Source organism: Coffea arabica, chromosome 6e, assembly GCF_036785885.1.
Source record: "Coffea arabica cultivar ET-39 chromosome 6e, Coffea Arabica ET-39 HiFi, whole genome shotgun sequence".
Taxonomy (NCBI): Eukaryota; Viridiplantae; Streptophyta; class Magnoliopsida; order Gentianales; family Rubiaceae; genus Coffea; species Coffea arabica.
Window position 1 is genome coordinate 12134854 of NC_092321.1, and position 144179 is coordinate 12279032.

Here is a 144179-nt window from a genome sequence, read left to right on the forward strand (position 1 = left end):
TCTCTTAATTTTTGTTTACCAGATTGTCTAAAATATCTTAAATTATAATAGTAACTAAAAATCATATTATAAATAATTATTGAATGGAATCCTTCCATACATTTTTATTTCATATTTATTATCAAATTTAAAATTACTTTTTGTGGAAATAATGTATATAAACATTTATCTATAAGTTTACTGCAAATAGAGTATTTCTTACCAACTAGTTGTTATAAATATTATTGGATTCTTCTAACGGCTAGGTCCTAACACTGCCAAACATACCATACAAATGCATAGTTGTTATAAATATTATTGGATTCTTCTAACGGCTAGGTCCTAACACTGACAAACATACCATACAAATGCATACAATCATATTAATTGCATTCTCTGCGTTTAGGCTTTTCAAAATTAATAACATTCCTTGTCACAAGAAACTAACACTTGGGAACCATCTTAACCAAACCCGATATCAATTCAATCTCATTTGTTAGCCGAACCTAATATCATTATGGCAATTCTGAAATGCGAGTGAATAAAATGTTTCTACGCCAAAGAGATTGTGCGTAGTGTGTTACAATATAGTGCACGTGTACACACACTACACACATGTAATACATTTGAAATGGGATAGGGTTTGACAGGGAAACAAAAAGAAAACCCTAACAATCTTGCAGATCTCTTAGATGGGCAAGATTTTTTAGAAGTATATGATAGTAGGCCAGCTATTAATGGTAGAATTGGGCTTCAAAATCTGAAATTGATGTTAGAATGGACTCTGAAGTTATAGAAACTTCCAGATCTTGTATTGTGACATTGAGTCAAGAATTTCGATTAGTTAGATCTAATAGAACTTTAGGTTGTTGTTTTTATGTTTCAATTATTTAGATTAACTCTAAGTTGTTGATTTTATGTTTAAAAGAATTAGGGAACTTCTCCATTCAATTCGATGGACTAGAATCCAACTCTTACAAAAAGAGAGAAATTTCTTGATTTCACCTACACCTCTGAAGACAACCTTCAACTTTCAAATCCAAAAAATATTTAGACAATGACATGGCTTTTCTTTCACAATTTCGCTCTAGTTTTATATATATTTTTTCTTCAGAGTTGTGTAAATCCAAGTATCTTGACTAAATTGGTTGTCATCTTGAAGAGTTTTCATTTCATTTTGGAGTTGTGAAAATCCAAATATCATGACTAACGTGGTTGTTATGCTTGAAGAGTCTCGACAAACACATAACCAAGTGTGCTTACTCTACTAGTTTAATTGTAATTAGCAGTCAATCCTAGAGTTTAACTAGAAATGTCTCGAGAAACACATAACCAAGTGTATACTAGTTTAATTGTAATTAGCAGTCAATCTTAGAGTTTAACTAGAAACTATCCAAAACATGTAATCACTTAAATAGCTACTACATAGCCAAAAGATACACATCTATTATAAATGTTAATCTGCCTTTAAAGTATTACATTCACATTCACTTGTAATATACCTTGTGATAATGATTTTTTTATCACCTATTCCAACTCACATACAGATTTATTGATATCAAGATTAATTTGAAAAGCTTAACTGAAGAAAACAATAATGATATCCTCACCTGCTATAAACGAAAGAGGAGGTTTACGTCTGCTTCAAGTTGATATGCGTACCCTATTGAGCAAATAGGGGCCAGCGTACAGAACATGTCACAATTTGCTAGCATGGCTAATGGCTTTGATACAAAAAAAAAAAAAAGTAAAATAAATCAGTAAACAAGTCATACTCTAATGAAATATATCAAATGCAAGACAGGACACCTGATTTACAAAGATTTCACCACACTTAACAGTCACTTCCTTCCCATGAAGGTAAAAAAAAATGTGGACAGGCGTCGTCGATGGAGAAAAATCTGCAGCTTGGAAGTCGAAAAGCTAGCGATTTAGGACGACTTTGGTTTAGAAAAACTTTAATCTTGGGTACAGTCACGCCCAATACAAAAAGGAATTTCCTTTCCTTGTTCACGGCATTGCCTAGCTTCCAGATTTTGAATTGGGATCACAATTAAAACATCAAGTTTAAGATTACCAGCTACGTTCCCTCAATGCGTCTAAACCAGGGATTAACATTTTTTTTTTAATCTTTTACTACAAGAATGATTGAAGAACTTTTGTTTCACTTATTTGGTCTAGTTCCAATTTAGGAAGCTTAAGCAGTATGTTTAATGACCCATTCAGGGGCACAAGGAAGGTAGAAATTCCATGCAATCGGAAAATATCTTGCTTTAGACCGATAATTGTTCTCACACATTTTCTGACATGGAAGATAACAACTGCCGTCATAGTTTTGAAGCTCTATTCAGTTTGAGAAATGATCTTCCGTTTAAGTAAACTAAGTACATGGAGGCGGGCCCCGGGGCGGGGAGTTGGGGGGTTGTTACGGGCTTTGTGTCGGATATCCTTACTTAGCCATCACCGCAAAAACAATTAATTGCATGATCTTTCGAATGTTCCTGTTTATGGACCTGCTCCTCGGAAAAATAATCATGATCCACATTAGAGGTGATAATTTTCGACACGACTTGAAAACATGATACGAATTTAATACTAAATTAATGGATTTGAGTTAAGATTTCGCGGGTACGAGTCAGAATCGGGTGGAACTCGATAAACGCGAAAAGAAAACAGGTCGAATTCAAACCATCCATGAGATCACGGGTTGACCCCGATAACCCATTTATGAATTAAAAAGAATTTAATAAATATAAAAATATTTTATCTAACTAAACTAAGTTATTCTTTTTTTTTCCCAAAGGCATTAATCACTTAATAACTTGTGTGAAGTTGAAATTCTTATATTTGGACAAATAACGTATTACATTATTTTCTAGTTTTATAGTATCTTAATTTATTTTAGATCTAGTTTGAAATAAAATACTTTTACATTCTTTTAATTTATTTCAAGTTTGACTTGGGATTGTTTTATCGAGATTTTTGTTACTTCATTATATAATTAGCCTTGTGTGAGAGTAGTTCTGTTAAAAATTACAGTGATAAATTAGTAAATTGAAATTATATTTCACGTCATATCAGGTCAACTCGAAATTGATCCGCCAATCCAAAAATTCCAGGTTAAGGTCACATATCCTGACCCGTTGCGTGTTGACGGGTTGCATTCGGATTAACAGGTTTCTGTTATACCTGATCTCAGCACGATCTGCCAACTCGTTTCTGATCCGATTGACACCCCTGTTCCATATGGGATACATCTCCAAAATTTCCCCTCCAAACAGCAAGCAACAGTAGTACAACCTGTAGTTAAAAAACCATCAAAGGACCGTATTTCAATTCATGTTCTCTGAATCTATCCTTTCTCAGGGCCACGTACTGTACCAATCCACCTCCTCCCTCAACCTGTGCGACATATAAAGTTTGTAAACCCTGCCATTGCCTTCTTATTCAGATGAAGTTAACCAAAGGGTGCTTCGAAATCTAAGAGAAATGAATCTAGCGTTCCTCTTTCGCATAGTATAGCAATGCTGTTAGTCTTGTATCTCAAATCAACCAAGTGACTAACCATTGAAGCATATTCTGAAATAGAAGCTTTTCATGTATCGAAAACCCCAAAAACAAAAAACAAAAAAGCATGCATATCAGAATTTTTCTTGGAACTGCTTAAATCTTGGAGGAACCAGAGTTTACGAATGACAAAGTTGCCATCAAATGTCTGAGACATGCGAGGGAATCTAGAAGTCAGATATTACATCTTCCAATATCAGAAGAGCACTCTAAATATGCTTCAAGAACAATTAATCTATGGCAAATCCTTCATCTCCACGACAGGCGAGTCATAAAAATTTGACAATACCACAAACATCTAGCCCATTCCAGGCCAGTAACAACTGACGAAGAAGCAGATTCGGAGCTCAGACCTTGCACCCATTTATGCGGACGAAATTAAGGAGAACTAAGATGATAGCTAAGAGAATATACTGAAATAGAAGCTTTTCATGAAATAGAGAATGTCTGTACCATCATCTGCTTAATTTTTCTGACCAAAGTCCTACCAAAATCACTTCAAGGATCACTAACCTTTAGAGACAGCAACTAGCTTTTGGTACCTGTATATAGAGGAAAGAAAGATGCTTTTAGTAAATAAAGAAACCACATAACGAAAAGGGGAGGGGAAAAAAAAAGCATATATAAAAGAGGGGTAGGAATAATACAAGCAAGTCATAAGTGACACATTAGTTTTTCCCTCTTCCATTATGTGTCCCTAAAACTTCAGGACTTAAAAGAGTAACCATCATCGATTATCAATAGCCTACCCTTGTTTGTTTCTCACAATCATGCTCTTATCAAGAAAGATAATGGCTACAACCCCTTTGCAGTCTAATAACAAACAAATAAGTAGTCTGTTTTTAGGCAAATTAAACATCTAACTTCACGAAAATAGTGATCATAGAGGAAGAAACAAAACTACAATGTTAGGCATCTTAATATCTGATAATTTCTGTTCGGACAGGGGAGATCAAAGCAACAACAGCAATTAAGTGTGACAACTGACAACTAGATAAAGGGCACACTTGCCCACTATGCAGCTGCAGAAAAATAAAATAATGAAAAAAATATTGAAATACCATTCATATGCAAATTAATCTATCAATGGACTCACAATTATCCGCAGAAAAGAAAAAAAAAATGGCATGTATATCTCCTAGTCTACCGAATATTGTGTCTCGGAACATAAATGACAACTCAACTAAATCTATGAAGCTATCAGTGGCAAATCCGCAAAACTTAAAACTCCTGAATAGCAAAATCATACCTCATTTTCCTGGACCTTGATGGTAGATGCCTGAATTGAGACTGGCCACAGGGGAAGCATGAAGCGGTAGACAAAACACCATTGGATTTCCTTTCTCAAAGTTACATTATCCGTTGGTAAAGTGACATTATCATCCAGCTCTAGCAATTGTTGACTTTGATAATCATATGAGAGAAAGCTTCCTTCATACCCAAGATACACAGTATCAGAATCAAATGGGTGAAAAGCTATTGGCACCAAACGTGATGAACGAAGATAAGAACTATCACATGCAGCTTCCCTTAGGTTGATACGGTGCTCCAATAACCAAAGCCCTTCCTCATAGTCACTGAGCGTCCACATACTTATCCTATATCCATCATTATAAGCATTAGAGCCTACAAAAAATCTCAAATGCCCATGATGGACATCAAAGAGTATACCTTTTGTATCAACGCTTTTGCTCCATTCTCTGTCTATGTCCCCCGGAAGTTGTATAATCCGATAAGAATGAGGACCTTTATAAGGATCATAAGCTAAAATTCCAAGTTTCCTATCCAAAAAATGCAATATTTCTTTTAAAACAACAGGCATCTTCCAGAGAGGGAAAAGTTGAAGTACTTGCTGAAAAGGAATTTCAATATCCCTCCATTCACCAGTTTCAGAAGAGAATATATCAAGCTTGAGGATGCTGGTTCTTCCCCCACCATCTTCAAGTCGTATTACTTTGTAACTAGTGACAACACTATCTTTCACCTGGCTGATGAACCCTACACGGCAATGAGCAAAGGGACGCTTTGATGGTGGAATTCCAACATGCTGCTTAGTGATGGGATTCAGAATATAATAGCGACCTAAATCCCACCCGGAGTTTGAGCCACATAACAATAGCCCGTTACCGTCCATGGCAATAATGTGATCAAGTATTCCGTATACATCAGTTCCATGAGCCTGTGCCGAAGGAGGAAGATCAGACTTGGTAAGACAGGCTACACCGACATCATTTGAAAATAAATTCCTGAAAAACCCGTGCTCATGACGAATTTCTTCCCCATGTATACATTTATAAAGAAGAGTCCAGAGTTTTGGTTGTGCAGCCGTAAATGGTGATGCAATTCTTGAAAAAGCATGTCCAAAGGAAGGAGCGTCAATCAGGGAGCGCCATTGTTTGCAGACGCACTTGCATCTAAAGACACACTTCATTGGCAAACGGATAAGCAATTCAACCACCAACGATTCTGGAATATAAGGTAAACCTGACCTCGAAGCTAATCCAGTGCCACATTCTCTACCACTATCCATCTCCGCCGGCGGAGGAACGGGACTACGATCCCAGATGCTGTCTTCTTACTCGAACTAGAGGGTTTAGATGATTTTACGGGGCAACGATTTTATGGGGCCCGTCGATTTGCAGTTCCACGCAAAATGCAAGGCACGGCTCTAATTCTCACTTTTTGATGATTGATGGCATGGCATCCAAAAAGCCTCCTATGGACTGCAAGTTGCGGCAAGCCGAGAAGGGAAGAAATTATACACAGTTTCGATTGTTTTTCTCATTATAGGAAAAGCCGCCACCATCAGTTTGTTACTTTGTCGGGTAGGGCACATTTATGTGTTTTTAGGTTTGTTTGGTTGCTAGTTGAGGTTGGTTGTGCCATGCACGGTCAGTGCCCATCCAAAAGCTTTCAATTGCAATCATAATTTTGGAAAAATATAATGAATTGTTTGTACCTATTTATTTTAATATGCAGCCTTTGTTTAATTTTTGAGCTAATAATCATCAAAATGTTTCTTTTTTTATTTTTTCTTAAGTACCTATACATATAGTTGGGTAATTGCAGACAACTTTAGTATTTTTCTCATCAACCTATGTTTGTACCTATTTTTAACAGTCTTTCTTATTTAATCTAGTTTATATGTTTCCTATTATAAAGATTTACATCTAAAAAAAGAGTCAATAATAAGTAAATTAAGCCATTGCTTTTGGCTCTAATATAATGGTGGAGGTATGATAAAAGCACAGCTAATAGTTGATCACATGGCAAGTATTTTTACAAAGTACAATCTAACTTCAAGAGAAATAGCAAACATTCAATCACATTAGGTAATTCAAGGCAGTAGAACGACAAAACATGATCTGTATTATCATCCTATGCAAGAAGAAGAGAAAAATCCAAGGACAACGTTTGCAAAATGATGGTCAAAGGTTTTGAACTTTAGCAAAGTGCGCCATAAAGCAGTGTGTTAACTTTACAATCGAATGGTAACTAAGAACATAACAGGTGATAAATGAAAATTCACTAATAAAGAAGAATTAATTTTATAAAACAAAAAGAAAAATAAAAGGGTTCTCTTTCTTTTATACATTTTTTTCAACACTAAAATATCACTTTTATTTGATTTTTTTCTCAAACACATAAGATAGTTATATTTACTCTCTAAATAAATAAGGTTGCATTTATAATTTTAATTTAATACTATACACAAATTATAAATAAAGCTACATTTACACTAAGACTGGCTAATTTTTTCTTTTTTCTTTGATCATGAGAGCACAAAATGAATTTTGTTTAATGCGCCTTTTCTCTCATCGCAAAAATATAAATTTTGACTGTTTCTTTAACACTGGATTTACAATCATAGTTGTTAGCCCTTTGCTTCAATCCAATTATAATGCTACGAAATAAATTATCTTAATGTAGGATCTATTCTATGATTACAAAGATATAATTTCTCGGTGTTTTTTTTTTCTCTAAATCTCAAACAACAAAAAATCTACAAAAAGTAAAATAAAACTAAAGCACAAATTCTCACAATGATACCCTCATATTTCTTTTTAACTAAATAACCTTGCATTTAGTTGTTAGGCTCCGTATTTAATTTTAATGCTCTATGTTAATTATATAATAAATTTCATCCATTTATTTATATGCACAAACCAATACCTTGTAATATACCTTGTGATAATGATTTTTTTATCACCTATTCCAACTCACATACAGATTTATTGATATCAAGATTAATTTGAAAAGCTTAACTGAAGAAAACAATAATGATATCCTCACCTGCTATAAACGAAAGAGGAGGTTTACGTCTGCTTCAAGTTGATATGCGTACCCTATTGAGCAAATAGGGGCCAGCGTACAGAACATGTCACAATTTGCTAGCATGGCTAATGGCTTTGATACAAAAAAAAAAAAAAAGTAAAATAAATCAGTAAACAAGTCATACTCTAATGAAATATATCAAATGCAAGACAGGACACCTGATTTACAAAGATTTCACCACACTTAACAGTCACTTCCTTCCCATGAAGGTAAAAAAAAATGTGGACAGGCGTCGTCGATGGAGAAAAATCTGCAGCTTGGAAGTCGAAAAGCTAGCGATTTAGGACGACTTTGGTTTAGAAAAACTTTAATCTTGGGTACAGTCACGCCCAATACAAAAAGGAATTTCCTTTCCTTGTTCACGGCATTGCCTAGCTTCCAGATTTTGAATTGGGATCACAATTAAAACATCAAGTTTAAGATTACCAGCTACGTTCCCTCAATGCGTCTAAACCAGGGATTAACATTTTTTTTTTAATCTTTTACTACAAGAATGATTGAAGAACTTTTGTTTCACTTATTTGGTCTAGTTCCAATTTAGGAAGCTTAAGCAGTATGTTTAATGACCCATTCAGGGGCACAAGGAAGGTAGAAATTCCATGCAATCGGAAAATATCTTGCTTTAGACCGATAATTGTTCTCACACATTTTCTGACATGGAAGATAACAACTGCCGTCATAGTTTTGAAGCTCTATTCAGTTTGAGAAATGATCTTCCGTTTAAGTAAACTAAGTACATGGAGGCGGGCCCCGGGGCGGGGAGTTGGGGGGTTGTTACGGGCTTTGTGTCGGATATCCTTACTTAGCCATCACCGCAAAAACAATTAATTGCATGATCTTTCGAATGTTCCTGTTTATGGACCTGCTCCTCGGAAAAATAATCATGATCCACATTAGAGGTGATAATTTTCGACACGACTTGAAAACATGATACGAATTTAATACTAAATTAATGGATTTGAGTTAAGATTTCGCGGGTACGAGTCAGAATCGGGTGGAACTCGATAAACGCGAAAAGAAAACAGGTCGAATTCAAACCATCCATGAGATCACGGGTTGACCCCGATAACCCATTTATGAATTAAAAAGAATTTAATAAATATAAAAATATTTTATCTAACTAAACTAAGTTATTCTTTTTTTTTCCCAAAGGCATTAATCACTTAATAACTTGTGTGAAGTTGAAATTCTTATATTTGGACAAATAACGTATTACATTATTTTCTAGTTTTATAGTATCTTAATTTATTTTAGATCTAGTTTGAAATAAAATACTTTTACATTCTTTTAATTTATTTCAAGTTTGACTTGGGATTGTTTTATCGAGATTTTTGTTACTTCATTATATAATTAGCCTTGTGTGAGAGTAGTTCTGTTAAAAATTACAGTGATAAATTAGTAAATTGAAATTATATTTCACGTCATATCAGGTCAACTCGAAATTGATCCGCCAATCCAAAAATTCCAGGTTAAGGTCACATATCCTGACCCGTTGCGTGTTGACGGGTTGCATTCGGATTAACAGGTTTCTGTTATACCTGATCTCAGCACGATCTGCCAACTCGTTTCTGATCCGATTGACACCCCTGTTCCATATGGGATACATCTCCAAAATTTCCCCTCCAAACAGCAAGCAACAGTAGTACAACCTGTAGTTAAAAAACCATCAAAGGACCGTATTTCAATTCATGTTCTCTGAATCTATCCTTTCTCAGGGCCACGTACTGTACCAATCCACCTCCTCCCTCAACCTGTGCGACATATAAAGTTTGTAAACCCTGCCATTGCCTTCTTATTCAGATGAAGTTAACCAAAGGGTGCTTCGAAATCTAAGAGAAATGAATCTAGCGTTCCTCTTTCGCATAGTATAGCAATGCTGTTAGTCTTGTATCTCAAATCAACCAAGTGACTAACCATTGAAGCATATTCTGAAATAGAAGCTTTTCATGTATCGAAAACCCCAAAAACAAAAAACAAAAAAGCATGCATATCAGAATTTTTCTTGGAACTGCTTAAATCTTGGAGGAACCAGAGTTTACGAATGACAAAGTTGCCATCAAATGTCTGAGACATGCGAGGGAATCTAGAAGTCAGATATTACATCTTCCAATATCAGAAGAGCACTCTAAATATGCTTCAAGAACAATTAATCTATGGCAAATCCTTCATCTCCACGACAGGCGAGTCATAAAAATTTGACAATACCACAAACATCTAGCCCATTCCAGGCCAGTAACAACTGACGAAGAAGCAGATTCGGAGCTCAGACCTTGCACCCATTTATGCGGACGAAATTAAGGAGAACTAAGATGATAGCTAAGAGAATATACTGAAATAGAAGCTTTTCATGAAATAGAGAATGTCTGTACCATCATCTGCTTAATTTTTCTGACCAAAGTCCTACCAAAATCACTTCAAGGATCACTAACCTTCAGAGACAGCAACTAGCTTTTGGTACCTGTATATAGAGGAAAGAAAGATGCTTTTAGTAAATAAAGAAACCACATAACGAAAAGGGGAGGGGAAAAAAAAAGCATATATAAAAGAGGGGTAGGAATAATACAAGCAAGTCATAAGTGACACATTAGTTTTTCCCTCTTCCATTATGTGTCCCTAAAACTTCAGGACTTAAAAGAGTAACCATCATCGATTATCAATAGCCTACCCTTGTTTGTTTCTCACAATCATGCTCTTATCAAGAAAGATAATGGCTACAACCCCTTTGCAGTCTAATAACAAACAAATAAGTAGTCTGTTTTTAGGCAAATTAAACATCTAACTTCACGAAAATAGTGATCATAGAGGAAGAAACAAAACTACAATGTTAGGCATCTTAATATCTGATAATTTCTGTTCGGACAGGGGAGATCAAAGCAACAACAGCAATTAAGTGTGACAACTGACAACTAGATAAAGGGCACACTTGCCCACTATGCAGCTGCAGAAAAATAAAATAATGAAAAAAATATTGAAATACCATTCATATGCAAATTAATCTATCAATGGACTCACAATTATCCGCAGAAAAGAAAAAAAAAATGGCATGTATATCTCCTAGTCTACCGAATATTGTGTCTCGGAACATAAATGACAACTCAACTAAATCTATGAAGCTATCAGTGGCAAATCCGCAAAACTTAAAACTCCTGAATAGCAAAATCATACCTCATTTTCCTGGACCTTGATGGTAGATGCCTGAATTGAGACTGGCCACAGGGGAAGCATGAAGCGGTAGACAAAACACCATTGGATTTCCTTTCTCAAAGTTACATTATCCGTTGGTAAAGTGACATTATCATCCAGCTCTAGCAATTGTTGACTTTGATAATCATATGAGAGAAAGCTTCCTTCATACCCAAGATACACAGTATCAGAATCAAATGGGTGAAAAGCTATTGGCACCAAACGTGATGAACGAAGATAAGAACTATCACATGCAGCTTCCCTTAGGTTGATACGGTGCTCCAATAACCAAAGCCCTTCCTCATAGTCACTGAGCGTCCACATACTTATCCTATATCCATCATTATAAGCATTAGAGCCTACAAAAAATCTCAAATGCCCATGATGGACATCAAAGAGTATACCTTTTGTATCAACGCTTTTGCTCCATTCTCTGTCTATGTCCCCCGGAAGTTGTATAATCCGATAAGAATGAGGACCTTTATAAGGATCATAAGCTAAAATTCCAAGTTTCCTATCCAAAAAATGCAATATTTCTTTTAAAACAACAGGCATCTTCCAGAGAGGGAAAAGTTGAAGTACTTGCTGAAAAGGAATTTCAATATCCCTCCATTCACCAGTTTCAGAAGAGAATATATCAAGCTTGAGGATGCTGGTTCTTCCCCCACCATCTTCAAGTCGTATTACTTTGTAACTAGTGACAACACTATCTTTCACCTGGCTGATGAACCCTACACGGCAATGAGCAAAGGGACGCTTTGATGGTGGAATTCCAACATGCTGCTTAGTGATGGGATTCAGAATATAATAGCGACCTAAATCCCACCCGGAGTTTGAGCCACATAACAATAGCCCGTTACCGTCCATGGCAATAATGTGATCAAGTATTCCGTATACATCAGTTCCATGAGCCTGTGCCGAAGGAGGAAGATCAGACTTGGTAAGACAGGCTACACCGACATCATTTGAAAATAAATTCCTGAAAAACCCGTGCTCATGACGAATTTCTTCCCCATGTATACATTTATAAAGAAGAGTCCAGAGTTTTGGTTGTGCAGCCGTAAATGGTGATGCAATTCTTGAAAAAGCATGTCCAAAGGAAGGAGCGTCAATCAGGGAGCGCCATTGTTTGCAGACGCACTTGCATCTAAAGACACACTTCATTGGCAAACGGATAAGCAATTCAACCACCAACGATTCTGGAATATAAGGTAAACCTGACCTCGAAGCTAATCCAGTGCCACATTCTCTACCACTATCCATCTCCGCCGGCGGAGGAACGGGACTACGATCCCAGATGCTGTCTTCTTACTCGAACTAGAGGGTTTAGATGATTTTACGGGGCAACGATTTTATGGGGCCCGTCGATTTGCAGTTCCACGCAAAATGCAAGGCACGGCTCTAATTCTCACTTTTTGATGATTGATGGCATGGCATCCAAAAAGCCTCCTATGGACTGCAAGTTGCGGCAAGCCGAGAAGGGAAGAAATTATACACAGTTTCGATTGTTTTTCTCATTATAGGAAAAGCCGCCACCATCAGTTTGTTACTTTGTCGGGTAGGGCACATTTATGTGTTTTTAGGTTTGTTTGGTTGCTAGTTGAGGTTGGTTGTGCCATGCACGGTCAGTGCCCATCCAAAAGCTTTCAATTGCAATCATAATTTTGGAAAAATATAATGAATTGTTTGTACCTATTTATTTTAATATGCAGCCTTTGTTTAATTTTTGAGCTAATAATCATCAAAATGTTTCTTTTTTTATTTTTTCTTAAGTACCTATACATATAGTTGGGTAATTGCAGACAACTTTAGTATTTTTCTCATCAACCTATGTTTGTACCTATTTTTAACAGTCTTTCTTATTTAATCTAGTTTATATGTTTCCTATTATAAAGATTTACATCTAAAAAAAGAGTCAATAATAAGTAAATTAAGCCATTGCTTTTGGCTCTAATATAATGGTGGAGGTATGATAAAAGCACAGCTAATAGTTGATCACATGGCAAGTATTTTTACAAAGTACAATCTAACTTCAAGAGAAATAGCAAACATTCAATCACATTAGGTAATTCAAGGCAGTAGAACGACAAAACATGATCTGTATTATCATCCTATGCAAGAAGAAGAGAAAAATCCAAGGACAACGTTTGCAAAATGATGGTCAAAGGTTTTGAACTTTAGCAAAGTGCGCCATAAAGCAGTGTGTTAACTTTACAATCGAATGGTAACTAAGAACATAACAGGTGATAAATGAAAATTCACTAATAAAGAAGAATTAATTTTATAAAACAAAAAGAAAAATAAAAGGGTTCTCTTTCTTTTATACATTTTTTTCAACACTAAAATATCACTTTTATTTGATTTTTTTCTCAAACACATAAGATAGTTATATTTACTCTCTAAATAAATAAGGTTGCATTTATAATTTTAATTTAATACTATACACAAATTATAAATAAAGCTACATTTACACTAAGACTGGCTAATTTTTTCTTTTTTCTTTGATCATGAGAGCACAAAATGAATTTTGTTTAATGCGCCTTTTCTCTCATCGCAAAAATATAAATTTTGACTGTTTCTTTAACACTGGATTTACAATCATAGTTGTTAGCCCTTTGCTTCAATCCAATTATAATGCTACGAAATAAATTATCTTAATGTAGGATCTATTCTATGATTACAAAGATATAATTTCTCGGTGTTTTTTTTTTCTCTAAATCTCAAACAACAAAAAATCTACAAAAAGTAAAATAAAACTAAAGCACAAATTCTCACAATGATACCCTCATATTTCTTTTTAACTAAATAACCTTGCATTTAGTTGTTAGGCTCCGTATTTAATTTTAATGCTCTATGTTAATTATATAATAAATTTCATCCATTTATTTATATGCACAAACCAATACCTTGTAATATACCTTGTGATAATGATTTTTTTATCACCTATTCCAACTCACATACAGATTTATTGATATCAAGATTAATTTGAAAAGCTTAACTGAAGAAAACAATAATGATATCCTCACCTGCTATAAACGAAAGAGGAGGTTTACGTCTGCTTCAAGTTGATATGCGTACCCTATTGAGCAAATAGGGGCCAGCGTACAGAACATGTCACAATTTGCTAGCATGGCTAATGGCTTTGATACAAAAAAAAAAAAAAAGTAAAATAAATCAGTAAACAAGTCATACTCTAATGAAATATATCAAATGCAAGACAGGACACCTGATTTACAAAGATTTCACCACACTTAACAGTCACTTCCTTCCCATGAAGGTAAAAAAAAATGTGGACAGGCGTCGTCGATGGAGAAAAATCTGCAGCTTGGAAGTCGAAAAGCTAGCGATTTAGGACGACTTTGGTTTAGAAAAACTTTAATCTTGGGTACAGTCACGCCCAATACAAAAAGGAATTTCCTTTCCTTGTTCACGGCATTGCCTAGCTTCCAGATTTTGAATTGGGATCACAATTAAAACATCAAGTTTAAGATTACCAGCTACGTTCCCTCAATGCGTCTAAACCAGGGATTAACATTTTTTTTTTAATCTTTTACTACAAGAATGATTGAAGAACTTTTGTTTCACTTATTTGGTCTAGTTCCAATTTAGGAAGCTTAAGCAGTATGTTTAATGACCCATTCAGGGGCACAAGGAAGGTAGAAATTCCATGCAATCGGAAAATATCTTGCTTTAGACCGATAATTGTTCTCACACATTTTCTGACATGGAAGATAACAACTGCCGTCATAGTTTTGAAGCTCTATTCAGTTTGAGAAATGATCTTCCGTTTAAGTAAACTAAGTACATGGAGGCGGGCCCCGGGGCGGGGAGTTGGGGGGTTGTTACGGGCTTTGTGTCGGATATCCTTACTTAGCCATCACCGCAAAAACAATTAATTGCATGATCTTTCGAATGTTCCTGTTTATGGACCTGCTCCTCGGAAAAATAATCATGATCCACATTAGAGGTGATAATTTTCGACACGACTTGAAAACATGATACGAATTTAATACTAAATTAATGGATTTGAGTTAAGATTTCGCGGGTACGAGTCAGAATCGGGTGGAACTCGATAAACGCGAAAAGAAAACAGGTCGAATTCAAACCATCCATGAGATCACGGGTTGACCCCGATAACCCATTTATGAATTAAAAAGAATTTAATAAATATAAAAATATTTTATCTAACTAAACTAAGTTATTCTTTTTTTTTCCCAAAGGCATTAATCACTTAATAACTTGTGTGAAGTTGAAATTCTTATATTTGGACAAATAACGTATTACATTATTTTCTAGTTTTATAGTATCTTAATTTATTTTAGATCTAGTTTGAAATAAAATACTTTTACATTCTTTTAATTTATTTCAAGTTTGACTTGGGATTGTTTTATCGAGATTTTTGTTACTTCATTATATAATTAGCCTTGTGTGAGAGTAGTTCTGTTAAAAATTACAGTGATAAATTAGTAAATTGAAATTATATTTCACGTCATATCAGGTCAACTCGAAATTGATCCGCCAATCCAAAAATTCCAGGTTAAGGTCACATATCCTGACCCGTTGCGTGTTGACGGGTTGCATTCGGATTAACAGGTTTCTGTTATACCTGATCTCAGCACGATCTGCCAACTCGTTTCTGATCCGATTGACACCCCTGTTCCATATGGGATACATCTCCAAAATTTCCCCTCCAAACAGCAAGCAACAGTAGTACAACCTGTAGTTAAAAAACCATCAAAGGACCGTATTTCAATTCATGTTCTCTGAATCTATCCTTTCTCAGGGCCACGTACTGTACCAATCCACCTCCTCCCTCAACCTGTGCGACATATAAAGTTTGTAAACCCTGCCATTGCCTTCTTATTCAGATGAAGTTAACCAAAGGGTGCTTCGAAATCTAAGAGAAATGAATCTAGCGTTCCTCTTTCGCATAGTATAGCAATGCTGTTAGTCTTGTATCTCAAATCAACCAAGTGACTAACCATTGAAGCATATTCTGAAATAGAAGCTTTTCATGTATCGAAAACCCCAAAAACAAAAAACAAAAAAGCATGCATATCAGAATTTTTCTTGGAACTGCTTAAATCTTGGAGGAACCAGAGTTTACGAATGACAAAGTTGCCATCAAATGTCTGAGACATGCGAGGGAATCTAGAAGTCAGATATTACATCTTCCAATATCAGAAGAGCACTCTAAATATGCTTCAAGAACAATTAATCTATGGCAAATCCTTCATCTCCACGACAGGCGAGTCATAAAAATTTGACAATACCACAAACATCTAGCCCATTCCAGGCCAGTAACAACTGACGAAGAAGCAGATTCGGAGCTCAGACCTTGCACCCATTTATGCGGACGAAATTAAGGAGAACTAAGATGATAGCTAAGAGAATATACTGAAATAGAAGCTTTTCATGAAATAGAGAATGTCTGTACCATCATCTGCTTAATTTTTCTGACCAAAGTCCTACCAAAATCACTTCAAGGATCACTAACCTTCAGAGACAGCAACTAGCTTTTGGTACCTGTATATAGAGGAAAGAAAGATGCTTTTAGTAAATAAAGAAACCACATAACGAAAAGGGGAGGGGAAAAAAAAAGCATATATAAAAGAGGGGTAGGAATAATACAAGCAAGTCATAAGTGACACATTAGTTTTTCCCTCTTCCATTATGTGTCCCTAAAACTTCAGGACTTAAAAGAGTAACCATCATCGATTATCAATAGCCTACCCTTGTTTGTTTCTCACAATCATGCTCTTATCAAGAAAGATAATGGCTACAACCCCTTTGCAGTCTAATAACAAACAAATAAGTAGTCTGTTTTTAGGCAAATTAAACATCTAACTTCACGAAAATAGTGATCATAGAGGAAGAAACAAAACTACAATGTTAGGCATCTTAATATCTGATAATTTCTGTTCGGACAGGGGAGATCAAAGCAACAACAGCAATTAAGTGTGACAACTGACAACTAGATAAAGGGCACACTTGCCCACTATGCAGCTGCAGAAAAATAAAATAATGAAAAAAATATTGAAATACCATTCATATGCAAATTAATCTATCAATGGACTCACAATTATCCGCAGAAAAGAAAAAAAAAATGGCATGTATATCTCCTAGTCTACCGAATATTGTGTCTCGGAACATAAATGACAACTCAACTAAATCTATGAAGCTATCAGTGGCAAATCCGCAAAACTTAAAACTCCTGAATAGCAAAATCATACCTCATTTTCCTGGACCTTGATGGTAGATGCCTGAATTGAGACTGGCCACAGGGGAAGCATGAAGCGGTAGACAAAACACCATTGGATTTCCTTTCTCAAAGTTACATTATCCGTTGGTAAAGTGACATTATCATCCAGCTCTAGCAATTGTTGACTTTGATAATCATATGAGAGAAAGCTTCCTTCATACCCAAGATACACAGTATCAGAATCAAATGGGTGAAAAGCTATTGGCACCAAACGTGATGAACGAAGATAAGAACTATCACATGCAGCTTCCCTTAGGTTGATACGGTGCTCCAATAACCAAAGCCCTTCCTCATAGTCACTGAGCGTCCACATACTTATCCTATATCCATCATTATAAGCATTAGAGCCTACAAAAAATCTCAAATGCCCATGATGGACATCAAAGAGTATACCTTTTGTATCAACGCTTTTGCTCCATTCTCTGTCTATGTCCCCCGGAAGTTGTATAATCCGATAAGAATGAGGACCTTTATAAGGATCATAAGCTAAAATTCCAAGTTTCCTATCCAAAAAATGCAATATTTCTTTTAAAACAACAGGCATCTTCCAGAGAGGGAAAAGTTGAAGTACTTGCTGAAAAGGAATTTCAATATCCCTCCATTCACCAGTTTCAGAAGAGAATATATCAAGCTTGAGGATGCTGGTTCTTCCCCCACCATCTTCAAGTCGTATTACTTTGTAACTAGTGACAACACTATCTTTCACCTGGCTGATGAACCCTACACGGCAATGAGCAAAGGGACGCTTTGATGGTGGAATTCCAACATGCTGCTTAGTGATGGGATTCAGAATATAATAGCGACCTAAATCCCACCCGGAGTTTGAGCCACATAACAATAGCCCGTTACCGTCCATGGCAATAATGTGATCAAGTATTCCGTATACATCAGTTCCATGAGCCTGTGCCGAAGGAGGAAGATCAGACTTGGTAAGACAGGCTACACCGACATCATTTGAAAATAAATTCCTGAAAAACCCGTGCTCATGACGAATTTCTTCCCCATGTATACATTTATAAAGAAGAGTCCAGAGTTTTGGTTGTGCAGCCGTAAATGGTGATGCAATTCTTGAAAAAGCATGTCCAAAGGAAGGAGCGTCAATCAGGGAGCGCCATTGTTTGCAGACGCACTTGCATCTAAAGACACACTTCATTGGCAAACGGATAAGCAATTCAACCACCAACGATTCTGGAATATAAGGTAAACCTGACCTCGAAGCTAATCCAGTGCCACATTCTCTACCACTATCCATCTCCGCCGGCGGAGGAACGGGACTACGATCCCAGATGCTGTCTTCTTACTCGAACTAGAGGGTTTAGATGATTTTACGGGGCAACGATTTTATGGGGCCCGTCGATTTGCAGTTCCACGCAAAATGCAAGGCACGGCTCTAATTCTCACTTTTTGATGATTGATGGCATGGCATCCAAAAAGCCTCCTATGGACTGCAAGTTGCGGCAAGCCGAGAAGGGAAGAAATTATACACAGTTTCGATTGTTTTTCTCATTATAGGAAAAGCCGCCACCATCAGTTTGTTACTTTGTCGGGTAGGGCACATTTATGTGTTTTTAGGTTTGTTTGGTTGCTAGTTGAGGTTGGTTGTGCCATGCACGGTCAGTGCCCATCCAAAAGCTTTCAATTGCAATCATAATTTTGGAAAAATATAATGAATTGTTTGTACCTATTTATTTTAATATGCAGCCTTTGTTTAATTTTTGAGCTAATAATCATCAAAATGTTTCTTTTTTTATTTTTTCTTAAGTACCTATACATATAGTTGGGTAATTGCAGACAACTTTAGTATTTTTCTCATCAACCTATGTTTGTACCTATTTTTAACAGTCTTTCTTATTTAATCTAGTTTATATGTTTCCTATTATAAAGATTTACATCTAAAAAAAGAGTCAATAATAAGTAAATTAAGCCATTGCTTTTGGCTCTAATATAATGGTGGAGGTATGATAAAAGCACAGCTAATAGTTGATCACATGGCAAGTATTTTTACAAAGTACAATCTAACTTCAAGAGAAATAGCAAACATTCAATCACATTAGGTAATTCAAGGCAGTAGAACGACAAAACATGATCTGTATTATCATCCTATGCAAGAAGAAGAGAAAAATCCAAGGACAACGTTTGCAAAATGATGGTCAAAGGTTTTGAACTTTAGCAAAGTGCGCCATAAAGCAGTGTGTTAACTTTACAATCGAATGGTAACTAAGAACATAACAGGTGATAAATGAAAATTCACTAATAAAGAAGAATTAATTTTATAAAACAAAAAGAAAAATAAAAGGGTTCTCTTTCTTTTATACATTTTTTTCAACACTAAAATATCACTTTTATTTGATTTTTTTCTCAAACACATAAGATAGTTATATTTACTCTCTAAATAAATAAGGTTGCATTTATAATTTTAATTTAATACTATACACAAATTATAAATAAAGCTACATTTACACTAAGACTGGCTAATTTTTTCTTTTTTCTTTGATCATGAGAGCACAAAATGAATTTTGTTTAATGCGCCTTTTCTCTCATCGCAAAAATATAAATTTTGACTGTTTCTTTAACACTGGATTTACAATCATAGTTGTTAGCCCTTTGCTTCAATCCAATTATAATGCTACGAAATAAATTATCTTAATGTAGGATCTATTCTATGATTACAAAGATATAATTTCTCGGTGTTTTTTTTTTCTCTAAATCTCAAACAACAAAAAATCTACAAAAAGTAAAATAAAACTAAAGCACAAATTCTCACAATGATACCCTCATATTTCTTTTTAACTAAATAACCTTGCATTTAGTTGTTAGGCTCCGTATTTAATTTTAATGCTCTATGTTAATTATATAATAAATTTCATCCATTTATTTATATGCACAAACCAATACCTTGTAATATACCTTGTGATAATGATTTTTTTATCACCTATTCCAACTCACATACAGATTTATTGATATCAAGATTAATTTGAAAAGCTTAACTGAAGAAAACAATAATGATATCCTCACCTGCTATAAACGAAAGAGGAGGTTTACGTCTGCTTCAAGTTGATATGCGTACCCTATTGAGCAAATAGGGGCCAGCGTACAGAACATGTCACAATTTGCTAGCATGGCTAATGGCTTTGATACAAAAAAAAAAAAAAAGTAAAATAAATCAGTAAACAAGTCATACTCTAATGAAATATATCAAATGCAAGACAGGACACCTGATTTACAAAGATTTCACCACACTTAACAGTCACTTCCTTCCCATGAAGGTAAAAAAAAATGTGGACAGGCGTCGTCGATGGAGAAAAATCTGCAGCTTGGAAGTCGAAAAGCTAGCGATTTAGGACGACTTTGGTTTAGAAAAACTTTAATCTTGGGTACAGTCACGCCCAATACAAAAAGGAATTTCCTTTCCTTGTTCACGGCATTGCCTAGCTTCCAGATTTTGAATTGGGATCACAATTAAAACATCAAGTTTAAGATTACCAGCTACGTTCCCTCAATGCGTCTAAACCAGGGATTAACATTTTTTTTTTAATCTTTTACTACAAGAATGATTGAAGAACTTTTGTTTCACTTATTTGGTCTAGTTCCAATTTAGGAAGCTTAAGCAGTATGTTTAATGACCCATTCAGGGGCACAAGGAAGGTAGAAATTCCATGCAATCGGAAAATATCTTGCTTTAGACCGATAATTGTTCTCACACATTTTCTGACATGGAAGATAACAACTGCCGTCATAGTTTTGAAGCTCTATTCAGTTTGAGAAATGATCTTCCGTTTAAGTAAACTAAGTACATGGAGGCGGGCCCCGGGGCGGGGAGTTGGGGGGTTGTTACGGGCTTTGTGTCGGATATCCTTACTTAGCCATCACCGCAAAAACAATTAATTGCATGATCTTTCGAATGTTCCTGTTTATGGACCTGCTCCTCGGAAAAATAATCATGATCCACATTAGAGGTGATAATTTTCGACACGACTTGAAAACATGATACGAATTTAATACTAAATTAATGGATTTGAGTTAAGATTTCGCGGGTACGAGTCAGAATCGGGTGGAACTCGATAAACGCGAAAAGAAAACAGGTCGAATTCAAACCATCCATGAGATCACGGGTTGACCCCGATAACCCATTTATGAATTAAAAAGAATTTAATAAATATAAAAATATTTTATCTAACTAAACTAAGTTATTCTTTTTTTTTCCCAAAGGCATTAATCACTTAATAACTTGTGTGAAGTTGAAATTCTTATATTTGGACAAATAACGTATTACATTATTTTCTAGTTTTATAGTATCTTAATTTATTTTAGATCTAGTTTGAAATAAAATACTTTTACATTCTTTTAATTTATTTCAAGTTTGACTTGGGATTGTTTTATCGAGATTTTTGTTACTTCATTATATAATTAGCCTTGTGTGAGAGTAGTTCTGTTAAAAATTACAGTGATAAATTAGTAAATTGAAATTATATTTCACGTCATATCAGGTCAACTCGAAATTGATCCGCCAATCCAAAAATTCCAGGTTAAGGTCACATATCCTGACCCGTTGCGTGTTGACGGGTTGCATTCGGATTAACAGGTTTCTGTTATACCTGATCTCAGCACGATCTGCCAACTCGTTTCTGATCCGATTGACACCCCTGTTCCATATGGGATACATCTCCAAAATTTCCCCTCCAAACAGCAAGCAACAGTAGTACAACCTGTAGTTAAAAAACCATCAAAGGACCGTATTTCAATTCATGTTCTCTGAATCTATCCTTTCTCAGGGCCACGTACTGTACCAATCCACCTCCTCCCTCAACCTGTGCGACATATAAAGTTTGTAAACCCTGCCATTGCCTTCTTATTCAGATGAAGTTAACCAAAGGGTGCTTCGAAATCTAAGAGAAATGAATCTAGCGTTCCTCTTTCGCATAGTATAGCAATGCTGTTAGTCTTGTATCTCAAATCAACCAAGTGACTAACCATTGAAGCATATTCTGAAATAGAAGCTTTTCATGTATCGAAAACCCCAAAAACAAAAAACAAAAAAGCATGCATATCAGAATTTTTCTTGGAACTGCTTAAATCTTGGAGGAACCAGAGTTTACGAATGACAAAGTTGCCATCAAATGTCTGAGACATGCGAGGGAATCTAGAAGTCAGATATTACATCTTCCAATATCAGAAGAGCACTCTAAATATGCTTCAAGAACAATTAATCTATGGCAAATCCTTCATCTCCACGACAGGCGAGTCATAAAAATTTGACAATACCACAAACATCTAGCCCATTCCAGGCCAGTAACAACTGACGAAGAAGCAGATTCGGAGCTCAGACCTTGCACCCATTTATGCGGACGAAATTAAGGAGAACTAAGATGATAGCTAAGAGAATATACTGAAATAGAAGCTTTTCATGAAATAGAGAATGTCTGTACCATCATCTGCTTAATTTTTCTGACCAAAGTCCTACCAAAATCACTTCAAGGATCACTAACCTTCAGAGACAGCAACTAGCTTTTGGTACCTGTATATAGAGGAAAGAAAGATGCTTTTAGTAAATAAAGAAACCACATAACGAAAAGGGGAGGGGAAAAAAAAAGCATATATAAAAGAGGGGTAGGAATAATACAAGCAAGTCATAAGTGACACATTAGTTTTTCCCTCTTCCATTATGTGTCCCTAAAACTTCAGGACTTAAAAGAGTAACCATCATCGATTATCAATAGCCTACCCTTGTTTGTTTCTCACAATCATGCTCTTATCAAGAAAGATAATGGCTACAACCCCTTTGCAGTCTAATAACAAACAAATAAGTAGTCTGTTTTTAGGCAAATTAAACATCTAACTTCACGAAAATAGTGATCATAGAGGAAGAAACAAAACTACAATGTTAGGCATCTTAATATCTGATAATTTCTGTTCGGACAGGGGAGATCAAAGCAACAACAGCAATTAAGTGTGACAACTGACAACTAGATAAAGGGCACACTTGCCCACTATGCAGCTGCAGAAAAATAAAATAATGAAAAAAATATTGAAATACCATTCATATGCAAATTAATCTATCAATGGACTCACAATTATCCGCAGAAAAGAAAAAAAAAATGGCATGTATATCTCCTAGTCTACCGAATATTGTGTCTCGGAACATAAATGACAACTCAACTAAATCTATGAAGCTATCAGTGGCAAATCCGCAAAACTTAAAACTCCTGAATAGCAAAATCATACCTCATTTTCCTGGACCTTGATGGTAGATGCCTGAATTGAGACTGGCCACAGGGGAAGCATGAAGCGGTAGACAAAACACCATTGGATTTCCTTTCTCAAAGTTACATTATCCGTTGGTAAAGTGACATTATCATCCAGCTCTAGCAATTGTTGACTTTGATAATCATATGAGAGAAAGCTTCCTTCATACCCAAGATACACAGTATCAGAATCAAATGGGTGAAAAGCTATTGGCACCAAACGTGATGAACGAAGATAAGAACTATCACATGCAGCTTCCCTTAGGTTGATACGGTGCTCCAATAACCAAAGCCCTTCCTCATAGTCACTGAGCGTCCACATACTTATCCTATATCCATCATTATAAGCATTAGAGCCTACAAAAAATCTCAAATGCCCATGATGGACATCAAAGAGTATACCTTTTGTATCAACGCTTTTGCTCCATTCTCTGTCTATGTCCCCCGGAAGTTGTATAATCCGATAAGAATGAGGACCTTTATAAGGATCATAAGCTAAAATTCCAAGTTTCCTATCCAAAAAATGCAATATTTCTTTTAAAACAACAGGCATCTTCCAGAGAGGGAAAAGTTGAAGTACTTGCTGAAAAGGAATTTCAATATCCCTCCATTCACCAGTTTCAGAAGAGAATATATCAAGCTTGAGGATGCTGGTTCTTCCCCCACCATCTTCAAGTCGTATTACTTTGTAACTAGTGACAACACTATCTTTCACCTGGCTGATGAACCCTACACGGCAATGAGCAAAGGGACGCTTTGATGGTGGAATTCCAACATGCTGCTTAGTGATGGGATTCAGAATATAATAGCGACCTAAATCCCACCCGGAGTTTGAGCCACATAACAATAGCCCGTTACCGTCCATGGCAATAATGTGATCAAGTATTCCGTATACATCAGTTCCATGAGCCTGTGCCGAAGGAGGAAGATCAGACTTGGTAAGACAGGCTACACCGACATCATTTGAAAATAAATTCCTGAAAAACCCGTGCTCATGACGAATTTCTTCCCCATGTATACATTTATAAAGAAGAGTCCAGAGTTTTGGTTGTGCAGCCGTAAATGGTGATGCAATTCTTGAAAAAGCATGTCCAAAGGAAGGAGCGTCAATCAGGGAGCGCCATTGTTTGCAGACGCACTTGCATCTAAAGACACACTTCATTGGCAAACGGATAAGCAATTCAACCACCAACGATTCTGGAATATAAGGTAAACCTGACCTCGAAGCTAATCCAGTGCCACATTCTCTACCACTATCCATCTCCGCCGGCGGAGGAACGGGACTACGATCCCAGATGCTGTCTTCTTACTCGAACTAGAGGGTTTAGATGATTTTACGGGGCAACGATTTTATGGGGCCCGTCGATTTGCAGTTCCACGCAAAATGCAAGGCACGGCTCTAATTCTCACTTTTTGATGATTGATGGCATGGCATCCAAAAAGCCTCCTATGGACTGCAAGTTGCGGCAAGCCGAGAAGGGAAGAAATTATACACAGTTTCGATTGTTTTTCTCATTATAGGAAAAGCCGCCACCATCAGTTTGTTACTTTGTCGGGTAGGGCACATTTATGTGTTTTTAGGTTTGTTTGGTTGCTAGTTGAGGTTGGTTGTGCCATGCACGGTCAGTGCCCATCCAAAAGCTTTCAATTGCAATCATAATTTTGGAAAAATATAATGAATTGTTTGTACCTATTTATTTTAATATGCAGCCTTTGTTTAATTTTTGAGCTAATAATCATCAAAATGTTTCTTTTTTTATTTTTTCTTAAGTACCTATACATATAGTTGGGTAATTGCAGACAACTTTAGTATTTTTCTCATCAACCTATGTTTGTACCTATTTTTAACAGTCTTTCTTATTTAATCTAGTTTATATGTTTCCTATTATAAAGATTTACATCTAAAAAAAGAGTCAATAATAAGTAAATTAAGCCATTGCTTTTGGCTCTAATATAATGGTGGAGGTATGATAAAAGCACAGCTAATAGTTGATCACATGGCAAGTATTTTTACAAAGTACAATCTAACTTCAAGAGAAATAGCAAACATTCAATCACATTAGGTAATTCAAGGCAGTAGAACGACAAAACATGATCTGTATTATCATCCTATGCAAGAAGAAGAGAAAAATCCAAGGACAACGTTTGCAAAATGATGGTCAAAGGTTTTGAACTTTAGCAAAGTGCGCCATAAAGCAGTGTGTTAACTTTACAATCGAATGGTAACTAAGAACATAACAGGTGATAAATGAAAATTCACTAATAAAGAAGAATTAATTTTATAAAACAAAAAGAAAAATAAAAGGGTTCTCTTTCTTTTATACATTTTTTTCAACACTAAAATATCACTTTTATTTGATTTTTTTCTCAAACACATAAGATAGTTATATTTACTCTCTAAATAAATAAGGTTGCATTTATAATTTTAATTTAATACTATACACAAATTATAAATAAAGCTACATTTACACTAAGACTGGCTAATTTTTTCTTTTTTCTTTGATCATGAGAGCACAAAATGAATTTTGTTTAATGCGCCTTTTCTCTCATCGCAAAAATATAAATTTTGACTGTTTCTTTAACACTGGATTTACAATCATAGTTGTTAGCCCTTTGCTTCAATCCAATTATAATGCTACGAAATAAATTATCTTAATGTAGGATCTATTCTATGATTACAAAGATATAATTTCTCGGTGTTTTTTTTTTCTCTAAATCTCAAACAACAAAAAATCTACAAAAAGTAAAATAAAACTAAAGCACAAATTCTCACAATGATACCCTCATATTTCTTTTTAACTAAATAACCTTGCATTTAGTTGTTAGGCTCCGTATTTAATTTTAATGCTCTATGTTAATTATATAATAAATTTCATCCATTTATTTATATGCACAAACCAATACCTTGTAATATACCTTGTGATAATGATTTTTTTATCACCTATTCCAACTCACATACAGATTTATTGATATCAAGATTAATTTGAAAAGCTTAACTGAAGAAAACAATAATGATATCCTCACCTGCTATAAACGAAAGAGGAGGTTTACGTCTGCTTCAAGTTGATATGCGTACCCTATTGAGCAAATAGGGGCCAGCGTACAGAACATGTCACAATTTGCTAGCATGGCTAATGGCTTTGATACAAAAAAAAAAAAAAAGTAAAATAAATCAGTAAACAAGTCATACTCTAATGAAATATATCAAATGCAAGACAGGACACCTGATTTACAAAGATTTCACCACACTTAACAGTCACTTCCTTCCCATGAAGGTAAAAAAAAATGTGGACAGGCGTCGTCGATGGAGAAAAATCTGCAGCTTGGAAGTCGAAAAGCTAGCGATTTAGGACGACTTTGGTTTAGAAAAACTTTAATCTTGGGTACAGTCACGCCCAATACAAAAAGGAATTTCCTTTCCTTGTTCACGGCATTGCCTAGCTTCCAGATTTTGAATTGGGATCACAATTAAAACATCAAGTTTAAGATTACCAGCTACGTTCCCTCAATGCGTCTAAACCAGGGATTAACATTTTTTTTTTAATCTTTTACTACAAGAATGATTGAAGAACTTTTGTTTCACTTATTTGGTCTAGTTCCAATTTAGGAAGCTTAAGCAGTATGTTTAATGACCCATTCAGGGGCACAAGGAAGGTAGAAATTCCATGCAATCGGAAAATATCTTGCTTTAGACCGATAATTGTTCTCACACATTTTCTGACATGGAAGATAACAACTGCCGTCATAGTTTTGAAGCTCTATTCAGTTTGAGAAATGATCTTCCGTTTAAGTAAACTAAGTACATGGAGGCGGGCCCCGGGGCGGGGAGTTGGGGGGTTGTTACGGGCTTTGTGTCGGATATCCTTACTTAGCCATCACCGCAAAAACAATTAATTGCATGATCTTTCGAATGTTCCTGTTTATGGACCTGCTCCTCGGAAAAATAATCATGATCCACATTAGAGGTGATAATTTTCGACACGACTTGAAAACATGATACGAATTTAATACTAAATTAATGGATTTGAGTTAAGATTTCGCGGGTACGAGTCAGAATCGGGTGGAACTCGATAAACGCGAAAAGAAAACAGGTCGAATTCAAACCATCCATGAGATCACGGGTTGACCCCGATAACCCATTTATGAATTAAAAAGAATTTAATAAATATAAAAATATTTTATCTAACTAAACTAAGTTATTCTTTTTTTTTCCCAAAGGCATTAATCACTTAATAACTTGTGTGAAGTTGAAATTCTTATATTTGGACAAATAACGTATTACATTATTTTCTAGTTTTATAGTATCTTAATTTATTTTAGATCTAGTTTGAAATAAAATACTTTTACATTCTTTTAATTTATTTCAAGTTTGACTTGGGATTGTTTTATCGAGATTTTTGTTACTTCATTATATAATTAGCCTTGTGTGAGAGTAGTTCTGTTAAAAATTACAGTGATAAATTAGTAAATTGAAATTATATTTCACGTCATATCAGGTCAACTCGAAATTGATCCGCCAATCCAAAAATTCCAGGTTAAGGTCACATATCCTGACCCGTTGCGTGTTGACGGGTTGCATTCGGATTAACAGGTTTCTGTTATACCTGATCTCAGCACGATCTGCCAACTCGTTTCTGATCCGATTGACACCCCTGTTCCATATGGGATACATCTCCAAAATTTCCCCTCCAAACAGCAAGCAACAGTAGTACAACCTGTAGTTAAAAAACCATCAAAGGACCGTATTTCAATTCATGTTCTCTGAATCTATCCTTTCTCAGGGCCACGTACTGTACCAATCCACCTCCTCCCTCAACCTGTGCGACATATAAAGTTTGTAAACCCTGCCATTGCCTTCTTATTCAGATGAAGTTAACCAAAGGGTGCTTCGAAATCTAAGAGAAATGAATCTAGCGTTCCTCTTTCGCATAGTATAGCAATGCTGTTAGTCTTGTATCTCAAATCAACCAAGTGACTAACCATTGAAGCATATTCTGAAATAGAAGCTTTTCATGTATCGAAAACCCCAAAAACAAAAAACAAAAAAGCATGCATATCAGAATTTTTCTTGGAACTGCTTAAATCTTGGAGGAACCAGAGTTTACGAATGACAAAGTTGCCATCAAATGTCTGAGACATGCGAGGGAATCTAGAAGTCAGATATTACATCTTCCAATATCAGAAGAGCACTCTAAATATGCTTCAAGAACAATTAATCTATGGCAAATCCTTCATCTCCACGACAGGCGAGTCATAAAAATTTGACAATACCACAAACATCTAGCCCATTCCAGGCCAGTAACAACTGACGAAGAAGCAGATTCGGAGCTCAGACCTTGCACCCATTTATGCGGACGAAATTAAGGAGAACTAAGATGATAGCTAAGAGAATATACTGAAATAGAAGCTTTTCATGAAATAGAGAATGTCTGTACCATCATCTGCTTAATTTTTCTGACCAAAGTCCTACCAAAATCACTTCAAGGATCACTAACCTTCAGAGACAGCAACTAGCTTTTGGTACCTGTATATAGAGGAAAGAAAGATGCTTTTAGTAAATAAAGAAACCACATAACGAAAAGGGGAGGGGAAAAAAAAAGCATATATAAAAGAGGGGTAGGAATAATACAAGCAAGTCATAAGTGACACATTAGTTTTTCCCTCTTCCATTATGTGTCCCTAAAACTTCAGGACTTAAAAGAGTAACCATCATCGATTATCAATAGCCTACCCTTGTTTGTTTCTCACAATCATGCTCTTATCAAGAAAGATAATGGCTACAACCCCTTTGCAGTCTAATAACAAACAAATAAGTAGTCTGTTTTTAGGCAAATTAAACATCTAACTTCACGAAAATAGTGATCATAGAGGAAGAAACAAAACTACAATGTTAGGCATCTTAATATCTGATAATTTCTGTTCGGACAGGGGAGATCAAAGCAACAACAGCAATTAAGTGTGACAACTGACAACTAGATAAAGGGCACACTTGCCCACTATGCAGCTGCAGAAAAATAAAATAATGAAAAAAATATTGAAATACCATTCATATGCAAATTAATCTATCAATGGACTCACAATTATCCGCAGAAAAGAAAAAAAAAATGGCATGTATATCTCCTAGTCTACCGAATATTGTGTCTCGGAACATAAATGACAACTCAACTAAATCTATGAAGCTATCAGTGGCAAATCCGCAAAACTTAAAACTCCTGAATAGCAAAATCATACCTCATTTTCCTGGACCTTGATGGTAGATGCCTGAATTGAGACTGGCCACAGGGGAAGCATGAAGCGGTAGACAAAACACCATTGGATTTCCTTTCTCAAAGTTACATTATCCGTTGGTAAAGTGACATTATCATCCAGCTCTAGCAATTGTTGACTTTGATAATCATATGAGAGAAAGCTTCCTTCATACCCAAGATACACAGTATCAGAATCAAATGGGTGAAAAGCTATTGGCACCAAACGTGATGAACGAAGATAAGAACTATCACATGCAGCTTCCCTTAGGTTGATACGGTGCTCCAATAACCAAAGCCCTTCCTCATAGTCACTGAGCGTCCACATACTTATCCTATATCCATCATTATAAGCATTAGAGCCTACAAAAAATCTCAAATGCCCATGATGGACATCAAAGAGTATACCTTTTGTATCAACGCTTTTGCTCCATTCTCTGTCTATGTCCCCCGGAAGTTGTATAATCCGATAAGAATGAGGACCTTTATAAGGATCATAAGCTAAAATTCCAAGTTTCCTATCCAAAAAATGCAATATTTCTTTTAAAACAACAGGCATCTTCCAGAGAGGGAAAAGTTGAAGTACTTGCTGAAAAGGAATTTCAATATCCCTCCATTCACCAGTTTCAGAAGAGAATATATCAAGCTTGAGGATGCTGGTTCTTCCCCCACCATCTTCAAGTCGTATTACTTTGTAACTAGTGACAACACTATCTTTCACCTGGCTGATGAACCCTACACGGCAATGAGCAAAGGGACGCTTTGATGGTGGAATTCCAACATGCTGCTTAGTGATGGGATTCAGAATATAATAGCGACCTAAATCCCACCCGGAGTTTGAGCCACATAACAATAGCCCGTTACCGTCCATGGCAATAATGTGATCAAGTATTCCGTATACATCAGTTCCATGAGCCTGTGCCGAAGGAGGAAGATCAGACTTGGTAAGACAGGCTACACCGACATCATTTGAAAATAAATTCCTGAAAAACCCGTGCTCATGACGAATTTCTTCCCCATGTATACATTTATAAAGAAGAGTCCAGAGTTTTGGTTGTGCAGCCGTAAATGGTGATGCAATTCTTGAAAAAGCATGTCCAAAGGAAGGAGCGTCAATCAGGGAGCGCCATTGTTTGCAGACGCACTTGCATCTAAAGACACACTTCATTGGCAAACGGATAAGCAATTCAACCACCAACGATTCTGGAATATAAGGTAAACCTGACCTCGAAGCTAATCCAGTGCCACATTCTCTACCACTATCCATCTCCGCCGGCGGAGGAACGGGACTACGATCCCAGATGCTGTCTTCTTACTCGAACTAGAGGGTTTAGATGATTTTACGGGGCAACGATTTTATGGGGCCCGTCGATTTGCAGTTCCACGCAAAATGCAAGGCACGGCTCTAATTCTCACTTTTTGATGATTGATGGCATGGCATCCAAAAAGCCTCCTATGGACTGCAAGTTGCGGCAAGCCGAGAAGGGAAGAAATTATACACAGTTTCGATTGTTTTTCTCATTATAGGAAAAGCCGCCACCATCAGTTTGTTACTTTGTCGGGTAGGGCACATTTATGTGTTTTTAGGTTTGTTTGGTTGCTAGTTGAGGTTGGTTGTGCCATGCACGGTCAGTGCCCATCCAAAAGCTTTCAATTGCAATCATAATTTTGGAAAAATATAATGAATTGTTTGTACCTATTTATTTTAATATGCAGCCTTTGTTTAATTTTTGAGCTAATAATCATCAAAATGTTTCTTTTTTTATTTTTTCTTAAGTACCTATACATATAGTTGGGTAATTGCAGACAACTTTAGTATTTTTCTCATCAACCTATGTTTGTACCTATTTTTAACAGTCTTTCTTATTTAATCTAGTTTATATGTTTCCTATTATAAAGATTTACATCTAAAAAAAGAGTCAATAATAAGTAAATTAAGCCATTGCTTTTGGCTCTAATATAATGGTGGAGGTATGATAAAAGCACAGCTAATAGTTGATCACATGGCAAGTATTTTTACAAAGTACAATCTAACTTCAAGAGAAATAGCAAACATTCAATCACATTAGGTAATTCAAGGCAGTAGAACGACAAAACATGATCTGTATTATCATCCTATGCAAGAAGAAGAGAAAAATCCAAGGACAACGTTTGCAAAATGATGGTCAAAGGTTTTGAACTTTAGCAAAGTGCGCCATAAAGCAGTGTGTTAACTTTACAATCGAATGGTAACTAAGAACATAACAGGTGATAAATGAAAATTCACTAATAAAGAAGAATTAATTTTATAAAACAAAAAGAAAAATAAAAGGGTTCTCTTTCTTTTATACATTTTTTTCAACACTAAAATATCACTTTTATTTGATTTTTTTCTCAAACACATAAGATAGTTATATTTACTCTCTAAATAAATAAGGTTGCATTTATAATTTTAATTTAATACTATACACAAATTATAAATAAAGCTACATTTACACTAAGACTGGCTAATTTTTTCTTTTTTCTTTGATCATGAGAGCACAAAATGAATTTTGTTTAATGCGCCTTTTCTCTCATCGCAAAAATATAAATTTTGACTGTTTCTTTAACACTGGATTTACAATCATAGTTGTTAGCCCTTTGCTTCAATCCAATTATAATGCTACGAAATAAATTATCTTAATGTAGGATCTATTCTATGATTACAAAGATATAATTTCTCGGTGTTTTTTTTTTCTCTAAATCTCAAACAACAAAAAATCTACAAAAAGTAAAATAAAACTAAAGCACAAATTCTCACAATGATACCCTCATATTTCTTTTTAACTAAATAACCTTGCATTTAGTTGTTAGGCTCCGTATTTAATTTTAATGCTCTATGTTAATTATATAATAAATTTCATCCATTTATTTATATGCACAAACCAATACCTTGTAATATACCTTGTGATAATGATTTTTTTATCACCTATTCCAACTCACATACAGATTTATTGATATCAAGATTAATTTGAAAAGCTTAACTGAAGAAAACAATAATGATATCCTCACCTGCTATAAACGAAAGAGGAGGTTTACGTCTGCTTCAAGTTGATATGCGTACCCTATTGAGCAAATAGGGGCCAGCGTACAGAACATGTCACAATTTGCTAGCATGGCTAATGGCTTTGATACAAAAAAAAAAAAAAGTAAAATAAATCAGTAAACAAGTCATACTCTAATGAAATATATCAAATGCAAGACAGGACACCTGATTTACAAAGATTTCACCACACTTAACAGTCACTTCCTTCCCATGAAGGTAAAAAAAAATGTGGACAGGCGTCGTCGATGGAGAAAAATCTGCAGCTTGGAAGTCGAAAAGCTAGCGATTTAGGACGACTTTGGTTTAGAAAAACTTTAATCTTGGGTACAGTCACGCCCAATACAAAAAGGAATTTCCTTTCCTTGTTCACGGCATTGCCTAGCTTCCAGATTTTGAATTGGGATCACAATTAAAACATCAAGTTTAAGATTACCAGCTACGTTCCCTCAATGCGTCTAAACCAGGGATTAACATTTTTTTTTTAATCTTTTACTACAAGAATGATTGAAGAACTTTTGTTTCACTTATTTGGTCTAGTTCCAATTTAGGAAGCTTAAGCAGTATGTTTAATGACCCATTCAGGGGCACAAGGAAGGTAGAAATTCCATGCAATCGGAAAATATCTTGCTTTAGACCGATAATTGTTCTCACACATTTTCTGACATGGAAGATAACAACTGCCGTCATAGTTTTGAAGCTCTATTCAGTTTGAGAAATGATCTTCCGTTTAAGTAAACTAAGTACATGGAGGCGGGCCCCGGGGCGGGGAGTTGGGGGGTTGTTACGGGCTTTGTGTCGGATATCCTTACTTAGCCATCACCGCAAAAACAATTAATTGCATGATCTTTCGAATGTTCCTGTTTATGGACCTGCTCCTCGGAAAAATAATCATGATCCACATTAGAGGTGATAATTTTCGACACGACTTGAAAACATGATACGAATTTAATACTAAATTAATGGATTTGAGTTAAGATTTCGCGGGTACGAGTCAGAATCGGGTGGAACTCGATAAACGCGAAAAGAAAACAGGTCGAATTCAAACCATCCATGAGATCACGGGTTGACCCCGATAACCCATTTATGAATTAAAAAGAATTTAATAAATATAAAAATATTTTATCTAACTAAACTAAGTTATTCTTTTTTTTTCCCAAAGGCATTAATCACTTAATAACTTGTGTGAAGTTGAAATTCTTATATTTGGACAAATAACGTATTACATTATTTTCTAGTTTTATAGTATCTTAATTTATTTTAGATCTAGTTTGAAATAAAATACTTTTACATTCTTTTAATTTATTTCAAGTTTGACTTGGGATTGTTTTATCGAGATTTTTGTTACTTCATTATATAATTAGCCTTGTGTGAGAGTAGTTCTGTTAAAAATTACAGTGATAAATTAGTAAATTGAAATTATATTTCACGTCATATCAGGTCAACTCGAAATTGATCCGCCAATCCAAAAATTCCAGGTTAAGGTCACATATCCTGACCCGTTGCGTGTTGACGGGTTGCATTCGGATTAACAGGTTTCTGTTATACCTGATCTCAGCACGATCTGCCAACTCGTTTCTGATCCGATTGACACCCCTGTTCCATATGGGATACATCTCCAAAATTTCCCCTCCAAACAGCAAGCAACAGTAGTACAACCTGTAGTTAAAAAACCATCAAAGGACCGTATTTCAATTCATGTTCTCTGAATCTATCCTTTCTCAGGGCCACGTACTGTACCAATCCACCTCCTCCCTCAACCTGTGCGACATATAAAGTTTGTAAACCCTGCCATTGCCTTCTTATTCAGATGAAGTTAACCAAAGGGTGCTTCGAAATCTAAGAGAAATGAATCTAGCGTTCCTCTTTCGCATAGTATAGCAATGCTGTTAGTCTTGTATCTCAAATCAACCAAGTGACTAACCATTGAAGCATATTCTGAAATAGAAGCTTTTCATGTATCGAAAACCCCAAAAACAAAAAACAAAAAAGCATGCATATCAGAATTTTTCTTGGAACTGCTTAAATCTTGGAGGAACCAGAGTTTACGAATGACAAAGTTGCCATCAAATGTCTGAGACATGCGAGGGAATCTAGAAGTCAGATATTACATCTTCCAATATCAGAAGAGCACTCTAAATATGCTTCAAGAACAATTAATCTATGGCAAATCCTTCATCTCCACGACAGGCGAGTCATAAAAATTTGACAATACCACAAACATCTAGCCCATTCCAGGCCAGTAACAACTGACGAAGAAGCAGATTCGGAGCTCAGACCTTGCACCCATTTATGCGGACGAAATTAAGGAGAACTAAGATGATAGCTAAGAGAATATACTGAAATAGAAGCTTTTCATGAAATAGAGAATGTCTGTACCATCATCTGCTTAATTTTTCTGACCAAAGTCCTACCAAAATCACTTCAAGGATCACTAACCTTCAGAGACAGCAACTAGCTTTTGGTACCTGTATATAGAGGAAAGAAAGATGCTTTTAGTAAATAAAGAAACCACATAACGAAAAGGGGAGGGGAAAAAAAAAGCATATATAAAAGAGGGGTAGGAATAATACAAGCAAGTCATAAGTGACACATTAGTTTTTCCCTCTTCCATTATGTGTCCCTAAAACTTCAGGACTTAAAAGAGTAACCATCATCGATTATCAATAGCCTACCCTTGTTTGTTTCTCACAATCATGCTCTTATCAAGAAAGATAATGGCTACAACCCCTTTGCAGTCTAATAACAAACAAATAAGTAGTCTGTTTTTAGGCAAATTAAACATCTAACTTCACGAAAATAGTGATCATAGAGGAAGAAACAAAACTACAATGTTAGGCATCTTAATATCTGATAATTTCTGTTCGGACAGGGGAGATCAAAGCAACAACAGCAATTAAGTGTGACAACTGACAACTAGATAAAGGGCACACTTGCCCACTATGCAGCTGCAGAAAAATAAAATAATGAAAAAAATATTGAAATACCATTCATATGCAAATTAATCTATCAATGGACTCACAATTATCCGCAGAAAAGAAAAAAAAAATGGCATGTATATCTCCTAGTCTACCGAATATTGTGTCTCGGAACATAAATGACAACTCAACTAAATCTATGAAGCTATCAGTGGCAAATCCGCAAAACTTAAAACTCCTGAATAGCAAAATCATACCTCATTTTCCTGGACCTTGATGGTAGATGCCTGAATTGAGACTGGCCACAGGGGAAGCATGAAGCGGTAGACAAAACACCATTGGATTTCCTTTCTCAAAGTTACATTATCCGTTGGTAAAGTGACATTATCATCCAGCTCTAGCAATTGTTGACTTTGATAATCATATGAGAGAAAGCTTCCTTCATACCCAAGATACACAGTATCAGAATCAAATGGGTGAAAAGCTATTGGCACCAAACGTGATGAACGAAGATAAGAACTATCACATGCAGCTTCCCTTAGGTTGATACGGTGCTCCAATAACCAAAGCCCTTCCTCATAGTCACTGAGCGTCCACATACTTATCCTATATCCATCATTATAAGCATTAGAGCCTACAAAAAATCTCAAATGCCCATGATGGACATCAAAGAGTATACCTTTTGTATCAACGCTTTTGCTCCATTCTCTGTCTATGTCCCCCGGAAGTTGTATAATCCGATAAGAATGAGGACCTTTATAAGGATCATAAGCTAAAATTCCAAGTTTCCTATCCAAAAAATGCAATATTTCTTTTAAAACAACAGGCATCTTCCAGAGAGGGAAAAGTTGAAGTACTTGCTGAAAAGGAATTTCAATATCCCTCCATTCACCAGTTTCAGAAGAGAATATATCAAGCTTGAGGATGCTGGTTCTTCCCCCACCATCTTCAAGTCGTATTACTTTGTAACTAGTGACAACACTATCTTTCACCTGGCTGATGAACCCTACACGGCAATGAGCAAAGGGACGCTTTGATGGTGGAATTCCAACATGCTGCTTAGTGATGGGATTCAGAATATAATAGCGACCTAAATCCCACCCGGAGTTTGAGCCACATAACAATAGCCCGTTACCGTCCATGGCAATAATGTGATCAAGTATTCCGTATACATCAGTTCCATGAGCCTGTGCCGAAGGAGGAAGATCAGACTTGGTAAGACAGGCTACACCGACATCATTTGAAAATAAATTCCTGAAAAACCCGTGCTCATGACGAATTTCTTCCCCATGTATACATTTATAAAGAAGAGTCCAGAGTTTTGGTTGTGCAGCCGTAAATGGTGATGCAATTCTTGAAAAAGCATGTCCAAAGGAAGGAGCGTCAATCAGGGAGCGCCATTGTTTGCAGACGCACTTGCATCTAAAGACACACTTCATTGGCAAACGGATAAGCAATTCAACCACCAACGATTCTGGAATATAAGGTAAACCTGACCTCGAAGCTAATCCAGTGCCACATTCTCTACCACTATCCATCTCCGCCGGCGGAGGAACGGGACTACGATCCCAGATGCTGTCTTCTTACTCGAACTAGAGGGTTTAGATGATTTTACGGGGCAACGATTTTATGGGGCCCGTCGATTTGCAGTTCCACGCAAAATGCAAGGCACGGCTCTAATTCTCACTTTTTGATGATTGATGGCATGGCATCCAAAAAGCCTCCTATGGACTGCAAGTTGCGGCAAGCCGAGAAGGGAAGAAATTATACACAGTTTCGATTGTTTTTCTCATTATAGGAAAAGCCGCCACCATCAGTTTGTTACTTTGTCGGGTAGGGCACATTTATGTGTTTTTAGGTTTGTTTGGTTGCTAGTTGAGGTTGGTTGTGCCATGCACGGTCAGTGCCCATCCAAAAGCTTTCAATTGCAATCATAATTTTGGAAAAATATAATGAATTGTTTGTACCTATTTATTTTAATATGCAGCCTTTGTTTAATTTTTGAGCTAATAATCATCAAAATGTTTCTTTTTTTATTTTTTCTTAAGTACCTATACATATAGTTGGGTAATTGCAGACAACTTTAGTATTTTTCTCATCAACCTATGTTTGTACCTATTTTTAACAGTCTTTCTTATTTAATCTAGTTTATATGTTTCCTATTATAAAGATTTACATCTAAAAAAAGAGTCAATAATAAGTAAATTAAGCCATTGCTTTTGGCTCTAATATAATGGTGGAGGTATGATAAAAGCACAGCTAATAGTTGATCACATGGCAAGTATTTTTACAAAGTACAATCTAACTTCAAGAGAAATAGCAAACATTCAATCACATTAGGTAATTCAAGGCAGTAGAACGACAAAACATGATCTGTATTATCATCCTATGCAAGAAGAAGAGAAAAATCCAAGGACAACGTTTGCAAAATGATGGTCAAAGGTTTTGAACTTTAGCAAAGTGCGCCATAAAGCAGTGTGTTAACTTTACAATCGAATGGTAACTAAGAACATAACAGGTGATAAATGAAAATTCACTAATAAAGAAGAATTAATTTTATAAAACAAAAAGAAAAATAAAAGGGTTCTCTTTCTTTTATACATTTTTTTCAACACTAAAATATCACTTTTATTTGATTTTTTTCTCAAACACATAAGATAGTTATATTTACTCTCTAAATAAATAAGGTTGCATTTATAATTTTAATTTAATACTATACACAAATTATAAATAAAGCTACATTTACACTAAGACTGGCTAATTTTTTCTTTTTTCTTTGATCATGAGAGCACAAAATGAATTTTGTTTAATGCGCCTTTTCTCTCATCGCAAAAATATAAATTTTGACTGTTTCTTTAACACTGGATTTACAATCATAGTTGTTAGCCCTTTGCTTCAATCCAATTATAATGCTACGAAATAAATTATCTTAATGTAGGATCTATTCTATGATTACAAAGATATAATTTCTCGGTGTTTTTTTTTTCTCTAAATCTCAAACAACAAAAAATCTACAAAAAGTAAAATAAAACTAAAGCACAAATTCTCACAATGATACCCTCATATTTCTTTTTAACTAAATAACCTTGCATTTAGTTGTTAGGCTCCGTATTTAATTTTAATGCTCTATGTTAATTATATAATAAATTTCATCCATTTATTTATATGCACAAACCAATACTCTGATAATTCCAGATCCTCTCCTTCCCCTATTTTCTCCCTTCAAACATGTTTTCTTCAGGCAAAATGAAACATTTCTATATCGACACATAAAAGAGCAAAAATGTCGCCATTTAATAGCAACTATCCATATAAGTTCATACTACCAAATGTTAACAATGCTCACCAATCATTTCTTCCTTCATCTTTTCACGCTTTTCATCTGCCAATGGCTTTAAGCGAACAATCTGTCTTCTAGCTTGGTCATGTGATGGGTCAACTTCCAAAACTTTTGTTATATCTGTATATTGTAATAAACAATCAGCATAGGAAACAAGAAATTTTGAGAACCCATATGCAATCTACGAGAGATTAATGAACGGCATTGACCAAATGTTTCAAGAGCAAGAGAGAGAGTAAGAAAGAATCGAGGCATTGAAATCCACAAAACCACCATAAATTCAGGATAAATCTTCTTATATGCACAAGATTGACAATAAGATATTCAAAATCTCACACCCACATACCTGCAATGGCTTCTTCGAAATGTTCCAACATTTCATGTGCCTCTGCTCTTCTAAGCAAAACTTTTATGTAGCTAGCGTTTAGCTCCAATGCTTTTGTGCATTCTTTAATTGTATCCTCAAATTTTTTCTGTTAAAAAAAAACAATATAACTTCATCAAACTTCAGTTGGAAACTTATCAATGCATGAGATAAGCAGAGCATGCACTGCATAAATAAGGCTATCATACTAGAAGTTATTTGAGAATCACATAACAGGTATCAACAGATAAAGGAGGATACTGTAGCATCAACCACCAACAAGGTACTTGGTGAGGAGCTTAAACATACAGAGTCTCTCTAACTGAGGAGAAAGAATGTTTTGATGGAGAACTAGTTATAATATGCGGACAAAATTCTCTTCCAACAAATTGTGAACAATAATAAGATAAGTACCGTGTATCTCAACAATAAAGGTTAATAACATATTGTCTACCCATATGAGCTGAAAAAATCATTTCCAGTTTTAATGATTCAAATCAGATTGAGTGAGCCAGATTGATGAAAATAGATCTTGGACCTTACTTGGAATAGCTAACAGACTTTCTTCCACATCCACCATTGACACGCTAAGGAGATTACATACAAGACATAGCAGGTTACCATGGCAACTTGCCTACTTTGTCAAGATTTAAATCCATCTGCTGTCCGGTTTAAATCAAACGTTAACCACAAAAGTTATACTTGGCTCCGGAAAGAAGAAGAACAAGGGTAGAAAAAGTAAGAGAAACAGCTGCATATCAATATCAAAGCCAATTAATCTTCTGTCTAATAAATTATTCAAATTCAGACTTCATGTGTCCAGAGCCTAGACAAGAAGGCCACCGGTGAAGAAAATCCAACAAAACCTTTAATCATGTGAAAGGAGAAATTAAATGTTTAAACTTTTTCTGCGACACAATAATAGCAGCAGCAACAACATTTTTCCTTAAAAGAAATGAAAGCCTTTGTTTCTGATATTAGCTACATACATGTTTTACAACAATAATATATTTAGAATTCGCATCAAGTTCTATCCAATGCTCTGTGTGTGTGTGTGTGTGTGTGAGAGAGAGAGAGAGAGAGAGAGAGAGCTTCTATAACAAAATATTGATGTTTTACACTCACAGGCCAATGATAACCCAGATCAACCGCTATCTATTGATTACAGCAAGCAAATATGCATGCCCAGATCATAAAGAAATAGAAAGCGAAAGAGCAACTTTTAAGAAAGACATGCAAAATGCCAATTTTAGCATATATCAACTCAATAATATGAGAGCTTACCATTTTGGAATAACACGCAGCACGATTTGCATGGCATACTGAGCGTAGTTCAACAGATTCTGGTATACTAGACACAGCTTGTAAAGCAATATCATACTTAGACAATGCCTCTTCATACTGACCATCCTTAAACAATGTATTGCCTTCAAGTTTTGCATCATTTGCTTCTGCTAATGCTTTCTGCTCCAAAAAGAATAGAAAGCTTAAGAGATGACAAGAACATCTACCAAAAAATACATCTGGAGGAGTTTACCAAAAGAACCAAGGCAATAACAGAACAATAGGATTCCCGACACTAATGAGGAAATTTAAGATAGTCTAACATCTCTCTACTGTTAGAAAACATTACCAAATGAATCATCACCAAACACAAACCTTCTGTACAAGAAAAGGTCAAAATGAATGAGAGCAACGAAACATTGAAACAAGGCCACTTGTTCTCAAGAAGGGAAAATATTTCTTCTTTTACCTTTTGAGGTTACAATGAGGATAAGCAAGGCAGATTCTTGTTTTGTTTATTAAGTGAACTCTTATTCATCATCAACAAGAGTGCATAACAATATCACAAGTGAGATGCTAACCAAACTATAAAGCGAAAGAACCTTAACCACTGGAAAAGAATCAGATCAATCTAAATCTCCACCACAGTTGACCAGATATAGCAGAGGAACTGACAACATAAGACTAGGCATTTTCAGAAATCCATTGCCCTCAAGCAACCATCCTATCCAGCAAAGAAACCAAATAACAAGATCGCCTTCGCATAGCCAAGATAACATCAACGACACTGAAGTCAGTCCCAAGTTCTTTGCAATACAACCATGAAACAATACGTGGTGCAGACTTTTAGCCTCTTTCTCTTAAGCATGGACAAAAATTGATTCGCTAGTCCTCCGCCTTTTCATAACAAGTTCCAGCAGACATGCGCTATGAGGTGTCCCACAGTGAAACTCATCTTAAAATTAACTAAGCAAAATGTAACTCTTTCTTATTTTGACCCCCTCTAACCCAAAAAACTACAACTGTAATTGAGGATCAAAATAGCTCAAGGGTAGTCACAATTCCCCACCACCAAAAAAAAAAAAAAAAAAAAAAAAAAACTACAAATGCAAGCCTAAAGTGCCAAGGTAAATCCTTATTCATATATTTAAACTGAATTCTCCATGTTTACATTTATACATGCTGCATATCAATACAAACTCCTAATACTGTCTTTCCTACAGTTACAGCTTGATGATTAAAATTTCCTTTTTACCTTGAGAAAAAAAAAAAGATTTCTCCTGCTTCAACTCAAATCATCATCAATTTATCCACGAATGATTTTCTACGCCACGGAATATTTCTCCATATAGCTCAATCCGACTATGAAAATTCCTTTAAAAAAAACTACAAAAAATAGCACAAAAATACATAAAATGACAAAAGAATTTCAAGGAGGTTCTCATATTACCTCAATAATCTGCTCCTGATTCAAATCCACTTGCTGCTCCTGATGCTGATCATTAGCATTGTCCCTCTCCTTGGAGCCTACTAGACCCTCCTCCCTGTTTCCCTCTTTAGCTTCTTCCTTTTCAGCTTCTTCCGTTCGCTGTTCCTCCCCCACGAGATCGTCTTCGTCGTCGTTGAGGTCAGCTTCGCTGGCAGTTTCGAACCCATCGGAGGCGTCTCCAACTGCAGTATTACCATGCGATGTTGACTCTTCCACGATCCTCGCCGCCGATGATGACGATGAAGAAGCCGCCAGCGACGACGTCGTCGTCGATTCGTCTCTTTTTACTACCGGCGGCTTTGTCTTAGGAAGAACTTTTTCATTCGTATTTTCCACTTTTTCCCCAATTGAATTCGATTCTACTGGTTCAATCACCACCATTTTTATCTGCTTTTTCCTTTAAATCTTTCAACTTAAAAGAAAAAAAAATCTGTCATAAAAATCTTTCTACTGAATTGAAACAAATCTGTTTCCAGATTTCTACAAGCATGTGCACTTGCCGCCTTGGGGGGTTTCGAGACATCTCTTCAGTGAAGGGCAATTGATACGTCGTCGTATCAAATCTAGGTGGCCGCTGGGGAAGTGGGTTTGGGCTCTCTCCTCTTGGTGTTTTTTTTGTGATGAAGCAAGATACACCAATAGTTGCTGCGGTTTGTTGGGCTATATTAAAGTCGGAGCCTACATGATTGGGCTTTCATATCTTTAGGGGTTGATGAATACTAAGTCCAAAATCCAAATGATCTTAACTCTTAAGCCATGAATCAGTGTTTAATCCGTTGGACAATCTTTCAATTTGTATCAGACTAAAATGTCTTTTTTTTTTTTTTTTTTTTTTCACTCAAGGGTACACCAGTTTTTCGATCAGACTAATTCCCTAAGACTATATAGAGTTTTATCCAATGATACACAGCAAAATAGCACACGAAATTGATCACGAAACCTGCTATTAACTACTAGACTACGTAACCAGCCGGACTAACTGCAAGGGCCGGAATAAAATGTTATTAGCTGTGCACTTTTTTGATTAATGGCACTCCAATTTCTTTTATGTTCTTACGCATAAATTACATAGGAAATAGCGTGGTATTATCAATGATTGGAGCACAAATATCATATCTGTTTATCTACCTATATACTATAAAGTTAATCACAAGCCACAACCACCTGGAAGAGCTTGGATTTTTGATGTGATCCTCAATATGCTCATTCACATTGAAGAGCTTACCATTCAAGAGGAACTGTGAATACTGATCAGAAGGCTTGGTGATTCGCATCAATTTTGACGTGGGCACGCCTTCCGCTGCCTGTGGTTCGCGTCAATTTTGACGTCCAATACTAGTACTTGACAATAAATCTAGCTACTTATGGATCCATTTGGCAAAATTACTTTCGCCTTTCTAGCATTGAATATTGAATTCTCAAGCCAGCCACATTTAGCCTTGCTCGAGAGAAAGAACATTAATCCCAAAAAAAAAAGAAAAAAGAAAAAGGAAAACAATATCATTGTCATTGAAAAGCATGAACAATTGGCATATCATCATCTAGCAAAGAAAGTATAGCTTGATAAAAGAAATGTCAATTGGTAAGCAAATATATGTTCCTAAGTGATGAGCTCTCATCTCGAAAATAAAGCTGAATATTGACACATTCAAGACAAAGTGCTAGTGTCAAGAGTTTAAACTCAGGATGCACAAATTCGCCAGCCAATGCTATTTTCCTCTTCCTAATGAAAACCAATCTGATTCCCACTTTCGGGGTGAAAATATTGCAGCGATCTACAATCCTCGCCCGACAGGGAATGGAGCACTTGCCCGATCAAAGTTCTGATCTCTGGGTGGTCCTGTAAATTGTCAAAGCAGAGAAGATTACAAATTGCTAACATTCATCCACAATCACATCAGGTTAAAATGAAGACAGGGGGAGAAAATGAAACATACCTGTAGCATTGTGTGAGCAGCTGCGCGCATGAAGTTAAGAGACGCGCTCCGGTCTTTCAAAGCAGCAAGTCCGCTGTAATTTGTGTGGGGAAACAGGAGAGGTAAAAAATAAATGAATAAAATAAAGAAAATGACACCAAAAGCAGAGGCTCAAAGTTTGAATCGCTCAGGGAAGTGCCTTACTTTCGAATTGTGCAGAGAAGATCGTAGCACCGGAATATGTGAAGTAGGATTCCGGTGAATGCCAAAAATGTCTTCACGGCAGTGGAAGATGAAGATGAGTTAACTTTAGAGTTTGAACCACGTAATCTAAAGCCATTTATGGAAGGAACATAAAACTGTACTAAAATCTGTTACCATTTGGTCCCAAGTACTAACTAGTGAGTAAAGTAGAGACTTGTTATGTGGACTACCTACGTAGGCTATTGCTAAATGCTCTTCCAGTAATACTTCAAGAATCCGCATTCCAGTCTGTGATATAGAAGATACAGTTCATGCATTACAGACTACATAAACTCAAAACTCAATCAATGGCTTCTACTCTCTTGCGATGTTCTGAAAGCGAACGAACTGCTCAGCACATGACATAAAGATTGGAATTGCCCGTTAATGGTACAGTTCATGCATATGTGGTTAGAACTTAGAAATCAAAGGCTCACCAGTTTGGCCAACTCACTTCCATGTCTCATGCCAATGTCAATACATTCTTGAGCATCCACCAGTCGATTTTGGCATCTTTAGCCTTTCAAATTGAAAGAAATAATTTGCAGTTGGAATCAGCAGATGAATACATGTCTCATGTACTGATATGTACCTTGCACAAGAGTTCAATAACAAGTAGGGCCCTTTCTCGAATGTCCTCGCGTATTGCTTCTGGCACTTTTTCATCAAAAAATGCTATCATACGAGGCTGGTGGTTGCAATAGCCATCTGCATTAAACATGGAACAAATTGTTGGTAATAGACATTTCGATGGCAAAATTAGTTTACAGATGGGAAGCTGGGGATTGAGGTACAGCAGAATCAAAATGTTATCTCACTCAATACAAGATCTGGATATGTAGCAGCAGCTGCCATGCACTGAAATGCAACCAGGTTAATAATATTAGTATAGTTGCTCAAAACTGGAAATCTTCGCCACTGGATAAAAGACAGATAATGTTTTTGCAGATTCTCAGTTGATATTAATAATGGCTTCAATTCTGCAAACGTGGTTATATCCCTTATTCATTTGGATAGAAAATACAAACTAACAATGGGGGACGTGCAGATTAATTGTTTCAAGGTTCTGACAATTCCAATCTTCAGAATATAAGAAAGCTGAACAAGAAATCTAATAAACATATCTCAATTTCTTGCATCTTGGTGCTTAACTAATATACTCTGTAATCTTCATTAGTAAAACCTTCAAATCTCATTGTCATAACTAAACCATTCTTTTCAATTTACACAGAAAAATCTACATGATCACAAAGTAAGTGACGCATGCATTGAATACTAGGAATAAACAGTTATTCCTCTTCCAAGATACCCATTTTCTGGTCAGAATAGAACAAAAAAATACAAGTAGCATTGAAGATTTCTGCTTCTTCATTAGTAACAAGCTGCAAAAATCAAAATTCCAGTCAAAACGAGATTGAGTACCAAAACGATCCCACTAAATTCAACGAGAAAAGACGCTGTACAAAATCAACCGAGAACATGTTACTAATTTTTTTTTTTTTTTTTTTACAAACGATAACTTCATATATATATATATCTATCACCCCTTGAAAATTCAAGAGTTAATTACAAAAAGGGGTAACTACCCCCATATCTTTCCTAACTAGACTTGAAAGCCAAGCTGGGAAAGAACCTTCCCATTCAAAATCTCTAGTTGCCTTAGCTGCAAATTGTGCTAATTCATGGCTACATTGATTCACCGTTCTAGGTACAAAAGTGAACGTGCAGCTTTCAAAATTTCCTTTCTGAACGTCAATGTCATCCAGGATTGTTTGGAGACTACAATCCTGTCCATTGTCCATGTTAATGAGGCTCACTACATGCTTGCAGTCAGATTGGACTTCTATAGTTGTCCATCCTGCAATCTGAGCCATTTCAAGCGCCCCCCTGATTGCTAGAGCTTCTTCAGTGGCTGCAATTCCTTTCCTCCTCGCAGTAATTCCTTTTGCTCTCACTACTTCTCCGCGCCAGTTCCTTGCAATGATTCCAAGACCTGATCTGACCATTTTAGCCGAGATGGTAGCGTCCGTATTGATCCTTATTGTTCCTTCCTTTGGAGGTTCCCAACGCTGCTGGATTGGTGTTGTCTTTTCTGATTCAGAATTTGGACCCGTGTCTGACTCCATTGCTGCCTCATACTCGATCCATTCCTGTTGTGCCTTGTCAACAATATTCTTTGCATCAGTTATCTCCTGCTGGAAAGTAACATTGTTTCTTGCTTTCCAGATTTGCCATAATATGTTTGCTGTAAGTTGGATTCTGCCCACACCTTCAGACTTTTTTGCTGCTTGCAACACCGCCTCCCACCATCTCCACAGGTTGCCTTGAAGATTAGCTAGCCCTTCCCACCGAACAGGTGCAATCTTCCATATTACTTGCGCTGTTGGGTAGGTAAAGAAGATATGCTCGATAGTTTCCATGTCCTCCCCACAACAGTGACAAAACTTGTTCCCTATGCCAAACCTTTTATAGAGAGCATCCTTAGTGGCCAAACCATTTTGTAGACATCTCCATAGGAAATGTTTCAATTTCATCTTAATGTTTAGGCTCCACAAGGTTTTCCAAACTGTATGCTTTCTTATTTCCCAACTGGTTTCCGGATTAGGTGCTGGCCTTTGATTTGTTACCTCCTTTTCCTCCTTGGCAATCACATATCCGGTCTTCACCGTGTAGATTCCAGACTTGCTGTGTTTCCAGAATAATCTATCCTTTCTGTTATACAAGCTAAGAGGAATATTAGAAATCTGGTTTACTATATCTTCATTAAACCAAAGCTGCAGAAGACCAATGTTCCACTTCCCTCCCTCTATAAGCTCATTAACAAACTCTAGATGACAACCTACTGGTCTAGCCGTGGGAACTCTTCCATCCACCAACCCAGGTATCCACTTATCCTGCCAAATCCTCACTGACCTCCCATCCCCCACCCTTTTCCATAACCCCTTTTGAAGCAATTCCCCCCCCTTATGCATACTTTTTCAGCACCATGAAGCATTATTAGGGGGTTGCTGTCCTAACCAATCCTCCTCCTTCATGTACCTGGCCTTCAAGACTTTGCTTACTAACAAATTTGGATTAATCACAATTCTCCAAATTTGTTTTGCAAGCATAGCCAAATTAGAAGCTTCCAGGTCTCTAAAACCCATACCCCCTTTCCCTTTCACCTCAGACAGCTTACTCCATCTAACCCAATGCACCTTATTTTCCTGTTCCCCACCACCCCACCAGAACCTCGCAATCTTAGCACTAACAGCCTTACACAGACCCTTGGGTAATTTAAAGCAGGACATAATGTACGTTGGCATAGCCATGATAACTGCTTTGATCAAAACTTCCTTACCCCCTTGACTGAGCAATTTTTGTTTCCAACTCTGGGGCTTACTGATAATGTTGTTCATCAGGAAGCCAAAAACCTGATTTTTATCTCTCCCAATTGTCATCGGAAGGCCTAGATATTTACCACTATTCGCCTCCTTCATATTATCCAGCACTTTACTGACTTCCCCTCTAATCCTCTTGGGAGAATTTCTACTGAAAAACATAGCAGATTTATCAAAATTAACAACCTGCCCGGATGCTTGTCCATATATCCTGAGAACCTCCTTAAGCTTTTGGGCTTCTTTTTTACTTGCTTTGCAGCACAATAGGGAGTCATCTGCAAAAAATAAATGAGAAACCATAGGACTATCCCTGCAAATTTTGATTCCAGTTAGATGCTTGTTATCCACAGCTTTCTTGATCAGGTTTGAAAGCCCTTCCGTACAGATGATAAATAAGTAAGGAGATAAGGGATCTCCTTGTCTAATCCCTCTAGAAGGTTTCACACTACCCACTTTCTGCCCATTTAAATTAAAAGAGTAAGCAACCGTGGAAATGCAGGTCATGATCCAACGAACAAAAGTGGGACAGAAACCCATTTGCATCATGATTCTACCAAGAAACTTCCACTCCACTCTATCATAGGCTTTAGACATATCAAGTTTAAGGGTCATGAAACCTACCTTACCAGCTCTCTTACTTTTAAGGAAATGCAAAAGTTCATGCGCAATAATAACATTGTCTAAGATTTGCCGGCCAGGAATGAAAGCAGACTGTGAGGGACTGATACAATGCTTAAGGACCCTTTTCAGTCTATTGGCCAAAATCTTGGAAATGATTTTATACAAGACATTACAAAAGACTAATAGGCCTGAAGTTAGCAAGCATCACAGGATTATCAACCTTTGGAATTAAGGAAATGATGGTCTCATTAATGGCCTTAAGCAGATTACCCGTATGAAAGAAAGAAGAAATGGCATGGACAATGTCAGCATTTATAATGTTCCAGTAAGATTGGAAAAAACACGGGGACATACCATCAACACCTGGAGCTTTGTTGGGGAACATAGAGAAAATGGCCTTTTTAATCTCCCCCTCGTCCACAGGTTTGATCAACTGAGCATTCATGAGATTGGAAATAGTACACGGTATGCCTTGTAAAACCTCCTCAAATTCTGTGGGATTGGTGGACATGAAAAGTTCATTGTAGTGGTTACACATTTCCTCCTCAATTTCCTTGTCGCTCCTACACCAATTCCCATCAGACTTTTGGAGCACACTGATTCTGTTACGTTTCCTTTTAGCTAAAACACTTTGATGGAAAAAAGCCGTATTTTTGTCTCCCTCCTTGAGCCATCTGTTTCTGGACTTCTGACTCCAATATAGCTCCTCTTCCTTGTAAGCTTTACTTAGCTGAAATTTTAAAGTTGCAATGACTCCTTTGTTACACAGCTCACCCGCTTCTCTTGCAACCTTCAATTGCTCCTTAATTTCCTGGATTTTCAGCTTTGCATTACCTTTTGTTGATCTGTTCCACTCGATCAAAGCTACTCTACACTCCCTAATTTTTCTTATAACTTTATACATCCTGGATCCATCTTGTTCTTTTCCCCACGCTGTGCGAATCACAGGCACAGTTGCTTTGTCCTTTGCCCACCTTTGGTCGAAAAAGAAACGTCTCCTCCCATTCCTTTGTTGCGGTTTTGTGTCCACCATTAGTAGGCAGTGATCTGAAGCCTCCATTCCAATATGCTCACAGGTTACCTTTTCATAGACTTGCACCCAACCCACACTCCCTAAACATCTATCCAACCTCTCCTTAACCTCCCCTTCCCCTTCCCATGTATTGCACCAAGTCCATGGAACCCCCACAAGACCAATATCTACTAGCTCGTTCTCAGAGATGAAACCTTTAAAGTCCCTAAAACTTCCCTCAGATCTTTCATTCCCACCCCATTTCTCTCCATTCGAACAAATGTCATTGAAATCTCCCATCACAGCCCATTTCTCACCCCATTCTCGTTTTTTCTCCTCAATGAATTCCCACTGATGTTTCCTAACTCTACCTTCCGTACTAGCATACACCCCTACAAACCACCAGCTGTCATTTGTTTCATTATCCACTACTTTCGCAGCAATATACCAATCCGAACCCTGCACATCCAGTAACACCACTCCCTCCTTCCAGAAAAGAGCTAATCCCCCAACTCTGCCCTTAGGATTCACTATAAAGCTAGAGAACATGTTACTAATTAATGGTTCAAAATATAAATTTCTGATGAACACTATATTCTGAATGCCCAACAAATGAGACAATTCCCAACTGATGAAATTCCATAAAAGACAACAAAAACGAGTTTCCTTGAGCTACTACCCCATATTCTGAATCCACACACAAACATTTCACTCAATATTTGACAGTTAAGAGAAGAATATTGGAACCTGTTGAAGGTGATTAGCAAGGGAAGAAAGAGCAGATGCTCTTGTTTTTCGATCTCGAAGCTTAAGAATCATGGGTTGCAAAGCTTGATGCAGGTTCTTCAGAATTTCTTGATTTTCTTGGTCCGTCATTTCTCTTGATTAAACACTTCTCTGAAAGCTTTGGAGAGATGAAGAGAAAGAGGTGAAGAGAGAAGTACAGGATTTCTTTATTTAAAGAGTGAGTTAATCAGAGCGGGATCGTTAGTTAGTTATTTCGTTATTCTCCCACTCAAACAAACCAACTGCTACCAAGGCTAGTTCCGGGATTTCACACAATAAAAATTGCAGATTTTTTTTATTGTTTTGTAAACCAAAAAAAATGTTGCATGTTGTTATTAGATGAAAATAAGTTATATTAGTTAAGGTCTTAAGTCGGAACTTATTGTTATTTTCTTACACACACACATATATATTTGATTTGGAACTTTTCAACTTGAATAAAGATCAACTTTATATTTATATAATTAATGTTGCTTAAGAAAAATCAAAGAGGCCGATCATCCGAAGGTTGGTCTCAGAGTCTTGGAAACAATATATTCTAAGGGCAAATTATATTTTACCCCCCTATAATTTAGTATTTTTGTACACAACTCTCGTATGGTTTCAAAAGCTATACATAACCTCATCATGTTTTGTATTAAAATGTTAAAGTGACGGAAATGATCATTAGTAACAGAACCTTTTAAAATGTTGAAATTACCCTTGTTTAAAAATTAAAATGGCTGAAGTAACCAAAATATATAAACATAATATACATGACGCATTAACCTCGTATGATTTTATATTTTATCATATAACCCCCTTACGATTTAATGTTTTACCATATAATCTTATTATAATTTTCAAAATATACACATAACTCCCTGTAGTTAATAAATAATTTTTAACTTTACATAGGGGTATTTTAACATTTTAAGTGACTTTGTTATGAATTGCAAATTCCGTTACTTTGACACTTTAATCCAAACCATGAGGAGGTTATGTATAACTTTTGAAACTATAGCGGGATCATGTACAACAACACCAAACCACAGGGAGGTAAAGTGTAATGTGCCCTATATTCTAACGTTTCAACTTAGTATTGAACAAAATGTAATTTTCTTAGTATTAAGTGTCAATCTCTTAGTATTGAATAAAGTGTAATTTTCTTAGTATTAAGTGTCAATCTAATGCTAAGAAGTTCTTGGATGATACTGGCTTTACAAGTATGTTTAATGAAGTCATTTAGATGGAATTAGCTGCATCCTGGAATAGTTTTATAAAGTGCATGTTGATGAAGTCTACTTTGTCCTCTTTCAGTTCCCTAATGCTCTCCTGGTTTGCTTCATGTAAAAAGTTAAAAGAATTTTTGGGTGGAATGCAAAATCTGCACTGGGTAAAAAATCAACAGTGTAGGCAGTCGTGTTGAGAAATTTTAAAGAGAAGATAAAGAGGGAGGACAAGAATGTACTGTCAAAGCTATGAAGAGATCAATATTAGCATCCAAAAGCAGTTTTTCTTCATGAATTTCCTGTTCACGAATGGATACTCTTGAATCACGAATCCCTTCTTTAATGACAAGAAAGGAATATGGAATTGATAGACGTGAACGCCATGACAATTTACACCAGTGAAAAAAAGTAAGGAGCTATTGCTTTGCTCTTCATCTTAATGAGAATCAGAAGTTCTTGATCACAACTACGGCTGATGAAACACTGTATCATCAGGCAGAGAAAGCAAGCGGTGATCTTCAGTTCCTCCAACGAAGAGAAGCAGTTGCTCAACCAAACTTTTGATGATCGGGAATTTCTGATATTCATCAAATTTTAAAGCAAATTAAATTCACAACTGAGACGGGATTTAATCGCAGTTGGCAACAGTTCATAGAGTCTTATCAGTCCTACCAAGAGGTTAAGACAGGAAAACTGATAACAAAGCGATGGTGAAATGAGTTGGAATCACATACCTCGGTTTCATTTTCAAAAGTTCCACAAAGGAGGTGCCTCGACAGGTTCTTTCTTACAGCATTTAGTCCTCTGTTAATTGTAGAATGAAAAGCCAGCGGGAAAATTCACTGAGAAATGATCAACTTAGGATCTATATAAGCTGGAAGTGTTTAAGAACTGTCCAGGTCTCATATAGATGCAGTAAGTCTTCAAAAAAAAAAAAGAAGATATGATGCAATAATTTGACTAATCACTTGAAATGATATGCAAACACTTCTCTAACGCTTCAATTGCTCTTGACAGCAACTTACCTTGCACGACTGCAGAGAAGGACGCAGCATCGAACAGCGTGAAATAGGAGCCGAGGAGAAAATTCTGGGTCGAATGCCAAGAGAGAGATCTTCACAGAAAATTCGAGTAAAGGACAGTAAAGATGAGATAACTATGAATTTAAATCAGCCATCATTTGCCAAATAGGATAGGTCTAGGCATTACCAAATGGTCCAAAGTCCTAGTTAATCTGTACAGTAGACAAGTGTTAGATGAACTGCAGATGCAGGATATTCCTGTACTGTCTTTTAGTATTGATTCAATGATGTGCATTCCAACCTGCAATAGAGAAATATTAACCGAGTGCATCACGATTCGCTGCATTGAAGAAAATATAATAAATGATATGGGCAGATGCCAACATTTCAGAGAGTATAAACACAAAGTTCTCCCTGGTGGCCAATTTCCCAAAAGTTCAGATGTGTAATTTCCTGATAGCTTTTATGAGCAAGACATTCTGGTCAATTGTTGGCCATATTTCTGCAGCTAAACTTGAATTGTAAAGAGTCCCTTGAAATCTATCACGGTGTTTTTTCTTCTATACTGAACCTAGATAAGTGTCATAAACTAGTTATCTTAACTATTCAGCATCTTGGACTTACTGAACCGATACATGATACTTAATGAACTCACTTTAAGTTCATAGGATAAGATAACGGGAATCTGGATTCATTTGTATTGCATTGACAGAATCATTTCTTCAATAGCATTCAGAAATTTACTACAAAGACACATTACTGTACAACCAACTGTTCAGAACTTCCACTTAGAATTTGGATGCGAAAAACATCAAAAGTAACAATTTCATGCTGTTGCATTTAAAAGTGGATGACCAAACAAGCTGTCCAGCCTAACTCTGTTTATTAAACAGTGCAGTATCTGACGAAGTGGAAGCAACCAGAACCCTCCTCCCAGTTTCCCATTTACCCAGTCCCACAATAAGCCAAGACCAAAGGAGAATGAAAATATGTAAACGCAATAAATGATTGGTACTTAATGGCTCACCACTTTGGAGAGTTCATTTCCAATTTCTAGGACCGCCTGAGACATTTCAACCACATTGTTTCTTAAAGCCCAGTGGACGATTTCGGATTCTCCGGCCTTCAAAATCCAAACGAAAGAGAAGGAGCTAGTTTTCAGACCGCATCAAGTTAAAAGCAATTACACTTAAAGAACCAGAGAGTCTATCTGATAGATGTACCTGGCACAAAATGCCAAGAACTGACAAGGCAACTGCTCTTACATTCTCAAACAATTCAACTGACGTCTTAAACAGGATTAAAGGCATCAGAAAGTTGGGAATACTAGCTGCAAGAAACATGCAACAAATTTTCAGTCATGCATAACTATAAATTGTAAGCAAATTTGTTTATAGATGATATTCAGAAGTAAATCACACATGCAGCAATAAGTTTCTTACACTCAACAAATTTCAGTCTTGTTTCATCGTTAGCTGCAATGCACTGCAGTTGAAGTGTAAGATTTCAAAAGCTAGTACTCGATAATTGAAATAAATGATGAAGTCACAAAATGAATGTGCAGTAATATTTCAACCTGGAAAAGAGTTAGTACATTGATGAGACGCTTGCATGACCTTATGGTAAGAAAGTCATCAGCCATCAGTCTAAGAAATGTCTGCACTTCCTGCTTCAAAAAAAAATTATGAGTTAAGGGTACAATCAACGATATGTTAAACACTGCATTCCACTGCAATCAAGAAATGTTATCCAATCTCAGAATACTCTCCTGAACCTACACTTAGAACTCCAGATTTCCTGTAATATGTTGAACCAAAGGGTAATAAACACAAACAACTATTACCTTAGCTTCTTTGTTATTCTTTTGTAATTTTTTTTCCAGCCAGCATGGATTTAAAACCATTTCTTTTCCTTCTTTTTGAGATGATCATATGGGAAAACTGAAGCATAATAACTGTAGCATGGAGTTAGAAGGGAGACTACACCTGTAGCAACAGAGTCATAGTGCTGCAAGAAAAGTACAACATGTGGCCAGTCCTGAGGTAGTTTTCCGGATCAACATCTCTTTTCTGTGAAATAATACCACCAACCAAAACAAAATTCAGAAAGAAAACACCGATACCAAAATTAAGAACTAAATTTACATAAATCCCACACCAAACTGGCCAAATTAATAAAGAAAAGTTGAAGAATCTAAGTAACAAATACCCAATCCCAGGATCGTTCTTAAAAGATACGAAGTAAGTCATCTTCAAATTTAAAATTCACGGAAATGTATTGACGAAACGGAGATAAACTACATTCTTGTGTGCATCTTTGCGTCCTTGAAATTGAAGACAGAAAAGATCATAATTGATTACATATTAAGACCAGAACTGCAGAATGTCACCTCAAGAAGGAAGTTGCTAATGCAACGCAGAGCAGATTCTCTTAAATGTTCATCTTGCAGCTCAAGAATGACTCTTGGGAGAGCCATTGGTCTTTTCATCATCCATTTGACAGAATGCTTCCGACTTCCTCTCTTTCCCACTTTAGCAGTTGAAAAATCTGTGTAGTATTCAAGAAAGGTGTTAAGCAAATGAAATTTAGTGAGAGCAAAACATGATCAATTAAGTGCACAGAAAAGCATGTAAGTTTCGGAACCATTGTCAATCTTGGAGTCATGAAGGAGGCTCAGAGTTCTCTCTTCCCAGTTTTCTTCAAGTGGGCTGTCCTCAATTTCTCGCAATTCCTGTTCCGCCATTTCTGTGAATCGAGAGCTTCTTGGGAAAATTCTGCATGTGAAATGAAATATCACGCGTGTGAGTATGTGTGAGAAAGAAATAGACTATTCCGTTTCGAGGACAGCATGAAAACAAACCGCCTTTCCTGAGGCTATTTTAGGGATTATAAAATAAATCATTTGCACATAAATTAGAAAAATGAAAAAAATAAAGGAAAAACCAATTCAGGCTATCATAACTATTTTCTCAAAATTATGGTCATTTTAGTTTTCAAGATTTGACTGGATGCACTGTCTGTGTTTTAAGGCTCAATTGAATTGATGCTCAGTTAGAGGACTTTGGGATGACTAATGGAAATTGAGTGCTCAAGATAATTAAATTTTTTGGTTAATTACACTTTACCCCCTTGAACTTGGGGTAAGTAACACTTTACCACCCTAAACTCAGAATATATACAGTTTACCCCCTAATGACATCAGATTTTAGAACTCCATAAAAAAAATTTGGTGAACTGGCATTAATGCCCATACATATTATCTATATAGACTACCAAGTCCATTTGATGGAAATTTTAGCACCTTAATAATAGAAACTCATGTGATTTAAAAAAAAAAAAAAAAGAACAGGGAGATTAACGGATGAACCATCCTATTTGTCGAGAAAAGAATAGAGAAACAACCTGAAAAATGATGCCGCTGACTTTTGAATTGCTGAAATTTGTTCTTAAACAATATCTTTTGTACAATTTAGTATGAAACTTGTTTTTGTTAATTCAGTTGCCAATCAAGTGGGATAATATTCCCTCTTTTGGAATGCTTTAAAAGCCGTAGTCACAATAATATTATTTTGGTTATATTGATGAATATCTATGGTATACTTGGAGGAGTGCCCGCATATCATGCCGGTGTTTGGTGCGTGTAATTAAAAAGATTTTTCATTGAATAAATAATAAATATATTCTGGAAAAAAATAGTTATTAAATATAACAAAACTAATAATAGTACATTCTGATTGCAGCATACACTTGTACACTTTACTTTATCAATATTTTTACAATTTTATCATTCCCAAAAGATCCCTACAAATGTCAGTTGAAAATTACTCAAGAGGAGACATAAGTTGTTTCAGACAAAAGAATATCCTCCAACGGCTAGTTATAACAACGTGTTAATTTGTTTTTGTGTTAATTGCACAACAAAAGCCACACTTCAATTAAATGTATCTATAACACCATTTCCGTAATTACACCAACACATAAGCTTATATGAGCTGTACTCGATGCAAAAATGGTTGTAAAATAATTTCATATTCCAGAAATACCTAGATGTCTCCATAAATCGAAATTTTAAATGTACTAAAATGAGGGCATTTCATTAAATATATCTAAACATATGCTGCTCTCAATTGTACCAAAAGATTTAAAAAAACTATACAACAATCCATATTTCCAAAAAGCTCCTATTCATGCGGTTGAAATTCAAACCCGCCTTTGACCTCAACGCATTCTTGTATAGTATAAGGATGTAATATGTTGGAACATGGAAACTAATATTTCATTATCCATTCCTGGACAAGTTTGAAGTACATAACTATTTGCAATCATGGTAGCCAATGTCTTTCTAATTACTTAGAATGTTTATTTAATGCCTATTTCAGTTGGGATTAGTTTTTGAATAGAAATTGGTGATGTCAACCAGAATCTTGAAATTGTTAACATGGGGGGTGAAGTGTATATTTCCTTAGTATTGGGGGGCCAAGTGTTACTCATCCCCAAGTTTAGGAGGGTAAAGTGTAATTAACCCTGAATTTTTCCTCTTCATTTGCACCTTTTCTGTCTTTAAAATCTTAGCAAAACTTGCTTCCAAGAATTTTGCTTTCATAAATTGACAAATTTTATTTCCAAATGCAAGACTTCGTCCCATTTCTGGAAAGCAGACTTCTGGGGCACTGCAGACGCGTTATGCTTGTAATGCTGTAAAGCTTCAATTCTAAGGGAAATCCGAAATCATAAGCTTCATTTTTAACTCATCTCCTTGATTTTTATACTTCCAATAATGAAGAGTAATTTCTTAGAAGTAAAACTTTAATATTGAAAAAAGGTCCAAGCAAAGCAGCAAGATCCTTGTCCTTGACAGGGAATGAGTGAAATACACTACAAACTTTAACATGGTTTACATAAAAATAATGATATGCTTCCAATTTATGGCAAAAACCAATGAAAAGGAAAAGAAGCCTGTCCAAAATCTGATTCTCTCAATCTTCTGTCACATTTTTATTTAAAATAAGATATATACATGACAAGAAGAAACATGAGTTGGATGACTATAGATTTCAGCAGCAAGCAGCAGTTCCCTCAACTAGTTTGTTTAATTTGTTATTTCTCAGCCTCTCTGCATATTCTTCAACTTCACCCTCCTGAAATTTGTACCTGCCATCCAATCCATCCAGTCAAAAAGCTCAAAGCTTCAGCTTCAGAACAGATAAGAATGCGTATATAACAAAGGCAGATGAACAAAAAGTGAATCATCTGCCAGTAATTATCAAACAAAGAGGAGAAACTGATATGAGCAACATCATATGCAACAATTGTCATTGGTTCTCTATTCTTTCTTATTCCCGAGAAGGGCAAGTCAGTAACAGGGTTCATAACTTTGTTTGGTAAATAGGAATCATTAATTTGTAGCTTTTGATTTTGAAGGATAACAGATACTGTGGATGTTGTTGATATTTGCTGAAGTTTATTGTTCGGATGTTCTACTTGGGCTGATACTGTCGTTCCCAGGAGCATAATAAACCTATTATTTATACTGGAAGTCATCATTTATTCCCAGTCAATTCAGAAATTTATTCGTCGAATGAGTCCTCTGATATTTCAGTACCTAGGAGGTAAGGATATTAAAGGGCTCAAGCTTTCTGCAAGTTTGACAGCTTCCTCCTCAGTATTCACAATTTGATTGAAGCAAAGGTATCGGCCAGTTGTGGATTTATCTTCAAAAGCTCTTATGTGAACATCTGCAAGAAAATTAACATCCACAAAAGCTAGGACTCCATTCTCATACATTTGTGCAGTTCCTGTACAATGATATCATGATGAGAAACTAATGATGATTAACTCTGCATAAAAAGGTCTGCAACTTTGTTCCTAATTTCAGCTAACATGTACCTTGAAGATATGCCATTGTCACACGAGGATTCAATTGCACAACTCCAGGACCAAGAACTAGTCCCGCATTGACGGATACCATGTTAAGCATTCGGTCCATAGCCAAAGCCCAGGCAGCTTTCTCAGAGAGAGTCTTAGCCAAGGCATACCACAACTGAGAAGTTTACCAAAACGAAATTATCATCCATTGTGTAGAGACTAACTATTTTCGTTACCGGGAATAAGCGAACGCTGCTTTTGTTGTTTGTTATATTTATTTTCCCCTTTCTTTTCACTCTAAGGAGGTTTTGGAGGAGACAGAAAGGAATTGACCGAAATCACCTTTTTTACAGCAAGTAATTAACCTATGTACAATCAAGAAACTTTTGCAGTTACCTTCCTTTGCGTGCCCTCTTTGGACTATGTATGTACCTAGGTGGCGTACTTGATAAAGAAAAAGTTTATGAAAAGATTGACAAAACAGTTGGGCAATCCAAATTGAGAGGCTATAGCAGTTTGCAAGTTTATCAGCAGAGTCAAAATTGATCTGTCTCAAGTAAAATGTTTCTATAGTACAGTGAGATCAAAAAAGGAGGGCGATCTCCTCTGTTTCATCATCGGGATTTGGACGATTGGCTGATGATTTTTAGATCTTTTCCGACCAATGGTTAATTAGTACTTAAAAAACAGTTTAAAGAAGAAAAGTAATCGTACCTTCTTTTCCCTGCAAAACTCTTGATCACTCCATGTCCTTTCATCTACATCCTTTTGAGAGCATATGTTCTCTCTCCATATTGCTGCAGTTAAAGATGAACTAAACACAATCTTCTCTATGGTGTCTGTCTGTGCACATGCCTCCACCACATTAATAGCACCTCTTACCTCATAATCAACGTCTTTCTCCTATAAATGCAAAGATTTAGCAGTGATATTTAGTAGGAAAAGTCATCATGCAAAACTTAAAAAGAATAATTAAGGGGCGAAACGAAAATGGAATGAACTTACATCGTAACCATCTGCAATATCTAGACAACAAAACATAGCACAACAGCCCTTCAAAGCTTCAAGCACGCTATGGTAATCCAACACATCCACAGTAAAAGCAGTTAATCTCTCCTCTGTCTTTTCCAATTCCACTATTTTCTTCATCACGACTTCATCTCCTGGAAGCCATGTTCAGATCCTATCAAGGCTCAGATTTTTCATCGCATCTATGTGGCTGAGCTAGGCGTCTGTGTGTGCAAGAGGTGGGAAAAAAAATAAAAAAAAAAAAAGAAGTAGAGATTAATACCACTGTTCTGAAGAGCTGCATGAACCATATAACCTTTAAGCAACAGTTTCTTGACTACCCAAAAGCCCACATAGGTGGATGCATCAAGAACACAAACTGCTTTCTCATGATCTTTTGATGCCATAACTTCTGCTTCCCTCTTCTTCTTTTTTTCCTCTTCCCTACTTCCTCTTGTTCTTGTAGTTCTTACTCTACTTTCTTATACCATATCTATATACTTAGCGAACATGCAAGAAAGTTAATAAGAACGCAAAGGGTAGATAGGGATGCCAATTTGAAGATGAGTTGGTGAACTATACAAGCCACCACGTTCCTATCTACCTATCAAATTTGGATGCTCACTCGAGTATCCTTCAACCTCCATCCTTTAGTTTTACTAGTATCATTTATTTACAATGTGGTGACTAGTATAACTTCTAAACTTTGTGCACGCAAAGACCATGGCTTCCACCCAATAGTAATAACTTGCGCAAAAGATGGGAATTACACAGTGTGTAGTTGACATGGTTCCATTTGCTTCACTAATTAGGTAGGGAAGGGACAATTTTGAATGGGGTTTCTTTTGCGGCAGACAATAACACTTGGCAATGCATCGAATCGGTTACTTGTCCAGAATTGTCGAGAGCATGAGCACGTGAAAAATAGGCGTGGATTTTCTCTGTGTCTTGTTTAATTTATTTATTATTCACTGAAATTATATTGTGTTTCTTGGGTTTGCAACCCAATCTAGGCTTTGACGGACAAGTACTGTACTCAACAGTTTGGGTCAAAAGCATCAAATTACCTTTTCCTCTAAACGACAAACAGAAAAAGATACTCCACTTAATAATGAGATTCCACGTTTAAAAAAAAAATTATCAACCCTTCAATTATCAACCCAGATTGGCAGCTCAACCACCAAAAGTTCCATCAGACCTCAAAAAGTTCCAAACCAAAAGAATTCTATCGTTGCAGATAAAAAAAAAAAAAAAAATTCCTCTCAGCCTCCGCACCTTAAAAAATCAACCCGACCCGACCGATAACAATTCCAAAATCTGAAACCACCTACAAAACTGGCATCTTAATAATTCAGAAAACAGCATTAACTAAACCAATTAAAATGTACTTGTCTTAGTAGCTTTACAGATTGTCTAAGTCAAATGTTATAGTCCTTGAAAGCTCTCTAAAATAAAGTCTTTACATTTGACACGGAAAACTAAAAACGTCATCCACAATAATGCAATTGGAATTGCTATTATCCATCTACAATGAATATACACTCACACGTCAAATAAAAGTAGTATATTGTGTTTGGATTAGAAAAATTATTACATTTTCTGTGAATACATTTTTCAATCACTTTTTTACTTCACATATATCAAATTACTACAGTAATTTTTCTACAAAAAGTCCAGAAAAATGCATTCCAAACAAACTTACTTTTCAATTTTGACGCCAATTTTTACCTCCTATGCCAATTAAAACGTGCCCAAAGGCCCAAACAGATTCCGAATGACAACAAAATTCTAAAGACAATAAGAAAATTCCGCCGACAAAAAATAAAAAAACCTCCTGCTAAATTGGTGTTTTGGGTGCCAAAAGTCTTGTTGATTAACCTTTTCAAGATTTTGGAAGTCTCGTTTTGAGTTTGAGATCTCTCTCATTCAGATAGAGAAAGAAAGAACGGGAATTAATTCCCCAACAACATGAATCCTGATTTAGGATATAAATTTTTTTGTAGATAAAGCAACAACGTTTCAATTAAGCTGAATTTTTTGGAGCTACAACTTTCTATCCTATAACAAGAAGTTCTATATTTTCAATAAGAAGAAAAACTGGAACTGTACACAAAAACAATAAGAGAGCTTATAAAAGAGATGCATCACTGTGGCTTCCAAGAACTGCAACTCAGCCACAGCGAACTCAAAGCCTTGGATACCAATATCCTTATTATGAGCGCCTTCTAGCCAACCTGAACACGAAATTTTGCAAACAATATATTTTTAGCATATCACAAGAGTATGCTAACGGAACTTAAAACAATAGGTTATCCATAAAAGGGTTAAATACAGAAACATCACAGAAACATGTCAACTACGAAGACTGATATTTGCTTAGTCTGAGTTTGTCATATAGGTTTGACCAACGGAACTTAAACATTGAGACCTCGTAGTTTATCCATAAAAAGAAAGAAATAAGCATCACAGAAACTTTCATATCAACTAGGACCATTGTCCGAAAGTATCTCTTCAGTTCTGAAACAAAATCAAGAGCCGTCTCTTTGGTCTTCTGCCTGATTCGAAGAGTGCTAGAAAGGAACAGACAGACCATAGAATTAGTGTATTGTTCCATAGAATGTATACCTAGGAAGCAAAAAAAGGGCCAAGTTCAATGCCGAATGAAAATCATAATCCCTCATTGTCAGTTTCAACAACGGACTGTTATGTGTTTACTGAAACCAGGACATTTTACCTTATGTTACCTGCAATCATACTTGGGACACCTTAAATTTTACATTAGAGGACTTGTTCAATAAAAGGCATGGATGAGTGCATTCGACTTTGTTGACAAAACTTTCAAAATTTGTTATTTACTATTAGAACCACTTAAAGGATGTATATCTCGAAACTCTTTTTTCTTTTCTGGTCAAGGAAGAGAGGTTAATAAGATCCTGTCATTATCTATACAAAACAGGAACTCTCTGCCTCATTTTCTCTAAAGATGCTATCTAGATGCTGGAGAACAACTTAATTCCAATCATATCAATATCTCAAGAGCTATATCATATAAAGATAGTGATGACAAATGCTGATTGCACTTGCAGATTTACTTGATACACTTCACAAGATGAGAAAACATATTCATTACTAGCGCGAGAAGAGTATGAAATAGGTGTAAGAATAAGGTTACATTATTACTTACGTGTGGTTGTCAAATGCTGCTGTTGCTTAACCCCTCTCAGGAAACAATGCATGCAAAATTGATGAGTAAACAAAAATTGACTATTGATACTTGCAGCAAGTTGCCAAAGGCCATGGTTAAACCATGTGGTAGATATCTGTGGCTCATTTTGCTTGTATTTCATCCACCAGCAGGGAACTATGAATTAAGTCTTGAACAAGCTTGATGCGACCTGAAAAGCGAGTACATTATAATCCAGATGAGCAAGTAGAAAATACTAAGGAAACCTACCCAAAAAAAAGGAAAATACGAAGGAGATGGAAAAAAAGACAATTCACTGCAAATTCAAGCATAATCAGAAAGAAATATTCACTAGATCAAGACCTCAAAGCAAAACATCATTGAATTATCGATGTAGTTGGCAAGGTAAGCAATAACATTAGGGCAGCTCATTAACAATCAGTTCCAGCTAAATCTGGCTATCAATTCATGTCTACACCTGAATTACATGCACGTCAACCACATTTGAATCTCCGGAAATTTGACCAATCTACCACAACCCCCGTTAGATTTAACAAGCTACATCAAGCACCATTAACGTTGTGGCCACAGATATCACCCATTGACCAAAAAGTGACAGCTCATAGCTGACAAAAACTGAAACTGATGAGACAGAACCACAAAAATTCATTGAGGTATGATAAGTTTTGGTGAACAAATCAACCTCCATCTTTTCCTTCTTCATCCTCACAAAGACAGCACATCCATCTATACACATGCTAACACACACAAATACTCTCCTGCACACTTCCATATGTACCAAACTCCCACTTCTTGCTATTTAAAAGACAAGCAGAATCCTCAAATGAAACACAACAGTGCAAAGGAGACAACAGTCAGATTGAGTGATGGAGAAAAATATATTAGAGAAGACAAAGTGACATCTAAAGAGAAGGGGGCCTGGGGATGGCAAGGAGGAGGAAAAGATTGTAGACTTAACTTTGAAAATACAACACATTTTTCATCTCAAACAACAGGTTATACATACATAGCTAATATTACATGCTATTCCATATCCAAAGATGCAAGAGAAGTAAATAGAGCAGTATAACACAAAAGGAAAATTACCTTCACATGGTGTGGCATGATCTTAATATCATAAGGTACATGAAGCCACGCGTCAGGTGGATAGAATAAAAAGTTCTCAGGTTTACTGGTATACACATCTGCATACTGATGGATGTTGTAAGCAAAAGAAGATTCTTGACCAGAGTCATTAAGGAAAGTCGCACCAAACGAACTATTAAACATGCTTTTCATTGTATAGCGTGCCTTCTGTCTCTCTTCATTTAGCTCTACCAGCAGTGATCTGTATGCTTCACTTCTCTGATTGTTGGCAACAGTAGCGTGCAACTTACCAAGAAGTTCTTGTATTATATGAAATTTGGCCTATACAATGAACAAAAAAAAAAAAGAGCAATTCAACAAATTTTCATGAGACAAGACCCAGGGAAGTCTAGAGATGCCCTCTCAGACAGTAAGGACTAACTGCCTGAGCCTCCACTACCTGATGGATGATGGGACCAAGACAGAGAGAACTTCTAACTTTTTCTTTAATATTGGCGAAACCAGTAAACAAGCCAATTGAACAAGAATAGAACAGTTACTGCCTCATCTAACTTAGGCTTTCATCTAACATGGCATCAGCCCAGGCAAGATTGTAAGTTGTAACGGAAGCAAATGAAGCAACAGAACATCTAATACATATTTCCACGTTGAAGTTGAAGAGCTTTCATTCAGTTACCTGTTCAAAACGGTAGTTGTCATCATTCTGTATCCGTATCTCATTCTGGAAAAAGTGATTCAAAATCATCCAAATTAAATTTCTAATCATGAGAATCACAAAATTTCTCATAAAAAGCTACAAACCCATAAAGGATTTATGAGACTTTTCACAGGAAAATATTCCATAAACACAATAGCATTCATTTACCAATTCATCTATATTTTTCAAAAATGTTGCCATTCAAGTGACAATATTCATAAACTAAATCCAGCAAATGACCTGAAGATGTCAAAATTAGAAATGGAAGCAATACCCCCAATTCATGGATAATTGCAGCAGTATGCCATCCAGCCTTTGACGGCCCTCTTAGGTCACTGAATAGATGGTCCCCATAGTATATAACCTTAAAATGTGTTAGAGAAGAGGGTATTAGAAATTAATAACCAAGAGAAAGTACACTTACAAAGAAGCCAGATAATATAGAAGTATGGTGGTTTATTGTAAACCAGCTGCAGGATACGCAGAGAGCAAATCAGATAATTCATTATGTCTCTTAGCCTTTATTTATTCTTGGAACATTTGGACTTGGGTGTTGGATTATGGTAATGCTCAAATCTTTAGGACTTCATCCCCTTAGAGACAGGTAAAGATGAGTCCAATACCCTGTAACAGGGAGAAATTTCAAGTGTGTTTGCAGAATATGATTTATCTGCAACTGTTTAGTTTCAGTAGCAATGAAATAACAAATCTCCGATGAATTTCTCGTAAGTGTTGAGTACAGAATAAACATATAGTCAGAGACGTTCATGAAAGAGACAAAAGTGAAGGTTCACAGAATTCATAAACAATCACCTACATAGATTTTGCAAGTATTAAAAGGTTTATAAAATTCTGATATAGTATTTGGCCAGAAACCTGCTCTTGTTGACCCTATTCAAAGACTTAATCCTCTAGTTATTCTTGTTTCACTGATTTATTTGCACAAAATTCTCAGTCAAAAACTATATTTCAGACCAAAATAAAGCTTCAGCAGAACATACTGCATACCTCTGGACCTTTCCATTGTGTAATTTGCAAGAATGATTTGAGGCATCCATGGTAATATATTTTATTAGGAAGAAAAGCATCCACCTTCGAAAAAGCCACGGTGTCCTTCTCAACATCATAACAGCTACAAAAGAGTCCCACATCACACATCAGAAATGGATGCCAGATAACAGACAACACATATGCATGCACACAGAGACAAAGCAAAGCAGTTATTGAATAGAGTGGTGTTAAATTATCTAATCATTGAAACATGAATCCTATTGATGAATCAATCACCAGCATTTTCCTTGTTCCTAAGGTGAACGAAGGAAGGTCTAGTTGCAGAAGCGAAATTGTTCCCCTCTAACTTAGGAGGATATTGCCTCATTAAGCAAAGATAGCCAAATTGCCTGGTTTGCCCAAGAATACATAAACCTAGCCTTCTGAGAGGACAAGAGACCTACGAGACCATTAAACTTTTCCCACCATAAAGTTCTGCCAGCTTAAGATAAATAAGCTTCCAAAATTTAAAGTTCAAATTATTCCATTAATGCTGCCTACTAATTCAGATGAAAATAATACAACAAACGGATTTTTCGGGTAAAATTTTAGTGTTTCAAGAATTAATTGGCTATTTGAACCACCAAACAGTATAATGTTGTAAACTTTACAACAATGAGAAAAGTTCAATGGTCAAGCATGCTTTTGCTCTCTCGTCCAAAACTTGCCAGTGTGCGAGGATTCCACACTGATTTATCCTCTTAAAACTATCAAGCTAGGCTTTAGGAGACAAACCGAAATGGATGTTCTGAAGTATAGAACTCTGGCTTGTTAGCTTTAGCAATCACGACATCAAAAAGCTCCCTCCAGGAATCTTGTTGACCCAGTGACTCCTAATGGACAAATAAAAGAAATATTTAAGAACTGAAGAAGACCATATAAGTTTGTTAACCAAAGATGAACAGAAAAATACCTACTACTTGAAGGTAGAACACAATAATCTACATATAAAAATTCAAGGAAGCTAAAACTTCAGATGCTAATTTGTTTGATACCTGCAACAAAAACCGCATTCCACCATCAACGAAGAAATAAGGGGAGTTTGTCAACAAGAAAAGTTTCTTCCCTTTCTCCCTAAGCATCCTTAGAAAGCACAATAGCTGACCCTATAACCCAAGGAAGAACAGGTAACAAATTCGGTAGAGTAAGGATCTCAATCATAAATGACATGAAAACATGAGCCAACAATCAAACCAAATCTGTACAAAATGAAATTGAAAAGAATTAGATGAACTTACGTTCTTGACAAGGTACCGATGGGGATCAGAAAGGATTCTCCTATGAACCAAGCCACTGAGGTGAACATGCTGAATGGCCCGATTTACATCTTCATAGACATAACAAGCATCAAATTCCAGTTTTGCGTCAACAAAGTGTTGCACAATATCAGCAATAAGGCATGCCTACAGATTATAAAAGAGGGACCTTATATATTGCAAAAACAATTGGTTATTTGGAACTAAACCAATAAATGGTTGCTAGAAGTTCAAATGCACCTAAGCAGTCAGATCAAATGCTAAAAGTGTGCCCTATACACACATATAGGGTAGGAAATTCTTATATCTTTTTGTATGTAAGAAATTTGTTAACCTTTTAAGTTTTTCCTGATGCAGCTTTTGGATTTGCTTTGGTTTTGGTTATTTCATTATTTGTTGGTTCGGTAATATTACACAAAAGAGTGGTAGAGCAGACAGCATAACCCTAATACATCATTTCTGTGCTTCTGCAGTAAACATGTTTCAAGAGATACCGAAGGAAACAAAATCTTATATAAAAGGACATTATACTGGAAATAGTAGTTATAAAGGGAAAAAAAATCAGAATGCAACTTTCTCATCACTGAACAAAAAGTATGATAAGGACAACTGCAACCACAAATTCATCTGAAACCAATAAAGTTATTGAAGCTATAATTGGGAAAAATTGCTCAATTAGAGAGAAAGCTATTTAGCAATGTCATCTGCATTGATGATGAACAATGTGATAGGAGTCCGACCTAAATATGTATATATGACTTTTTGCATTGGACTCATGACCGAGAATATGTAAGTTCCTCCGGTTACTAACCTACATTTATAAATTATCATTCTTTAAGATGGTACATAATATACAGATTAATGTTTTTTTCTCACATTTACCCAACATGTGCAAAAATACGTCTCTTTTAAAGAAATTATGCTGTCCGTAGCCAATTAAAAGTATCCCAATATCATGTGTTGAAGCCCAAATGTTTTCTATGCAAACGGGACACATATATACATTAGATTCTTTGCATATAGTGGTAGTACAAAGACATTAAAATCATTGAAGATACTTAGATCCACCAGATTATCATCTAATTCATGCCTGCACAAAGTCCACATCAAAAAAATTGTCTGGATTACATATAGTGGCAATACAAAGACAATTAAAATCATTAAAGCTACTTAGATCCACCAGATTATCATCTTATTCATGCCTGCGGAAAGTCCACATCAACAAACTTATTAAAGATAGGACAAACAAAGGAATAAGAATCATCTCACTGAAACAATACGGATATATCTAATCAGACAGGTATAAAACATACCTCACTAAAGCAGAAGAAATCCATCAAGCAGACGAGTCTTTGTGCTTGATCACGGCCAATATATTTGGTACCATAAATTTGTTCTATTTCCTGTTGGCTCAGCTGTATTTTTGAAAACAAAATAACGGGAAATACATTTAAGGATACACTCCCATTTTATCTAGATTAACTTCAGTAATTCAACTAACATGTCATCAGTCTTGAGCTAATTGAAAGTCAACCTATTCCCAGTATCATTAATGAAGTAATCTTTGAAAATTTTTGTTGACGAAACATGACGAAGCACCCAACATAAAGAAGCAAAAATCCATGATGACCTGGTGATACTGCAACTCATGAATGTAGTTTAGATAAAAATGAAACAGTATTCAATTTATCACCAAGTTGCAAGACCACAGTGTATTAAGTTAACATCCTTTTGATTCCTAAGAGCTGGAAGTTTTTACACCAAGATGTCATTAATATAAATATCTTTCAACATGAATAGGACTTGTCTTTTATCATCAAACTCACAACTTCCAGCATTAGCACTTTCTTTCAGATACTAGGACACAACAGGCTATCGTAGAAGGTACTTGTCTGGTTTGCATAAACAATCAATGAAAATTCCTTGAACATCAAGAATTGCTATGTGTATCTCTCTCTATATGGTATCTCCGGAACACATTCTACTTGTCTACGCCATCTGTAGAAACACAGTTCAATGAAATGCCATTGTTCTAATTCTTTCCTTTCAAAGCCAGACTCTAAAGCAGAATAAGTCTTGACAAGATATGTTATATTCTAGAAATCAAAAGATAAGAGCTACATGTCTTTGCCATGAAGAAGAACCACCGCATTAAAACTGCAATAATCAGATTCTGTGTTGCACTTCAGTTTCAGTACCATAGTGGTTAATACTGAAGCAATTGAGGAAAAAAATAGATACTTGGTGGCTGCTTGAAGGGCTTTAACCTTGCTTAATTGGAAGATTGTGCTTGACTAAATTATTGCTCTCTCTTTTAAATCTTGCTGTACGTTACATAGGAAGCATAACTTTGAGGTGACTACAACAATAAATTGTATGAAGTCCTTCATATCTCTGTTAGGCTGTTAAGTAACTAAAGTGTAGAGACTGCTATAATTTTCTTACATCCCAGAAAACTTAACCTTCAGTTAATACATAGGGGAATAATCTAAGCCATTGATGTTAAAAACTAGGATATATCTTGCTTTTCCCTGCCTTTTTTTGGTTCTTGGTAATGTTAACCAATTTCCAAACTTAGATTTGTTCAGGGCTTGAAGAATCTCTTTCTATAGTTCAAAATAGAACCACTCCACATTCTTATCAGAAGGATAATTAAGTGGAAGTGCTACACTTCTTATTTATCCGATTTGGCAATCCCAAACCAAACTTTTTCCTAAATCTTCAAAAACCTAAGTCCTGTCATGGCAAATGTAAATATTAAAAAGAAACAAGCACTAATTAGATCTTAAGACACTATAGTTCCCCTGAAAAGATTATTAAAATTGGTCATAATATTAATTGCACTTTTTTTTTTTTACTCAACATTACAGACATATATCCTTTGTTTAAGAGATAAAACTGTCTTCAACACAGATATTCTATTAAGACAATAATTCTCTCTCATTCACACAAATTTGGTCGAATTGATCATGTTAAAGACTGATTTTCTTGTATCAGCAATGCTAACATCTAAATTGAAGGTATTTTTTGAGTTGTCAGGTGATGCAACGTGGAGCTTTATCTAGTCATTAGTCATAACATTATTTTTTCAAATATGCAATTCAGCATTCAGCAGTTCATGCAGGAGAAACTCAAAGTACTAGCCACAGTATTCTATTTCAGATGCTAGTTAATTGTTCTTTCAAAAGAGAAGCAATAGAATATAGCTTCAAAATGTTCAAATTATGTTCTGAGGTAACTTCAGGAAAATTCGAGTATAAACACACGTCATCTTGTTTGATACAGACAATTCTTAATGAAAGTAAAGAATATCAATGTAACAAACAGCAGAACAAACCATAGATAGATCTTTCCACTCACCCTTCTTTTCAGCTTTACAAGTAGTACTCACAAAAAAAAAATTTAACTAGCGGCCGGATTACAGAAAAGGAAACCTCTGTGTCCAAACACATTTAGTTTTCCAAAAAGTTAAACAACAAAGAAAATATTGAAAGAGAAGGAAGTTAAAAGATGCTACCTTGCGCCTGCCATAGTAGCATCCATCAGGCTCAATTGACCCAAAAAAATCCAACTTCATTAGACACCCCTTCGACTTGTCATAGTATAAGCCTCTAATCGGAAATGAATGATCATATTTAAAGTCCAAGCAACTCTCTGGATACTTGAACTGAAAAAACCAACAAAGAAGAATATTAACACAATTTTTGAGTCTTCTCATTTATAATAGAAATAATTTGTAATGGCAAAACAAGAACAAGAACTTAGTTCAGTTCAAAAGCAGACCTCATTGACTAAGTGTTCTTTGGCAAGGTTGTATATCAAACTCTGCACATTACCAGAGTAATGCGCCAAAGTATAGTCGTAATCAAATCCATAAACTTGTATATTGTCCAGTCTCAGATTCTTATTTACATATATACCTAAAATTTCAGCACAAAAATCACTACTTTAACATCATTACATATACCAAAAACCAAAAGCTACAACAATCTCATCACCCAAAAAAAAAGAGCACGGGGAAAATACAACAAATGATAAATAAAGAAGGAAACAAAAACAAGACCTTCAGGATTCATTTTGGGCATTTGCTTCACTGCATCAGGAACTTTGAGAAACCTCTGTTTGGCACCATTGAATTCGCGCCTAATTTTCTCTATTTCGTCCTCGGAAATCTGATCATTTGCAGTTTTCACTTGATTTTCTACCTCTTCTAATTTCAACAATCTCTCCTTTGACGACATTACATTCGTCACATAATACCTACAAAAATTGCTTCCTCTGACACCTAATAAATCCAATAACAGCGTCTTTAATCATATACACTGTTCCACAGAAATCCGACAATACAACACTACACACATATACAAGGACAAAAGAAATACTGAAAAGAAATATGCTGCGAAAAATAAAGTGTACAAAAAGACTAGGTAAGATGAGCTGACATTCTCGAAGTCCGGAATCGAAAATCCTGCAACTCTGCGAATTAAAATCCATTTTCCGTTAAGCATGCTGATTAAATACCATACTACAGAGCATTCAATATGTTCTGATTAGCATTCAAGCTTTATACGTATATCTATACAGAAACATGGTATTGCTATCCGTTTATAGAGGGGAAGTAGTATACCTGAGTACAGTGCAGGAAAGGAATTAGCTTGCGGAGAGAAGCTGCCATTGTCAGGAGTGTTGCGGAGATGGGGAATTTTAGGAGAAGATTTTAGTAACTTATACGACGGGCTGCTGAATTTGAACGGGGCTACAAGTCTACAGCTATGACAAAATGGTCTGGTGCACAAGTCTTACGCGCACTATGATTATTTTGATGCTGCAATGCCAAGTACCACACGAGCAAATGACCCAATTAAGGGGTGGGGTGGCCGTCAGTGCAGTAAATTCGAATTCTAAACCTGATAATGTCCAGATTCTAATATTTTTTCATGGTCAACGGAATCCAGTTTAAGGAAATACAAGTTTATATTTTGTATAATGTTAATCAAAGGACAAGATAGATATTTTATATTAATAAGAATGTATATATATATATATATAGCTCAATTAAATTCAACAAGGATTTAAGTTTCACATATTAGTTTTGAAGTCGAACTACTCGAATTTTAGCTCGAAATCAGTTAATGCAAGTTCGACATCGAACTTTGACCGAGTAAATATGTGAACTATTTAATTGAACTAGACTCATGAACACCCCTAATCTAGATAATTTTTGAAAGAATAAAACAAGATAGCTATCAAAGAAATATTTTTGGGACAATTTGGTCCTTCAAGGATGGATGGGGCTGCTAGGAAATTCAAGTTGCATCACCACTACCACACACTTTATGAGAGGGTAATAATTGTCACTATTAGGGGTGGGTGGCTTCAAAATTCAATAAAAACAATATAAATTTCCAAAAATAGACAAATGAAGATTGAATCCCTACAAAAGCGAGACGAAAATATTTCTTGAAAATGCCAAAAATGGCTCAACGTCCACAGAAGTTAATATTTGATGAAACTCCAATGTTAATTTGTATAAAGGGGTGGCCATTATCTCCGATGAGAAGTTCGGATACTTAAGGTCTTATTTGGATTGCTATTTTTTGGAGTTTTGGTAGAAAAATGTATTATAGTGATTTAATTGATGTGAGGTAAAATGGTAATTGAAAAATCTAAACATTACAATTTTTCAGTAGGAAGTAGCAATCCAAATATGGCCTAAGTATTTTTATAGAATAATAAAATCTAAAGGGATGAACTCTCTAAGCATAGAATTCTACAAGGGAATAGAACTTAAACGCACTTTCCTTTTATAATGAAGTTGGGCCGGCGTTGATGGGCCTTTGTGATGCTATGGATCGGAGCTCTACATGCCTTAAGCCAGAGTCTTGTTCAGTCATTGAAGCCGAAAAAAAGTCCAAGTACAGAAGATTATAGACTATTTGCTATTAAGGTTGTTTGATAACATATTTTGATTGTATCTTAATACATTAAAACACACTTAATTCGTATAGAAAATTTTAAATGAAAGTTGTTGAATTTAATTGGCTGAATTATCGAACTAGTAAAATATATTCACCTAAAAAAATTGTTTCACACGAACTTTCATGCATATATACTCTCATTAACACACACTCTACAACATAGGTGTATACACATTCTCACTGTCTTTTTTAAAGTGTGTTTGATAAAAATTTAAGTTTAAAAATTGAAATTTGAAATCTAAAATTTGAAATTTGAAATTATTAAGTTACTAATTTGTTAACTACTAAATGTGATACATTTGAATGTATATTATATAACGTAATTAGTAAATAGATTATCACTTATTTTTTTAGAATAAGTTTTGTATAGAAAATTTAATGTTACTTAATTAATTCAAATGTTCTATTTTTAACTATCAAACATATTTAAATATCTTAAGATCTGAACTCATTAAAATTTTGAACCGGAATATCAAATAGGGCCTTACACACACGCGCACGCACTTACAACCCACACAATTTCATACATATTCACATATTTTCTCACTCTCGCCCAAGCACAACTGTACAGCCTCTCTTATACATTGTACTCACTCTTATATATTTTTCTTCTCTCAAATACACATCTGTTCACGTTAAAACACACATACACACACACTCCCCCCCTCTCTCTCTCTCCCTCTCTCTTTCACACACACACACACACACACACGCACAATGCACACTTTTCATATTAGCATGTGGTTTATAAAATTAATACAATATAAAAATAAAACATGATATTACTATTCAGCTATATAATACGTACACATGAAATAACATATTTTAATTCTCGCATTTACCTAGTTATCATACGAATTTTACTATATGGATATAGCAAATTAGGACATCAACAATTAAGTTTCAATTTTCAAATTTCAGACTTTAGTTTTTAGTTTTATCAAACGCCTCGTAAACCTAGGAGCAAGACACTAAATATGAAACTACTTAGGTTTTTATTTTGTTCCAATTTAATTAGTAGTTTTTTTTTATTAAATGCCAATATTATCTATTTTTCATACTAATATTCTGGAGCAAATAAAGAATTACAAAAATATATTGGCTTTCTTTTTCTTTTTTCGGTAGTAGTATTTTTTTGGGGTCTAAATATTCTACGTCCTATGTTATTTTGTGCTCGATTAAGTTGAATATGTATCCGAAGTAACACCTTTGTGTGTAATGAATGTTAGGATAGTATTTTGTTTTAAATTGTTTCGTTTTGCTTATGCCATATCCGTAGTTGCCAAGTTTTTTGTTTTTTTAAGTTCTCCTTCCGTTGAAGCTAAGTACTCAATTGGAAGTATCCCTCAAAATAAGGATTACAATCGATCACAAGAAAATTCCTCTTCAAGCAATATCCATTTGTGAAAAGAGGCTAAAAATTGAAAAGAAACACGTACTAGAGGAACAAAACCACGGACGGAAGGCATGTTGGAAGCGGAATTTGCATTTTCCAACACCAGAAGAGTATTGTTGAATTGTTGTGATGGGGTTGGTTCTGCTGGTTCGAGGCTTCGAGCTTTCCTTGCTCAAGCAATTGTATGAAATTCATCAATAAGTAAAGTAAACTAAACCGACCCATTAACGTATTGTTCTAATTAATGTCCTTTGAGTGTGCTTGAATGGCTAGTAGTGTGCAGAAGTAGGAGTCTTGGTTTTGATATAAACAATTTTTTTTTTCATATTTTAGACTTTCATTTTTACCCTTACAAAAACTAGCTTTTATCCGAGTTACCTTATTATATGTTGCCAAAACTACCACTAATCAAATTTTGTCCCGACTTATCTAAGCGTGTCTTATCGATATAACCACTTATAAAAATTTTAACTACAAAGCATGTTTTATCGATGTAACCACCAATTTTCACCCTGATTTATCTGAGCATATTTTGTCAATATAGCCAGCTATAAAAATTGTAATGACAACCACCTATAAAATTTGTGACTACTAAAAACTGCATTACTTCAACAAGCCTAGGATACAACAAGCTTTAATAAAATTCACTCAGAGAAGTATAGTAAATGTCAATTACGTATTGATTGAGATTTTATAAACTTTGTTTAGACATTAATAAATAGAAAAGCCTGTTAATTAACAAAGAAAACCGACATATCTGTTTTGATAAGAGTTACAAATTTGATAACTTCTCTTTTATGAAGAAATATACTAATAGAAGTAACTTATACATTTTAAGTAACTATCCTTATTAATCTAAATAAAATTCATGGTAGAAAAACATCTAAAATACTCAAATTAGTGAAAAATTAATAACAATCCCCCACTGATTTGTAACTAGTTTGGATTTCCTTTTCACATGACAAGTATTATGCTTAAAGAAGGTGTCTCTCAAGCTGAACCATTCTCTAGCACACAAAACCATAAAGTTGATAGTATTTGAAAATTGAACTCTGTCTCTTTGTACATGGGGTGTTAATGGGTCGAATTTTGGTCAGAATTGAAAATTTCGGATATAAACCCATTTTTATGTAGTAGACTCGGACTCGAACCATATACTCGACGAGTCTTGACTTTAAAGTCCCGGAACCCGGTCCGATGGGTCTCGGGTTGAATCCGGATCTACCAGAAAAGAAAAGGTCCAAAATTAAACATTTCAAAATTAAATCCAAATCAATCACAAATTTAATTTCCAAACTTAAACAAATCAAATTACAAAGCAAAATCACAAACAACTCGCAATAGTCAATTTAAAACTAACCACAAATCAACCTACAAAGTCATTACTAAATTGTTAATTTCGTAAAAGCATGTTTTTAGAAATATTTATATTTTATAATTCTTAATATATTGTTCGGGTCTGGGTCGAATTTCTATATTCCGTATCTGATCCTTTTTTTTGTTAGAGTAAACAAGTTTGGGTCCCGATCCGAATATTGGAATTATTTTTCAACCCAAACTTGGAAAAATTTATTGGATTAGGATCGAGTTCGGGTCCAAACCCGACCCATTGACACCCCTATTTGTATGAGAGAATTCTAAATTTCTTATAAAAATTAAAATATATTCCACAAATAGAGTAATTGTAGTTAGGTATTCTCACCAAGAGGGTGTTCGCATTTTGTTTCTAAAAACTTAAATCTATCACCTGACACTTGCCAATTTGATTCTGCCAAAACAAAACTGAAACGTCTGTACAAGAAGTAAAAAATAAGTGAAAGTCTTGGTGTACCCAAGACAGAGTTGAGATTATAGTGGTTGTCCCGACTCTGTAAAAGGAGTATTGTCAATTACATAAAATAAGAGTCCTAAATGAATGGAGCTCTTTCTATTACTAAGAGTTATAAATGAATGGAGTTCTTTTTATTATTTTGTGAGATAAGAATTTAAGTTGACAACACATTTGCCAAATGAGATGTCTAGGGAGTTTGCATTCATAAAATGCGAAGACCCCTTAGCGGAAAAAAACACTAGAAAGGCCCTTATTATAGAATGTTTTTAACATTGAAAATTTCTCCTCTTTGTATAGTACAAAACAAGCATTATAGTTATCTTATTTTTCACGAGGTTTAAATTACCTCAATAAGTTAATGGCCAAGTGCTAATCCTGTTTGTTCATGAATTTTTACCAGGGACCATCCAACTCTCTCTCTCTGAAGTGGCACCACTTCTAAACTCATATAAATGTAGTTTCTTATAATTAGTGCCCAAGTTACTTGAGACGTTTAAACCAATATGCTCCATCAGGAGTTTGCAGTCATCCTTCTTGCACGTAATTGTCAATACTAGACTATTGCAATTTTGGAATGGAAGTTTCTAGTGCTTATAAGCACATAAAAACAAAGAAACTCCTTAACTTAAGAGTAATAACAAAGCCTAGGATACAACAAAACCTTAACAAAACTCCCTCAGCCAAGTGTATGAAAAAGTATCTGTAAATTACGTGTTGATTGAGTTTTATAGACCGATGAAGAGAAAAGTTTGTTAACAAAGAAAACCCACATATCTCTTTCAATAAGAGTCACAAATATGATACAATAATAGAAACAACCTATAAATTTTAAGTAACTACCTTATTAAATTAAAATCCATAGCAGTAAGATCTCTAAAATACGTAAATTAGTGATAAACTACTAACACTTTGTATATAAATGCGCTTTTGTACTTGCAATTGATGGCAATATGAACTAAGCTCATTCTCTTCGTCCATTTTCTGCAGGTATTTTTCTGTTCATCCTTTGCTAATAAACTGATCAGCTCTTGTTCAGTTCTTCAATATTTCTTTTGCTTGTCCATTAGGAATGATTGGATCAACAAGATTCCTGGAGGAAGCTTTTTGATGCGGTGACTGCTGAAGCTCACAAGTCGCACTGCTATACTTCAGAACATCCATTGTTTTTTCCCTCTTAATCACTTTCCCTCATAGCCATATCACCTCTGTCATTCTTCTGCATATTTGATTACCATGGTCGAATTGAGAAACTTTCTGGCATTTTCTATTAAATTCGCCATTATGATATGGCTCGGCATCAGTTCCACAGCTAGTCTGATAGTCCAGTCAGTTCACGACCATTGCTGGAAACTTTCCAGCAAAGATATGGTCATCATAGGTTTTCTAGCTGGCTGTCCGCTGGCCCTTCTGCTATCCAGCAACCTCGCGTTGTTGTACATCAGAATGAACCACAGAAGGCGATTCGTCGCTACATTTTTATTTAATGTAGTTCTGGGATTAGCCTTTTTTGTCGCACTTATTTTATTTCTCATTATGGTCGTTCCGACTGAGGAAACGTGGAAAGCCAAGTATGTCAATGAAGATGATCATATATGGCTTCCGATCCAGACGTGTTTGGAACAACGGAATTTTTGCCGTTATTTCCCGGAAGTTGACGGCTGCTGTCCGACGCCTCCACATTGCAAAGGTCAGAAATCGACCCCGAAAGCTGGCTGCTCAAAATGGCATTCGGAAAATCAAACCTCGTGCTACTCCTGTAAAGAGTGCAAGTCTGCCATTTACGGTGGGATCAAACCTCATGGGGGCACAGTAGAACATGCTTTGATACTTTTTGCCGTTGCTGCGTTTTTTACGGTGATTTTTCAGGTGGTCAAATTTTGGAAGGGCTGGGACGACATAGCAAGGGACGAGTGGTGAACAAGCTTTTATTTTAGTTGTTAAGGAAGCTTCTCCTCTTGGGAAGTATTTTGCTATGTTTTCAGACTTGGACCGGATATTGACTCGGCTGAACTCAGGGTCAGGGGTCAAATTAAATGACATCATAAATATGTTATAAATATTTATTAATAATATTTAATCAAAATAAGATATAAAATTTATCTTTAAATTGGTGGTTTACAACTTCATAAGTTTAGATTTGTCATAACTTCAATGTTATTAATAAAAATTATTTAGAAATTAAAATATTATGTAAAATATCTAAAAGCATGCTAATATCAATAAAGGTGTATACATATGTGTTTGATGTTTCAAAGCTGTTTAACAAGAAAGTGCAAAGAAATTAGAACAATCAAATAGTAATTCATATAATTTAATGCATATTTACAAGTTCAAAGTTAAATTTGTGGAGAATATTTATAGACTATGAAACATTTCTAGGTATGTTAATAGTTTTTCAATATCCAAGGGGTTAGAATACAATATTGAAAAAGCTTTTTGAACCCTACATTAATATTCCTCCAATTCCTTCCTCCTTTACCTCTAACCGCCGACAAAGGCTTTTCTAAACTAATGCTACCTTTTCTTGTTCCTGTTCTCCGTTCATTCCACTCTTCCTTTTTCTTTTTCTTTTTTAAAAAAAAAATCCAAAGAAGGGTAGAACATAGAAGGCCGCATAAGCTCTCAAGTCTCAAGCCCATCGGTGGCAAAAGCTCTTAGGCAGCCACTCCGAATGTTTTGAGAAACATTTCCCCTGTGTTTTGAGATGGACGAATTCGAAGAGGTTGAGCAATCTTTAAGTTTTTCCAGTGAAATTTTACGATGCTCTTGATTTTTTAGTTCTCTTGACATGGATTCATTGCAAGAGTTAGTTTTACAATAGACATTAAAATCTTGTCTGCTCTGGGTTCTAACTGCAATTTCAAGAACAAAGTGGACAAGCTAGTCTTGTCTATTCTTTCTGCTTTTCTTTTTTTTTTTTGAGTTTTTATTTCCATTCTCATTTCTTATTTCTTTTCAGGATTTCCATTCTTATATCCTTAGGTATTTATTTTCAAAACTAACAAATAATCAAACTTTTATCTTTTTTCTTCAATCTACTCTTTTCTTCATCTCTCTTTCTTTTTTTTTTGGTCTTTTCCCCATATCTAAGATTAAATCTTATTTAGAAAAAGATATCAAGCACTGATTGTGGTGGCTAAATTGAAGGAGCTAAGGAGGTGAAAATGGGTTTTTAGAGAGGTGAGAGATCAGGAGGAATTTAGATAGGCAAAGAAAAAAAAAAGGCAACAAAAATGGCAAATAAAAAAACCGGCTTCTCATCGGTTTTACCGGTTTGCGGTCAAACCGGTTTTGACCCGGGCTTGACCGAGTTTCTGTCATCCGAGTTTTTAGAGCAGTTCGGACCGGACACTTGAACGGTTTTCGGTTGCACCGGTCGGACTGGCCGGTCCGGTCCGAATTTAAAAACACTGGTATTTTGTCGGATGAGCAATGGTATTGGTTAATTTGGACTGCAAGATGATTAGCAACTAGATTGTTCTAATATTTTACTAGATTTTAACCCGTGGACTTGTATAGAGTCTATAGCGATTATGAAAAAATTCAATGCTTATCTAATATAGAGTGTTTAAAACTTTTAATAAATTGAAAATACATAGAACTATTAAATAGGATTAAAAGAAGGAGAAGAGAAGAATAAATTCATAATATTGTGTTATATTCTAATTTAAAGAAGAAAAAGTAGAGAAATATAAATTGGAATAAAAAATTGATTTGGGAATATATATATATATATATATATATATATATATATAGGAGCAAACCAATTTTTTGAAAACTTGCATCTTGCTTCTCTCAAAAAAAAAAAAAAAAAGAGAAAGAAACTACATCTTGCTTACCATGCAAGTCCATCTTGCTTCCACCGCCACACCATAATCGATTAACTAGCGTAGAATTTAAAAAATAAATAAATAAATCAAGAAGAGGGCATACTAAGGAACGAACTAATTAACTGAACTAATATAAATTGGATGACCTTACACATGCATTGTACATTCCCATAATCAAAAAATTAGATGTTCATATGCAATCATTTTAGGATAAAATTAAACCTACATTAAAAAAAAGATCCGACAAATAAAGTAAATTAAGAAGGCACAAAAAAAAGTTAGAATTTACCATACATTCATATGGTCAACAAAAATACCACGCAAAAGCATTGCGTTCTCAAAAATCATCTTGTACACCTAAAAATCCTAACTTTTTTATTCTTCTGTTTGAGAAAATGTGGTATTAACTGGTAGCTCCATCCCATTTTATACATCCTAGTTTTTATTTCAATTTGTCCAAAAATATTTGTTATGGTAAAACGGAAATAAATTAGCCCTAACTATTCCTTTGCACTCTTCCACCAATTTTCAAGAAAAAAGCACTTAAGTCATAGTTGCCCAATAAATAATGTTAGAATTTTCGTTCTTTTCATTTTGATAGTTGTGCCTCTTTTTAGAATACTAAACAACTAACCAATTATTGAAATCTAATTTAAGGGCAATAAGGGAAATAGTTGCTTTGGTAACTAATGTGTAAACCTATCTAACTTTGACTGAACCTTAGCAACTCTTCAATATATTTCCTCATATGCCGAATCATGCGTCTAGTAATCAATAATATAACACAAAACATCAATATTCATCAACAACTGCATCTCTATTATGGGTTGTAATTGAGCTGTTCATTTTGTTATATGGCAACGATTTATATAATTTATTATTAAACAATATGTTAATTTATCAAGAAAAAACAGGAAGAACCAGAATGTTCATTGACTAATGAAGATGAAATATAGGAATTAAAAACCAATGTTTCAAATCCACAAGGATTAAAAAAGAACAAAATTCAAAACCATGTACAGGGAAAAAAAATGGTAACTTGAAACTACTAACATTTGGTTGTGTAGGGTCAAGATTTGACATAATTAGGAAAAAAACTAATTTTGTTTAGAGTCCACCTACAAAAAAATTTATAAATCACAACATAAGCCATAGATATAAATATAGGAATCTCTAAAATCAAGAAGGTGAGTTATTTATTAATGTTTGTTTTTTTTGGCTCAAGTTCAATATTGTTTAGTATAGACTTTTCCTTTTATTTAACTGCGAGTAACACTTGTCATCAACAACGGGCAAGCTTTTGTTTTGGAAAGACGAGGAATACTAGATCCTTAAGTTCCCAAGAATCCCAACTTGATACTTGGGTTTGAAGTAGCTAAACAAAAAAATCTGTGGGAGAAGACTTGCACAGATGTTTGTGGGGTTCAAAGAGATCGATATCATCATTTACAATAACCTAAACAATAATAAATGTCTATTTAAATAAAATATAAATTTTTGTATATAGCGGTGAGTAGAGTCAAATCTACGAGAACTAAAGAAAATTCGTTTTTTCTAGAATTTAGAATACAGGAAATTTTTATAAAATTGAGAATAATTAAATAATTCAGATAAATAAATAAATAAAAATTAAATGATAATTTATTAAAATTGAAGTAATAATAAATAAACTCTAACCAAGGAATAAATTTGAAAATGATTCACTCAATTGATCATTGATACAATAATAATTTCGTTTATTAACTGATAAACAAGTTATAATTGCCAAACAAGTAATGACGGTCAATTTTCCTTATGTATTGGTGATTAAGGTATGGCCGTTAATCACTGTCCTAATCAAGAAATAACTCTAGGTACGATTTTATAGTTCAATTTCCTAGTTGTCTTGAAAATTAGAAAAACTTATTCTAACCAAATAACATGTTACGAGGGTTATTTTAAATTAGTTCATATGTCTCCCTGACACATTCAACCATGCCAGTTACCACTAGTTTAAAGTAATTAAATAATTACGGATTTAACTACTCTAATTAATTTTAGATTATTAGATTAATTTAAACACTAGACCCTAGATATTCAAATAATATAATAACCAAAAGAAATTAAATCAAGGAACATAAAAATGTCATTAAATAAAAGAAATAAATATAATCAATCTGATATCACAATTTTAACTAAATCGAATTCTCCGTTGTTCCTTGACTAGAACGAAGAGCTGAGTTCATCTCGCTTGACGAAATTGCAAGCAAAATAGTTGAAGCAATTGCCAAGAACATACTTCCATTATTAGATGAGGAGTCAAGAGGAAAAAAGAAAAAGAAAACGTTATTAGGAAGAAATACCTTGAGAGAGCCCATCAAAAAATCTAATATGTAAGTTAAGAATCTAATTCTGACCCAAAAACTTAAACTATTGGATCTTGAACCCTTATTTATATATATTAATTTTTTCATCTCTCGAACCAATGTATGACATAATTCTTTACTCATGAATCTAATAAATTTCTCCCTTCATAAGTATCTCCTCACATTAAATTCAAATTTACAAACTCTTCTTCAAGCCTATTTTAATATTCAACGCAATCCCATATTAACACGTAAGATCACCTCTTCTCCCAATCATGGATCCATTTTTTTTCAAAATCCAAACTGAATTTTTGGACCCTTGCCAATTCTTAACTCCTTGGTTTAACACTAACTGGACCTCCTACCGAATCCATGGCGCACCTGATCCAATACTAGTTAAACTCTTTAACACTTGGACACTTTGATCCACCATCAAGAAGAAAATTTTCACCGATCCAATTTTGAAAAGAATATACTTGCCCATGAGTATCCCCCTTTATGAATAACCCCTTATATTAAATCCAAGTTTACATGCTTTTCCTCAAATCTACTTTATTACTCAACGCAAACCCAATTTAACACTTAAGGTCACCTTTTCTTCCAATTATGAACTCACTCTTCTTCAAGATCCAAACTGAATTTTTGGATACTTGTAAACCCTTAACTTCTTGTTCTAACATTAATCGGATCCCTTGTCAAACCCATGGTGCATCTGGTACAATATGAATCAAATTCTTTAGCACTTTGACATTTCGATCCACCAATAAGAAGAGAATTTCACCAATCCAATTTCGAGAAAAATTTGCTTTGTTCATGAGTAACTCAATCTTGCAACATGAAATTCTGATACCACTTGTTAAAAAAAAAAATACCTCGAGAGTGCCTATCAAAAAACTCAATATGTAAGTTAGGAACTCAACTCTAATTCAAAAAAATTAAATTATTAGATTTCGAACCCTTACTTATAGATTAAGTGTTCTTTTTCTGTCTCTCAAACCAATTTGGGACATAATCCTTTACTTATTAATCTAACAAATCTCTCATTACATGAGTAGCCCTTCATATTATATTCAAGTTTATAAACTCTTTTTCAACCCGACTTTAATATTCAATACAAGTCTACCTTAACACCTAATGTCGCATCTTCTCCCAATCATGGACCCACTATTCTTCAAAATTCAAACTAAATTTTTGGATCTTGGTCTAATACTATCCGGATCCCGTGCCAAACTCATGACACACCTGGTCCAACACTTGCCAAAATTTTTAACACTTTAGAATTTCGATCTACTACGAAGAAGAGAATTTTCACCAATTCAATTTCAAGAAGAATCCACTTGTCACGAGTAACCCAATCTCGTAATATGAAATTCTAATACCACTTGTTAGGGAAAAAACGCCTCGAAAGAGCCTATTAAAAAGTTTAATATGTAAGTTAGGAATCTAACTGTGATCCAAAATCTTAAGAAATTAGATCTCGAATCCTTATTTTAATATTAACTACTCTTTCGAATCAATGTGGGATATAATTCTTTATTTATGAATCTAACAAATGTTGTTCTTGTTTCCAACGAGAAAGAAAAGATGTCCCCCATGATGTTCCTCACTTTGTGAGAAAAAAAGAAAAGATATACGACAATCTTCTTTTGCTTGGTCTCCTATTCCGACTAAACTACTCTTTAAAAACAAAGTTCTAATCCTAATAATCCAACAAACTGTTTTCAAAGAGTCCTAAAAGATAGTCTAGACTAGTATTCTAACAAAAGTAAGAGACTATTCATTCGGTGAAAAATTTGACTTTCATGACTTTAATTTAAGATTGGAGGTCACGTGCCAAAATTTGAACTTCCCAAATATGCAAGGTTTAAACCTTGACGCGCCCACACTAAATCACACAAAAATCCAATTAAAAATCACATCTTTAATTCCTTTTTGTTCGAATTCCTACAACCAACACCAATTATAAAATATGAGTAGAATCTACAAATTAATGCAATATTTTGTCAAAATCAAGGGGAAAACAATCGTACATTTAATAATAAAAATGCAACCTATGAAATACATTGGAGATTCATAATGTAATATTTCTTATTTTTTCATATAAGGTATAGCCATAGACCTTTCAAATCCTTTAGAACTATTGTTCGCATGACATATCTAGTGATTTATTTTTTGCTATTAGTGCAGATCTCATAAGAGTTGAAACCAAAAAAGTTCTCTGTAATATACCTAATATACAAAAAAGCTCCCTATGGTGCAAAAAATTCTCCCGTAGTTTCAAAACATACAAAATGACATCTCATATTTTTAACTAAATTGTAAACTAACAGAATTCGTTAAACTTAACGAAATCCAGTAAATTTAATGAAAATTTAACGAAAATATGAGGTCTCGGATGTTAAACTTAATGGATTTCGTTAAATTCCGTTAAGTTTACTGGATTCCATTAAATTTAACGAATTTTATTAGTTTACAAGTTAGTTCAAAACATGAGACGTCATTTTGTATGTTTTGAAACCACGGGGGTTTTTCGCTGTATAAGATATACCATATGGGGTTTTTTTTTATTTTAACCCATCTCATAAATGTAATTATGATTTTTATTAAAAAAAAAGTGTGCTTAACTTCCCAAGTTTGGATTCTCGTAATTCAAACCAACTAGTTGACTTAATTGGTCCAAAATTTATTGTTGAAATTAATTGCTGACAGTGATCACATCTCTTTAGAATCCTCAACTTTTTCTATTTAAATGAAGAAGTCCATACACTTCTCATTGCATTCTTGGTTCATCAGCGTTTGGTTCGACAATTTTCTCTTCTACCTTGTACTGGTAAAGTACTCTCTTGTATACATCTTTTGCATAGATGACTAATGTTTGTCTAACGATTATCTAAATATTAATCAGGAATGGCTTCCTTCAGTCGATTTTGCTTGTTCGCCTGGCTTTTGTGGGGAAACTTAGGAGTCCAAGGCGATGACTCGGCGATCGTTGGTGTGTGCAAAAAGATTGGCATTTATTATGATATGTGCTATGCCTGCCTAAAGAGCAACCCACAAGAACCAGACTTTGCTGCCAAATCCATGATCTGCACTACTAATGCATATGTTATCCTCCGAAAATCAACTTTCGATTTTTCGTTAAATTCTACTGGCAACTTTCAGGAAGTGACCAAATTTTGTCTGGATCAATTTGACATAACTTTGGGTTACTGTAAAGCCGCACTTAAAGCATAGAGATTGAAGCGAAAACCAGCCACCTTAGCATTTCTTCACAGCGGTTTGGATTATTACTTCAAGTGCGTTGATCTACTCTCAATCCGCTTTCCAATTGAGTATGTCGTACAATTAAATACTGCTAAAGATTTCAATGAGGTGTCAATTAAAGTCGCCTCTCTACCATGATCATAGTTTTGATCCAAATATTGGATAGCTAATGTAAAATATATCATCTTGATCTTCATGGACTTCAGTTGATGGGTATTTTTCTTAATACTTGGTTACTATTTTCATTCACTCTATGCTTCACAAAATAAATTACATATTGATTTTGATGTTATGAAGTAAATTTCATAGTCAGGCATCCTTTTGAAGCATAGATAACTTATACGACTAATATAAATTGGAAGACCTTACACATGCATTGTACATTCCCATAATCAAAAAATTATATGTTCATATGCAATCATTTTAGGATAAAATTAAACCTACATTAAAAAAAAAGATCCGACAAATAAAGTAAATTAAGAAGGCACGAACAAAAGTTAGAATTTACCATACATTCATATGGTCAACAAAAATACCACGCAAAAGCATTGCGTTCTCAAAAATCATCTTATACACCTAAAAATCCTAACTTTTTTATTCTTCTGTTTGAGAAAATGTGGTATTAACTGCTAGCTCCATCCCATTTTATACATCCTAGTTTTTATTTCAATTTGTCCAAAAATATTTGTTATGGTAAAATGGAAAATGAATTAGCCCTAACTATTCCTTTGCACTCTTCCGACAATTTTCAAGAAAAAGAACTTAAGTCATAGTTGCCCAATAAATAATGTTGGAATTTTCATTCTTCTCATTTTGATAGCTGTGCCTCTTTTTAGAATACTAAACAACTAACCAATTATTGAAATCTAATTTAAGGGCAATAAGGGAAATAGTTGCTTTGGTAACTAATGTGTAAACTTGTCTAACTTTGACCAGTGCATACAAAATGAGGAGGAGGGAGTACAACTTTTTGTACTGAAAAGAATTCCGACTGAACCCTAGCAACTCTTTAATATATTTCCTCATATGCCGAATCATGCGTCTAGTAATCAATATAACACAAAACATCAATATTCATCAACAACTGCATCTCTATTCTGGGTTGTAATTGAGCTGTTCATTTTGTTATATGGCAACGATTTATATAATTTATTATTAAACAATAGGTTAATTTATCAAGAAAAAACAGGAAGAACCAGAATGTTCATTGACTAATGAAGATGAAATATAGGAATTAAAAACCAATGTTTCAAATCCACAAGGATAAAAAAAGAAAAAGAACAAAATTCAAAACCATGTACAGGGAAAAAAAAATGGTAACTTGAAACTACTAACATTTGGTTGTGTAGGGTCAAGATTTGACATAATTAGGAAAAATCTAATTTTGTTTAGAGTCCATCTAATTTTGTTTAGAGTCCACCTACAAAAAAAATTATAAATCACAACATAAGCCATAGATATAAATATAGGAATCTCTAAAATGAAGAAGGTGAGTTATTTATTAATGTTTGTTGTTTTTGGCTTAAGTCTGACGTGCGCGGGGTATACATATAATATTAAACTCATCCCAATCAAGTTTTACATTTATAAATTCCTAAATACCCCATACGCGATTTATCGCAAGTATACGAATCGTGAGCGAGTATAAGGTATTAAGGGTCGATCCCACAGGGAAGAATGCAATTACCGATGTTTTCAAACTCCTTTATTATTTAGACTACCACAAATATAAAATTTAAGAAAATAACACTAGAAACCTCCTAGAGATATGGAATTTCTTACTACTCTTGCAAATGAGATTATCGGTTAAGTGAATGCTATTATCTTGATTAGTTATGGCGTAATTTCCTAATGTATGTGAAACCTACTTTCGTAGTGAATCAACTATACTTGTAATTAAGCCATACCTACTCTCGTGGTTATGAAATTAACTACAAGTTCATTTCTTCTATGAAATTACATGAAACAAGTCACTTAAACCGCATAAGTGCACCTCTACTTTCGTGAGTGTACTCCCTAGGCTTATCACTTCTTTGAACTAGTGTTAAATTCCAATTTTCATTGCAAACTTAACACCTTAAGATTATCATAATTAATGGCCAGTTAATCATGATTAGATAACCAAAAGTGATAAATAACTTGCTCAAAATAATATGACCAAATAACCAAATAAACATCATTAACAAAATATAGCAAGTTCAACCATAACTCTAGGCATAAACTTTAACTAAACATAATAAAAACACAAAGCCAACTTGTATTATAATTAAACATGAAATCCAATACAAGAGAGAAAGTAGTAGAAGAGATATCACCCTTGTCACATGAGATCAACCTCTTCATCTTTGCTCCTCCAATCTTTATCCAAATCTAACTACAAATACAAGATGGATAAACTACTCTACCTATACTATACTAATGAACCAAGGAAACTCTAGTGAAAACTACATTTCTGGTGAGTTTCTCTAGCCTTCCCCCAAGTTATTTTGAATCCTGTAAGTCCATGGCTATATATAGATGAATTCAATCAGGAAATGAGGCTTGAAACATCCCTTTTACAGCTGCTAATTGGTTGTCATACGTTCATCCATTGCTGTAAATTGTTGAAGGAGAAAACAGGTTGTACCAGCAGCTATTTCTGACCAGAATCTGGCTATTTCAACTGCTATTTTCTCTATGATGACGGCTGAATTAGCTCTTGTGCAAAACATAGAAGTTGTAGTCCATTGAAATAGCTGTCCAATGCCTCAAGAATCATCCAATTTGGAGCTGTCTAGACCGAGATATGATAAAAATACCACTGACTGGTCAATTCCGCGTTTTCAGCTCTCAGCAGCAGACTTTTACTTCTGTATTTTGACATTTTGACCAGGAAAACAGCCGAATTGAACTTTGATGTTTTCATACCAAATGTAGATATGTCTCTTAGCTTTAAAATGATATAAAGATCATCTGAATCCAATATATGTAGCCCAAGATATAGCCAAAATACCAACAGATGCCAAAGCTGACTTTTGTTTGATTCTTTTGTTCTCAAGTTGCATTTCCCAGCTGAGTTGAATTTCGGTATTTTAACTTTTGGACAATGAAAACGGCTGAATTAGATTCTGATGTCTTCATACCAAATTTAGATCTATCTCTTAGCTTCAAAATGGTATAAAGATCACCTCAATCCAATCTGTGTAGCTCCAGATATAGTTAAAATACCAAAACGTGTCAGAGTTGTCAAAGTTGACTTTTCTTGATTCAAATTGCATTTTTCCTTTTACACTTCATATTTTATTTTCACCATTTTAATCCATCTTCAATCATCCAAATATCTTCTCAATGCACTTCATTTGATGATTGAATCATTAAACCTACAAAATATGAAGTTTTTACCATAAAAATCAATAGAAATGCAATTTTCACACTTTAACCACAAAATGCATATTTTCACTAGAATCTTAGTTAATTATTTATAAAATTAAATAAAACACACCAAAACTAATTAATAAAGTACACTAAAAATACGTAAAATATACTCTTATCAAATACCCCTACACTTGAACCATTGCTTGTCCTCAAGCAATAAGAAATACAAACCAACAATGATTCAATTTTTGAAAATAAACATATGTGCACCATTCCACTTCATTTTCTCAAAAAAAAGGTAAACAACCATTATGCAATCATTCAATTAAGCTCAAGTACTTATAATATCAAGTAAAGGAGAGCCAATTATACCGTCATTATAACAAATTCAAATCAATTTTTCATCCTTACCCAATCTTACAAGTAAGTAACTCATATGGTCAATAGAATGCTTCCTAAACTCATGATCATCTTCTTATTCCAATTTAAAGAGCGATTTATTCATATAGTGTAGCTAAATATTACTTAAGTTGTGAAAGTGTCTTTTGACGCGAGAATCGACATTTTTAGATGAAAATCACCGGTTACTCAACACTTCACATACTCAAATTGCTTTGCATACTCTTAATTCGAATACCGTTTTACGCGAAAGCCGACATTTGTAGATGAAGACTTCCGGTTACTAAGTATAAGAATCATTGGAGTAGAACAAATCTTTTTTTCTTTTTTCTTTTTTTTCTTTTTTTTTTCTTCTTCAGGAAAGATAATAATTATTTTCTTAAAAGAATAATCATGAGAAGAGTATTGCACTTATTAACCATATTTATTACTTAACTTATAAAATCCAATAAAGAGAAGAAATTTCAATAAATATGCAAAAAAAAAAAAATAGGCATAATTTTCTCCACTTTACAAGATATATTTTCCTATAAGTACACGAATTATAATCACATAATAGTCATTTCCAAATTAAATGAGAAAAGAAGTTTTCAAGTCACATATATTTATCTCAAATGTAGAAGAAATTTGAACTACTAATGGTATGAAACTTGTAACCCCTTTGGATAAAATTTAAAAAATTGAAACTTTTTGGGGCAAATTCTCAAATTTGGACAAGATTTTGAAAAAATTTTGAATTTGAACACAAGTCCAATATTTGCAACCAACAAGTCAATCACATACAATGTATATAATCTCAATTCTTCCCCCCACACTTAACATGCACATTGTCCTCAATGTGTAAAAAGGAAAATCAAGATAAAGAAAAGTAATACTCCCCTATTGTTGCGATCGAAATGCCAAAGCATGAAATTCACGAACCATTGTCTACTTATTTCCAATGCTTCATGCGTTCCATTTGATAACCATTAGTAATATTAACCTAAAGATAGAAAATGAGAAACAAATGAAAAATAACCAAATAACTTAATACATAATTTAAACATGAAATCACACCAAAATAAAATAGCCAAAACATTGGGTTGCCTCCCAATAAGCGCTTTTGTTTATAGTCATTGGCTCGACTTTTGAACCTCACTTTTCAAGGAGGCTTGGTTAAAGAATAATCCACCATTTTAGGTCGTGGTGGATCATTAAAAGGTGACTTTATAGCAAAAGTCACATGTTCTAATGATGTGAGAGATGGAAGTGGCTTATCTATTCCAAGTGTTTCATGAATATTATCTTGAAAATACACCACTTGAGAACTTACCAACAGGGATGCCATGAGAGTATCTTGGGCAGCAATACCCTTAGAACCTATACTTTCAATGCACTCCTCAAGAGGGGTGAAAAATGAGTCATTAAAACTCACCTCTTGAGGCTCAAAGTTAGTTCCAAAGATATTATCATGTGAAATGGATATTTGCTCTTTAAAACACACTTGAGATTCATCATTTTCATCAAAATGCAACCCATTTTCACATACAACATTCCCACCATTCATGCTAGGATCATTTTGCATATCATTAGAAGAAATAACTTCACACAATGCGTGTAATTTCTCTTGTATTCTACTAAAGTGAGAAGTCAGTTCATCTATTCTTTCTTCAACCCTATCAAAACGGTCGGAAGTTGCATTAGCTAATTTTTCTAAAGTTAACTCCCAAGATGGCTTAGAATCATTAGCTACCATTTCAATTGCCAACTCCCAAGATGGTTTTGGTTCATATTGGACACATTCAGGTTGGTAATCGTAAAAATATGAAGAATTATTATAAGTACATTGATTATCCCAACCATAAGCAGGAGAATTGTTCCAATTAGCACTATATTGATCAAAACAAGGATTGTAATGCTTTGATTCATCATAATATTCAACATTTTGTACTTGCATACATGTATTAGAATCATGATAATCTCCACACAAGTCACAAATCACATGATAAGAATTAAAAGCATTAATATTCCTTCTTTGTTCAATTTCATGCATAATTGTGTCCATTTGAACTTGTAACATCATAACATCAAATTTGGCCTTTAAGCACCTTAAACCATCTTCAAAAGACATACATTCAGTAAATTCTTGGTTACCTCTGTTGAAGGAGCTTTGCACTTGGTAACCATCCATTTCCAAACTTCCACTTCTCAAGCATTGTCCTCCAAATTGACATACCCTTCTCATTATCTAAAATTACTTTTAAACAATTTCAAAAGTAAGATTAGTTAAGAAGGATAGATTCCAAGACACAAACTAAAACAGAAAAAAAAAATAAAAATAAAAGTTGACTAAAAAAAAAATGACATAAAACACATAAGATACAACAAAAACAACAAAAATAAGAAAAATTGTCTAAATTAATAAAGTTGCTCTTCACACCGATATTGCCAAATCTTCCCCGGCAACGGCGCCAAAAACTTGACGGGTTTTTACTTTAAGTGCAAGTTTAATTCCGAATTTACACCCGTTGGACTGCAAGTATACAGGTCGCAATTGTAGTACGAGATGTGTATCGGGTCGATCCCACGAGGAGCAATTTAAAACAATTATTAGATACTAATTTACTCTATTATTTAGACTTACAATTAATTTGAGCAAAAACTTCAGAATTTAATTCAACTACAAAAATTCTTAAATAGATAAATGCAATTTCACAATAGGAGTAGAATTCACTAAATATTAAGATCTAGGGATGTAGATTCCACTTATGACACAAAAGATCTAAAATGAATTAATTCAACACTTGTTACTGCTCTTGTTTAACCAATGATTCATTTCCAGAAATACCAAAATCACATTCTCATGATAATAATGGGTTAAAACAGATTAGTTTGTCCTAATCTCTTGGTAAATACTAAATCTGTTCTTATTCACACATGAAATGCAGATTTCATCCACTTGAACGTATTTCTATTCTCATGAATATACAACTCAAGTTCTACTTGTGTCATTCCATTATTTTTACCATTTCTCAATGAATAAAAATAACTATAAACCTGCTATTGGTGATCAAGCAACAACAAGTAATCCAACATACACAAGTAGATAAGTTAATACAAGACATAACAAGAATGAATAACAATCACTTCATATCATTTGGCTATAAGCTTCATCTACTCCCTAGATAAAGGAAATTAGCTACTCATGAATGATGAAACACTCATAACTTCATTAATGTAAATCATCATGAATTACAAATACAAACAGAGTAAAGAAAGTCTTAGCCAAGATATGGTGAAGCCTTCCAAAAATCTCCTTGTCTTGAACTTAGATGATTACAAGATGAAACCTCAATTGTCCCTTGCAAGTACCTAGCTAGAGAGACTATGTTTTTCTGTAAGAAGCTAAGCTACGAATGGCTCTCAGATCTCTCCCCATATCTCTGCATAAAAAACACTCAAATGCTCCATTTTTCCAAGTCAAATTCTATCATTTGATTCCCAAATCTCCACTTTGTTAGCATAGTCAAAAACCAATATTTTTGACTTGAAAATAAGCCACTTTTCTTGCCCTTTTGTCTTCTGAAGCATGTGCACCGAATTCCCTTGCATCTTATAGCTGGAAAGTGGTATGAACACAAGAGAATTGGCTGAGTCAAATTGCAGAATTTCGGCTATAAAACGCGCCTACACAAAACGCGGTTACAAGTCACGTTTTGTGTACTCGCGTATTCACTTTGGCCTTACTTCATCTGCGATTTTCTCTATCATAAAGGCCGAACTAGCTTTTGTGCAAAACACAAAAGTTGTAGCCCTTTGAGTTAGCTTTCCAATGCTTCAAGAATCATCCAAATCGGAGCTTTGTAGCCTAAGATATGATCGAAATACTGAAGAGTGTCAAAACTGACTTGTATTGCATTTCCTCACTTGAACGTTTTTCACTTCATTCTTCTTGTTGCCACTTGAATTTATCACAAAATCTCTATTTTTTACCTCATTTGACATCCTTTGGTGATTGAATCATCATTCCTGCATAAAAATGAAGTTTTTACCATTAAAATCAATAGAAATGCAATATTATCCACTTTTACCAAAAATATATAATTTTACCAAAAACCTCTTTATTTTAATTATAAAACTAAATAATCAACTCAAAATTAACTAATAAAATGCACTTAAAAATACGTAAAATAAACTCTTATCAAATACCCCCACACTTGAATCATTGCTTGTCCTCAAGCAATATAAAATTCCAACCATCAATGATCCAAAAATTTAAAATAAACATATGTAGTATTTCAACTCCATTTCCTTGAATCAAGGTAAATAACCCTTATGTGATCTTTCCATTAAGTTCAAGTACTCATAATATCAAGCAAAGAAGAGCCAAGTATACCATAATTTTACCAATTCAACTCAACTTCTTATTTTTATCCAATTTCGCAAGCAAGCAACTCCTATAGTCAATAAAGATGCTAACTAATCTCATGATCAACTTCTTATTTTTCTTAAAGAGGGATTTAATTTACTTTTTTTTTTCTTTATATATATATATATATATATATATATATTTTAAGGATTAAATATTACTTAAGTTGTGAAAAATGCCTTTTGACGCGAAAATCAACATTTTTAGATGCAGATCCCCGGTTACTCAACATTTCACATACTCAAGTTGCTTTGCATACTCTTAATTCAAGTACCTTTTTACGCGAATGTCGACATTTGTAGATGCCAACCCCCGGTTACTCGGTACGAGAATCATTGGAGTAGAATAACCATTTTTTTTTTTTTTTTAACAATATATAATAAAATTCCCTCTAAGAGTAATCATGAGGAGAGTATGACACTTATTAACCATATTAATTTCTTATCTTATAAAATTAGATGAAAAGAAGAATTTTCATCAAATATACAAAATGTAGGCATAATTTTCTCCACTTTACTAGATATACTTTCCTATAGATGTAAAAATTATACACATAAGATACAACAAAAACAACAAAAATAAGAAAAATTGTCTAAATTAATAAAGTTGCTCTTCACACCGATATTGCCAAATCTTCCCCGGCAACGGCGCCAAAAACTTGACGTGCGCGGGGTATACATATAATATTAAACTCATCCCAATCAAGTTTTACATTTATAAATTCCTAAATACCCCATACGCGATTTATCGCAAGTATACGAATCGTGAGCGAGTATAAGGTATTAAGGGTCGATCCCACAGGGAAGAATGCAATTACCGATGTTTTCAAACTCCTTTATTATTTAGACTACCACAAATATAAAATTTAAGAAAATAACACTAGAAACCTCCTAGAGATATGGAATTTCTTACTACTCTTGCAAATGAGATTATCGGTTAAGTGAATGCTATTATCTTGATTAGTTATGGCGTAATTTCCTAATGTATGTGAAACCTACTTTCGTAGTGAATCAACTATACTTGTAATTAAGCCATACCTACTCTCGTGGTTATGAAATTAACTACAAGTTCATTTCTTCTATGAAATTACATGAAACAAGTCACTTAAACCGCATAAGTGCACCTCTACTTTCGTGAGTGTACTCCCTAGGCTTATCACTTCTTTGAACTAGTGTTAAATTCCAATTTTCATTGCAAACTTAACACCTTAAGATTATCATAATTAATGGCCAGTTAATCATGATTAGATAACCAAAAGTGATAAATAACTTGCTCAAAATAATATGACCAAATAACCAAATAAACATCATTAACAAAATATAGCATGTTCAACCATAACTCTAGGCATAAACTTTAACTAAACATAATAAAAACACAAAGCCAACTTGTATTATAATTAAACATGAAATCCAATACAAGAGAGAAAGTAGTAGAAGAGATATCACCCTTGTCACATGAGATCAACCTCTTCATCTTTGCTCCTCCAATCTTTATCCAAATCTAACTACAAATACAAGATGGATAAACTACTCTACCTATACTATACTAATGAACCAAGGAAACTCTAGTGAAAACTACATTTCTGGTGAGTTTCTCTAGCCTTCCCCCAAGTTATTTTGAATCCTGTAAGTCCATGGCTATATATAGATGAATTCAATCAGGAAATGAGGCTTGAAACATCCCTTTTACAGCTGCTAATTGGTTGTCATACGTTCATCCATTGCTGTAAATTGTTGAAGGAGAAAACAGGTTGTACCAGCAGCTATTTCTGACCAGAATCTGGCTATTTCAACTGCTATTTTCTCTATGATGACGGCTGAATTAGCTCTTGTGCAAAACATAGAAGTTGTAGTCCATTGAAATAGCTGTCCAATGCCTCAAGAATCATCCAATTTGGAGCTGTCTAGACCGAGATATGATAAAAATACCACTGACTGGTCAATTCCGCGTTTTCAGCTCTCAGCAGCAGACTTTTACTTCTGTATTTTGACATTTTGACCAGGAAAACAGCCGAATTGAACTTTGATGTTTTCATACCAAATGTAGATATGTCTCTTAGCTTTAAAATGATATAAAGATCATCTGAATCCAATATATGTAGCCCAAGATATAGCCAAAATACCAACAGATGCCAAAGCTGACTTTTGTTTGATTCTTTTGTTCTCAAGTTGCATTTCCCAGCTGAGTTGAATTTCGGTATTTTAACTTTTGGACAATGAAAACGGCTGAATTAGATTCTGATGTCTTCATACCAAATTTAGATCTATCTCTTAGCTTCAAAATGGTATAAAGATCACCTCAATCCAATCTGTGTAGCTCCAGATATAGTTAAAATACCAAAACGTGTCAGAGTTGTCAAAGTTGACTTTTCTTGATTCAAATTGCATTTTTCCTTTTACACTTCATATTTTATTTTCACCATTTTAATCCATCTTCAATCATCCAAATATCTTCTCAATGCACTTCATTTGATGATTGAATCATTAAACCTACAAAATATGAAGTTTTTACCATAAAAATCAATAGAAATGCAATTTTCACACTTTAACCACAAAATGCATATTTTCACTAGAATCTTAGTTAATTATTTATAAAATTAAATAAAACACACCAAAACTAATTAATAAAGTACACTAAAAATACGTAAAATATACTCTTATCAAATACCCCTACACTTGAACCATTGCTTGTCCTCAAGCAATAAGAAATACAAACCAACAATGATTCAATTTTTGAAAATAAACATATGTGCACCATTCCACTTCATTTTCTCAAAAAAAAGGTAAACAACCATTATGCAATCATTCAATTAAGCTCAAGTACTTATAATATCAAGTAAAGGAGAGCCAATTATACCGTCATTATAACAAATTCAAATCAATTTTTCATCCTTACCCAATCTTACAAGTAAGTAACTCATATGGTCAATAGAATGCTTCCTAAACTCATGATCATCTTCTTATTCCAATTTAAAGAGCGATTTATTCATATAGTGTAGCTAAATATTACTTAAGTTGTGAAAGTGTCTTTTGACGCGAGAATCGACATTTTTAGATGAAAATCACCGGTTACTCAACACTTCACATACTCAAATTGCTTTGCATACTCTTAATTCGAATACCGTTTTACGCGAAAGCCGACATTTGTAGATGAAGACTTCCGGTTACTAAGTATAAGAATCATTGGAGTAGAACAAATCTTTTTTTCTTTTTTCTTTTTTTTCTTTTTTTTTTCTTCTTCAGGAAAGATAATAATTATTTTCTTAAAAGAATAATCATGAGAAGAGTATTGCACTTATTAACCATATTTATTACTTAACTTATAAAATCCAATAAAGAGAAGAAATTTCAATAAATATGCAAAAAAAAAAAAATAGGCATAATTTTCTCCACTTTACAAGATATATTTTCCTATAAGTACACGAATTATAATCACATAATAGTCATTTCCAAATTAAATGAGAAAAGAAGTTTTCAAGTCACATATATTTATCTCAAATGTAGAAGAAATTTGAACTACTAATGGTATGAAACTTGTAACCCCTTTGGATAAAATTTAAAAAATTGAAACTTTTTGGGGCAAATTCTCAAATTTGGACAAGATTTTGAAAAAATTTTGAATTTGAACACAAGTCCAATATTTGCAACCAACAAGTCAATCACATACAATGTATATAATCTCAATTCTTCCCCCCACACTTAACATGCACATTGTCCTCAATGTGTAAAAAGGAAAATCAAGATAAAGAAAAGTAATACTCCCCTATTGTTGCGATCGAAATGCCAAAGCATGAAATTCACGAACCATTGTCTACTTATTTCCAATGCTTCATGCGTTCCATTTGATAACCATTAGTAATATTAACCTAAAGATAGAAAATGAGAAACAAATGAAAAATAACCAAATAACTTAATACATAATTTAAACATGAAATCACACCAAAATAAAATAGCCAAAACATTGGGTTGCCTCCCAATAAGCGCTTTTGTTTATAGTCATTGGCTCGACTTTTGAACCTCACTTTTCAAGGAGGCTTGGTTAAAGAATAATCCACCATTTTAGGTCGTGGTGGATCATTAAAAGGTGACTTTATAGCAAAAGTCACATGTTCTAATGATGTGAGAGATGGAAGTGGCTTATCTATTCCAAGTGTTTCATGAATATTATCTTGAAAATACACCACTTGAGAACTTACCAACAGGGATGCCATGAGAGTATCTTGGGCAGCAATACCCTTAGAACCTATACTTTCAATGCACTCCTCAAGAGGGGTGAAAAATGAGTCATTAAAACTCACCTCTTGAGGCTCAAAGTTAGTTCCAAAGATATTATCATGTGAAATGGATATTTGCTCTTTAAAACACACTTGAGATTCATCATTTTCATCAAAATGCAACCCATTTTCACATACAACATTCCCACCATTCATGCTAGGATCATTTTGCATATCATTAGAAGAAATAACTTCACACAATGCGTGTAATTTCTCTTGTATTCTACTAAAGTGAGAAGTCAGTTCATCTATTCTTTCTTCAACCCTATCAAAACGGTCGGAAGTTGCATTAGCTAATTTTTCTAAAGTTAACTCCCAAGATGGCTTAGAATCATTAGCTACCATTTCAATTGCCAACTCCCAAGATGGTTTTGGTTCATATTGGACACATTCAGGTTGGTAATCGTAAAAATATGAAGAATTATTATAAGTACATTGATTATCCCAACCATAAGCAGGAGAATTGTTCCAATTAGCACTATATTGATCAAAACAAGGATTGTAATGCTTTGATTCATCATAATATTCAACATTTTGTACTTGCATACATGTATTAGAATCATGATAATCTCCACACAAGTCACAAATCACATGATAAGAATTAAAAGCATTAATATTCCTTCTTTGTTCAATTTCATGCATAATTGTGTCCATTTGAACTTGTAACATCATAACATCAAATTTGGCCTTTAAGCACCTTAAACCATCTTCAAAAGACATACATTCAGTAAATTCTTGGTTACCTCTGTTGAAGGAGCTTTGCACTTGGTAACCATCCATTTCCAAACTTCCACTTCTCAAGCATTGTCCTCCAAATTGACATACCCTTCTCATTATCTAAAATTACTTTTAAACAATTTCAAAAGTAAGATTAGTTAAGAAGGATAGATTCCAAGACACAAACTAAAACAGAAAAAAAAAATAAAAATAAAAGTTGACTAAAAAAAAAATGACATAAAACACATAAGATACAACAAAAACAACAAAAATAAGAAAAATTGTCTAAATTAATAAAGTTGCTCTTCACACCGATATTGCCAAATCTTCCCCGGCAACGGCGCCAAAAACTTGACGGGTTTTTACTTTAAGTGCAAGTTTAATTCCGAATTTACACCCGTTGGACTGCAAGTATACAGGTCGCAATTGTAGTACGAGATGTGTATCGGGTCGATCCCACGAGGAGCAATTTAAAACAATTATTAGATACTAATTTACTCTATTATTTAGACTTACAATTAATTTGAGCAAAAACTTCAGAATTTAATTCAACTACAAAAATTCTTAAATAGATAAATGCAATTTCACAATAGGAGTAGAATTCACTAAATATTAAGATCTAGGGATGTAGATTCCACTTATGACACAAAAGATCTAAAATGAATTAATTCAACACTTGTTACTGCTCTTGTTTAACCAATGATTCATTTCCAGAAATACCAAAATCACATTCTCATGATAATAATGGGTTAAAACAGATTAGTTTGTCCTAATCTCTTGGTAAATACTAAATCTGTTCTTATTCACACATGAAATGCAGATTTCATCCACTTGAACGTATTTCTATTCTCATGAATATACAACTCAAGTTCTACTTGTGTCATTCCATTATTTTTACCATTTCTCAATGAATAAAAATAACTATAAACCTGCTATTGGTGATCAAGCAACAACAAGTAATCCAACATACACAAGTAGATAAGTTAATACAAGACATAACAAGAATGAATAACAATCACTTCATATCATTTGGCTATAAGCTTCATCTACTCCCTAGATAAAGGAAATTAGCTACTCATGAATGATGAAACACTCATAACTTCATTAATGTAAATCATCATGAATTACAAATACAAACAGAGTAAAGAAAGTCTTAGCCAAGATATGGTGAAGCCTTCCAAAAATCTCCTTGTCTTGAACTTAGATGATTACAAGATGAAACCTCAATTGTCCCTTGCAAGTACCTAGCTAGAGAGACTATGTTTTTCTGTAAGAAGCTAAGCTACGAATGGCTCTCAGATCTCTCCCCATATCTCTGCATAAAAAACACTCAAATGCTCCATTTTTCCAAGTCAAATTCTATCATTTGATTCCCAAATCTCCACTTTGTTAGCATAGTCAAAAACCAATATTTTTGACTTGAAAATAAGCCACTTTTCTTGCCCTTTTGTCTTCTGAAGCATGTGCACCGAATTCCCTTGCATCTTATAGCTGGAAAGTGGTATGAACACAAGAGAATTGGCTGAGTCAAATTGCAGAATTTCGGCTATAAAACGCGCCTACACAAAACGCGGTTACAAGTCACGTTTTGTGTACTCGCGTATTCACTTTGGCCTTACTTCATCTGCGATTTTCTCTATCATAAAGGCCGAACTAGCTTTTGTGCAAAACACAAAAGTTGTAGCCCTTTGAGTTAGCTTTCCAATGCTTCAAGAATCATCCAAATCGGAGCTTTGTAGCCTAAGATATGATCGAAATACTGAAGAGTGTCAAAACTGACTTGTATTGCATTTCCTCACTTGAACGTTTTTCACTTCATTCTTCTTGTTGCCACTTGAATTTATCACAAAATCTCTATTTTTTACCTCATTTGACATCCTTTGGTGATTGAATCATCATTCCTGCATAAAAATGAAGTTTTTACCATTAAAATCAATAGAAATGCAATATTATCCACTTTTACCAAAAATATATAATTTTACCAAAAACCTCTTTATTTTAATTATAAAACTAAATAATCAACTCAAAATTAACTAATAAAATGCACTTAAAAATACGTAAAATAAACTCTTATCAAATACCCCCACACTTGAATCATTGCTTGTCCTCAAGCAATATAAAATTCCAACCATCAATGATCCAAAAATTTAAAATAAACATATGTAGTATTTCAACTCCATTTCCTTGAATCAAGGTAAATAACCCTTATGTGATCTTTCCATTAAGTTCAAGTACTCATAATATCAAGCAAAGAAGAGCCAAGTATACCATAATTTTACCAATTCAACTCAACTTCTTATTTTTATCCAATTTCGCAAGCAAGCAACTCCTATAGTCAATAAAGATGCTAACTAATCTCATGATCAACTTCTTATTTTTCTTAAAGAGGGATTTAATTTACTTTTTTTTTTCTTTATATATATATATATATATATATATATTTTAAGGATTAAATATTACTTAAGTTGTGAAAAATGCCTTTTGACGCGAAAATCAACATTTTTAGATGCAGATCCCCGGTTACTCAACATTTCACATACTCAAGTTGCTTTGCATACTCTTAATTCAAGTACCTTTTTACGCGAATGTCGACATTTGTAGATGCCAACCCCCGGTTACTCGGTACGAGAATCATTGGAGTAGAATAACCATTTTTTTTTTTTTTTAACAATATATAATAAAATTCCCTCTAAGAGTAATCATGAGGAGAGTATGACACTTATTAACCATATTAATTTCTTATCTTATAAAATTAGATGAAAAGAAGAATTTTCATCAAATATACAAAATGTAGGCATAATTTTCTCCACTTTACTAGATATACTTTCCTATAGATGTAAAAATTATACACATAAGATACAACAAAAACAACAAAAATAAGAAAAATTGTCTAAATTAATAAAGTTGCTCTTCACACCGATATTGCCAAATCTTCCCCGGCAACGGCGCCAAAAACTTGACGTGCGCGGGGTATACATATAATATTAAACTCATCCCAATCAAGTTTTACATTTATAAATTCCTAAATACCCCATACGCGATTTATCGCAAGTATACGAATCGTGAGCGAGTATAAGGTATTAAGGGTCGATCCCACAGGGAAGAATGCAATTACCGATGTTTTCAAACTCCTTTATTATTTAGACTACCACAAATATAAAATTTAAGAAAATAACACTAGAAACCTCCTAGAGATATGGAATTTCTTACTACTCTTGCAAATGAGATTATCGGTTAAGTGAATGCTATTATCTTGATTAGTTATGGCGTAATTTCCTAATGTATGTGAAACCTACTTTCGTAGTGAATCAACTATACTTGTAATTAAGCCATACCTACTCTCGTGGTTATGAAATTAACTACAAGTTCATTTCTTCTATGAAATTACATGAAACAAGTCACTTAAACCGCATAAGTGCACCTCTACTTTCGTGAGTGTACTCCCTAGGCTTATCACTTCTTTGAACTAGTGTTAAATTCCAATTTTCATTGCAAACTTAACACCTTAAGATTATCATAATTAATGGCCAGTTAATCATGATTAGATAACCAAAAGTGATAAATAACTTGCTCAAAATAATATGACCAAATAACCAAATAAACATCATTAACAAAATATAGCATGTTCAACCATAACTCTAGGCATAAACTTTAACTAAACATAATAAAAACACAAAGCCAACTTGTATTATAATTAAACATGAAATCCAATACAAGAGAGAAAGTAGTAGAAGAGATATCACCCTTGTCACATGAGATCAACCTCTTCATCTTTGCTCCTCCAATCTTTATCCAAATCTAACTACAAATACAAGATGGATAAACTACTCTACCTATACTATACTAATGAACCAAGGAAACTCTAGTGAAAACTACATTTCTGGTGAGTTTCTCTAGCCTTCCCCCAAGTTATTTTGAATCCTGTAAGTCCATGGCTATATATAGATGAATTCAATCAGGAAATGAGGCTTGAAACATCCCTTTTACAGCTGCTAATTGGTTGTCATACGTTCATCCATTGCTGTAAATTGTTGAAGGAGAAAACAGGTTGTACCAGCAGCTATTTCTGACCAGAATCTGGCTATTTCAACTGCTATTTTCTCTATGATGACGGCTGAATTAGCTCTTGTGCAAAACATAGAAGTTGTAGTCCATTGAAATAGCTGTCCAATGCCTCAAGAATCATCCAATTTGGAGCTGTCTAGACCGAGATATGATAAAAATACCACTGACTGGTCAATTCCGCGTTTTCAGCTCTCAGCAGCAGACTTTTACTTCTGTATTTTGACATTTTGACCAGGAAAACAGCCGAATTGAACTTTGATGTTTTCATACCAAATGTAGATATGTCTCTTAGCTTTAAAATGATATAAAGATCATCTGAATCCAATATATGTAGCCCAAGATATAGCCAAAATACCAACAGATGCCAAAGCTGACTTTTGTTTGATTCTTTTGTTCTCAAGTTGCATTTCCCAGCTGAGTTGAATTTCGGTATTTTAACTTTTGGACAATGAAAACGGCTGAATTAGATTCTGATGTCTTCATACCAAATTTAGATCTATCTCTTAGCTTCAAAATGGTATAAAGATCACCTCAATCGAATCTGTGTAGCTCCAGATATAGTTAAAATACCAAAACGTGTCAGAGTTGTCAAAGTTGACTTTTCTTGATTCAAATTGCATTTTTCCTTTTACACTTCATATTTTATTTTCACCATTTTAATCCATCTTCAATCATCCAAATATCTTCTCAATGCACTTCATTTGATGATTGAATCATTAAACCTACAAAATATGAAGTTTTTACCATAAAAATCAATAGAAATGCAATTTTCACACTTTAACCACAAAATGCATATTTTCACTACAATCTTAGTTAATTATTTATAAAATTAAATAAAACACACCAAAACTAATTAATAAAGTACACTAAAAATACGTAAAATATACTCTTATCAAAGTCCAATATTGTTTAGTATAGACTTTTCCTTTTATTTAACTGCGATTAACACTTGTCATCAACAACGGGCAAGCTTTTGTTTTGGAAAGACGAGGAATACTAGGTCCTTAAGTTCCCAAGAATCCTAACTTGATACTTGGGTTAGAAGTAACTAAACAAAAAAATCTGTGGGAGAAGACTTGCACAGATGTTTGTGGGGTTCAAAGAGATCGATATCATCATTTACAATAACCTAAACAATAATAAATGTCTATTTAAATAAAATATAAATTTTTGTATATAGCGGTGAGTAGAGTCAAATCTACGAGAACTAAAGAAAATTCGTTTTTTCTAGAATTTAGAATACAGGAAATTTTTATAAAATTGAGAATAATTAAATAATTCAGATAAATAAATAAATAAAAATTAAATGATAATTTATTAAAATTGAAGTAATAATAAATAAACTCTAACCAAGGAATAAATTTGAAAATGATTCACTCAATTGATCATTGATACAATAATAATTTCGTTTATTAACTGATAAATAAGTTATAATTGCCAAACAAGTAATGACGGTCAATTTTCCTTATATATTGGTGATTAAAGTATGATCGTTAATCACTGTCCTAATCAAGAAATAACTCTAGGTACGATTTTATAGTTCAATTTCCTAGTTGTCTTGAAAATTAGAAAAACTTATTCTAACCAAATAACATGTTACGAGGGTTATTTTAAATTAGTTCATATGTCTCCCTGACACATTCAACCATGCCAGTTACCACTAGTTTAAAGTAATTAAATAATTACGGATTTAACTACTCTAATTAATTTTAGATTATTAGATTAATTTAAACACTAGACCCTAGATATTCAAATAATATAATAACCAAAAGAAATTAAATCAAGGAACATAAAAATGTCATTAAATAAAAGAAATAAATATAATCAATCTGATATCACAATTTTAACTAAATCGAATTCTCCGTTGTTCCTTGACTAGAATGAAGAGCTGAGTTCATCTCGCTTGAAGAAATTGCAAGCAAAATAGTTGAAGCAATTGCCAAGAACATACTTCCATTATTAGATGAGGAGTCAAGAGGAAAAAAGAAAAAGAAAACGTTATTAGGAAGAAATACCTTGAGAGAGCCCATCAAAAAATCTAATATGTAAGTTAAGAATCTAATTCTGACCCAAAAACTTAAACTATTGGATCTTGAACCCTTATTTATATATATTAATTTTTTCATCTCTCGAACCAATGTATGACATAATTCTTTACTCATGAATCTAATAAATTTCTCCCTTCATAAGTATCTCCTCACATTAAATTCAAATTTACAAACTCTTCTTCAAGCCTATTTTAATATTCAACGCAATCCCATATTAACACGTAAGATCACCTCTTCTCCCAATCATGGATCCATTTTTTTTCAAAATCCAAACTGAATTTTTGGACCCTTGCCAATTCTTAACTCCTTGGTTTAACACTAACTGGACCTCCTACCGAATCCATGGCGCACCTGATCCAATACTAGTTAAACTCTTTAACACTTGGACACTTTGATCCACCATCAAGAAGAAAATTTTCACCGATCCAATTTTGAAAAGAATATACTTGCCCATGAGTATCCCCCTTTATGAATAACCCCTTATATTAAATCCAAGTTTACATGCTTTTCCTCAAATCTACTTTATTACTCAACGCAAACCCAATTTAACACTTAAGGTCACATTTTCTTCCAATCATGAACTCACTCTTCTTCAAGATCCAAACTGAATTTTTGGATACTTGTAAACCCTTAACTTCTTGGTCTAACATTAATCGAATCCCTTGTCAAACCCATGGTGCATCTGGTACAATATGAATCAAATTCTTTAGCACTTTGACATTTCGATCCACCAATAAGAAGAGAATTTCACCGATCCAATTTCGAGAAAAATTTGCTTTGTTCATGAGTAACTCAATCTTGCAACATGAAATTCTGATACCACTTGTTAAAAAAAAAAATACCTCGAGAGTGCCTATCAAAAAACTCAATATGTAAGTTAGGAACTCAACTCTAATTCAAAAAAATTAAATTATTAGATTTCGAACCCTTACTTATAGATTAAGTGTTCTTTTTCTGTCTCTCAAACCAATTTGGGACATAATCCTTTACTTATTAATCTAACAAATCTCTCATTACATGAGTAGCCCTTCATATTATATTCAAGTTTATAAACTCTTTTTCAACCCGACTTTAATATTCAATACAAGTCTACCTTAACACCTAATGTCGCATCTTCTCCCAATCATGGACCCACTATTCTTCAAAATTCAAACTAAATTTTTGGATCTTGGTCTAATACTATCCGGATCCAGTGCCAAACTCATGACACACCTGGTCCAACACTAGCCAAATTTTTTAACACTTTAGAATTTCGATCTACTAGGAAGAAGAGAATTTTCACCAATTCAATTTCAAGAAGAATCCACTTGTCACGAGTAACCCAATCTCGTAATATGAAATTCTAATACCACTTGTTAGGGAAAAAACGCCTCGAAAGAGCCTATTAAAAAGTTTAATATATAAGTTAGGAGCCTAACTGTGATCCAAAATCTTAAGATATTAGGTCTTGAATCCTTATTTTAATATTAACTACTCTTCCTCCATCTTCCGAATCAATGTGGGACATAATTCTTTATTCATGAATCTAACAAATGTTGTTCTTGTTTTCAACAAGAAAGAAAAGATGTCCCCCATGATGTTCCTCACTTTGTGAGAAAAAAAGAAAAGATATACGACAATCTTCTTTTGCTTGGTCTCCTATTCCGACTAAACTACTCTTTAAAAACAAAGTCCTTATCCTAATAATCCAACAAACTGTTTTCAAAGAATCCTAAAAGATAGTCTAGACTAGTATTCTAACAAAAGTAAGAAACTATTCATTCGGTGAAAAATTTGACTTTCATGACTTTAATTTAAGATTGGAGGTCACGTGCCAAATTTTGAACTTCCCGAATATGCAAGGTTAAAACCTTGACGCGCCCACACTAAATCACACAAAAATCCAATTAAAAATCACATCTTTAATTCCTTTTTGTTCGAATTCCTACAACCAACACCAATTATAAAATATGAGTAGAATCTACAAATTAATGCAATATTTTGTCAAAATCAAGGGGAAAACAATCGTACATTTAATAATAAAAATGCAACCTATCAAATACATTAGAGATTCATAATGTAATATTTCTTATTTTTTCATATAAGGTATAGCCATAGACCTTTCAAATCCTTTAGAACTATTGTTCACATGACATATCTAGTGATTTATTTTTTGCTATTAGTGCAGATCTCATAAGAGTTGAAACCAAAAAAGTTCTCTGTAATATACCTAATATACAAAAAAGCTCCCTATGGTGCAAAAAATTCTCCCGTGGTTTCAAAACATACAAAATGACATCTCATATTTTTAACTAAATTGTAAACTAACAGAATTCGTTAAACTTAACGACATCCAGTAAATTTAATGAAAATTTAACGAAAACATGAGGTCTCGGATGTTAAACTTAATGGATTTCGTTAAATTCCGTTAAGTTTACTGGATTCCATTAAATTTAACGAATTTTATTAGTTTACAAGTTAGTTCAAAACATGAGGCGTCATTTTGTATGTTTTGAAACCACGGGGGCTTTTTGCTGTATAAGATATACCATATGGGGTTTTTTTTTATTTTAACCCATCTCATAAATATAATTATGATTTTCATTAAAAAAAAAGTGTGCTTAACTTCCCAAGTTTGGATTCTCGTAATTCAAACCAACTAGTTGACTTAATTGGTCCAAAATTTATTGTTGAAATTAATTGCTGACGGTGATCACATCTCTTTAGAATCCTCAACTTTTTCTATTTAAATGAAGAAGTCCATACACTTCTCATTGCATTCTTGGTTCATCAGCGTTTGGTTGGACAATTTTCTCTTCTACCTTGTACTGGTAAAGTACTCTCTTGTATACATCTTTTGCATAGATGACTAACATTTGTCTAACGATTATCTAAATATTAAGCAGGAATGGCTTCCTTTGGTCGATTTTGCTTGTTTGCCTGGCTTTTGTGGGGAAACTTAGGAGTCCAAGGCGATGACTCGGCGATCGTTGGTGTATGCAAAAAGATTGGCATTTATTATGATATGTGCTATGACTGCCTAAAGAGCAACCCACAAGAACCAGATTTTGGTGCCAAATCCATAATATGCACTACGGATGCATATGTTATCATCCGAAAATCAGCTTTCGATTTTTCGTTAAATTCTACTGGCCGCTTTCGGGAGGTGGCCAAATTGTGCGTGGATCAATTTGACATAACTTTGGGTTACTGTAAAGCCGCACTTAAAGCATGGAAAATGAAGCGAAAACCAGCCACCTTAGCATTTCTTCACAGCGGTTTGGATTATTACTTCAAGTGCGTTGATCACCTCTTCGAACCCATTCCAATTGAATATGACATACAATTAGATACTGCTAAAGCTTTCAATGAGGTGTCAATTAAAGTTGCCTTTCTAGCAGGATCATAGTTTTGATCCAAATATTGGATAGCTAATGTAAAATATATCATCTTAATCTTCATGGACTGCAGTTGATGGGTTACCATTTTATTCACTTTATGGTTCACAAAATAAATTATATATTGATTTTGATGTTATGAAGTTAATTTCATAGTCAGGCATCCTTTTGAGGCATACATAATTTTTTCGAGTAATACCTTGTCTTTTTTCATTTATCTTTGTGCACCATGAGAAATGATGCCATTTTCATTTATCTTCATTGCGTTATATTCTAATTTAAAGAAGGAAAAGTAGAGAAATATGAATTGGGTAAAAACTCAATTTAGGAACAATATTATATATATGTATATGTATGTGTGTGCGTATAGGAGCGAGCTAATTTCTTAAAACTTGCATCTTGCTTCTTTCCAAAGAAAAAAACTTACATCTTGCTTACTGTGCAAGTCCATCTTGCTTCCATCGCCGTGCCATAATCGATTAAATAGCACAGAATTTAAAATAAATGGAGGAATAAAGAAGGCATAGCAAGGAATGAAATAATTAACTGTACTAACATAAATTGGAAAATCGATTTAAAGTTAGATGTTCGAATGCAATCCTTTTGGTACAAAATTAAACCTACATTAAAATAAAGATCCAATAAATAAAACAATTAAGAAAGTACGAAAAAAAGTAAGTACTTACCATACATTCATATAGTCAATGGAAATACCACGCTCCAATTTCATCTTGTACACCTAAAAAACCTAACTTTTTTTTATCCTTCTGTTTTGAGAAAATATGGTGTTAACTGCTCACTCCGTCCCATTTTATGCATCCTAGTTTCTATTTCAATTTGTCCAAAAATATTTGTTTTGGCAAAATGGAAATGAATTAGCCCTAACAATTCTATTGTACCTTTCCGACAATTTTCATAAAAAAAGCACTTAAGTCATGGTTGCCCAATAAATAATGTTAGAATTTTCATTTTTTTCGTTTTGATAGTTGTGCCTCCTTTTAGAATACTAAACAACTAACCAATTATTGAAATTTAATTTAAGGGCAATAAGGGAAATAGGTGCTTTCGTAACTAATGTGTAAACCTATCTAGCTTTGACTGGAACATACAAAATGAGAAGGAGGGAGTACAACTTTTTGTACTAAAAAGAATTCCGACTGAACCTCAGCAACTCTTTAATATTTTTTCTCATATGCCGAAGCGTCTGGTAATCAATATAACACAAAACATCAATATTCATCAACAACTGCATCTCCATTCTGGGTTGTTATTGAGCTGTTCATTTTGTTATATGGCAACGATTTATATAATTTATTATTAAACAATAGGTTAATTTATCAAGAAAAAACAGGAAGAACAAGAATGTTCATTGACTAATGAAGATGAAATATAGGAATTAAAAACCAATGTTTCAAATCCACAAGGATAAAAAAAAAGAACAAAATTCAAAACCATGTATAGTGAAAAAAAATGGTAACTTTAAACTACTAATATTTGGTTATGTAGGGTCAAGATTTGACATAATTAGGAAAAATATAATTTTATTTAGAGTCCTCCTACAAAAAAAAAAATTATAAATCACGACATAAGCCATAGATATAAATATAGGAATCTCTAAAATCAAGAAGGTGAGTTATTTATTAATATTTGTTTTTTTGGCTTAAGTCCTAAATTGTTTAGTATAGACTTTTCCTTTTATTTAACAGCGTGTAACAGTTGTCATCAACAACGGGCAAGCTTTTGTTTTGGAAAGATAGGAATACTAGATCCTTAAGTTCCCAAAAATCCTAACTTGATACTTGGGTTAGAAGTAACTAAACAAAAAAATCTGTGGGAGGAGACTTGCACAGATGTTTGTGGGGTTCAAAGAGATCGATATCATCATTTACAATAACCTAAACAATAATAAATGTCTATTTAAATAAAATATAAATTTTTGTATATAGCGGTGAGTAGAATCAAATCTACGATAACTAAAGAAAATTCGTTTTTTCTAGAATTTAGAATACGGGAATTTTTTATAAAATTGAGAATAATTAAATAATTCAGATAAATAAATAAATAAAAATTAAATGATAATTTATTAAAATTGAAGCAATAATATATAAACTCTAACCAAGGAATAACTTTGAAAATTATTCACTCAATTGATCATTGATACAATAATAATTTCGTTTATTAACTGAAAACCAAGTTATAACTGTCAAACAAGTGATGACGGTCAATTTTTCTTATGTATTGATGATTAAGGTATAACCGTTAATCACTGTCCTAATTAAGAAATAACTCTAGGTATGATTTTAGAGTTCAATTTCTTAGAACCTTATTCTAACCAAATAACATGCTACGAGAGTTATTTTAAATTAGCTCATACATCTCCCTGACACATTCAATCATGCCAGTTACTATTAGTTTAAAGTAATTAAACTATTATGGATTTAATTACTCTAATTAGTTTTAGATTATTAGAGTAATTTAAACACTAGACCCTGGATATTGAAATAATATAATAATCTTAAAAATTAAATCAAAGAACATATAAATACCAGTAAACAAAAGAAATAAATATAATCAATCTGATATCACAATTTTAATTGAACCAAAATTTTCACTGTTCCTTGACTAGAATGAAAAGTTGAGTTCATCTTTCTTCAAGAAATTGCATGCAAAATTGTTGAAGTAATTGCCAAGAACACTCTTCCATTATTAGACGAAGAGTTAAGAGGAAAAAAGAAAAAGAAAATGTTATTAGGGAGAAATACCTTGAGAGAGCCCATCAAAAAGTCCAATATCTAAGTCAAGAACCCAATTCTGACACAAAAACTTAAACTATTAGGTTTTGAACCCTTATTTACATATTAGTTTCTTCATCTCTCGAACCAATGTGGGACATAATTATTTACTCATGAATCTAATAAATTTTCCCTTCATAAGTATCTCCTCACATTAAATTCAAATTTACAAAACTTTTCTTCAAGCCTATTTTAATATTCAATGCAAGTCCACCTTAACACGTAAGATCACCTCTCCTCCCAATCATGGACTCACTCTTCTTCAAAATTCAAACTGGATTTTTGGACCCTTGCCAATTCTTAACTCCTTGGTCTAACACTAATCAGACCTCCTACCGAACCCATGGCGCACCTGATCCAACACTAGTCAAACTCTTTAACACATTGACACTTTGATCCATCACCAAGAAAAGAATTTTCGCCGGTCCAATTTCGAGAAAAATATACTTGCCCATAAGTTCCCTCTTTTTGATTAACCCCTTATATTAAATCCAGGTTGTTATAAGCTCTTCCTCAAACTTACTTTAATACTCAAAACAAACTCACTTTAACACTTAAGGTCATCTCTTCTTCTAATCATGGACTCACTCTTTTTTAAGATCCAAACTGAATTTTTGGATACTTGTCAACCCTTAACTCATTGGTCTAACATTAACTGGATCCCTTATCAAATCCATGGTGCATCTGGTACAATACTAATCAAACTGTTTAGCACTTTGGCAGTTTGGTCCACCACTAAGAAAAGAATTTCACCGATCCAATTTCAAGAAAAATTCACTTTATTTATGGGTAACTCAGTGTCACAACCTAAAATTCTGATACAACTTGTTAGGAAAAAGTGCTTCGAAAAATCCATTAAAGAACCCAATATGTAAATTAGGAATCCAACTCTGATTTAAAAAATTAAACTATTAGATTTTGAACCCTTACTTATATATTAAGTGCTCTTTCTCCATCTCTCAAATCAATGTGGGACATAATCCTTTACTAATGAATCTAACAAAAAATCTCTCCCTTCATGAGTAGCCCTTCACATTAAATTCAAGTTTATAAGCTCTTTTTCAACCCCACTTTAATACTCAGTGCAAGTCCACCATAACACCTAAGGTCACCTCTTCTCTCAATCATGGACCCACTATTCTTCAAAATCCAAACTAAATTTTTGGATCTTGGTCTAACACTAACCGGATCTCGTACCAAACTCATGACACACTTGATCCAACATTAGCCAAACTCCTTAACACTTTAGAATTTCGGTCTACCACCAAGAAGAGCATTTTCACCAATTCAATTTCGAGAAGAATCCACTTGTCATGAGTAACCTAATCTCGTAGTATGAAACTCTAATGCCACTTGTTAGGGAAAAATGTCTCAAGAGAGACTATCAAAGAGTCCAATATGTAAATTAGGAATCCAACTCTGATCCAAAATCTTAAGATATTAGGTCTCGAACCTTTACTTACATATTAACTGCCCTTCCTCCATCTTTCGAACCAATGTGGGACATAATTCTTTATTCATGAGCCTAACAAATATTGTTAATATGTCCCCCACGATGTTCCTCAATTCGTGAGAAAAAAAAAAAAGAAAAGATATACGGCAATCCTCTTTTGCTTGGTCTCCTATTTCAACTAAACTACTCTTTAAAAACAAAGTCCTAATCCTAATAATCCAACAAACTGTTTTAAAGAGTCCTAAAAAATAGCCTAGACTAGTATTCTAATAAAAGTAGAAGACTATCTATTCGGTAAAGAATTTGACTTCACAACTTTAATTTAAAATTGGAGATCACGTGTCAAATCTCGAACTTCTTGAACATGCAAGGTTTAAACCTTGACGCGCCCATGCTAAATCACACAAAAATTCAATTAAAAATCACATCTTTAATTCCTTTTTGTTCGAATCCCTACAACCTACACCAATTACCAAATATGAGTAGAATCTACAAATTAATGCAACATTTGGTCAAAATCAAAGGGAAAACAATCGTGCATTTAACAACAAAAATGCAACCTATCAAATAGATTGGAGATTCATAATGTAATATTTCTTATTTCTTCATATAGGGTATATCCATACACCTTTCAAATCCTTTAGAACTATTGTTCACATGACATGTCTAATGATTTATTTTTTGTTATTAGTGCAAATCTTATAAGGGTTAAAAAAAATCCTTGTAATATACCTAATACACAAAAAAAATTTCTGTGGTTTCAAAATATACAAAACGACATCTCATATTTTGAACTAAATTGTAAACTAACAGAATTCGTTAAACTTAACTAAATCCGATAAATTTAACAGAAAATTTAACAGAAACTCGTAAACTTAACGGAAAACAAGAGGTCTCGACTGTTAAACTTATCGGATTCCCTTTAAGTTTACCAGATTCCGTTAAGTTTTCCGCTAAATTTAACGAACTCTGCTAATTTACAATTTAGTTCAAAACATGGGGTGTCGTTTTATATGTTTTGAAATTATGAGGGACTTTTCTGTGTATTAGATATACCACCGGGAGCTTTTTTGTTTTTAACCATATCATAAATGTAATTATGATTTTTATTTTAAAAAAAAGGCGCGCGTAAGTTCCCAAGTTTGGATTCTCGTAATTCAAACTAACTAATTGAATTAATTGGTCCAAAATTTATTGTTGAAATTAATTGCTGACGGTGATCACATTTCTTTAGAATCCTCAACTTTTTCTATTTAAATGAAGAAGTCCATACACTTTTCATTGCATTCTTGGTTCATCAGCGTTTGGTTGGACAATTTTCTCTTCTACCTTGTACTGGTAAAGTACTCTCTTGTATACATCTTTTGTATATATGTCTAACGTTTGTCTAACGATTATCTAAATATTAAGCAGGAATGGCTTCCTTTGGTCGATTTTGCTTGTTTGCCTGGCTTTTGTGGGGAAACTTAGGAGTCCAAGGCGATGACTCGGCGATCGTTGGTGTATGCAAAAAGATTGGCATTTATTATGATATGTGCTATGACTGCCTAAAGAGCAACCCACAAGAACCAGACTTTGCTGCCAAATCCATGATCTGCACTACTAATGCATATGTTATCCTCCGAAAATCAACTTTCGATTTTTCGTTGAATTCTACTGGCCGCTTTCGGGAGGTGGCCAAATTGTGTGTGGATCAATTTGACATAACTTTGGGTTACTGTAAAGCCGCGTTTAAAGCATGGAAATTGAAGCGAAAACTAGCCACCTTGGCATTTCTTAACAGCGGTTATGATTATTACTTCAAGTGCGTTGATCTACTCTCAATCCGCGTTCCAATTGAATATGTCGTACAACTAAATACTGCTAAAGCTTTCAATGAGGTGTCAATTGAAATTGTCTCTCTACCATGATCGTAGTTTTGATCCAAATATTGGATAGCTAATGTAAAATATATCATCTTAATCTTCATGGACTTCAGTTGATGGGTATTTTTCTTAATACTTGGTTACCATTTTTATTCACTCTATGTTTATCCATGCTTCACAGAATAAATTATATATTGATTTCGATGTTATGAAGTTAATTTCATAGTCAGCCATCCTTTTCAAGCATAGATAATTTTGACGAGTAATACCTTGTCTTTTTTCATTTATCTTTGTGCACTATGAGAAATGACGCCATTGTCAGACACAATGAACAGGCTTTTCTCTGGGGAAGATAAGGACTGCTAGAGAAGGCAATTAAGTTCCCAGTTTTGAACTTTCGTAATTCAAACTAACTAATTGACTTAATTGCTCCAAAATTTATTGTTGCAATTAATTCTTGACAGTGATGACATTTCTCTAGATCCTCAATGTTTTCTATTGAAATGAAGATATGCATATATTTTTCGTTACAATTATAGGGTCACTATTTTTTTGTTAGACTTAGACAGGTTTCTCTTAAAAATTGTCATGATGAATTTCTCTCTTTAATCTACCAATCGATAAATAACTAAAAGTATTACATCTTTGAGCCAATATGAGATCAAAATCTTTTGCCCTTTTACTCTTAAATTACTCCTTTGCATATGGTGATCTTGTATGAATGACTCTGTAATTATTTAGCATGTTAAGATTATTTTGAAATACTTTAGTGGTTCATACCATATTCTTCAAATCATTGTCAATTTATCTTATTGCACCAAAATTTGACCTATCAAATAATTTTATTTCTTAGGTTTAAACAATTAATTAAGTACGCAAACAATGGCTAATGATCAAGAGGCCCTTGTTTCAACCACATTATACCGATATGTTTTACAAGATCTCAAGCTTGACGAAGGCTTGTCAATATGATCGTAATCTTTCAAACCTCTTAGACTTGCTTCTGGGAAAGATTGATTACCCACAAGTTTACTTAAAATTAGCCAGCACCTCAATTAGAAAATAATGCACCAATCCTTATTGTCAGTTTGTGCTATCAGTTTTATGTTGCACTTGCTGCATTCTGGCTGGTCTAAGATTTGGTGTCTAGATAACTATAAATGGTACTGCAACATTAGAATTTTATACATAATTCGTAAAATATGTCATTATTCTTACTCAAATTTTATAATTTGTAAAAAGTATGATTCATTTAATACTGTGTGACACTTGTCAACCATAATGAGCAGGCTTTTCTTTTGGGAAGATAAGGAATGCTAGATCCTTATGTTCCTAAGTTCGGCTTCTAGTAATTCAAACTAATTAATTGACTTAATTGCTTCAAAGTTTATTGTTGGCATTAATTGCTGACGGTGATCATATATCTCTAGATTCCTCAACTTTTTCCATTTAAATGAAGAAATGCATACATTTTTCGTTGCGTTTCTGGGTTCATCAGCATTTGGTTAGACAGTATTCTCTCCTACATTTTATTGTTAAATCACTCTCTTTATGCTGATAGTTCATAGACGGTCAAATACTTTCATGATTCATACTATATTCTTCAAATCATCATCAATTTATCTTATTGTACCAAATTTTAATGGAAGCACGTTAGTAAAAATCTATCATGTAATATGGTTTCTAAGGTTCATATGCATAACAGCTAATGATCAAGTGGTCATTTTTTTCAAGCACATTATACCAATATGTTTTATAAGATCCAAAATTTGACAATGGTTTGTCAATATAGTTCGACCTATCAAGCCCCTCGGAATAGCTTTTATTTAAGATCGATTACCTGTAAGCTTAAATTAGATAGTATCTCAATTAGAGAGTGATGAACCGACTATTATAGTCAATTTTGTACAATCCCTTTTATTTTGGTACTTTCTGCATTCTACCTATTTTAAAATTTTGATAATCCTCCTCATGACTTGTTAAGTGTTGTGGGTATGGGATGAGAAATGAGTTGAATGATATGGAAAAAGGGAGTGTAAGTAAGAAATCTCAGATTCGAAACCTTCCACTTACACAAAAAATAAAGAAAAAAAAGCTGTTGTGGATATTGCAACATCAAAATTGAGTTCAAGAAAATATATATTTGGTTGCGGAAATAAGGTTAAAAGATTTTGCTAAACATATTACTCTACTCAATGTCAGTTTGAAAATTGCATTTATCATTTTTTTTATAATATATGTCTAACATACGTCCAACGATCATCTTAATTTAATCAGGAATGCAGCAAAGCCACGTGGCTTCCTTTGGTTGATCATCTTAATTTTGATTTTTGCTATGATTGACTGAAGAGGAAGCAACAAAGCGACGTACCAACTTTGCAGCTGTGGAGGTCAATTGTGAATTTGTCACCTCGGCACTGTCTCAGACATCGAGCCTCTGGTGCTTGGATGGGGAATTCGAACCCTGGTCCCTTTGGATAGATGGGTCTCCCCAGAATTCGAACCCTGGTGAACCTATTGCTAGGGTGTTAATTGTTAGTAATTTTATTGTTAATTCTCCTCTTTATCCTTGCCAAATATTGCTTTAATTGTCAATATATATTTATATTTGGTATTTGGATATAATTTCAGAAAGTGGAGCAGAAAAGTGCTAAAAGGGGACCTTCTTGAGAAGATTTCTCCACACGTGAGAAACTTTCCACAATCAGCCCAAATTGTGCAAACCAACGGAATTGCTGATGAAGAGTTGCCTTCCTATTATTAAGTCCTGGCAAGTCCACTAACAATAAGAAATCAAAAGGAGACAATTCTGCGGGGACCACGTAACATTGATTTAGAAAATGTGTTCTTCTTTTGGGAGATGTACTCATTAGCCATAGGTGGACTTTGATGATGAAAGTAGCTTTTCTATTTGCTTCCTACGTAACTAGTTCTCTTATGAAAACTAGTGCAGAGGAGAATTGCAGAAACAAGCTTCAAAAAGACATTAGACTAGTTTTGGAGTTTGCTCTCAATATAAGCTCCGTAGGAGGATAGAGGAGTTTTTAGTTTTTCTCTCCGAGGGATGTTCCAGAGGAGAGAATAGGGAGTTGTTTTGGTTTGTTGAATTCTATTGTGCAATTTTCTTATTTTCTTCCGAGAGCTTTGTTATTCACTCTCTCAATTATCGAAGAAAGATGATGTCTTTAAATTCAATTAAATTGCGTGGGAATTTTCTTATGAGGCGTGGCTAATTTTCTCATCTAGTCAAGGATCAACGCGAAGACGCAGTCCCAAATATCTGTGAGATCTAATTAATTTTACGTGTTCCTTAATTTGTTAATATTTGCATGTTTTCTATTTTAATTTCCATGGGATTATTTTGTTAATTGGATATCAAGGGCCCGATGTGCAATTTGACTTATTAATCTCCTGTCAAATTAATCAATTAAATCCGTAATTGTTTAGTTGGTTAATATTAGTGACAACTAGTATTTTCACATACTAGGGGGACATGCAATCTGATTTAAATAACCCTCGTAGCGTGTTATTAATTTGGGTTAGGCTTTTCTAGTTTTTAATGCAATTAGGAAATTAATTCCTACGGTCGTACCTAGGAGTATTTCCTGGTTAGGGGTAATCAACGGTCGTACCTTGATTATAAATAAATTAAGGAAAAGCTGGTCGTTAGAGTTTATCGGCGACTATAACTAACCTGTTAATAAAATTAAGTGAACCTTCTTTGCATCAATGATCGGATGAATGGACTGTGTCTGCGTAGTTGTATCCTTGGCTAGAATTTACTTATTATTTATTTGATTGCTATTTAAATTTGTATTAATTAATTAATTATTTTTAGTTAAATTGTTTAATTATTTTTAGTTTATTTCTGATAAAAATCCCCCGTGTCCCGAACTTGAAAAGAATCGAATTTTTCCCAGTCCCTGTGGATTCGACCCTACTCACTACTATACATAGAAAAATTCATTTTTCTCGAGTAGGTATTTATTATTGCACAGGCTCGACACCTGTCACCTATCCAAAGGGATCAGGGTTCAAATCCTGGGGAGGCCCATCCAAGCCTTTTTTGTGGAAGCCAATTTTGGATTTGTCACCTTGACATATCTTTGGGTTATTTTGAAGTCGCAGTTAAAGCATGGAGATTGAAGCGAAAATCAGACGCCATAGAATTTCTCAACAACAATTATGATTAATTATTTGCGTAAGTGCATTGAACGGAGCGGGGCAGATCAACCGTTCCTAAACAGTCTAACATTTTTTAAACATTTTGTAGTTCTATGTAAACTCCCTGTACATCCTTACAACAGAGGTGTGATATTTTGCTACTGTTTATATGAGTCTCATATGTAATAATTGTATTTCTGTTATTAAATTTTACAAATAATTCACGTAAAGTTACATTTTATTTAAAAAATATTACATCATTTATAACGGTTGTTACTTACGACCGTTTGTGCCCTTGGTCTACATTGAACGTCCCGTTCCAATTGAACATCTCGGACAATTAAATACAGCCGGAGGTCTCAATGAGGTGGCAATGAGCATTGTCTCTCTACCATCATTTTCATAGTTTTGCTCCAAATTGATAGTTGATAGCTAATGTAAAGTATATCATGTCAATCTTCAATGGACTTTAGTTGATTGCTCTTTTCTTGTTACTTGGTTACTATATTATTTACTTTATGTTTATCCATTCTTCACAAATAAATTCTATTGATTTTACGTAGTCATTTTCAAAGTTAGAAGACCTCTTGAAGCATAGCTAATTCTTATGAGTAATGTCTTATCTTTTTTGTAATTTGTCTTTGTGCACCAATAGAAACGATACCAATGTCAATTTCATAAAAGTAAATAAAATTAACTCGTTTACCCAAGCTTGTGGAAATTTCAACACATGTAACCATTTGATTAATGCGCTAGAGTTCACTTTACATGTACCATAAGATAGATGAAAGCAAAATGTATATAAAATTGCTGTATGCACATTCTAAATTAACCTACAATTAATTGAATAAAATCGCAATGAAATTGGAATTGGCAGAGATCAGCATGACTTTGTGAACTGCATAGGATAGGATTTTGGTAGCAAAAAAATTTTTTTTTGGTATCTGGCCTTAAAATTGCCTATTGATCATCCTATTTTCTGTCCTTTGTAAATCTAGGCCAGCCAAATATGCACTACTTGGCATCAAACAAAAACAGCTGAAGAAACGTAGAGTTTCATATGGTATCTCAATTGACAAAGTGCCAATGAAGAGCTGCCAACATTCATTACAAACTCTCTTTACATGAATCAATTCAAGGAATGAAAATGATGACAGGAACTGGATTTAGTGTTCTAATTTGCAATGATAAATTCCAACCCACCCTTCAATTTAACACGAGTCAAATCATGTTTTATTCGCATACTCCTTCAGCAGATCTTGGTGTCGGCCCTCACTGCGATTACCTTCCCACCAAAATTCACATAATAAGCTTAGAATAGACCTTCAAAATGGTCTGACTTTGATCCCCCAAAAAAAAAATTTTTTTGGTGGAAGGCAATTCCTCGGCCATCATCTAGAAAACAATGCGATAAGCTACTTTAATTCTTTCAAGAAAATTTTCATCTAGATTCGAAACTCTTTTTAGATCACGGAATTGAACACTTAAAATTTTATGCTGGTTGGACATTTGAGGTTTATGAATCTCACTACTCTTCGAGATGATCATATATTCCAAATGAAGAATTCGGACGCAGAGCTGCTTGTTGAACCTGTCTAATGAATGCGGGCAAGTACATCTGAGTTAGAGAATAATTCTCCTAAGAATATACTTGTTTTTAGAATCTGATAAAGAATATCACTATGTCATAAAATTCTCTTTTGTTGTCAAGGATCTCATTATATTATCTATCCATTTTGGGATAAAGTCTACATAACCGGCCTCACCACCAGCTCGAGGGAAGCTGTGCCCTTAGTTCTTATCTGTATATACATTTCATGGTTCTCAATTAAGCCTAGCTGCTTCAATGGAATCTTTACATCACAATGAAAAAGAAATGTACAGAAGGAATGTTTATATAATTCGAGCATTGCTGCTGATTCTTGAACCGTAATGGTTGTCGAATATACAGTAGATTGTAACCCAATACCATTTGTGCTAACACTTATTTACTTTTATTTTTTTTCCATGTTTGTGAAAAGAAGATATCAATAGTTACAATGACTTCAGGGCCATGAAAGGCCAATAATTAAGCAAAGAAAAAGAATTACAAAAAAAGCACTAGCGTGGTGAAAGAATAAGTTTCTTTTCTAGGTGAAACATGTGTGCAAGAACTTAACCCTCTTTCCTTATTTCTTAATTATTTTTAATATCTTTAAATGATTTTGCCAATCCAGCTATAAAAATGATAATACTCTCGAATTGATTATCATAAAAGCTAATTTCCTATATTATTGATAGATAACTATATAGTAATCACAAGCCAAAGAGACATTGGTCTAAATGAATAAGGTGGGAGGGCCTTAGACCTCATAAATTAGAGGTTCTAAATTTAAATCACTCTGTCATCTCTTGTTTTTTAAATCTCATCCCTCTTCTCCTCTAAAAAAAAAAAAAACTATATCGGAATCACGAATTTGAAAACATTTTGACCCTCATAGTTGTAATTTAGCGCCTTTCTTTTTCTCACAAAACATGGTGCAAACCACTTACATGAACGCATTGAGGTATATAACTGCTAAAAAATTACAAGGGATAATGTTGTTCTTAAAAAGAAAAAAAGAGAATATGTGGGTTCAATTCAAGAATTTATTCAGTCACGACACATGATTTGCAGTAAAAAATATGATTTTACCAAAAGCTTGAGAAGGTCAATAGTGAATAGCAAAACGGGTTTGCTTAAAAAGGTTATTTGACAGAGATATATGAATGACCAATGTTTCAGCCGAATGTGGAAATACCGAGGGGAAAGAAATTTGCTGTCTATTTGCAACGGTTGCTATCAAATCTTGATCACTAATTTATTTGGACCCCCACTTCTTCTTTTTTGGCAACAATTATGAGAAAACTACAAAATATATATATATATATATATATATATAATAGTGTTCAGTCTTTTTCGATTAAATTACTCGAAATGAAACAAATAATTTGTTGCATACGTATAAGGTGAACATTTTTCTTCATATATTCACGTGATTCATATGGAACTCTGTAGTTATAAAAACTAATGCATAATCCGAGCATCATGCATGTTTCACTTCATCTATTATTGCTGCAGGCAAGAAATATATTTGATATTGCATATTTTACTCTTCTTTTTGACCCCATTAATTATTGCTTGTACTGGAGATTGCAGTCCCGTGAACAACACCCTACCACATATTATTGGATTGTGACAATTCATTCGCATTATATATAATTGGACAGAGTCAATCAAGGAGCTGGTCTTTGGTATATCCAAGTTTCTGCGTACGTATCAGTAAATGCAAATTTACAAACAGAAAATCATTGATAATCGTGATCGCATGTGTATTTGCTACAAATAATTACTGAATAAGAATTAATGACGCTCTGAGTTATTTGTCCTGGTAAGTAGTAGTAACAGGATCCAATAAAATTGGAGAAAGATCTCCTTCCACGAGCTAGAATCAGTTGCATCTTCAATCCCACAAAGCATAAGGGGAGATCCGATAACACGAAGGCTCGTATCAGAATAAAATATCACCACAGAATCAAACATTCATTTTTGTTTCTTATTTGATGTTACATAAGGTGCCAATTGCTCAATCGAAATGGAAAAAATGCTTCTTCTTTTTTTTCCCTGGAACTGTCATCTAATGATCTAGACAACAGCCAAAGGTTGTTATCCAAAGGTTGGCCAAATTCTTTGATCTAGACATCAGCCACCTAACCCTACAACTGTTTCATCTCGTCCTTTTTTTTTTTTTTTATCCCCCCCCCCCCCCCCCCCCCCACCACCCAAAACACCAAAAAAACCCACAAAATTGGCAACACCATCCAGTGAGGGTGCTAGCCCCAAATTTTATGCGCTCCCTTCCGATGTCTCAATATTAATTATCCTGTGTAGAGTTATACAAGACAGTGTAATAATTAATAAAAACAAATATAAATAAACCGCTAACATAACAAATACTATATAAAACTAGGATTAATCTTTCATACACTGACAGTGTATACACTATCAGCATTGGATGAATAATAACTATGTAAAATTTAAATTTGAAATTCAACTTTTGCACACATGTCATGAATCAAGTGGTGATAGTGTATACACTTTCAGTGTATATAAGATTTACTCTATAAACCAACGTGTACTACTTACCTGCAAAATCTAGCACAATTTCAACATTTTATCAAATTTTGTCTCAAACTTGACTCTCCACCGCACAAAATTGAAATGGAGAGATGTTGGCATTGAATTGTCCCCTACGGTTGTCTAGAAGAATCGTTGAAAAACTCATCCCACTTTTTAATGGTGAATTTTGGTATCTGCTTTTATTAAATTGACGGCCTAGAGTTAGAGTACAAGACATTTTTCTTGGTAAATCCACTTGAAAAAACAATTTCTAGAGAATATTATTTCAAAAAAGTTCTTTCAGAAAATTAGCACAACACCGCCTACGTGACCCTCCTACGTGGCTATAGTATATGTGCATTGTCCATTCCATATTCGCCCTTAGAGGAATAATGGAAAGGGCACTTACCTTCTCATGTTACTATCTTTCTGTCTTTTTTTTTTTTTTTTCTTTTTGTAATCTAGAAATAGAGTACAAAACTTTTGACTAAGCAAGGATTCGCCTCTATACTCTCTACTGTAGATCTTTAATTAAAATCTTGTAGATCCCACGTAAATAAAAAAATTAAGTTGGCTAAGTTGTATGCATATTCTTGTTATTGTATGGCAGCTGGCTATCTAGGATTGCATATTAAATGTTGACAAAATTGTCTTAACTTTTGAAACGAACAAAATTGATAGAATATTAACATAACAGTTACCATTTTTATCATCCATAATATTTTACTTTGCCCATATATTTGACTCCAACTCGTGCTTAAAATTAAGCAGATAGATTCAGAAGAAACCGTGTCACCCATCACCACACCTGCACTCTTCTTATTGCTCATCTTTCACATGTTATATACTGTTACAAAAACGTTGTTATATGTTTTTTTCATATCATTTTACTGTGTGAAGATTCACGTAGCACACTAGTCGGAACCCGATGCTTTATTCTTGCTCCTTCCTTTAAATGGATCACTGTCCGCTTCAGATTTCCCATAGTTCACACCAAAGCCATAAAAAAGCACACATACACAAACAGAAGAGTTCTGAGTTTTATACTGAAAGTGTTATGAGAATGCAGATGGAGGGAGAAAAAAGGTATGCTTTACTACTTGCAGCAACGGACTCAGACTATGTGAAGAAACTTTACGGAGGATATTTCAATGTTTTTGTTGATGCATTAGGGGATGAAGGGGAGAGATGGGACTTATTTCGCGTCGTCGAGGGGCATTTTCCAGAAATGGATGAGCTTGAAAATTATGAAGCATTTGTTGTCAGTGGAAGCCCTTATGATGCTTATGGCAATGAGCATTGGATTCTCAAGCTTTGCTTACTCTTGCAAACTCTTTCTGACATGCAGAAGAAAGTTCTTGGTATATGCTTTGGCCACCAAGTAAGTAATTCTAAAATCGTTCATGGTTATGTTTTCATTACTTCAAGATCATTCTTCGTGTATATGTATCATGTATCATGCTTTGGAGTTTGGAGTATGATTTAACTCATTCTGTCGTTCGTGTTATAGGTCTTGTGCAGAGCACTGGGAGGAAAAGTTGGGAAAGCCTACACTGGATGGGATATTGGAGTTCGAAAAATTAGAATCCTAAATGAATTCTTGCCTTGTAACTTCCTTGAGTTAGATGAAATCCCACCAACCCTTTCAATCATTGAGTGCCATCAAGATGAGGTCTCTCTCTCTCTCTCTCTGTATCCGTAGGTGCCTCTGTGTGTGGATTTGTGCGTGTTTTTTTGTCACATTTCATGAAATTGACAGGTGTGGGATGTCCCTGTTGGGGCTGAAGTAATTGCATATTCCGATAAAACTCGAGTGGAGATGTTTGCATTTGGGAACCACATTCTGGGAATCCAAGGGCATCCAGAGTATACCAAAGATATTCTCAACAATTTAATCGATCGTCTGCTGTCTAATGACTGTATAGAGGTAGAAATCGATCACCCAAAGTTTTTTATTTTTCAGTCAGTGTAACATCATTTTTTGTACTTTGTTACACAAGTATTTAGCATTCTTATGAAAATTCTTCTTATCAAAATTTATACAGAGAGGGTTTGGTGAAGATGTGAAGACACAGTTATTGATGGCGGATCCAGATAGGAAGTACTGGGAAAAAATCTGCCAAAGCTTTCTCAAAGGCAGATAGAATTTTTCGAGAGTGGAATGTAATTTTTATTCCTGGCACAACAAAATTTTGTATCACAGTACCTAATTGAAGAACGGTGGAACCAAGTCGAATGCATATATAATGTGCTTCCTTTGATGTTATAAGCGCGTATTTTAACTCAGTTTCTCTAATCATCTAAACTTCATCATTCATGATATTTTGCCGCAATTAAATTCAAAGCCGAGGAATGAAATTTAATTGGCTCGACAAATTGAATAACATGGATTGTTTTCAAGACTCAACGTAGTTAACAATAGAGACATCTCTTTTCTCTCCCTTTTCTGTAGAACTCTTTCAGTCAAGATCTTCTTCATCTTTCCTATGGGAGAGAGACCAAATCTGATCTTTCTCCATGGGAGGAAGTACTCTTTATAGTTTTTAGTTTCTCTTATTTGAATAAATCCTCTCTTAGAATTCTAATGAGAGATTCTTCTCTTCTCAAAACTCTTAGTGAGAGTTCTTTTTCTCTAAGTTGTTCTAATGAGAGTTTTATTCTCTTTTAAGTTTTTCCTTAGGGCAAATTATCCAATTGGTCCTTGAACTCTTTGTCTAGGTAAAAATAAGCCCCTCATCTATTTTTTGCTGACTTTAAGCCCTCGAACTTGTAAAATTGGGCACCCGTGACCCTTTTAGCCAGTTTCTCCAGTTTTGCAACCGGAAGCCCAATTCACACGAATGTCAGTGTGCTTCTTCAAAGGGCATTTTTGTCCGCATTTTTTAAGCAAAAACCCATGAAATAACAAATAGGCATTTTTTCTAAGCAAAAACCCATTGCACCACCATTTTCTTTTCCCATGAATTATACCCATCTCCTTCACATTCCCATTTTCTTATTGCTATTGCTCCTTCCTCCGGTCCTCCTCCTCAACTCTTTCCCCTTTTCTTCTTATTCTTCTTCACCAAATGTCATCATCACCCAAATCCTCTCATAAAAATCATCGAAGCCACTTCCCTCTTCAGAAATCCCTTTTCCAGCAAAACACTTCTTTCACTCATTCAAGCCCTATTCATACCACGTCTAATAAAATTGCTAATTCTTCTTACGGCAAGCCAATTTCTGCTAGTAATAATTTTGCTAGTGACTTCAATCATCCTTGTCCGCATTTATTGGAGCTCCGATCTAAACTTGGACCTGACCCCTTTCGGAACCTTCAAGACTGCCTTGAGGTCCGCCCCCTTGGCCGGGTCTCCGTTCACCGGAAGCTCGGTCAAGAGGTTGTGCAATGCGGCGCCTGTAAGGCCTCGTCCCTGAGATTGTTCGCATCCATCACCTGCGCCGCCGTCTCCTGCCAACTCCACACAACTTCCCACGCTGCGCAGGCGGACGACGATACCGGCTGCTCTTCCCCTTCCTCCTTCCATGGCATCACAGTGGATGTTGACTGCGTCAAGCTCTTCTGTTGTGTCTGCAAGGACCATGTCTACGACAGCGGCTTATTTAGCTCCTCGTGGTCCTTTGAATAGAAGATGTGGACAAAAATACCCTTTGAAGAAGCACATTAGCATTAGTGTGAATTGGGCTTCCGGTTGCAAAACTGGAGAAACTGGCTAAAAGGGTCACGGGTGCCCAATTTTACAAGTTCCAGGGCTTAAAGTCAGCAAAAAATAGATGAGGGGCTTATTTTTACTTAGACAAAGAGTTCAAGGGCCAATTGGATAATTTGCCCTTTTCCTTATGAGAGTTTTTTAGGTTTTTATCTTTATGAAATTTGAGATTTTGTAAATTTACAATCTAGTTTCTCAAATCTACAATTTCTCAATTATTGTCAAATCTAAATTTCTCTTTGAACTTGAACCAGTTTTAATTAAATTTGATTGTTAGCAAACATGGACTGGTGTATAGGAGTACAGTGATTCATTCAGATGGAAGATATGTAGAACAATCAATGTTATCTTTCTTTGTATTATTTTCTTAGATCTGTTATATCTATTGATTTCAAATCTATATGTATCAATGTCATATTTGTTTGATGTATTTTCTGCCATTAGTGCAGATTTGTTTTAATGAAATTATCTTTTCTATATACTCGATATTAAACAGAATAGTCACTCAACCTATGATTCTCTGGATTATTCAATAAGATTATAGACAACTTCACTCACTACTAATTGATTTTGAAATTAAAGTCCAAGCTATTAAATACTTGATTCTGTGAATTGACAATTGAAATTTAGCCCTGTGGATTCTTGCAAAAGATTTTTGTGCCTCTGATATCTAATGGAACATTTTCTTAGGGGTAGAAGTGATTGAATCTTAGCCACCACCTAGTGGCGCAAACAGGGAATGGGCAGCTCCATGGCAGGGAGAACAACCTGCATTTGTGGATCTTGATTCCCAGCATGTCCAGCTTTATGCCACTAGTTAAGTTTATCCTAATTCCCATCGATATGGCCGACGAAATGCAACGTTTGTACCTTGTATGAGAAGAGAGGAATCATATTCTTAGACAAGCACAATAACTTGGGCAAAAGAACTTTGTCTTATTAATTAAACATCAAATTCTGTAAAGAAAAGGAAAGCAGTTTTGGTTCTCAATATTTGGTGTCTATATGGTTTTACTCCTTAAAGTATTGACAAAAACAAATCTTATTCTCAATATTTAGCACTTAGTACAATTTTAGTCCTTAGAGTTTTGACAAAAACAAATCTGATCCCCAATTTTTCCAATTTGAAAAAGATTAAGACAATTGACAAATGTTTTTCAATTACTAATGCAATCAGTCACGTGTTTGTTAAATTAATTTTTTTTTTTAAAAAAATAATGGCTAAGTTTGAAGAATAACAATAACACACGTAATGGCACATGAGTAACTAATTAATCAAGAAATAGAAAAAAAAAATTGTAGAACTATATACAAAAATTGAATGTTAGGTTTTTTGGCTTGGGGTGGTAGGGATAGACAAAGACAGTGGGTTCTTGATCGTGAATTGATTGCTTGATTTCAATTTTGTAGTTTAACAAATTTTTCTTAACTAATTAATTAGTTAGCACATGAGATCTTATTGTTTAAAGTTAGCTATTATTTTGCTTCTTTATTTTTAAATTCATTTCAATCGATACACGACTGCATGTGACTGAATTATGTCTGTGAAAAAAATTCATGCGATGTCTTAAATCTGCTTCAAATTGGATATATATTTCTTGCCAATAGTTTAGGAACCAAAATTTTACTAGAGAAAATTATTACAGGCGATTACTGGTTAAGCACCAACTGCTGTTTGGATAACATTAACCAAGCCAAATGAACTAAGAAATCCTCTAACAATATGATAGAGGCAGAGAAAGAATTGACACGTTATTACCTAGAAAACTAAAATGAGTAAAGACTTAGAAATTAAAAATTTTTGGCGTGAATAACTTTGGCATGTTGCAAATTTCAATGGTTGTGGATTTTGATTAGGAAGAGATGATTTGGAATAAAAACTATCAATTAACAGAGCAACTAAGAATTAATGTACCGTGAGGGCAAGTTCTTCGGGATGATGTGTAGAAAAGTCTGCTTCACCAATGATACCAGCTGGATAAATTTCATGGCCAGCATGTCTAACAGCAAGATAATAACGTATGAGTTCTCGAGGATTTGGTCGGAACGTTATTCCCACAGGAAGGTTTCGCTTCCATGCATGGCCATCTTGTTGGTGATGGTCGTTGTCATGGAAAACTATAGGCAGTGGTGGTTGACTTGAAGAAGCCGCCATGCTGAGCTCAATTTGCTGGTATTATTAGTAATCTAATTGTAATGAATAAGTAAATCTAGTAAACGGCCAATTATGCTTGAGGGTAAAAAGGGCTTTAAATAATACTGTAGTTAATTTGTATCCTAATTGCAATCCTTATTTGGTAAGTTGAATTGTTTAAGGACTGGAATTAGATGTTCAAGAGGAAAGGAACAAAAATTTAGGATTACCCTACTCCTACTCCTACTCTATCTACGAGGAGGCTCAACTGAACTTATGGAGACCGATGGGGACAGAACCACCACCGGACCAGACGGGTGCACTACGCACCCGTTTGGATTTGAAGCAGAGCCTTAAGGGCTTGGTGGTGGCCACCAGCCCAAGAGCTGGCGGTTAATTGGGTAGTGCCCAATGCTAACTTATTTTGACCGCAGTTTTAGATATGTGTGTATGTGTGTACATATACATATACATACATATATATATATATATAGTTTCTGTCTAATAGGTGCTGAAATACACTTCAGGACTTAATTTTTGGAAAAGTAAATTAGAAAAAAAATATATAAATACAAAGGAAGATAATAATTGTTTGTATCTGTATAAACATCATAGAATTTAGATATATTAACAAGTACCAATTGTTCATTAAAAAAACTCTCTCACACACACCCATTACTTGTTAGAATTTAGGTATGTGCAATCTATATATGTATGTATTTACGTATATGTATATGTATAGTTTCCATCTAATAGGTTATTAGATTTTTTAATAAAGGATTATGTCCCACATTAGTTCGAGAGATGAAGAAAAAACACTTAATATGTAAACAAGGGTTCAAAACCTAATAGTTTAAATTTTTGGGTCAGAGTTAAGTTCCTGACTTATATATTTGACTCTTTGATGGGTTCTCTAGAAGTGTTTCTCCCTAACAAATGGTATCAGAATTTGGTTGCGAGTGAATTGGTCACAAGTATTTGGATCCCAATAAGTAGTATCAGAGTTTCAGGTTGCGAGACAGGATTACTCATGGGCAAGTGAATTATTTTAGAAGTTGGACGAGTGAAAATTTTCTTCTTGCTGGTGAATCGAAATGCTAAGGAATTTGGTTAGTATTGGATAAGGTGCGCCATGGGTTTGATAAGGAGTCTAGAGTTTCAGATTGCGAAAGTGGGCTACTGATGGGCAAGTGGATTTTTTTTCAGAATTGGACAAGTGACAATTCTCTTTTTGGTGGTAGATCGAAATGCTAAAGAGTTTGGTTGGTGTTAGACCAGGTGCACTATGGGTTTGACAGGGAGTCTGATTGGTGTTAGATCAAAGAGGCAAGGGTTGACAGGGGTCTACAATTCAATTTGGATGTTGAAGAAGAGTAGGTTCATGATTAGAAGAAAATGTGACCTTAAGTATTCAAGTGGGTTTGCATTGAATATTAAAGTGAGTTCGGAGAAAAACTTATAAATTTGGGTTTTAATGTAAGGGGTCACTCATGAAAGAGGAGATTTGTTAGATTCATGAATAAAGAATTATGTTCCACATTAATTTGATTCGAGAGATGGAGAAAGAATGCTTATGTAAGTAAGGATTCGAAACCTAATATATTAAATTTTTTTATTAAAGTTGGATTCCTGACTTACATATTGGACTTTTTGATGAGTTTTCTAGAAATCTTTAATGAGTCACAAGTACTTGAATCCCAATATAGGTACCCAGTGGGCATCATTAAAATGTACTTTAGGAGTTAATTTTTGGAAAGTTAAAATTAATTAGAAAAATGTGTAAATGCAAGGAAAAATAATAATTATTAGTGTATATATACATAATAAAATTTAGATATGTTAACAAGTGTTCAATGTCCATTGGCCACCTATTAGAAAAACTCACACACATACGCTTACACGCACAATCGAACCGTGCTAGACATCTATACTTATCCTTGTGAATTTTGATAACCGAACGAACGGTGTGTGCATATTTTCATGTGAGACACTGATCTCAAGAGTGCAGATGTGATGACTCCAGTGTTTATTTTAGCTACTTTGTAAATCTGGCAACTTGAACCTTGTTTGGATTGCACTTTTCTAGATTTTTTGTAGAAAAATTACTGTAACGATTTGATATATGTGAGATAAAAAAGTAATAGAAAAATGTGTTCACGAAAAACGTAACAATTTTTCTAACGAAAATCACTGTCCAAACAAGGTAAGTCAAAAAAATATCATATAAGTTGTTTTGTTCCTAACTCAGTAGCCACCACCAAAATTGGTGAGGTAGAAGGTCAGGGGATCAAACCTTATCTCCCACCATTGACCACAATAATGTGACAAGCCACTTCAACCTCTTCAGATCCTCCTCTCCCTGTAGCATAAAATAATTGTAGATCTATCGTATCGACAAAAAAAAAATTTTGTTTTGTTCCTAGGCTGGTCTAAAAGAAACCACTGGTTAAAAAATTGTCCACTTGACGGATTTGATTTTAAGGTAGAACATATCAAAGATCCTCTTGATTCAAACAAAAAAAAAAAAGTTTAGCTGCATGTAATGTTGCTATCAGAGAGCGTCAAAAGCTTTTCAAAGAATTTCTAAAAGAACAAAACTTCACTATTTTATATATCGTCTGAGAATCTTTCTAAAGTGGGACTAGCAAATAAATCACTGTTACAATGAGAAGATCCTACATGAGATCCACCAGGGCGTTGCGTTGAAAAAGCAAAAGAAAATGGCGCATCCCACAACATAAATAAGGTTGTGGAATGTTGAGATTTAGTGGAAAAGAATTGTATTTTCTTTGTTTAACTGAACAATATGATGACAACAATATACACCAATAGTGGCCCTATAGGGAAATGGGCAGTGTTAATCATACTTTACGATGGCTAAACAAGACGTGGCTGTTCTCTTGCGTTTGGAACCCCAGCAAAAGTCCACTTTGCAAATCTTTTTTTTGGTCCCCAGATAGCCTTGGCAATTTGAAGCTCCACAGTGGCACCTAACCTCTGGCCCGAATTGTATGAATCTGAGAAGCATATGCATAAGTTTACAATGCTAAGCAGCAGAGTATAACTGATTAGCTGATTCTCCAAGATAAAATCATTCCTACCAAAGAATGGCTACAGGGAATTAGCCCTGGCACTTGCACCAACTAGCAAAACCTTTTCTTGAAGATGCTTTATTTGAGATGGTATAGAGCACTAGACTAGAGTGTGAAATAAAATGAAAGGAGAACTAGTAGAAGAAACTCACAGCAAATTGAGTAAAATAAAATGAAAGGATTTTTTAAGTAAATGAAATTCACTGCAAATTGGGTAAAGAAACTGCATTAAGACTCATCCCCAAACTGAGTTAAAGAACAAAGAGAAGTCCCTGGTAAACGGAAGACTCAGATTCCAGCTATATCCAATATCTGTCTCATTGAGGCATACCCTCCATATCAATTTCTCTATGTTAAGAGCAGCAGTAGCAATTTTTGCATCAGCCAATTTTATTAATAGCCAAAATCAGCGGCCTTTGAAGATTTTCCTTAACAGACAAAATCAAATATGTAATTATACGAACGAAGTCATACCGATAATCATAGGTTAGTGGTTCTCCAACTTCAATAGTTCGAGCAGCAAAGACACCAACACGAGTCTCCCCTTCAACCTGCCTTCAGCAAATGCATCAAATTTAAAGTCAGCACACATCATAACAAGACAATTTCTGTATAAAGACCAAAAAGAGTTCTTCACTGCACTTTTAGTGATGAGAATCAGGTCAATCAACAAAATGTCCATAGGATTATCAGATCCAGCATATATGACTTAATTCCCAAAAGGGTGCTGTCATTTCATCGAAGTACTTGATTTAATACTTGACACAGAAAATGGTTAATAAATGTTAGATCCCAAGCTTTCATTCATTGTTTCAACGGAGAGTATAATGGACACAAAAGGTTCCAACAGTGTTCATCTTTTTGCTTCAAGCTTGGTTCCTCGCAATTATAAGACTATCAAATTTTCCGGCATATGTCCAACTAAACAAGCCAAATATTGTGAGAGGCAAGTAAACTGACTACAAGGATAAGCAAGCCGTTAGATTTCCATTGTCAGACAACCTAAAAAGGTTCATTGTGTTTTCTTAGAAAGAGTAAAATTAATACAAAATCATTAGGTGATTTAGATCAACTTACAAACTCGTAGCATCTGAAAACGATCAATATGAATAATCTGAAAAGTATAACCAAAAAAATTAGAAGTTCATTTCACTTACCATTTTTCTAATTTACAATTTGGATTGCAGCTATGGTTCAGAAAACGAGAAGAATTTCCCTTAAATGTTGCATCAATTGTAAAGTCCTTCCGAATTTCACACATGTAGAAGTTCTCGACTTCTTTGAACTTCATCTCCCATAGTCTTTGCTCGCATAAAGCATCATTTATAACTGTAAAATGTCAAATATGTATCAATTTTAGAAATGATATGCGAATCTTCCTGATAGTCTAGATGAGGATTTAAAGTTCTGTGAACAGTCATAGAAAAATAAAATACCAACTGTTCTGCACTTTCAAAAGCATAAGTATGTTTGCAATATGATAAACCATTAGTAGCTACATTACAACTCAAATACCATTAAAAAGAGGAAGGCTAGTACTGCTTGCTATTGTTTTATGTAGAATGCTGCAGTTCTTTTGTCTGGAGTTATATTACAGAGAAACAAATGGAATTCCCTGTGAAGAATGTTAAACTCATTTAGTGAGGACCCTTGGAAAGCTACACCTACCTCCTTTTTGCCTGAATGTTCGAGAGCCAATTCTCTGAAATATTTGCCTGAAGATAAAGGGCCAATTTCAGCCCAGTGTGGAATTCCAAAAGTTAAGGGTGAGAGTTGCCAGTGTGCATTTGACACTCTAGTTAGGTACGAAATAGGGTTCCTAGATAACTGTTTCTGTATGGTTAGCCAGGATCAACAACTGGCAACTAAGTCTATACAAGTACTGGGGGATCTCGCACCACTCATCTTTCTTATTTCACCAATGGGAGGGACCTTAGGATCTTTACACCAAGTATTCTTCATCTGGGCTTATTCTGTTCATCTCCTCATAAACAGTCAAGCCACCATGGTTTTTATCTAGACAAATATCTTTTGTAGGAAGCCACCATGTTTTATGTAGATATTGATACTTTGCAACCATTCCAATTTTGGAGGACTAGTGAGAATGTTCAGCTGCTAGCACATAGCTTCTGCGGCTTGACTAGTTAAAATGTTCATGCCTTCTCAAATTCTATCAATGCTCAAATGTTAACAGGCCAATGACTACCAAGTTCTGAGGTAGGATCATTATGTCTTTTTCTTCTGGGAAGTCAACATTATTCGGAAACAGCCAGATGCACTAACCCAAACAAATTATCCTCGGAAAATGGGGCAGCAGATAAGATGATAGACATTTTAATAGCACTACTTTCAGAACTATAAAGGATTATGGTACAAAAGAATATGCTTAGCTACAAAATTCTACAGCTTTAAGATGCACAAGTCTAAGAAGCCTTAACCTTAAGGTATAATGAAGATGACATAGACACCGAAGGAGAGATTGGTACCATAATTACTCTAAAAACTTACAACATTATTTGTCAGTCAACTAGCCTTTTTCTTAGAAAGAGATAGAAGAATCGTGATGAAGATAGCAGTTTAGAAAGCTTCGGTACTCAGAAAACCAAGCAAATTACCTTCCCCAACATATTCAATTATAAAGTCATCTTTGTTAATTGCTTCAGCAGCCACAACACCCCAACCACAAAGTGCAGTCTAACATGGAACAACAAATATTGTATTAATTGGAGAAGAGTTGAAACAAGAAAGCACAATTGAGCTGTTAAGGAAGTAATATAAGTGCATCAAGAGTCAAAAGATAAATTTCACCTTGACAATACTGATCTTTTTCTCTTTTCTGAATGGCCTGTTGGTGCACATATCAGAACAACGACAAGCCTTTGAGCAGCTGATGGACTGAACCCTGTTGCGTTGCAAGTTTATGGAATTAACATATCAGGCACATGCCAGAATGTAGAAACTAAAACAGATATGTTATTTAAAAGTGTGTCTATTAAGTAAGACAACTGCTCATGAGGAGCATTAGTATGATCAGTAGTTCACACACTACATCGATAAATCCAGAAAAGGTCAACTAGACCAATTGAAATGAACTTCTGTTGCCATTTTATAAATGATCATTATTTGATCCATCAGTTCTATTTTAAGGAGTTCATGCTATATAAATTAGGCAAATTACTACCCTCATTCATGTGTTTCTAAGAAGTTTTGGGTAATCCAACATTTTATGGCAGCAAATTATTGCATTTTGAAATTGGAAAAGGATTTGACCTCCTGAAGTTGCCCTTTAATTAATTTTTTCTTCTAAGATGACCCTCAGGTCTTTCTGGTACATAATCTTCATGCAATTTGTTTCCAAAAATTACTCACCGGTAATAGGCATTATGTATTTAGGGGCTCATAATCTAACAAAATCAGGCACACAACAAAATATTGAGGATTTTCAAAAACATGATTTCTGTCCTAGACACAATACACTAATGCTTTCAGAGATATCTATTGCTGACACTGAATTTCAAAGCATATTTCACTTGAAGACCTGCTAGTATTTCTCAAAGATGATCAAGCCAGATCGAAAATTTTCACCAGATAAATGAAATTTTAAAATACCAAAGTCATATTATAGCATCACTGCTGGCTTTATAAAGCATCTGAAACCATATAAGTTAAGTCCAAGATAAGCACAATGAAGTACATTTTCTTATCAATTTTCTTTTTTCTGCTTTCCTAGTCATCTTTGCTATGAACATATCCTTCACATATTCTGTGCTAGATCCTTTCTTGCCAAAAGAGAGTCAAATCGTATGTGCAATTGGAAAACAGTCTCCTACTCTGCATGAAACTTATACAAATATATCGTTGTGCCTTAAGAACCTGCCAAAGTATGTTTCAAATGATACACCAATAATGTTAAAGCTCAATTTGCTTGACTAGTTGGTCTTAAGTGAGGCTTAGCCCTGAGAACGTTGATGCTAGTTATGTTTTAAATTCACTTCAATTTCAAATAAGTTGCCAAGTCTAGTAATTTTTCAGTTAAGATGTCTAGTTCAGCTTAACCTAGCCAACTCAACATGAACTCCAAGAAATCAAGTTGACTTTGTTGATCATATTCTATCCTAGATTTTGCCAACAAGTAGACACAGACACACAGGAGCATTGTAGTTATATCATAGAACACAAAGTTGCTTTTGACTGAAGACAAGGTAGCATTTTACAGCTCATACTATCAATTCATAACTACTTTATGATGCTAGATAACTCATATCTGGAGTCAAATTGAAACCAAATGCAATCAGCTGAGAAAATACAGTACCTACAGACACAATCCTCGGCACACTCAGTAGAACAGCAATTCGTGCATCCGATGTCAACATCAGCATTGTCTCTCTTTTTCTTAACAAGGTATATATCTACTTAGTTAAGTTCATACAACCAGGATAAGTACAAAAGAGAAACACAAATCTCTTTCATCAACAGCACAGCCAAAATGGCCAAAACACTCAACTGTAAAAAGTTCATTAGCCAAGCAACAACAAAATCTTTGCATGCATAGGATACTTCGCCTGATGTGGACATAAGAGGGTGGCTCCAATTTATGCTCTATCATATCTTTCCAACTTATGTCAATCTTGAACTCCTCTTCACTGTATGGTATAGGTAATTGACAGAATACCTCCTGACATGTTTAAAGGCAAAATAACGTATTAGATGATCTATATTATTAAAACATTCCCTGAAGTTGTTCTCATTTGATGAACCACAAAGAAAGATAATCTAAAAGTCTAACCTCCATGTTATTCGCTGGAACTCTTTGCTGTTTATAAAAAAGATACGTAAGTCCAGTCAGCCAGCCTAATCCATCAAAAATAAGAATCAAGCAATAACAGAAACATAAATTCTGCAAAAGTTAGCAAAAAAGGATAAATAATTTTGATGGTATAGTCCATTTCAATGTGAAAACCAGAAATTTGCTTGTTAAATGGTAAAAGAAGTTGTAATGAATAGGAAACTGTACAAAGGAAGCAACATCTCAACATACATCCAGTTAGATGCAGAAGTGCTTCACCCAGAAAGTATGATAAATTGTTCTGGCAAAAATTTGAAAGATATTGCTAAAAGGGGGAAAATCATTAAAAAAAAAAGTAGAGAAAAGAAAGATGACTAAAAGATCAACCTGTCTCTTAAAATACAGGAAGACCGAGAATGGATTTTTTTTCCTTGAGTCAAGGGGTAAAAATGTTGTCCAAGACATGAGCCTCAAAATCTTACAAGCAACAGCTTGCAATGAGTGCACTGTCTAGTTCCTATGAAAAAGGAAAAAATTCCTTTTCACCATCCAAGAAACAAATGAATACAAAAGCGAGCATGCAGTATTAGTAAAGAAATGTAAATGAAGTGAATTTTCTCATCGTCACTCAAACATCTGTACATGAACAAACATCAAAAAAGTACCTTTATGACAATTAAGTTTAGCCAAGCATCATTTCTTTCTCTCCTCATCCAGATAGGAAATTTTCCATTGATATACCTACATAGCTGCCACATTCTTGGAAATGACTGGACCCAGGTTCCAACAAATTTTTGGTTTTCCAGCTAACTTCCAACATGGGCATGCCAAGAGGACATTTATTGGGTTTAAACCTTCTTCAGATGATGATATGCCCTTTACAACAATCTCTCTTTTTATTTACGACCATCTTTCCCATCAGTAATGAAAGCAAGAATACTTTTATCTTGTCAAATTTTAGATTGGACACCTAGATGCATGTTCTATATATTTCTGTCATATAAATAACACCAAAGGGTAATCACACAGAAGGAAAGATCCATTTTGGCTCCCTCATGGTTATTTTAGAGCTTCCACGGTGTTAAATATAAATGCTTTCAAAATTACAGCCATTACTGCTGAAGATCAAAGACAGTGACTCAAAAGAAATTTCTGAAGGTCTTCAATTTTTTCCTGCGCATCAGAGATTTACATAATGACTTCATGTTACATAGAAGGTGGCACCCTGCAAGTTGCATTTCACTCTAGTAAATAGACCACAACAGACTAAGAAATGACACCATGCAACAGATGGAGAATACAAGAAAAGGGAAACCATATTGAAGAAGGAAGAATTGACCTCTCTGTCACTGTGCCAATCATTAGGATGTCTCCAACAAATCATTTGGCCCTCTTGACTAGGATGATAGATTATATCCTTTGGAAATGCCGCACACTTCAGGTGTGAAGCCATATGACATCTTGTACAGCGTAACAAGTGGATTTTATCTTTGCATAGGAAACAAGCCTATTCCAGCAAAGAATGGCAAAAATATAACCAATGCTGCAGCATCAATAACTTAAACAAAGAGAAAGAAAACTTATCTTCTCAAAGAGGGAGTTCATTGCTGTAAAAGCAGACATGACAATTATATGAAACTATAACAAGATACCAATCCTGTTTGAAACTACAGAAAAAGTTAACAGGGAGATTTCAGCAAAGAACTCCATGAAGTACTAAAACATGGAAACATCTTATGTCAATTCATAATCAATGTCCATCCTTTCTCAGGACTCTATGCAATTACTACTAAAATCCAATCACTCTACACACTGCAAAAGTTTATGACCATGCTCATAGCATCTTTCATCCCACAAAAGATGCAACATTGGGAAATGACATCAAAGATCCAGAGCAAAACTAGCTAAGCTTGAATTCCATGACTAGGTTTTTGTCAAACAAGAATAAGAAACTGGAGCATGAAGATGCTTTATATGACAGTCCAGTGGAATGGAAGAGATCAATTTAACTGAGAAAAACATATCAATGACCAACTTCAAATATTGGGGAAATAGTAATGAGTAATCAGCAATAGACAACGAGCATAAACAGGACTGGTAACAGTCACAAAAGCATTCCAATTATAGAAGCTTCAGCTGAAGGAGAAACTTACATGCTGAGGGCACTTGAATGGTTTTAAGGATGAGAACCGAAGCCTTTCTATGGCACACTTTAAATGATATACCTCCTGACAACTACGAACAGAGCATAATATCTCCTCCTCTGGGAACACACAGCTTTTGCAAACACGACATTCAACCTGAGACGAATGATCAGGAAAATACTAAATTTATCCAGAACAATAAATTGTTTACTGGAAAAAAAATACAAATAATAGCCATCTATGGTATTGCCAAACTAGGAAATGATCACAGAAACCGAGATTCTTGATTGCAGTTTATACAATACTGAATCTAATGCTAGTAACAGGATGAGAATTTCAAGACAAATGAAAGTAATCTTAGTTCCTCTATGCTGCTTGACGAGACTTAAATCTGCCTGTATACCATATGTTATGCAACCTTCTTGAAAAAACATTCAGATCAGAGTAGGTTAATTGTTATGCTACCGTATTCCACATCAGCATAAAGTCACCATTGCAAGTTGAAGCCTTGAGTTTATATTCTCTCTCGACAACGGCAATCTAGATACCTGTAATTTTTTCTAGGAAGTGCTTGAGCATGGTTGGGATATTTTACGAAGTCGAAAAAAATGTGAGAGAGAGAAAAAATACCATCAAAGTTTCCCTTACATTTCTTTTTTCCAGAATAGTCATCCTCAATAATTGTCAAAATTGAGTTAATGTTTTGTGGAACTTCCATGATGGAAACTTCATCAGCAAAGAGCCAAGATAACTACTTTCACTGCAGCAATCAATCAATAGAAGTTTATTCTTGTAATCTCAACCAAAAAGCGTTGAAGCAAATCAAAGGTGCTAAGTACATAAGGTGGGGAAAGAAACTGATTCAACCAATTCGAATAAAGGCAAGGAACAATTATACACCACAAACAAGAAACTCTTTTAAAAGGGAAAACCATGCAGCTAAAAAAATTTATGTTGTCAACCTCTATTTGCAATTCATCCCTCGACAAGCATGAACTTATGGAGCTAGCATGTCAGTAACAAAACATGGAAGACAGAATTTCCATGTGTTTTATCTGAATTCCAACTCAGGACCAGGCACCATGAAGCCAGATTCAAGACTTAGCTGTCACTGTACATCACTGCAATCTGGTTTATAAAGTCAGTTACATATGACGACATTTCTCATAATTTCAACTTAACACTTCAAACAAGTAACCAGAATATGCCACACCTACTCTCCCAGATAACAAAACCCTTTTAAAAAAGTGAAAAACAAACTCACTGACAATATAATCCTTCAACTCAGCTCACATAGAACAATAACGTCAAAAGTCTCGAGATTTAGCAACTATTTAACTAACATTTCGAAAAGCGTTTCGCAAACAATTAATAAAGTCATCCCTTTCGATCAATACCACAAAGTACCACCAAGAATACTTCCAAACTAAAAACTGCTACAAAAATTAACCAAATTTAAAGAGCAATTACCATTCTTGGAGCATGAACAAGAAAGGGCAAGTAGCATCTATGCTCAGAAACCCCAGAATCAATCCTCCTCTGAACCCAATCTTTCACATGCTCTATCAAGCTCTTATTCCCACCCATTTCAGCACCTGAGCAGATCCTCATAGCACTAATCCCATCACTGCCACTGCCATTGCTAGGATTTTCCAACTCTCCCTGCTCTCTTACCTCGCCCTTCTTCTTGCTGACTTCCCACAGGGAATTGGGGTTCAAGGTTTTCAAATTGAGGGGATTCTCAGCTCCATTCGTGATGGATTTCATGGGATTGGAGCTGGGAACAATGGGTAGTAAAGCTGGTGAGGAAAATATGGATGGTGGGTCTAAATCAGGCATTGTAAAAAAAGGGGTTATCTTGGCAGTGGAGATAGATTTCGGAATTTAGCTTAGGCGGTAAGGTGGGGTGGGGTGGGTGGGGCGGAGGGGGGCGGGGGTAGGGATTTTGGCAGAGGAGACACTGTTGCTGGGGTTTTGGGCGGGAAAGATGAATTTTTGTTACTTGCTTTTTGGGGGGAAAAGGAATTGTACAGAACTTCCAGAAAGAATACTACTACTTTTATTTGTACTTTTATTTATACTACAAAACTAGTGTATATTATTTCGGATTCTTGAATGTATATGCATGAAACCAGCAGCAGTTGGCTACCACTACTGACTTAAAGTTATAAAGTTGGGTGAAAAGTCAAAGATTTAAACTTTACTTTTCATTATTTTGCTATTATAAGTGACTTTTTTAATTTTATATAGGTGCATAATATACTCGTCAGATAATAGTTCCGTCACCATTAATTTCTAATTGATTCAGTTGGATCTCCTCATAGAATAAACTAGCATAGAAGTAGTATTGGATGGTGATAACTTTTTTAATTTTATATAGGTGCGTAGTGTATTCGTCTAAATCGGATAATAGTTTCGTCACCATCAATTTCTAATTGATTCAGTTGGCCTCCTCATAGAATAAACTAACATAGAAATAGGAATAGAAGTAGTATTAGATGGTGACAACTGACCAAAAAAAAAGAAAAGAAAAGAATGTATGTGTACAAAGTATTGTACTATTTGATAGTTAGTACATTATTTTCCTAGTCTGTACTAAAGAATTTGAAAGATTCTAACTTCAAACAATTAATAGTTGAAGTCTAGAGTGTAGCTTATAATTGAATTTTATAGAATAAGAGTCAAAGTGAATAATATACTATCCATGTGAGTCAATATAATTAATGCACTATCGAGACCATTTTATCATTTTAAAAAGGTCAATTCAATGAGATTCAATTGATTAGGAGTGGAAAAACTTTCACTTAAATTGAAATATTATAGGTAAGAGCCCAAAAAAATGTTCATGATGGTAATTTGGAGTTTAGTGTATAAATTGTTTTTTTTTTTGGGTAAACAGTGTATAAATTGTTTAATGGTGATTAGACTTCATTTTAGCGAAACTATTAGTAAAAAGTTGGTTTTGGTATGGTGGGTGGATTAGTATGTCGAACATGCAATTTGGGTATTGGGCCACAAACGAAACAGGGGTTGCCTCGTCGTGATGGACTAATGGGCAGTCACAGGCGTGTGAGATTCAAAACTCAAATCAAATTAAGGATAAAAGTTTTTGTACCGAATGTGATTTTCAAGATATGAAGAAAGTTAAATTTTATATTCAATTAAATATGAGATTTTATTTACATTAAGAGTCACTTAAATTGTATACAAAAACTCGAAGATGAGACCCCACTCTACACCGAAGACGTAAACAACGGGACTCGAACCCTGGTTGTCAGGTAAGTGGTCATACCCTAAAGAGGGGGAGCATACCGTCGAGCTACCCCGTAGGGCATATAATTTGTTGAATGTTAAAGGGAAAATTATAGTTTTAGTCTCAAATGTTTAGCACATGTGCAATATTAGTTCTTAAAGTTTCAACAAAAACAAATCAAATCTCCAATGCTTAGTATTTGCACAATTTTACTCCCTAAAATTTTGACAATAACAAATCTAGTCTCTAATAAATCTAATTTAAACCGATTTAGGATATTTGAAGAACTTTTTCCAATTACTAACAAAATTTATTCATTTGCAGCCAATTGTCCGTTAAATTAAATTTTACAAACTAAATAAACAAAATAGCGACTAACTTAAAATAATAAGACTAAGGACTAGTAACTCAAGTGCTAACTAATTAACCAATAAAATAGATAAAAAAAAATAAGAAAATTGTTAAACTGTAAAATTGAACCACTCGGAACACTCAATTCATCTATGCAGAACTCATTTTCATTGTCTATCCCTACCGCCTCCAAGCAAAAAATCCCTAACATTCAATTTTTGTGTACATTTTAACAAAATTTCTTTTTTGCATATCTTATTTAATTGGTTGCATACATTTCATCACGTTAGTCATTTTTATTGTTCAAATTAACGACTATTTTGCTTTTCAACTATCTTATTTTTTAATAAAAATTTAGCTTAATCAACATGTGATTGCATTTGATTGACATAATTGGAGAAATCCATAAATTATCCTAAATCTATTTCAAATTTGAGATACCGAGAATCAAATTCGTTCCACCGAATCTTTAGGAACTAAAATTGTGCTAAAATGTCAAACATTTGGGGACTGCATTAGTTTTTGTCAAAACTTTAGAGGCTAAAATCATATTTAATTATTAGAAAACATGACAATGATTCATTTGAATGGTAGGCACTTTGGAGCTTCAATATATCTTTATTCATATTGAATTTTCAGCTTCGTTGTGTCTATTGATTTTCAAATTTGTACATATTTGTGACATGTTTATTTGATATATTTTCTACCATTATTGCATATTTATTGCTAGTGTATACAATGTTGATGTGAAAAAAAAAAATAATCCAATTTCTTATGGTATTCAGTATGCCTTTAAAAAGAAAAGAAAAAGAAGAATTCATCAAGTAATGGAGGCAAAATTCCATAGATGATCATGGGAGTTTAAAGTTACATCCTTTCCTTGTGGCTTCCAAAATGCCACCAAATCAAGGGATTTGGGAATCTGCGGATTTTGGAAAACCATTTATAAATTCTAGTAATACGATCCTGGGAACTTTTGAAATTTACACAATGAGAGATGAATGGTGCACTTAAATGAAATTTGTGAAATTTATCTAGGAAAATCATGAAATTACCCAAAAAGATTTCTTTGTAGTCACTTTGTTTCTGCCAACTCCAACAATAAAAGGGAAAAAACCATTGATGAGTTATTAATCTAGTATTCAAGATTGAGATCACTCTCAAGATCTAGACACATTTGGCTTCAAAATTTACGACCAAGATATAAGTGTATTCTAACTTTATGTTAATATTACCCTACAAAAGGGGTTAGTTCTTCTTCTTTTCCCTTTTTTTTTTTTTTGTTTTGAAGAAATAGGGGGTTAGTTCTAATCTCTTGTATTGGTCTCATAGTTGAAGTTACATAAGTAAATCTTATTTGAAAAACAAAAAGGGAAAAACGGAATCATTATTGCTTCTAGGAATCTAGGGTTGCTTCATGTCTTCATACATGCATATATAACAAAACCAAGCACACCCTTTGGGTCGATGTTTTATATAATAGCTACCAAATTGGTTGCAAGTGACTTTAAATAACTCATAATATATATATCCCGTTCTTTGGGATTATATAATACCATAATTATTGAATATAGGATTAATTTGGTTAACAAGGATACTACTAATCTCAAGTACAAAAACCAACAATAAGAGAAAAGTGCCAAAGTTCTCTAGGTGAAAATTACCATGCATCTTCAATGTACACAAACTTAACAACGTATATTTTGCTGCTTCAGAGATCAGAACATGTCCTCTAGTGTCTTTCATCAGAATTTTTTATGTTAATGATAGCGAAGAATAAACGAAGTTTAAAAAAGAAAATTGGTGGAAGATCTTGAACGAATAATAAGTGTTTCTTCCACAGATTCATCAAACTGCACTTTTTTTTTTCTGCATAAAATTGTTTGTCTTTTTACTTCTTCAAGTAATCCTTCAAACAATCACAACCAATGAGATTTAAAGTACAACTAAAAGAGATTAAATTCCCACAAGGAGATCAAATCACTCGCTAAAATCGTTTCATGCATGAACAGACGACAAATACTCTGCCAAACAAACTAGTGAAACTCCACAAGCAAACCAAATTCAACTAGATAATATAACCATTGTTAAATGTAAACTTAATTTTAAAAAAAAAATTATTTCCTAACCCTAATTGTATGACAGATAGAAAATCCCTCCCAGGAGGTCAGTCGACGACTAAACTGAAAGAATTGCATTCTGCCGGGGATTGTGATACCATTGAAGCTGTATCAGCACTCCAAAACCGAAGCTTTATATCTTCACAAGACAAGTTGATGGTCTTTGTCCATTGCTTCTTGTTTTCCCCTTTAGATGATTTATCCTCAACGCTAAGAGAACCCCATATACCTACGTTGATTACAAAGGTTTGTTTCGACCCTTTAT

The 144179-nt window shown here is 34.4% G+C and overlaps 15 protein-coding genes, 1 long non-coding RNA gene and 1 pseudogene across 21 annotated transcripts; 5 read left to right on the forward strand and 12 right to left on the reverse strand.

Moving 5' to 3' along the window:
* Positions 1 to 3761: 3761 nt before the first annotated feature.
* On the reverse strand, positions 3762 to 6270 carry LOC140009191 (putative F-box/kelch-repeat protein At1g15680). Its single transcript, XM_072054084.1, has 2 exons — positions 4796 to 6270; positions 3762 to 4088 (listed from the first exon to the last, which is right to left on the reverse strand). Exons 1-2 carry the CDS (start codon positions 6074 to 6076, stop codon positions 4062 to 4064), a joined length of 1308 nt encoding a protein of 435 aa, XP_071910185.1. The 5' UTR covers positions 6077 to 6270; the 3' UTR covers positions 3762 to 4061.
* Positions 6271 to 11040: 4770 nt separating this feature from the next.
* LOC140009727 (putative F-box/kelch-repeat protein At1g15680) lies at positions 11041 to 12327 on the reverse strand. Its single transcript, XM_072056010.1, has one exon. The coding sequence runs from the start codon at positions 12325 to 12327 to the stop codon at positions 11041 to 11043; it is 1287 nt and encodes a 428-aa protein (XP_071912111.1).
* Positions 12328 to 17291: 4964 nt separating this feature from the next.
* Positions 17292 to 18578, reverse strand: LOC140009728 (putative F-box/kelch-repeat protein At1g15680). Its single transcript, XM_072056011.1, has one exon. It carries the CDS (start codon positions 18576 to 18578, stop codon positions 17292 to 17294), a length of 1287 nt encoding a protein of 428 aa, XP_071912112.1.
* Positions 18579 to 23542: 4964 nt separating this feature from the next.
* Positions 23543 to 24829, reverse strand: LOC140009729 (putative F-box/kelch-repeat protein At1g15680). Its single transcript, XM_072056013.1, has one exon. The coding sequence runs from the start codon at positions 24827 to 24829 to the stop codon at positions 23543 to 23545; it is 1287 nt and encodes a 428-aa protein (XP_071912114.1).
* Positions 24830 to 29793: 4964 nt separating this feature from the next.
* On the reverse strand, positions 29794 to 31080 carry LOC140009730 (putative F-box/kelch-repeat protein At1g15680). Its single transcript, XM_072056014.1, has one exon. The coding sequence runs from the start codon at positions 31078 to 31080 to the stop codon at positions 29794 to 29796; it is 1287 nt and encodes a 428-aa protein (XP_071912115.1).
* Positions 31081 to 36043: 4963 nt separating this feature from the next.
* On the reverse strand, positions 36044 to 37330 carry LOC113696378 (putative F-box/kelch-repeat protein At1g15680). The gene has a single exon (XM_072056015.1). The coding sequence runs from the start codon at positions 37328 to 37330 to the stop codon at positions 36044 to 36046; it is 1287 nt and encodes a 428-aa protein (XP_071912116.1).
* A 1766-nt stretch (positions 37331 to 39096) lies between these two features.
* Positions 39097 to 42792, reverse strand: LOC113694507 (uncharacterized). Its single transcript, XM_072055276.1, has 4 exons — positions 42231 to 42792; positions 40781 to 40960; positions 39479 to 39605; positions 39097 to 39252 (listed from the first exon to the last, which is right to left on the reverse strand). The coding sequence occupies exons 1-4, from the start codon at positions 42648 to 42650 to the stop codon at positions 39125 to 39127; spliced, it is 855 nt and encodes a 284-aa protein (XP_071911377.1). The 5' UTR covers positions 42651 to 42792; the 3' UTR covers positions 39097 to 39124.
* A 5806-nt stretch (positions 42793 to 48598) lies between these two features.
* On the reverse strand, positions 48599 to 49990 carry LOC140009731 (uncharacterized). Its single transcript, XM_072056016.1, has one exon. It carries the CDS (start codon positions 49988 to 49990, stop codon positions 48599 to 48601), a length of 1392 nt encoding a protein of 463 aa, XP_071912117.1.
* A 1712-nt stretch (positions 49991 to 51702) lies between these two features.
* LOC113696379 (uncharacterized) lies at positions 51703 to 55826 on the reverse strand. Of its 2 annotated transcripts, none has more exons than XM_072056415.1 (11): positions 55104 to 55826; positions 54850 to 55007; positions 54446 to 54529; positions 54037 to 54126; positions 53903 to 53945; positions 53684 to 53790; positions 53488 to 53583; positions 52648 to 52761; positions 52464 to 52552; positions 52173 to 52242; positions 51703 to 52015 (listed from the first exon to the last, which is right to left on the reverse strand). In XM_072056415.1, the coding sequence occupies exons 1-11, from the start codon at positions 55201 to 55203 to the stop codon at positions 51905 to 51907; spliced, it is 1062 nt and encodes a 353-aa protein (XP_071912516.1). In that variant the 5' UTR covers positions 55204 to 55826; the 3' UTR covers positions 51703 to 51904. The 2 variants fall into 2 exon arrangements, 1 of the variants encoding a protein (XP_071912516.1); XR_011817300.1 differs by having other exon boundaries at positions 51939 to 52015; positions 52173 to 52359.
* A 1422-nt stretch (positions 55827 to 57248) lies between these two features.
* LOC113694795 (cinnamoyl-CoA reductase-like SNL6) lies at positions 57249 to 60002 on the reverse strand. 2 transcript variants are annotated; one of them, XM_027213667.2, is made up of 6 exons: positions 59617 to 60002; positions 59331 to 59508; positions 59040 to 59228; positions 58347 to 58500; positions 58063 to 58255; positions 57249 to 57611 (listed from the first exon to the last, which is right to left on the reverse strand). In XM_027213667.2, the coding sequence occupies exons 2-6, from the start codon at positions 59472 to 59474 to the stop codon at positions 57515 to 57517; spliced, it is 777 nt and encodes a 258-aa protein (XP_027069468.1). In that variant the 5' UTR covers positions 59475 to 59508; positions 59617 to 60002; the 3' UTR covers positions 57249 to 57514. The 2 variants fall into 2 exon arrangements, with proteins under 2 accessions (XP_027069468.1, XP_027069467.1); XM_027213666.2 differs by having other exon boundaries at positions 59331 to 59488; positions 59617 to 59994.
* A 1310-nt stretch (positions 60003 to 61312) lies between these two features.
* Positions 61313 to 71556, reverse strand: LOC113694784 (uncharacterized). Of its 3 annotated transcripts, none has more exons than XM_027213651.2 (15): positions 71255 to 71556; positions 71070 to 71103; positions 70691 to 70912; positions 70411 to 70547; positions 70145 to 70294; positions 67941 to 68042; positions 66610 to 66774; positions 66367 to 66477; positions 66107 to 66204; positions 65330 to 65453; positions 64596 to 64685; positions 64301 to 64345; positions 63625 to 63945; positions 62518 to 62728; positions 61313 to 61567 (listed from the first exon to the last, which is right to left on the reverse strand). In XM_027213651.2, exons 1-14 carry the CDS (start codon positions 71300 to 71302, stop codon positions 62702 to 62704), a joined length of 1674 nt encoding a protein of 557 aa, XP_027069452.1. In that variant the 5' UTR covers positions 71303 to 71556; the 3' UTR covers positions 61313 to 61567; positions 62518 to 62701. The 3 variants fall into 3 exon arrangements, with proteins under 3 accessions (XP_027069452.1, XP_071911378.1, XP_027069455.1); XM_072055277.1 differs by having other exon boundaries at positions 71070 to 71152; XM_027213654.2 differs by lacking the exon at positions 71070 to 71103.
* Positions 71557 to 76746: 5190 nt separating this feature from the next.
* On the forward strand, positions 76747 to 77939 carry LOC140009517 (uncharacterized). Its single transcript, XR_011816938.1, has 2 exons — positions 76747 to 76819; positions 76900 to 77939. It is a non-coding gene; the product is annotated as an uncharacterized lncRNA (long non-coding RNA).
* Positions 77940 to 84803: 6864 nt separating this feature from the next.
* Positions 84804 to 85476, forward strand: LOC113695244 (uncharacterized; annotated as a pseudogene).
* A 21824-nt stretch (positions 85477 to 107300) lies between these two features.
* Positions 107301 to 108004, forward strand: LOC113694986 (uncharacterized). The gene is made up of 2 exons (XM_027213929.2): positions 107301 to 107345; positions 107421 to 108004. The coding sequence occupies exon 2, from the start codon at positions 107423 to 107425 to the stop codon at positions 107921 to 107923; it is 501 nt and encodes a 166-aa protein (XP_027069730.1). The 5' UTR covers positions 107301 to 107345; positions 107421 to 107422; the 3' UTR covers positions 107924 to 108004.
* Positions 108005 to 113439: 5435 nt separating this feature from the next.
* LOC113694945 (uncharacterized) lies at positions 113440 to 114145 on the forward strand. The gene is made up of 2 exons (XM_027213871.1): positions 113440 to 113495; positions 113571 to 114145. The coding sequence occupies exon 2, from the start codon at positions 113573 to 113575 to the stop codon at positions 114065 to 114067; it is 495 nt and encodes a 164-aa protein (XP_027069672.1). The 5' UTR covers positions 113440 to 113495; positions 113571 to 113572; the 3' UTR covers positions 114068 to 114145.
* Positions 114146 to 123312: 9167 nt separating this feature from the next.
* On the forward strand, positions 123313 to 124593 carry LOC113694625 (gamma-glutamyl peptidase 5-like). The gene is made up of 4 exons (XM_027213473.2): positions 123313 to 123705; positions 123835 to 123996; positions 124084 to 124251; positions 124370 to 124593. The coding sequence occupies exons 1-4, from the start codon at positions 123382 to 123384 to the stop codon at positions 124466 to 124468; spliced, it is 753 nt and encodes a 250-aa protein (XP_027069274.1). The 5' UTR covers positions 123313 to 123381; the 3' UTR covers positions 124469 to 124593.
* A 6155-nt stretch (positions 124594 to 130748) lies between these two features.
* Positions 130749 to 140088, reverse strand: LOC113695323 (histone-lysine N-methyltransferase ASHR3). 2 transcript variants are annotated; one of them, XM_027214365.2, is made up of 11 exons: positions 139661 to 140088; positions 138200 to 138346; positions 137386 to 137553; positions 136047 to 136073; positions 135818 to 135935; positions 135573 to 135669; positions 134069 to 134162; positions 133876 to 133954; positions 132418 to 132589; positions 131735 to 131815; positions 130749 to 131185 (listed from the first exon to the last, which is right to left on the reverse strand). In XM_027214365.2, exons 1-11 carry the CDS (start codon positions 140027 to 140029, stop codon positions 131026 to 131028), a joined length of 1512 nt encoding a protein of 503 aa, XP_027070166.1. In that variant the 5' UTR covers positions 140030 to 140088; the 3' UTR covers positions 130749 to 131025. The 2 variants fall into 2 exon arrangements, with proteins under 2 accessions (XP_027070166.1, XP_027070168.1); XM_027214367.2 differs by having other exon boundaries at positions 131049 to 131185; positions 131735 to 131811.
* Positions 140089 to 144179: the final 4091 nt, after the last annotated feature.

Excerpts from the sequence above, each read along its gene's own strand:
- LOC140009191 (XM_072054084.1), bottom strand. The coding sequence starts at position 6,076 with ATGGATAGTGGTAGAGAATGTGGCACTGGATTAGCTTCGAGGTCAGGT. Across the intron at positions 4,089-4,795 it reads TCAAGGTCCAGGAAAATGAG|GTACCAAAAGCTAGTTGCTG; the intron begins GTATGATTTTGC and ends CTCTATATACAG.
- LOC140009727 (XM_072056010.1), bottom strand. The coding sequence starts at position 12,327 with ATGGATAGTGGTAGAGAATGTGGCACTGGATTAGCTTCGAGGTCAGGT.
- LOC140009728 (XM_072056011.1), bottom strand. The coding sequence starts at position 18,578 with ATGGATAGTGGTAGAGAATGTGGCACTGGATTAGCTTCGAGGTCAGGT.
- LOC140009729 (XM_072056013.1), bottom strand. The coding sequence starts at position 24,829 with ATGGATAGTGGTAGAGAATGTGGCACTGGATTAGCTTCGAGGTCAGGT.
- LOC140009730 (XM_072056014.1), bottom strand. The coding sequence starts at position 31,080 with ATGGATAGTGGTAGAGAATGTGGCACTGGATTAGCTTCGAGGTCAGGT.
- LOC113696378 (XM_072056015.1), bottom strand. The coding sequence starts at position 37,330 with ATGGATAGTGGTAGAGAATGTGGCACTGGATTAGCTTCGAGGTCAGGT.
- LOC113694507 (XM_072055276.1), bottom strand. The coding sequence starts at position 42,650 with ATGGTGGTGATTGAACCAGTAGAATCGAATTCAATTGGGGAAAAAGTG. Across the intron at positions 39,606-40,780 it reads CTGCGTGTTATTCCAAAATG|AAAAAATTTGAGGATACAAT; the intron begins GTAAGCTCTCAT and ends TTTTTTTAACAG. Across the intron at positions 39,253-39,478 it reads TTTCGAAGAAGCCATTGCAG|ATATAACAAAAGTTTTGGAA; the intron begins GTATGTGGGTGT and ends TACAATATACAG.
- LOC140009731 (XM_072056016.1), bottom strand. The coding sequence starts at position 49,990 with ATGTTCTCTAGCTTTATAGTGAATCCTAAGGGCAGAGTTGGGGGATTA.
- LOC113696379 (XM_072056415.1), bottom strand. The coding sequence starts at position 55,203 with ATGGCGGAACAGGAATTGCGAGAAATTGAGGACAGCCCACTTGAAGAA. Across the intron at positions 52,762-53,487 it reads GAAATGAACTCTCCAAAGTG|GTTGGAATGCACATCATTGA; the intron begins GTGAGCCATTAA and ends TCTCTATTGCAG. Across the intron at positions 52,553-52,647 it reads CTAGGACTTTGGACCATTTG|ATCTCTCTCTTGGCATTCGA; the intron begins GTAATGCCTAGA and ends TTTTCTGTGAAG.
- LOC113694795 (XM_027213666.2), bottom strand. The coding sequence starts at position 59,740 with ATGGCATCAAAAGATCATGAGAAAGCAGTTTGTGTTCTTGATGCATCC. Across the intron at positions 58,256-58,346 it reads GACAATGGCATATCTTCAAG|GAACTGCACAAATGTATGAG; the intron begins GTACATGTTAGC and ends ATCATTGTACAG. Across the intron at positions 57,612-58,062 it reads TTAATATCCTTACCTCCTAG|GTACAAATTTCAGGAGGGTG; the intron begins GTACTGAAATAT and ends ATTGGATGGCAG.
- LOC113694784 (XM_027213651.2), bottom strand. The coding sequence starts at position 71,302 with ATGGCAGCTTCTCTCCGCAAGCTAATTCCTTTCCTGCACTGTACTCAG. Across the intron at positions 66,775-67,940 it reads ATTTCTTCTGCTTTAGTGAG|GCATGCCTTATTGCTGATAT; the intron begins GTATGTTTTATA and ends TATAATCTGTAG. Across the intron at positions 64,346-64,595 it reads CAATTATCCATGAATTGGGG|AATGAGATACGGATACAGAA; the intron begins GTATTGCTTCCA and ends CACTTTTTCCAG.
- LOC113694986 (XM_027213929.2), top strand. The coding sequence starts at position 107,423 with ATGGCTTCCTTTGGTCGATTTTGCTTGTTTGCCTGGCTTTTGTGGGGA.
- LOC113694945 (XM_027213871.1), top strand. The coding sequence starts at position 113,573 with ATGGCTTCCTTTGGTCGATTTTGCTTGTTTGCCTGGCTTTTGTGGGGA.
- LOC113694625 (XM_027213473.2), top strand. The coding sequence starts at position 123,382 with ATGAGAATGCAGATGGAGGGAGAAAAAAGGTATGCTTTACTACTTGCA. Across the intron at positions 123,997-124,083 it reads TTGAGTGCCATCAAGATGAG|GTGTGGGATGTCCCTGTTGG; the intron begins GTCTCTCTCTCT and ends TGAAATTGACAG. Across the intron at positions 124,252-124,369 it reads TGTCTAATGACTGTATAGAG|AGAGGGTTTGGTGAAGATGT; the intron begins GTAGAAATCGAT and ends AAATTTATACAG.
- LOC113695323 (XM_027214365.2), bottom strand. The coding sequence starts at position 140,029 with ATGCCTGATTTAGACCCACCATCCATATTTTCCTCACCAGCTTTACTA. Across the intron at positions 138,347-139,660 it reads TTGTTCATGCTCCAAGAATG|GTTGAATGTCGTGTTTGCAA; the intron begins GTAATTGCTCTT and ends CATTCGTCTCAG. Across the intron at positions 134,163-135,572 it reads GCCGAGGATTGTGTCTGTAG|GGTTCAGTCCATCAGCTGCT; the intron begins GTACTGTATTTT and ends GCAACGCAACAG.